The 103,536-nt window shown below is 55.5% G+C and overlaps 1 protein-coding gene across 2 annotated transcripts; it reads right to left on the reverse strand.

Annotated features, from left to right (window-relative positions):
• Positions 1–11,072: 11,072 nt before the first annotated feature.
• On the reverse strand, positions 11,073–103,167 carry SOGA1 (suppressor of glucose, autophagy associated 1). Of its 2 annotated transcripts, none has more exons than XM_054045777.1 (15): positions 102,255–103,167; positions 79,556–79,780; positions 71,327–71,485; positions 58,822–58,884; positions 52,537–53,787; positions 50,952–51,107; positions 47,568–47,693; positions 46,346–46,576; positions 44,567–44,674; positions 41,650–41,817; positions 34,608–34,859; positions 33,684–33,740; positions 32,838–32,908; positions 19,585–21,025; positions 11,073–18,628 (listed from the first exon to the last, which is right to left on the reverse strand). In XM_054045777.1, the coding sequence occupies exons 1-15, from the start codon at positions 102,912–102,914 to the stop codon at positions 18,479–18,481; spliced, it is 5,118 nt and encodes a 1,705-aa protein (XP_053901752.1). In that variant the 5' UTR covers positions 102,915–103,167; the 3' UTR covers positions 11,073–18,478. The 2 variants fall into 2 exon arrangements, with proteins under 2 accessions (XP_053901752.1, XP_053901750.1); XM_054045775.1 differs by having other exon boundaries at positions 50,952–51,110.
• Positions 103,168–103,536: the final 369 nt, after the last annotated feature.

Below are 103,536 nucleotides of genomic sequence, written 5' to 3' on the forward strand. Positions count from 1 at the left end.
GGGCTTTTATGGCAGCCAGTGGGCTGCAGGCCAGGCGGCATTGCCCTTGGGAACAGCGAGTTTGTTAGAGATGCTGCTTTGCTCTGACACAATGTTAAGAAGACGATGAGGAGACAGAGATTTTAAAGAGATTTTTAATGGCTCTTTTAACAGATTTATTTTAGATTTTTCTTTTCTACAATAATTCAGTGTAAAAAGTCCCAGTTCCATATACAACAATTTGAACATTTGGAATAAGAAATCCAGCTCAGGGAGACTGTGGGACGCCTAGAATCAACTCATTTTCTAACAACACAGGTAGAGAAACCCCCATAGAAACTAACCAGAAGGAGAAAATTTCAACTGGAACGTTTTACAAATGGCAAGAAAAGCCCCTGGCCAAAGCCCGGCAGCCCCCAAGTAAATATTTACAGAGGGATCATCTCTTTGGACACATCCCCATGGCAGGGAAAGGGGACCAGACAGCTGCGGCTGCCACAGCCTTGCTGAGCGGGGAGAAGGGGCAGCTCCCTGGGAATTTGGTAATGGTTACAAACGGGTTTTCTCTTTTCCTCAATGGATCCAGCGTTGGAGTCATCCTCATAAATTTGCTGTCAAACAACCCTTCTGTCGCCTAATAGGAAACATCTAGCAACCCCCGGGCATGAGTGATGAAGCAGCCCCAGGGCAAGAGGCAGTTTCCCCCTAGGAAGGAGGTTTTGCCTCCCTCCAGGTGTGCATGTCTGCAGGTGACGAAGATGCGCTTGGCACAGGCCTGGCTTCCTGGGATGGCCTCAGCCAGCATTTGCTCAGTGGTGGGTTTCCTAGGAAGAAAAGGAAGCATATCCTTCCCCTACATAAGGAGCAGCCGGCATGTGGCCTATGGCCTAGTATGAGGCATGGCAAAGCCCATTGTAATGCGATGGGTAGGGACTGTCTCGTCCCCATTGTGCTCCCAGTTCTGACTGGGTGCTGCTGTGATGCAGCCCACAAAGAATACTGAAACTGGTGTGAATGCCCTGTGTTCCAGGGGCTCGAGCTGAATGAAAATGAAGTTCTCAGTAGAAGCTACGTAGTTTGTGGCAGTTTCTCGGCTGGGTGCAGCAGAGCGGGGCAGCCACCAGGAAGCTGGTTACAGCCCCCTGATCCTCTCCTGGCTCTGGATGCAGGTTAGAGCACCCTGTGGGATGCTGGCAGTTGTCCCCAAGGATGTGAGCACCAGCTGAGCACAGCTGGAGTGAAGGGATACCACCCACCCACCCCTTATCCCTCCCTGCACCCACGTAGGAGCTGCTATCTGCTAGATCCTGCCCTCATTTCGTTAACCAGCAAGAAGTGTCCCCACATTTGGAGATATTTCTCCAGGTGAGATTTTCATGCAGACAAATTGCCATGGGTAGAACGCTGCGGGGGCCCCAGCAAGCAGGTTGGAGGGGGCGGATGCTGAGCTCGCGTACTGTTTTGGAAGAGTCCCCTCTGCATTTAAAGTCATGTCCCCTTAGCAGGATGTCTTGCTTGCTGTGCTGTGCTGCTTTGGCTGAGGGTTGTTTTCTTGGAACATAATTTCTCATTGGCTAACCAGGTCCAGAGGCTAAATGAGGGTGAGAAACCCCCACCCCCAAGCCTACTTTCTGTGAGGGGTGCAGCTCACATCCCTCGCTCAGACTGAGCGCCAGGAACTGTGGAAGGGGATGGGGGTTGTGCTTTTGGGTGTCAGAGCATGCGGGGCTCAGAGGCCTAGGAGAAACACTAAGGTATCAATGGAGCACCAGAGTGGGAAGAAGCACAGGAAATCAGAGCATTTACCCAGCCCAATCTGGAGCATCATGAAGAAAAAGGATGTTTGGGAAGCTTGGAGGAAAAGGAATATGGTACCAATCTTCAAGCAAGGGGAAGGAGAGAGATCCTGACAATTACTGTGCTGGCAGGGTAATATATAATGGAATAGCCAAGGCCAGAGTGGAAAGAAGAAGAGGCTGAGGGGGAGAGGGCAGGGAGATGCTGCTGAGATTCCCGCAGGAAGAGGCAGCATGCTCACTCCACAGGCAGGATCAAAGGGCTTCCAGCACGCACTGCAGAGCCCTTCCTCTCACTACTGCAGCACCTCAGCACCAAAAGGGTTATTCAGCCTGCACTGAATGCAAGCTCTGGCCTAGAACTTGGGCTCTGGCCTCTGAGGGGAAATGGAAGAAGAGTTAACAGAAGGGCAGAGGCAGGTAGAGAGATGGTTGGAGAGGAGGAAACAAGGGGATCAGGTGGAGAGAGGAGGATGCACAAGAGCAGGTCACAAGACTGTTGGAGTTAGTTGGGGAAGCACAAAATGGTGGGTGAGGAGGAGGGTCATGAAGTGAGACAGATGCATGAGTGGGGTGGGGGTCCTGGAGGAGTGAGGGAGTGAGACAAGGAAATATGGAGGCGGCATAGGAAGCAGTAATGGAGAGAAATGGGGAAGTACAAAGGTGATTGAGTGAGTTGGGTAAGCATGAGGGAGGGATGGTGGAACCATTAGGGGTGGTGGTGGTGGAAGAAGAGAAAGCACAAGAGGAGAATCAGATGGACAGATGGTCTGGAGGAAACATGGGGGTAGGTGGGAGATGAGGAAGGTCAAGGGGACAAAGATGGAGGGAATCAGAGACACCTGAAGTGGGGAACTGAGTGGGGAATGACAGTGGGTTATAAGGCAACCTGGTGGACAAGCCAAGGGGTAGCAATGGTGGGAGCTGAGGAAGCATGGAGGTGTTGTCTTGTGAGGAGCAGTTTGGGAGATGAGGAAGCACTGGGAAGGTCAGTGGAGAGTGATGCTGGGAGATGAGGGGGAATAAGGCAGGAGAGATGGCAGCAGATGAGGAAGCAATGGGACAGCTGGGAGGTGAGGAAGCACAGGGGAATGAATAAAGGGGAGGGTTGATGGCAGCTGAAGAAGCATGAGGGAATGTTGGGGGAGAGGTGGCAGCATGGGGAGAGGTGGGCAATGAAGAAGCACAAGGGAATGAATAAAGGAGAGAGTTGGTGATGGATGAAGCAGCATGTGGGGGTATCATGGGAAAGATGGCAGATGATAAACATGGGGCATTTGGAGTGGAGGGACAGTGCGAAATGAGGAAGCCAGCTGGGGTCAGGTGGGAGAGATGGCAGGAAATGAAGCATGAGAGACACCATGAGGGAGAGATGGCAGGGAAAGAGGAAAAAAGGACAGTGTGGGCAGAGCTCGTGGCAGATAAGGAAGCATGAGGGAATGCCAAGGATGACAGATGATAACGAAACATGGGGAGGGGCTTAGAGGGGAGGGAAGATGGGAAATGCAGGCACATGGGGATTGTCAGTGGAGAGCAATGGCTGTATATGAGGAGGCATAGGGGTGTGAGTAAAAGCAGAATGATTGGAGGGGTGAAGAAGCACAAAGTAGAATCAAGGGGGAGTGATAGCAGGACATGAGGTAACACGGAGGGGGTGGGATGGAGAGATGGGGTCATGAGGAAGCATGAGGAGGAGTCAAGTGGGAATGATGCCATGAAAGGGGGATGCATGGGGGTGGTAGTTAGGGAGAAGAGAGGATGAGAAATAAGGAAGCATGGGGAGATCAGAATGGGGAGAAAGCAGGAAATGAGGAAACACGGGATTGGAAGCTGAGGAAGCATGAGGGGGTCAGTGGAGTGTGAGGATTGTAGATGACAATGTATGAAGGGGAATCAAGGGGGAGTGATGGTGGGAGTCAGGCAAGAGAGATGGCACTACGTGAGAAGCATGGGGGCAAGTCAGTGAGAGAGATGGTAGAAGATGAGGAAACATGGGGTGGTTGAGTGTGAGTGTGGAGTGAGATGGGGAAGCTGGAGGTGGGGGGGTCAAGGTGAGGCCACATGAGGACATGGATTTGAGGAGGAGCGATGGAGAAAGATGGGGAAGCCGAAGGGGGGATTGGAGGCAATAGTGGGAGATGGGGATGCACGAGGTGGGAATGGGGATGAGAGTGGGAGACGGGGAAGCAGGAGGAGGGAATGGGGTGAAGATGGGAGACAGAGAAACAGGAGAAGGGAATGGTGGGAGACAGGGAAGCACGAGGTGGGAATGAGGTTGATGGTGGGAGATGGGGAAGCCTGAGTTGATAATGGGGGGATGGTGGGAGATGGGGAAGTAAGAGGTGGGAATGGGGGCGAGGGTGGGAGATGGGGAAGCAGGAGGAGGGAATGGAGGTGAGGGTGGAGAAGGGGGTAGCACAAGGTGGGAACGAGGGCAAGGGTGAGAGAGAGAGAAGTATGAGGTGGGAATGGGGGCAATGGTGTAGAAGGGGGTAGCACAAGGTGGGAATGGGGATGAGGATGGGTGATGGAGAAGCCCGAGGTGGGAATGGGGGTGAAGGTGGAGAAGGGGGTAGTACAAGGTGGGAATGGGGGTGAGGGTGTGCGATGGGGAAGCCCAAGTCAGGAATGGGTGGATGGTGGGAGACGGGGAAGCATGAAACAGGAATTGGGGGGGATGATGGAAGATGAAGCATGAGTGGGGATCGAGGGTTAATTAGAGAGGGGGGGAAATGTGAGAGGTGGGGGTTGGAAGAGCAAAGGACAGAAATGGGGAAACCTGATGGAGGATTTAGTAGGTGACTTGTAGGGGGAAGGAGAAGCTCGAGGGCCTTCATGGGAGCATTGCAGGGAAATGGGGAAGCCTGAGTGTTCGGGGGAGTGATGCAGGGAGATGGGGAAGCTGAAGAGGGTTCAGGATATGAACTGAGGGAGCTGAGGGAACAAAAAGGGGATTTAGGGGCATAATGCAGAGAGTGCAGGGGTGGGTTGAGATGTGATTGGAGAGAGATGGGGAACACAGGAAGGGAGGCTGCGGGGAGCAATAGAGGGAAACAGAAATAGAGGGGGTTGGCGGGGGGAGTTACAGAGGGAGATGAGAGGCATGAGGGTCGGGAGTGAGGTAGTGAGAGAGGCAGATGAAACAGCATGAGTCAGGGTCAAGTGCGAGAGGTGGCAGAAAATGAGAACGCACAGGGGACAGTTTGGGGGACAAATACTGGCAGATGAGGGAACGCGAAGGGGAGTGAAAAGGGAGCAATGGTGGAGATGAGGGAACATGGGGGAGTGAAAGGGGAGCGATGGAGGGAGATGAGGGAACACGGGGGAGTGAAAGGGGAGTGATGGTGGAAGATTAGGGAACATGGGGAAATGAAAGGGGAGCGATGGAGGGAGATGATGGAACACTGGGGAGTGAAAGGAGAGAGATGGAGGGAGATGATGGAAAATGGGGGAGTGAAAGGGGAGAGATGGTGGGAGATGAGGGAAGATGGGGGAATGAAAGGGGAGCGATGGTGGAAGATTAGGGAACATGGGGGAGTGAAAGTGGAGTGATGGAGGGAGATGAGGGAACAGGAGGGCGAGTGAAAGGGAAGCGATGGTGGGAGATGAGGGAACGTGGGGGGAGTGAACGGGAAGCAATGTAGGGAGATGATGGAACACAGGGGAGTGAAAGGGGAGAGATGGTGGGAGATGAGGGAAGATGGGGGAGTGAAAGGGGACTGATGGAGGGAAATGAGGGAACACGGGGGAGTGAAAGGGGAGCGATGGTGGAAGATAAGGGAACACGGGGGAGTGAAAGGGGAGAGATGGAGGGAGATGATGGAAAACGGGGGAGTGAAAGGGGAGAGATGGTGGGAGATGAGGGAAGATGGGGGGAATGAAAGGGGAGCGATGGTGGAAGATTAGGGAACATGGGGGAGTGAAAGTGGAGCAGTGGAGGGAGATGAGGGAACAGGAGGGGGAGTGAAAGGGAAGCGATGGTGGAAGATTAGGGAACACGGGGTGAGTGAAAGGGGAGTGATGGAGGGAGATGAGGGAACATGGGGGGGTCATTTCAGAACTCTGGAGAGAGCATGACAAAGCACATGAAAGTGAGAGGAAGAGAGATGGCTGCAAATGAGGATGCATGAACGGGAGTCAGAGAGAGATGATGGGAAATTAGAAAACTGAGGTCTTGAGGGTGAGTGACCAAGACAGGATAGCACAAGGTGGAGGGGTCGAGGTAATGCCATGTGAGGAGGTGTGGAAGCACAGGGCAATTGAGGGGGAGCCATTAAAGATAGGGAAGTCTGAGGGGTGACTGGGGTGATGGTGGGAGATGGGGAAGCACAAAGGAGTTCAGTGGGAGACTTTGGAAGATGAAACATGAGTGGGGATCGAGGGTGAACTAGAGAGAGACAGGGGAACAAGAGGTGGGAGTTGGGGTAGCACAAAGGGGGCTGTAGGGAGCGATGGTGGGGGATGGGGTAGCAGGAGGGGGCTGTAGGGAGCGATGGTGGGAGATGGGGTAACAGAAGGGGGCTGTAGGGAGCGATGGTGGGAGATGGGGTAACAGAAGGGGGCTGTAGGGAGCGATGGTGGGAGATGGGGTAGCAGGAAGGGGCAGTAGGGAGTGATGGTGGGACATGGGGTAGCAGGAGGGGGCTGTAGGGAGCGATGGTGGGAGATGGGGTAGCAGGAGGGGGCTGTAGGGAGCGATGGTGGGAGATGGGGTAGCAGGAGGGAGCTGTAGGGAGCGATGGTGGGAGATGGGGTAGCAGGAGGGGGCTGTAGGGAGCGATGGTGGGAGATGGGGTAGCAGGAGGGGGCTGTAGGGAGCGATGGTGGGGGATGGGGTAGCAGGAGGGGGCTGTAGGGAGCGATGGTGGGGGATGGGGTAGCAGGAGGGGGCTGTAGGGAGCGATGGTGGGGGATGGGGTAGCAGGAGGGGGCTGTAGGAAGCGATGGTGGGGGATGGGATAGCAGGAGGGGGCTGCAGGGAGCGATGGTGGGAGATGGGGTAGCAGGAAGGGGCTGTAGGGAGTGATGGTGGGGGATGGGGTAGCAGGAGGGGGCTGTAGGGAGCGATGGTGGGAGATGGGGTAGCAGGAGGGGGCTGTAGGGAGCGATGGTGGGAGATGGGGTAGCAGAAGGGGGATGTAGGAAGCGATGGTGGGACATGGGGTAGCAGGAGGGAGCTGTAGGGAGCGATGGTGGGAGATGAGATAGCAGGAGGGGGCTGTATGGTGGGATGGTGGGAGATGGGGTAGCAGGAGGGGGCTGTAGGGAACGATGGTGGGGGATGGGATAGTCAGAGGGGACTGTAGGGAGCGATGGTGGGAGATGGGGTAACAGAAGGGGGCTGTAGGGAGCGATGGTGGGGGATGGGATAGTCAGAGGGGACTGTAGGGAGCGATGGTGGGAGATGGGGTAACAGAAGGGGGATGTAGGGAGCGATGGTGGGAGATGAGATAGCAGGAGGGGGCTGTAGGGAGAGATGGTGGGAGATGGGGTAACAGAAGGGGGCTGTAGGGAGCAATGGTGGGAGATGTGGTAGCAGGAGGGGGCTGTAGGGAGCGATGGTGGGAGATGGGGTAGCAGGAGGGGGCTGTACGGTGTGATGGTGGGAGATGGGGTAGTAGGAGGTTGCTGTAGGGAGCAATGGTGGGAGATGTGGTAACAGAAGGGGGCTGTATGGTGTGATGGTGGGAGATGGGGTAGCAGGAGGGGGCTGTAGTGAGCAATGGTGGGAGATGTGGTAGCAGGAGGGGGCTGTACGGTGTGATGGTGGGAGATGGGGTAGGAGGACGGGGCTGTAGGGAGCGATGGTGGAAGATGGGGAAGTAGAAGGGGGGGTAACGGATGACAGAGAAGCACTGGGGGGGGGAGGGGGCTCCAAAGGGAGCGACAGAGGCTCCTGGGAAGCAGTCAGGTGGACAGAGGTGAACAGGTATGATCGGGGTCAGCGGGGGACATCACAAGGAGGAGCATGCGGGACAGGCTGGAGCAGCAATAAAGGTAGCTGGGGGCAGACAACCGGAGCCAGTGCAAGTGTTTGGTGGAAACTGGACTCAGTGGAGGGCAATGGAAAGGAATGAGTGGTCTGGGGAAGGGCACATGATGGCCGTGTGTGTGTGTGTGTATGTGCCGTGGAAAGAGGTGCACCGTTGGAGTGGGAGCACTGGGAAGAAGGAATATGGGGGGTGGAAGGTGAATTGAAGGGCGGGGCAAGCCCAAGGAGAGGGCCAGGGAGCAATGGAGGAGCGTGGAAGGCTGAGGTAGGGATCTGGGGAGCAATGGAGGTGGTGGGGAAGTCACTAGGGAACCAGAGGAAGAGCTGGGGAAGCGGTGTGGAGGGCTGTGTCCCAGACTCACAGTGGGTAAATCCCCGCACTGCCGTGTCTGGTTTCCCTGTGGACTTGGGACTAGGCTGAGCTGGGCGGTTCAGGAGGCACACAGCCCACTGGCTGTGCAGGGTTGGGCTGCGCGGCCCCTTCCCGGCACTCAGCAGGTTCAGATGCATTCTGGGAGCCCTGGGCGAAACTCTGGCAGCTATTTAGGCGCCCAGCGCCTGTGGATTTCAATGGAGTTCAGTGGGAGATAGCCAGTGACAACCCCCGTTTGAGGCCCTGGTGCTGTGGGGTCTCTGGCAAGCATGCGGGGCAGTACACTCATATGAGGAGTGTGCAGGTTGGGTGGGGCCCACATGTGCACTGGGCTCTGTGGTGGGGGTACCTGTACGTACATGGGTTGCTGTTGTGTCCTCAGGGCTAGGCCCCTCTACATCACCCCTGTAACATTCCCCCCACCCCCAGGGGTGAGCTGTTCTGGGGGTGCTGGGGGGGGAAGGGCGCCAAGCACAAACACCTGCCTTGCCACAGCAGTAGCCTTGGTGGGTGCATACTGCTTGCCTCCCACCCTGGGGCCATGGGAATGCTCTACCTGGGGTTTGCTTGGGGGACATGGTCCCTCAGTCCCTGCAGCCCAACCCCTAGATCAGGGGTGGGCAAACTTTTCGACCTGAGGGCCACATCTGGGTATGGAAATTGTATGCTCATGAAATTGGGGTTGGGTGCTGGAGGGGGTGAGGGCTCCAGCTGGGGGTACAGGCTGTAGGGTAGGGCCAGAAATGAGTTCAGGCTGTGGTAGGGGTGTGTGTGTGTGTTTGGGGGGGGGTGAGGGCTCCAGCTGGGGGTGCGGGTTCTGGGTTGGAGCTGGGGATGAGGGGTCTGGGGTGCTCCAGGCTGGGACCAAGGGGTTCAGAGGGCAGGACGGGGATCAGGGCTGGGGCAAGAGGTTGGGGCGCAGGAGGTCAAGGGTGCAGGCTTCGGGTGGCGCTTACCTCAAGTGGCACCCAGAAGCAATGGCATGTCTCCCCTTGGGCTCCTACGTAGAGGTGTGGCCAGGCAGCTCTGTGCGCTGCCCTGCCCCTGTAGCCCCTATTGGCCGCAGTTCCTGGCCAATGGGAGCTGCTGACGCAGTGCCAGTGGACAGCGTGCAAAGCCCCCTGGCTGCCCCTACGCGTAGGAGCCCAAGGGGAACCATGCTGCTGCTTCCGGGAGCCGCACGGAGCCACGGCACGCGTGCAGTGGGGCAAGTCCCCGACCTGCTCCCCGGCGGAAGCTCGAGAGCTGGATTAAAACATCTGATGGGTGGCCCATAGTTTGCCCACCCCTGCCCTAGATGTAGGGATGCCCCATGACATGGGACTGGCCAAGGAGCAGCAGCTGGAGAGGAGGCAGGCCAGGGCTGCTCCAGCCAGGAGCACTCAGCAAAGGTTTGTGTGTAATTGTGTGCCTGTGTGACTACGTGCGTGTGTAGCAGGGTGAATCCTTCGGCTCAGACTGGTTCAGCAGCTGTGACCCAGCTGAGGCTGGCTCAGGCATGTCACTGGAAGTGGCTGCTGGAAGCAGATGGGAGGGGACAGCTGGGCGCCGGGGCCTTCCCCATCCTCTCAAACCTAGCTCCTGCGTGGGGCACGGCCAGGACAGATGTGCTGCAGGCCTGAGGCCAACCACCCCAGCTGGGCAGAGTTACTGGGGGCAGATGGAGGGGCAGGGGTAGGGAGAGCCAGAGCTGTGGAAGCTGTTAGGGTGGGTGTTGGACACAGAGCTGTCAGAGAGCCCTGCACCCCACCCAGCGATGGTGTGCAGCTTCCGGCTGTTCGGCACTCCATGTGGCAGTCGGGCGGTAGCCACGCTGGTGAGGGACCGGCTCCGTGATCTCAGCTGCAAGCAGCTCGATTGCCAGGGCAGTAGCTGGGAAGCCACACAGCAGGGGACACTGATGAGTGGAGGATCAACGTGGCTTCCCTAGCAGAGGGAGGCCTTGCCCCACAGCACAGTGCGGCATGAGCAGCTGCTCCTGTGGCCGGTGGCAGTTTGCAGCCCCCAGTCCTGGGGATTTGCTGTCATGGCTGCTGAAGGTTGCCAACCCTCCAGGATTGTCCTGGAGTCTCAAGGAAATAAACATTAATCTTTAAAAATAGTGGCATGTGATGAAACCTCCAGGACTACGTCCAACCAAAACTAGCAACCCTATGGCTGCTCCAGGTTCAGGCAGCGAGGGACAAGGGGAGGTGAGGCTTTGTCCTTCTGCACCATTAACCAGCACCTGCAGGACCCTGGGCAGGCCATCTGCTCCTGCCTCAGGACCAGCAGGGCAGCTTGGAGCAGGTGCCATGCACAGCGGAGGGGCTGCACCGAGTCCAGCCCCACTCCAGGGCCACGCAGCAGCAGAGTCCAGCCTGGTGCTCGCACCGAAGGAAAGGGCTGACTAGATTTTAGCAGTGGGCTCTGGCTCCCTTGGTCCAGTTCCTTCTGGGATTGCTTGGAGAGGAATGGGAGTCCAGGCGCCCCTCAGCTCCCGTGCTCAGTGTGAAGTGGGGCCTCCTCGTGGGAAGAAGGTGTGTTCCTTCCAAGGTCTGGCCAGGCAGCTGTTGCTGCTCCTAAATCAACCAGCAGGGGGCTGTACCCCAGCCCGCTCTCTTCTGCTGGCCGTTTACACCCAACTTCCAACAGCTGGAGCAGGGCTCCAAGGTCACCTAAAGGGCATGAGAGGTTTCTGAAGCCGGCATGCACCAGCTGGAGGCCAAACACCCTCCCCCAGCTCCTCTCTCTCTATCTCCTGGGAACAGTCTGTCAGCTCAGCAACGGAAATACCCCTGAGCTAGCCCCCCGGAGCTGCTCAGGGCACGATGGAGCCAAGAGCAGGATTTTGCCTTTCCCTTGGACCGAGAAGGGGTCAGGGAGCTACTCCCCCGACCCACGGGTCAGCCAGGCACCCCACACACATGGACACAGAAGGTACCTCTGGGGGTTTCATTTCAGAGCTCACAGGCCCTTTATTTTCTATCACACAACACACATTGTACAGACAGAGGACAGAGTGAGTGGGGAAGCCCCGTCATCAGTGGCAGTGAAACTGCCCTTCATGTGAGCGTGGGACCATGCAAAAGGAAGGGGCGAGCACATGGAACCCAGACACCGGAGGCTGCTAGGGAAACAGCACTGGGGGCTGAGAAAACAGTCGGTAACAGCCTCCCGCCCTGCCCTATGCGTGAGCTTTGCGGCAGGACCAGACTTTGGAAAGAGCTTGGCGGGCTTTTCAAACCCCACCGCTGCAGTGAGGAAGAGCAGGGAAAGGCTGCGATGGTGCGGGTGACACGGACAGAGCTCTGCTTGGGAACAGCTTACCGGTCGTGTGGCAGGGCTGCAGGGGGAACAGTCCTCAAAGGGCAGCTTTCCTCTCCCACCCCCGGCAGTAAGAAACCCTAACCCGGTGAGATGCATAGAAATGACACAAAATCAACCCCTCCCTGTACACAGACCCTTCCCCGCAGGAGACCCTGGGAAACAGGACATGGCTGACTGAACCAGACGGGCGGCTGGGAGTTAAAGCAGCCAAATTGGCTCATCTTTAATTTCAAGTATGCTATTTTCGGAATGGTCGGCACCCAGGGCTGCAGCCAATCGAGGCTCAGCTCATGCTGAGAATCTGCTCTTTCAAATTCCAAGCAGGGAGATGACAGTATCAAGTTTAAAGGCTGCGTATTACACACACCATGGCTCAGGGTTGCTCTCTCTGCTACCTCCCTGCATCCTTCAACTGACTTTGTTGAAGCAAAGCCCAGCTTCTTTGCACGCTCGGTGGGGTGGGCCATCAGGTGGCCAAGACAGGGCCCTGGGCACATGTCCAATGCCGTCCCTCCCAGCCACAGGGCCACACATGGCCCATCACCTCCACCCATGGCAGAAATGCCCAGCGTTGCTATTTACAGGACAGGACAGACAGGACGAGTATCACAAATCATTAAAAAGGCATTTGTAAAAATGAGAAACTACATTCCAAAAAGTAGATTCTTTAAAAAAAACCCTCGTTGGCAATGAAAATGTGAAACCCACCCCAACGGAAATATTTACAGTGGGTGTTATCGACCACACTCCCACACCTGCCAAATGCATGCAAGAACTAGCAAGAGCTGCACTAACCACCAGGCTCCCACAGCTCGTTGTCCGCTACCTGCTCTGCCTCCTGCTCCTCTCAGGTGAGGACATGCCCAGACCCTCTCTGGCTCTGCCAGCAGAAGGACACAACCAGACCCCCCCCATAGTCACCAGGCAGAGTAAGGTGACTTGTGCAGAACCAGCTGGGCCACCGCGCTCCCCTCACGTAACAGAGGTGCACAGAGCGTAGGCCTCAGATGCTGACCAAGAACAAGGCTTGGCTGTGGTATTAGCATACACCCTGCCAGAGCGCAGAGCACAGCCTCGCACAGGAGGGGCAGCAGAGCACAGCCTCGCACAGGAGGGGCAGCAGCTTCATTTGCAAGGCCCCTCTGTTTAAGGGATAAATACACCAGTTTCTCCTCATCCCCAGGGGTGGATTCATCCCTGGCTGCGCGGCTGTTACACATTTGAGTAGCTGCATCTTCTGGCTGGAATCCTCCCCAGGAGTTTGGCTGGCATCTCACACACCTACCCCCTGCTGTTCTGCAAGCCCAGGTGCTCTCCACACTCACTGTCATAATCCTCTACAGGGAAGATGTTTGTACTCTCTCCCAAAGCAGTGCAAAGAGCAGCAGGCTGGTAATTGGACTTCATTAGCACCTAATGCAATGGGCATTTATTTTTAGCTTCAGAAATCTGCTGGCATTGGGCACCAGGGCTTCACAATAAAGTGCTGATGCCTTCCAGGGCTCCAAGCTGATAAACACTGGCTCTTTATTAACAGGGTGGCTTGTTTGTTCTTCCTCCCCTCCCCCATGAGACTCCATTCCCAGCCAAACAGCAGTTCTGTTCGTGGGCAGGATTGCACGACCTGCAAGCCAATAATCCAATTGGTATTTTTAACTCATCTGCTACCCTTCCAATTTAGCTAATTTCATTATTTTAAAAAATTCCTTTAGCTCTAAAGTTCATGCTGATTTAAACTGACCCTGCCTTGTGCTCCGCCCGGGCCCGCAGCGCATCAGATCAGGTCAAACCAAAAGGAAGGGACATTTGTAAGACACTTGTAATGAGCAAATAACTAAAACAGCCCCCCAAGGAGCGTCCCAGCTGAGTCTGTGAAACCGAGTAATGGATTCAGCAGGTGCTGTTAGCGACAGGGTCAGGGCTCCCTGGACATCCCATATCTGCTCAGGGATACAACAGGGCTTAGGGGTAGCTCTGGGGCCTGTAATGTGTTTTTAAATATTGAAGCAAAATGCTGTCACATACGGCTCCCCAATACACGGCAGGGCGGTGGGTTGAAGAAATTATTTCCCAGTTGCAGGCTGAATTAATTAAAACTCCCCACTCTGTGCGTGTGTACGTACATACACACACACACACTCTCTCTCCCCGCCCCCCCTTGCAATGTTCTCAAGAGACCCTGGGGAGGGAAGTCAATCAAAATGCACCAGGAGCCATGATGATAAAATGGGCCAGAAACGGAGTTTACAGCGAGCACAGGGCTGCAGTGGAGGCTGATGCACAGCGAGGGGTGGGGGGACCCCACCAAGGCCCGGGGACCAGCATAGAGGAGCAGCTGGAATCCATCTCTGCTGAAGTCAGCTTTTCTCACACCACTTCCAGCACAGCTGGGCTTGGGGAGGGCTGAAAACACAGGCAGGAAAAGGGTCTCCCCCCTCCAGCGGTTGTCGTTGCCAGTCAGAACCAGCAAGTGCTGAAAGGCAGAAGAAGGGCATGCTCCCACAGCCATTAACTGGACTCCCTCCCCCCGCGGTGCCAGGGTGGTGTTGGGGGACAGGGCCAGCCTGCTCCACGCTGCTGGTTTGTACAGCCCAGTCCAAATATCAGAGGAGTCCCCTGGGGGGGGAATTCTAAATCAGCCTGTCTAACTGCTAGGAGAGCTGAGCGGACCACAGCGTGGGGCTTGCTGAAGTGTAACTAACAGCCCTGGGAAGAAGGGGCCAGGCAGTTTGTGCTGGCTGTAAACACCCTCACCCACCCCCTGAATTGGGGAAGTGGGTTCCAAGCACCTGGATCAAGCTGACCCTGAGCTTTGCTGTGGCAGGTCACCTGTCCCAGAGCACCCGAGGGACAGCCCGCCCTATGTCATTGAGCGTTCCCTGCTCTAACGCACCCCGGACACACACTGCAGCAACAAGAGACACGAGATAGGCCAAGGCTACACTACAAAATTAAGTTGACCGTTGGGTGTCTACACTACAAATTACTTCAGTATAAACGTCACTCAGCAGTGTGAATAATCCACACCCCCCAGTGATGTAAGTTACACTGACCTGAGCGCTGGCGTGGACAGCACTACGTTGGCAGGAGAGCTCCTCCCGCCGACACAGCTACCGCCGCTTGCGGAGGCAGAAGTTAAGCCGCTGGGAGAGCTCGCTCCTGTCACCTTAGAGCATGTTCATCAGAAGCGCTACAGCGGCGCAGCTCCATCAGTGCAGTGTAGACACAGTCGAAGTTGCGATGTCCAGCCACCGCAGTAATTAAACTGCCTTTGCACGTCCACACTGTGCTTCTTGTGGCACCAGTGCGTGTCCTCACCAGGAGTGCTTGCACCAATTTAACTGTCAGCGTAGGGCATTGTGGGAAAGCTTCTGAAAGGCAGCGATGGTGGATCTCAGCAACACAGTGTCTACATCGACCTAAGTGCTCTACCTCTCGCGGAGGTGGAGTTATTGTCAGCATAGCGGGCGAGTTACATTGGTGAGAGCTACATTCGGGTTTAGATGCTTACAGAGTTAGGTCGCTGTGAGCTGTCTCTGTCGTGCAGACCAGGGCTTAGAGGCCTGGGGATGGATTGAATTGCAGTATTAAATGCAGCAGGAGAAGGTGGGTTACAGACCTTCAATCGCTTTGCCTCACTCACTCAATGGCAGTGCTGCAGCCTCCTGCACTGACCAAGCGTTTCTCTGGAGGTGCTGGGATGTTTAAGATTCTAAGGCCTGAGGGGACTGTTGTGACCATCTAGACTGGCCTCCTGCCTACCACAGGCCCGAGCTCTTCCCTGCATTAATTCCTGTTAGAACTAGAGATCTTGAAAAAAAACAATCCCCTCAGTTTACAAATGGCCAGAGAGAGCAAATCCCCCCCCAGCCCTGGTGATTGCTCCAGCAGTTAATCACCCTCCCCGCTGACAGGCGCCTGGCAGCAGAGAGCAGGGGAATGGCCAGGCCACGTAGAGCTGCCCTGCCTGCCGCCCTGCCTCCATGGGCAGGGCAGCCGCTCAGCACAGCCCAAGGAAGACACAGAAGGGTACAATAAATGCTGTGTCTGAAGGGGGCTCAGGGAACATGCTCTGATCCCCGGGCCCTTCACTCAGCCCTGGGCAAAGTGGGAGTCAAATGTTACTGGCTGGGAAGCTTTAGCAGAGGGAGGCAGATAGCTGCCATGCAGGTCTATGCACTGTGACCCCAAACTGCCCTAGCCTTTAGTACAACAGGGGAGCCCAAGACCACCAGAGACCCTGCTCAGCTCCAGCTGGAGCGGGGCATGCTGGGAGCTGCAGTCTGCTCTGGGTTTTGCCAGCGAGGTGTGGCCTGCATTGCTAGCACACGCTGCACTGCCCAGCCTGGCAGATTCTGCTCTGCTGAATCTTCCTTCCTCACCAGAACCTGCTGCAAAGCTGGTGAACGCCACAGCAACCTTGCCTTTGATGCTAAGTGAGCCTGGGCCTGGCCCAGCACCTGCTGCTACGACCCCCAGAGGTTCAGGGAGATTTAATTAGAGCTCATTAACAGGGCTTGGTCTGAGAGCTCTCCACGCCATCACCAGGCCAGCCTGGTGCCACATAAAGCTGCCTGGAATAGGAGTTCAGAGGCTGTTTCTGCACCTTTAATACGAAGTCCAAATGCTCCCCTTCCTCTAGTGCACAGGGCCCAATCGAAGGGCAAATAGCTCAGTGGTATCGGTGATAGGATGGAGTCTGTTCCCTGTCAGAGCTCACTATGTCCTGGAACTTTTAGTGCTGGGCAACCATAGCAAGTTGGGCGCTAAGCCTCGGGTGAGAACCACACTGGGACAAAGGTGGCCCTGACTCTCCACACCAGGGATTACCCTGGCCCATGTACTTGTACCACTCGTTACTGTGGTGGCTAACCCATGCTAAGGCACAAATGCTTGGGCCTGGAGGCAGCAGTGCATGTGTGGAGAAAATCCCATCCCCCTACGGTGGACATGAGCCAGAATGCAGCACCTACACGGAGGAAGGGAGCAGAAAGGGCTGGGAAGAAGTGAGCGCAGGGGTCCTTGAGGGGCCGGTGTGAGCTGCTGGGCAGAAGCAGGGGTCCTAGAGCTGTTTGGCCACTGAGTCAGAGCCAGGCATCTGGTAACAGTCGGGGAACATCAGATTGAATTCCAGCTGTGGCCCCACTGCCCTCTGCCTCCTCCTCTGGGACACACACACACACACACACACCCCACCCCCCCCAGAGGTAGCTCCAACCAACACCGCCCTGTTCGATCTCCCACAACTGGGGCATTCAGACACAACCACAGCAAGCTCCAGGCTATCAGGCCAAACACACAAACAAATGACCCTGTGGGGACCTCTGCGAATTACATCATAAACCAGGCACAAATATCTTAAATAGTGAGAACTAGGAGACCAATACGACCCTCCGCGTCCAACCAGACCTGTCAGACACTGGGTGGGACACAACCTAGGGAAATGGTGCCACCTTGGCTTGAGCCGCTGTCAGACTCACTGTAACTAGAACCTTGCTCAGAGCCAGCTGCGGGGGAACACAGGCCTGGCTCATCTTGTCCCCAGGGTTTCAGTGCTCTTGGCCCAATGCGCCAGAGGGGAGGGGAAGAGAGAACACAAACATTCACCCACTCTCTCTCACTCACACACACACACACACACACACACTCAGACCCCCCTCCCGCACAGCCCCCGGAGAAGGGAAAACACGCACTGTACTTCCCACTGGCCTATGCTCTGCGAGGCTGCTAGGTCCCCTCTCTACTGCAGTCTCCCCACCCCCCATTGCATTTGCTCCTGTTCCCATCTGCCTTTGGCTGTGCTTCCTGAGATCAGGCTTTCAGAGGCCAGGCGGTTGCTCAGCTTCTGAGCCAGGGTCCCGCTAGGCGAGCCAGAGACAAAGGGAGCGGCTGCAGCCACTCGGCCAGCGCACTAGCTCCGTGCTTGGCAAGCATTCCAGGGGGGCAGCTTGCTTCAGCCTCCTGCACTGGCCCGTCTGCTGCTGGGGTGGGGAATTAAACATTGTTTGGGTGAGGAGAAGGGCCTGAACGTGCCCTGTGCCTGCCCGTGATCCTCCCCTCGGCATCCTTCCAGCACAGGAGGCGAGCCGAGCACCACTGCAGCAGCTGATGCAACAGCAGGGCAATCCACCCTGGGCTGGGTTTGCACAAAGCCCCAAGGCGCGGGGGAGGGGAGGCCGTGTCAGTGAAGGGGCGTGCCAGTGCCACTCCAAGACAACATGACAAGGGAGACAACACAGTGAAGAGCCTCACACACATCCATCAGCTTTATACAGCACGCCCCCCCGGGCGCCCCCCCCTCCGGCCCCCAGCCCTGTCTGTGAAGTGCAGTGACAGCATGCCCGGGGCATTTCCTCTGAGCGCTGACCCAGCTGCTCTCTGAGCTCCTGCTGCTGATTCCTCTCCAGGGCGCTTGTCAACAGCATGGCCCCAAGGAGTCCCAGGCTCGGGGCCTTGGCTTTGTCGGTTTTCCAGAGGCTGCTGCAGGGCGGTGATTCCCAGTTCCCACATCCCAGGGCAGGCAGGGCCCATCTCTTCATTCCCCCCCCACCTCCCGCCAGCTGCATGGGAACGGTCCATCTCCCTGAAGTGCAAGTCTATGGAAATTGCACAGAGCTTCCCACCCCAGGCTCTGGGGACGGCCTCCTCTCTCCTGGAATCATCCTTCCCTTGCAGGAGCAGTGAGGCTGGCAGGCTACTTCCTGGGGGTCAGGAGACACCCGCCCAGAGTAACTTCCCCTCCGTCTCTGGAACCGGGTCCAGGCATAACGCCGGAAGCCTCCGTTCCCGACTATCCTGCAGCATCTGCTTCTTAATCGCCCCCATCAGCTGGGGAACAGTTAGGAGACAGATGTGCATGCGCCTGTGTCTCTGCGAGAGCAAGGGGCCACTGGGACCCCAGCACAGCTCTCTCGGGGCGGGCGGGTGGGTCCCGCAGGCTGCGGCGGAGCTGGCGCAGGCGGGAAGCGTGCTCTTTCGTCAGGGCCGCAGAAAGCAGACACGGCTTAGCCCAGTCCCCGCTGCCCTCACTCACTCACTCAGAGGCCCTGCCTTCTCCTCCGCCCGGCTGGGGTCAGAGGGATGCAGCTTGCACTTGGAAGGGGAGTGCCGGACAGCTGAGCGGGAGGGGCGGGCGAAGCAGGAGGTGAGGGACTGGGAGCTGCAGTCGCATGCTGTGTCCTGCAAAGAGAAAGAGGAGGGGGGATTAGAGGTGTGGAGGGCTCAGGGGAGACGCAGCTGGGACCAGTCTGGTACCTACTCGAAGGTAGATCTCCTCAGGCTAGGTGCAGTGCTAGCAGAGGGGACTGCTCTTATCAACCGTACTGTACTGCAGCAACACCCAGCTGGGACCAGGGCCCCCTGGGGCTGGCACTGGGTGAGCCCAGAGGCAGAGTGCCTGCCCCGAGAGCCAGCTCTTTAGAGTGTGAAGCCCTGACGCGGGTGCAGGCTGAGGTCCCCAGGCCGCCAGTGTCTTTACCCAGCTCCGTGAATGAGGGCGTGTACCCAGTCCCCATGTGGGGAGCAGTCTCTGCATGGGAGAAGCCAAGGGCTGAGCCAGCGGGGCCCCTCCAGGCTGCAGCACAAGCCTGGGCTGCTGCTGCCTGAGTGTGTCTGGCTGGCAGATGCAGACAGTGCTACAGCCAACCCACCAACTGCTGCAGGAACAGGTCTGCTCTTCTGACCCCTCCAGCCCCCGGGGGTGGAGAGGGGCTGCACTACACTTCAGGCTGGGGAGGAAGCTACCTCCGCTGGTGGGCGCAGAAGCTAAACTCGTTTGTTTTGTCAGCCAGCTCTGCCCTGAAGTCTGTGTCATTCGCTAGGGTAAAAACAAAGCTGCCAGGGGATGCTGGGAAGGCCAAAAGTATAACTGGGCTCAAAAAAGAATGAGACAAGTTCATGGAAGCTACGTCCATCAATGGCTATTAGCCAGGATGGGCAAGGATGCAACCCCATGCTCTGGGTGTCCCTAAACCTCTGACTGCCAGAAGCTGGGCCTGAATGACAGGGGATGGATCACTTAATAAACTGGTCTGTTCATTCCCTCTGAAGCATCTGGCACTGGCCACCGGCAGAGACAGGATAATGGGCTAGATGGACCATTGGTCTGACCCAGTCTGGCGTTCTTATGTTCTTACCTCATTGGCTATCACAGATGTTATGTCCAGGTCCCTTGGGGTCCCATCTTTGCTCCCCTGGTTTGGGGAAGACGCCTTGGGCTCCTCGCTGCTGCTTTGCTTCGGGAGTTTCTTGTTTAAGCTCCGGGAGACATTTTCAGATGGATGGCAGGTGGCTGGCTGGGAGTGATCCTGCTTTTTGGTGCCATCATCTCCCGGTGATTCTTTCTTCTCCGGGGCAGAAGTGGGGCTCTGAGCCCTCCCGCACACATTCCTGAAGAACTCTTGCACAATGCCATATTTCGGGGCTTCTGGCTTGGCTTTGCTCTCTGGACAGCCTGGTTTCCAGATGGACTCTGTACTCCCAGAATGCTCCACAACATTGAACAAGCTGGACAGGCCATCGTTGATGTTACTGAGGACCGGGCTGTCTCTGGTTGTGGTCGACCTAGCCCAGGCCGACCCATTTTGCTTACTCTGATGAAGGTTCCACAGGCTTCTGTCCTTCGAATTGTCGAGCTTGGAGGATGACCGTCTCTGGAGCTTCGGGGAGCCATACTTGGGAGAACAACAGGGCCGTTCGATCCTGGAGTGGACTTTGTCCAGAGACGAAGAAATCTGTTTGCTACGCACAGACATGAGGGAGGAGCTGCGTGGGGACCAGCTCTTGCTGTGGAGGTTTCCCCGGGGTGTGTCTGTCTGCAGGCCGACACTCACCATCTGAATGGTCTGGGTGCCGATGGTTGTCAGCCCCGTGGTCTGACTGGAGGTGCTCTTCACCTTCCTCTCCAGCGAGCTGGAGCGGATGGCCTGCCGAACGCAGTTGGTGATCTCTTTCATGTCGTCGCTCATGTTGCCGGAAATCTCAAAATCGTGCAGGGAGGCTGGGAACCTGGGGCCGGAGGGCCCAGCCTTGTCAGCACTGCGGCTGTCCAGCAGCTCGCGGTGCTGCTTGGAGAAGTTGCACAGCCACCTGCTGTACGTGTTCTCCGAGTGGTCGGATTCCTCCAACTCTGTCGGCTTGGCCATTGTGAACAGGAAGCCCGGCTCAGTCATGATCTTCCCCTCCTTGTTGTGGATTAGCGGCGCCTCCAGTCTTCGCACCACCGGAGGGCTGTAATAGATGCGGATCCCGGTCTTGTCTGGTGCCGTGTAGCTCCTCTGCATTTGCTTCTGGGCTGGATCCTGCCCAGAGAGCTTGTTTGCCCGGGAATAATCCCATGAGGAAATGCCTGGCTTCTCTTTTGCCAGGCTCTCAGGGGCAGGTTGCTCTGTAGTCACATATGTACAGTTCTTGGGGTGGACTCCTGCAGGGTCTGTTATGCCATTAGGCAGTAGCTGTGTGGCTGGGGACACCTTGCCTCGTGCGTGGTCAGGGATCACAGGGCTGGTCTTGCCTGGAAGGTAGGGAGAACAGTCGAGCAAGCTTTCGAACTCAGACATCGAGGAAACTGACTTCGTCCTAAGTGGAGAGAAGAGGGGAGTGGTCAAAACTCAAACGCGAAAGGCGGGTAAAGAACTCCAGTGATGGCGGCTCTTTGAGATGCTGTGGATCCCACTGTAAGTACACAAGGGCCCCATGCACGAGACTGGAGTGTTTGGAATAACAGTGTCTGTTGGGCCTGCGCTTGTTCCCCCTTCCTGCTTATGCTCCAATACAAGGGCCCAAAGCACATGCCATTTGCGAGCCTCCCGCAGTACCCTCAAGGTTCAAAGCCATACTGAGGCCGGACCAAGTAAAACCAGACCATCCCTGGCAGGTGTTTGTCCAACCAGTTCTTAAAGCTCCCCAAATGTGAGCATTCCACAGCCTCCCGTGGAAGCCTGTTCCAGCGCTTAGCTACCCTTACAGTGCTGATTACTTCTGGTCCTATCTTCTGTGGACATGGAGAACAATTGATCAGACCCCTTTATCCCAGCCCTGAACATATCTGAAGACTGTCTTACTCTTTTCTCAAGAATAAACATGGCCAGTTCTTTTAACCCTTCCACATAGGGAAGGTTTTTCTAAACCTTTTTTGTTTGTTTGTTTTTGCTCTCCTCTAGACTCTCTCCAATTTGTCCACATCATTCTTAGAGTGCGTTTCCCAAAACTGGACACAGTACTGCATCTGAGGCCTCACTAGTGCTGAGTAGACACCTCCCATGTCTTACATACCTCCTGTTAATACACCCCAGAATGATATTAGCCTTTTTTGCAACTGCATCATATTGTCCAATATTCAATTTATGATCCATTATAACCCTAGATCCATTTCTGAAGTATTACTGCTGAGCCAGTTATTCCTCATTTTGTATTTGTGCATATGATTTTTCCTTCCTAGGCGAAGTACTTTGCACTTACCTTTACTGAATTTCATCTTTTTGATTTCAGACCATCTCTATCAATGTTATAGAGGGCGGACAATTAATGACTTTACCCTGTATAAGCTTTATACAGAGTAAAACGGATTCATTTGGGGTTTGGATCCCATTGGGAGCTAGGTGTCTGGATGCTAGAGACAGGAGCACTTGCTAATCCGTTTTCAGTTAAGTCTGCAGGCATGGGTCAGACCCTGGGTCTGTGTTGCAGCAGATTAGCGTATCTGGCTCAACAAGACAGGGTTCTGGAGGCCCAAACTGGCAGAGAAAACAGGCTCAGAGGTAGTCTCAGCATATCAGGTGACAGTCCCAAGGGGGTCTCTGTGAATGAACCCATCATACAAGTCATTAATGAAAAATTTTACTAGTACCAGAACAGGACAGACACCTTCAGGTCCCCACTAGATAAGCTCTCCCAGTGGGACAGTGAACCATTGAAAACATCTGTGAGTACTGTTTTTCAACCAGTTGTGCACCTGCCTTACAGTAATTTCATGTAGGCCACATTTTCCTAGTTTGCTTATGAGATCACCACGTGGGATTGTGTCAGAACGAGTCATACTAAGATCAAGATATATCACATCTACTGCTCTCCCCCTCCCCCACCTACCCCCCATCCACTAGGCCAGTGACCCTGACAAAGAATGGCTCTTCCAAACTTGTGATCTGCCCTGGCTGCCATGTCTAGGACGTAATGTTTAGCAAAAGTCAGTGGGTTGCACCATGTTCCAGCCTTGCCGATCTCAGAGAAGGCACGTTCCTGGAGCAGGCAAAAGACAGTGCCTGTGCCTTGGTGGAGTGTGTGGTGATGTATGGAGGGAGAGGTTCACCAGCCATCCGCCAGTAGATGGAAATGCACAATGGGATCCATTTAGAGATTCTCTATGACAAGGTAGCATGGCCTTTCGATGGGCTGGGGATAAGTACGGAGAGGCCTGGCGGCTGATGGGTGTTAAGTCCTGTTAAGATAGCAGAGAAAAGCTCTGTCCACAGCCAAGGTATATGGCTTCTCTTCCCTCAGGGTCAAGTGGGGTTTGGGAAGGACACTGACAAGGCAATTGACGGGTAGGTGGAATTCCAAAGCTGCCTTGGGGATGACGGGGGGATGCTGAGCATCATCAGGTCCATATGGAAAGATGCGTAAGGCAGCCTGGCCATGAGGGCTTCTGCACAGATTCGCAAAGGGACTTGAGCATTGCAACGCCTCACTTTTCAGCACCCAGAAAATCACTGTAATCAATTCAGAGAGCCTGAGCTAGGGGCCCAGGCTCCCTACGCAAGGCACAGCCAGGGACCGCAGAGTGGGATTCACAGAAACCAGCGCACTGAGCAGCGAGCTGCCTAAGCTAACCCACGGGAGATGCTGACGATGAGAGGGTGTGTCCTAAGCCCGCCTCCCTCACAGAATTTGGCACCTATGGCTGCTTGTGATCCTGGAGCCAGGCGCCATTCGCACTTAACTCCACACAAGTGAGCTGGCTCCTTCCTCATAACCTTAGCCCAGCGGTTGAGGCGCTCACCTGGCATGTGGGAGACCTCAGTTCAATTCCCCCTGTTGCCTGATGGGGGGAAGGGATTGGGATGCGGTTAGTGAGTGCCCTAACCACTGGCTAAACTTTATAAAGGGGTCCTTCTCCTCTGGCCATTGGGTGTGGAGTTAGGTGTGCTCTGGGTCCACCGACTGGATTGGGCCCTGCAGATGAGGTAGGTGTGACCCCGCTCATCTTCCCCAGCCTGAGGATTGTGCTGGGGGTTAGGTGTGAGACAGACATCCAGACGCCTGCCAACGGGGAGGGGTGCATTGCCGAGGAGGAAGGCTGGTACCCTCTGTCGTATAGGCTTGGTACTTGGGTTGCCTTGGATGGCAGGATGGCTCCACTGCCTTGACGGAGGCGGAGGACGGTATGGGGTTGGGGCGTAAACCCCAGGAAGCACAAGATGGCCTTGGAGTCTTAATGGGTGTAGAGCGCCATCTGTCCGCTCCGTGCCATCAAAGGACAAGGCTCAGTCATGGCCTGTTCCTCTCTCGGGGTACCTGATGCCTAGGGCCACAACACTCAGTGCACTGTCACAGTGGTGGCCATAGACTGAGCTGCAGTGTCAGAGATGTCCATCACCGATGTAAGGCCATCTTGGCCACCAACTGGCTATTCTTAATGACGGCCCTGAGCTGCTCCCTGTTGCTGGGCAGGACCTTCGAGGAGGAAGGGGACGACCCAGTACAGTCCGGCAATTAGCTGCATTCAGCTGAGGCAGAGAACGACTTTCTCCAAAAGAGGTTGAGCCTTCAGGGTCATTGTCCTTAGAGATGCTCTTGCTCAATTGAGACTGTTCTTGTACCAATGACATGACTGGGTAAGCCTGGGCTGGGGTGCATAGAGACGCACTTGAACCCTGTCAGAGACTTCACACAGAGTCTTACTGCGGCAGACATCTGCCACAAAGCCCTGGCCAGGCCAACGAGTCTCTCATTCACTGAGAAGACAACCCTGGCTGGACCAGAGGTTGACACAGATGACAGAAGAGAGGACTCTCGGCTGGAAGATGGGGCAACAATGCTCCGATGAAGGAGCAGCAGATCCTCTCTGGAGGCGGCACTGGTGTTTATGGCACTTTTGGTAACGGGGACTGAACTGGTGCAGACAGGTTCTTCAGCAATGATGAAGGTCCTGGCATCGACACTGAGGCACCACCGGAGTCTGCCTCCAACACAGGCTGCTCATTATCAGCAGCCCTCGGGCTGTGCGGAGCGTGGTAGCTTTATCCCCAGGGGCTATATGTGGTCTGTCTTTACGGGAGGACACTGAGCTCAATCTGGAGTCTGCCTCTGTGCTTGGAGCTTCCTCTTGGTGTGACTTGAGAACAGGAAATGGTGCCTGATTTGGCGCTGTGGGGCGTGTCAATGGGGGCGCCGGAGCAGGGACCCTTCTCAGCATTATCTTCTCCATGCTGGGTTTTGGCCCTGTCAGTCTGCTAGACGTGGCACTGGATAACACTTTCTACTAGCAGGGCTCTGGGCATGATCCTCAGGTTTTGACAAAACTCCACAGATTGCTCCAGAAGATGGACCTTCAGCCATGTCTCACAACTTGGGAGTCCTATCCCAGAACAACAGGGACTCCAAACCCCTGCTCGGTATGTGTGACTCTCCTAGATACCTGCTGTGCCCAGCTTTCCGTGGGGAGTCCTTCACAGGCTGGCCAGGGCTTGACACCCTGAGGTTTCAAGTCCACCACATTAAGTAGCTGTGTCCGGGGCGGATGTCAGGCGGGCTCTGACACCATATTAAGTAGCTGCATCCGGAAGGGTGTGTGTGGGGGGGAGGGGGAACGTCCAGTGGGGTCTGACAGCCAATACTCAGTCCAGACAGGTCGATGTAGATCATGGCAGTCGTATGTGGAAGAATCGGAAGAGCTCTTGCCATTTGTAGATTGAGATCAGCCAAAGCTAAGTAGCAGCAGGTCGGCCACCCGCCAGGTTCCATCTTTGTGCTGCAGGTGGTGAGAGGGACCTGAGGGAGGGTCATGGCTGCCCTGCCCTTTATGGGAGCATGTGTAGGCACATGGGCAGCCTTGAGAGACTCTGCTCGTCAAACAAACTTCTCCCTCCAGCTGTCCAATAACACTCGCTAGCCAGCAGAAAAAGAACGAGCCCAGCCCAGCAAGCCTCTCTCGGCTGCTCACAAAGATGAGGGCTTGAGCCTGTTCTGGGCTAGGGTGAACAGCTAGAACCCTCCTGTTCTCCCCACAGCGATGGCTTTGCTTCTGCTAGCCCTGGCTCCAGCTCTCTGACATACACAGCCAGCTACCGCCCTGGGGTTTGTTGGAATAACGGCTTCCATAGGCGCCGATTACGTGGGTGCTCTGGGGCTGAAGCACCCATGGGGGAAAAAAAATGGTGGGTGCTGAGCACCACTGGCAGCCCCCCTACTAGAAACTCTCCCTTCCTCCAGTGCTTCCTGCCCGCTGGTGGGCCCTGCGGATCAGCGCCTCCCCATCCTGCCCAGTGCCTGCCCTGGAACAGCGGTTTTGCGGCATCAGGAAGCACTGGGGGGGGGGGGGGGGAGAGAGGAGCGATGGAGCAGCGCACTTGGGGGAGGGGCGGGAAAAGGCAGGGCAGGGGCGGAGCCTTGGGGGAACGGGTGGAGTGGGAGTGAGGCCTGGGCAAAGCTGGAGGAGCACCACCCCAGGAGATTAGAATCTTGGCACCTATGACGGCTTCTGACATTAGGAGCTGGGTGGCAATGCAAACTCACGCCTGCCTTTCGTCTGAAAGGGAGAGGGAGGCAGGGACCCCCCAGGCTCAGCCCTTGTGCAGAGCTGCTCCCCAGAGGGGGTCTGGGTGCCTGCTTCAGCTCATAGGGCTGGGTGAAGACACTCATTTCCCTGGGGACCTGAACCTGCGCACAGTGAGGGCATCACACACCAAAGGGGTGAGCTCTGTATGCCTCTGGGTCCACCCAGCGCTGAGCAAAAGGGGGCCCTGGTCCAGCCTGGGCCTCTGGGCGGTGCTGCCATACACCTGTGCTAGCGCTGTGCCAGCCCGAGGGAGGGGCACTGCCCCGCAGGGGGCACCAGACTGGGATTCACTCTCAGGACTCTGCTCGGAGCGTCAGCAACGTGTTTGTGCTAGGAAGCGCCAGAGCCGCACGCATGGGCACTCTGCCCTTGTGCAGCACGGAGGGGTTCTCAACCTGAACTGACCTCCTGGGCTGATCCAGAACTTGACAACACTCAGCTACCGGTGGGTTTCTCTGCAGGGTCATTGGGGCCCCTGGGCTTTCTATAGCACCCCAAATGAACTGTCCCACCCACACTTGCCTGTCCAAGCTGGGGAGACCCAAACAGTGATAGGCACTTCCGGCATTCTTCCTGGCCCTCCCTTCCCAACCCCACTCGCTCCCTCTGGGACAGGGGTGGCCAACGTGCGCCTGAGAAGGAACCAGAATTTAGCAATGTGCATTGCCAAAGCGCCACAGTAACATGTCAGCAGCCCCCCGCCCCCCAGTGTCTCCCGCCAGCAGCACCGCCAATCAGCCCCTAACCCTCCATCCCTGCGCCTCCCGCCCGCCGCGATCAGCTGTTTTGTGGTGTGCAGGAGGCTTGAGGGGGGAGGAGGAGCAAGGGCGCAGCAGACTCAGGGGAAGGGGTGGGGACCTTGGGGGAAGGAGTGGAGGGGGGTTGGGGCCTGTGGCAGAGCCAGGGGTTGAGCAGTGAGCATCCTGTAGCACACTGGAAAGTTGGCGCCTGTAGCTCCAGCCCCGGGGTTGGCGCCTATGCAAGGAGCCTCATATTAACCTCTGAAGAGCCGCATGTGGCTCTGGAGGGACAGGTTGGCCATCCCTGGGCTAGGAAGTGACTCTGCTGAGCAGCCTTGTTTCTTGCTACGCTCAGTGCTGCCTCGCTCCGCTCCAGGCAGTTCACACTGGGTCAGTTTGTTGGAATGAGACATAAATCCAGTATCTTGGTTCAGTCCATGATTTTTAGTGTCTAGCAGAGTTATGCATTTAAGCTCCCAGGCTCGTCTTCTGAAGGTGCTGTGCAGGTTTCCTTGGAGGATGAGGACTGAGAGGTCAGACCCAGAGCGGTCGCTTTGGGAGAAGTGTTCACCCACCGGTGACAGGGTGGTTTTGTCTTTTATCATTTTCCACCCACCTTGTCTCTCTAATACCCTGGGACCAACATGGCTACAACTACACTGCATGCAATATCCTGCAACGTCCTCGGCAAACTTTATAGAATTAAGATAAACCTTACTGAATTAAGGTGAGCACCAGGGAAACAGACTAACGAACACTAACCATAAGAAACTAGACAATCTGCGAGGTTATGAGGCTACAACCACACAGAGCTCTGACTCCAGCCACAGGCAGAGAGAAGGAACTGAGGGGGTTTGGGGTGGTGCTGCCTCATAGAGCCAGGGGACGGGCCACAGCCACGAGCACCGCCCCTCTACGGGTACTGCTAGACAAAATTTCGGGCTCCGGCGGGCTGGGTACGCATACACCCAGCTGCAATAGACAGCTGCATCTACTCGAAGAACCACCTTACTGAATCATGTTTAATATCTCCCCATTGTATGAAAATGCAAATGTTTGAGTTCTATTGAGGGGCTGTATAGACCAGGCAGGCAGGGTTAATGCAATCTCGGGGAGATACCAGTAGGGTGACCAGATGTCCCGATTTTATAGGACAGTCCCCATTTTGGAGTCTTTTTCTTATATAGGCTCATAGGAGCCCTACCCCCATCCCGCTTTTTCACATTTGTTGTCTGGTTACCCTAGATACCAGGAACTCCAAAGGCCTTATGGGGACAATACATGTGAAGTGGATTTCCTCGGAAATACTTGGAGGCAAGGGGAAGGCAAAGGCTCCACCTCGAATCCAGGCTTCTGAAGCTGCACTTTGAGCAGACCCACTGTCTGGCTGCTGACCTGCTCTGGGTCTCCTCAGAGAGTGTAACTGGATAAATGAGTGAGCGGCGTGCTCAGGTTCGAGTAAAGAGGGTGAGGACCTTGAAGCCACAGGAAAACTTCTGGGGCGGCAGAAGGACTGCTCCGGCCAGAGCCATTTGGCAGCTGGGTGACCTCTGGTAGGCCTGTCTGCAGTAGGTTCTTTCATTGTTGGTGAGCTGTTTTCTCTGTAATGCTTCTACCCTATGAATGAAATGTGCTGGCTTACCAAGGCCTGGGTGGTAACTAATACCTGGGGCAATCACACGCTGCACTGCCTCAGAGGAGAGAAGTGCCGCAGGCCTGCTTAGGGGATAACATCGGGCTGGCAGGGGGCCATTCAGCCTGAAATACGCTGCTCAGAAGGGAGAGAGAGGTGCGGGTCTCCAGCCAAGAGAGGCCCCGGCTAGGGAGCCTAGAGGGGGTGCCCTTGCTGGACCGTGGAGGAGGATCCAGGTGCAGTTGCCCTAAATTGTGATGCACAATCATCTTCAACAAGCTAGATGAGAAGTGGCTGCTCTCAGGGCTGTTGTAACTCACCAAATGAGAGAGCAAACCCAGAGTGGCGGCTAAGGCAGCCACACGCTAACACTGGCGCAGCCCCAACAGCGAAGACGCTGGAGAGCGGGGAAAACCCAGAAGCAGAAGAGAGAGCCTGACAGATGAGAGCTGAAGAGGTGCCAGGAATTACAAATGCTGTAAGAAGCCTACAGCCCGGATGAGCCGAGGAAGATGAGAACATAAATGACCTGCAGCTGGGGTCATGCCAAGGAATCATTCCAGTGCGTGCTGAGTCCCCTCTGAATGCAGCTGCTCTGGGCATGTTTCCTGCATGGCTAACAGGCTCTAGATGGGCTGGATTACACAGCTGGAGCTGTGATCTCAAGGAGCACACGCGGTATTTATTGCTGCTCACTCTGCTGGGTCTTTGCGCAGTGTGGTGAAATGCTGGGTGGGCTAACAAGCTGCAAGGAAGGGTTCTGCACCACCCAAGCTGCCTGTCCTCAGGCAGGATTTATGGCTACAAGCCAGCTCAGCAGTGCATGCAGTGTGTGTGTGTAGGGGGCTACCCGGTGTTAGGTGCCCCCTGCTGCAGGCCCCACCACCTTGGCACACCCCACCCAAAGCAGGTGTCTTTTGGGGGGGGGGAAGGGGGGAAATGAGTATCAAGTTTAGACCTTCAGGAGCTGCCCAGAGAGGCCACCCATGATCAGCTGCTGGTGGGACCAATAAGATTTGGTATTCCAGTGGCTAGAAGAGCCAGGAGCAGGCAGAAGCCAATCAGGGCCCAACAGTCAAGATGAAAAGGGCTGGCTGCCTCCTCCAAGTGTTCAGTTCTGGGTGAAGTTGGGCTCTGTCTTAACCTGGAAGCCTGGTCTGGCCCCTCACTCTGCCAGCACTGTTCAGCCTGAGTCAGCGAAGAGACTGTTCTGGGTCAGGTTATGCCAGGTACAGCCTGCCTGGCCAACCTGCCTTGAGTATCGTTTTGTTGTACAGGAGTTTGCTTTGGGAGAGGTTCCCCTGGTTCAGGTGAACCTGCCACAGGCAGGTCCCTGGGAGAACATGCTCAGGACTGGGAGCACGGAGCAATGGCATGTTTGGGGGAATGCTGGCTGAATGCGGGCTGGAAACAGGGCAGAGCAGGGTTCAGGGGGTCATAAGCCAAATCCTACAAGTCTGTTTGCAAGGGCTGGCCGCAAACCCACCCTATGCATTCACCTTTGGGTTCAAACCTGAGCATCTGTCCCAGATGCACTCGAACCCCCCCCCCAGCCCCCGCCCTCCTGGTGGTCCTGCCCCACTCACATACCTCTGCAGGCTCTGGGAGCACCCAGGGAGCAGAATGTGCCCCCCTCCCCTGCACAGCAAAAACAGCAATGATTCCCCGCACTCTGCAGCCAGGTCCCTGTGTGAACCAGGCACCCCCCGCCCAAATCCCTCGCACAGTAACTAGGTAACACCCTGGAGTTCCCTAGCAGCAAAGGATTCTGGGGTATCTCCCAGCCCCTGCCCAATAATGGTGCTTTATGCTCATGTTTCTTGTGGAAGAGAGGTCAAGTCCACCTCTCTACCCCAGGGCACCAATGTTTCCTCTAAGCTGCGCTGCTGCCTAAGAGTCAATCAACTGTAGGGTTACCATATTTCAGCGAGCAAAAAAGAGGACGGGAGAAGCCCCGCCCTAGCCCCACCCCTGCCCCTCCCACTTCCCGCCCCCCCCTGACCTCCCAACCCTCCCCCCGTTCCTTGTCCCCTGACTACCCCCTCCTGGGACCCCTGCCCCTAACTGCCCCCCAGGACTATCTAAGCCTCCCTGCCTCTTGTCCCCTGACTGCCCCAACCTTTATCCACACCCCCACCCCCAGACAGACCCCTGGGACTCCCACGCCCCATCCAACCACTCCCCACCCCCTGACAGCCCCCCCCAGAACTCCCAACCCATCTAAACCCCTCTGCTCCCTGTCCCGACTGCTCCGATCCCTCTCCCCACTCCTGCCCTCTGACAGCTCCCCCCCAGAACTCCCAACCCATCTAAACCCCTCTGCTCCCTGTCCCCTGACTGCTCCGATCCCTCTCCGCACTCCTGCCCCCTGACAGCCCCCCCCAGAACTCCCAACCCATCTAAACCCCTCTGCTCCCTGTCCCCTGACTGCTCCGATCCCTCTCCCCACTCCTGCCCCCTGACAGCTCTCCCCCAGAACTCCCAGCCCCCTACCCCCCCGCTCCTTGTCCCCTGACTGCCCCCTCCTGGGACCCCTGCTCCTAACTTCCCTCCAGAACCCCACCCCCTACCTAAGACTCCCTGTTCCTTGTCCCCTAACTGCCCCCTCCTAAGACCCCCCCCCCCAACTGCCCACCAGGACCCTACCCCCTACCTGTACCCTGACTGCCCAAAACTTTCTCCACTCCCCCCAAAAAGCCCCCCCCCCCGTTTCTTGACTGCCCCCTCCAGAACCTCCCTGCCCCTTCTCCTGCCCCCCTTACCCTGCTGCTCAGAACAGGGTGTTGGGCTCTGTGCGAGCCGGACACGTGGCTAAGCTCCCCAGCACAACAAAACCAGGTCCCTGGCCCTGCACAACAAAACCCGGTCCCTGGCCCGGACCGGGTTGCAGGGGAGAGCTGCCCTTGTATCAGCACAAAGTGCTCTCGCTCCCGTTTTGCTACGCTGCATGGCAGTAACCGCTCCCAGTTGCAAAAGGGGAGGGCTGCACTTTGTGCTGAGACACTTGCTCAGAATGCAGGGCGGAGCTCCTCTCCAGCTGCTCCGGAGTCCAGCCCGGGACTTTCCTGCAGCCCTCCCAGCCGCTCCAGGGGAGGGGGGAAATCCCGGACATTGTGAGTGCTTTACAAATTCCCCCCGGACGCTATTTTTAGCACAAAAAGGAGGACATGTCCGGGTAAATCCGGACGAATGGTAACCCTAATCAACTGCCATGCGTGTGTTCAGGTGCCCCTCCCCCCGCTGCTCTGCAGTGGCATTGCTCCTGTCCTCTGCCTTCGAGCCCCTGGCCAGCTGCTCCCAGGACCCTCCTGCTTGCTGTGCAGAGCAGAGGGTGCAGGGGTGGGGTGCTGATTTCACAGTGTCCCCCTCCCCCATGCCCATGTACCCCATCTCCGCAGAGTGGGGATAGGGTTCAGGAGCAGGACGGAGCTGCTGTGATCTGAGTTCTGGTGAGTGCCTCTCTGCTTAAAGAGACAACGCACAGGCTCTTATACACTTCCCCAGCAGCGCTCTCTCTCTGCCTGGGACCCCACGGACGATGCTGGGAGATGGCACCTCTGGTACTCAAAGCCACGAGCCAGATCCCAACTGGGCAGTGACTGCACAGGGACAAACACACACACCTCCCAACACATACTTGTGTTATTGTTGTTACTTCTTGGTACTTCCTGCAATGCACATATATTCTCTGTTATTTTAGTTTTTTGACTGGTTGTGCATTTCATAATTTTATTTCCTTCTTATGCTTAAATTTAATTCTTTGAGTAGTGAGTTCTAAAATTCCTAACCTGTCCTGGCTGGAGTAATTATCCCTATGATAATATATATTTATTAAAAGTTACATCTAGATTTTTGGTTTCTACTGGTGGCTCACACCCACATTTTACCTCAATATTGGTGCCCATAACAAAATTCATTCCGCACAGGGATGGAGAAAATTGGAGGGAACATTGCAGGGCACCATTCTAGGGGTTGGAGCAGCAGCCTCCCTGCAAAGTGTGTGTAGGGGGAAGCAGGTCCCCAGCACAAGCCCACTGAGATAGATGTGAAGGCCATCAGATACTGAGGTGGTGAGCTGGGGGTCCTGGCAGTGGGACACCTGTAAGGAGGGCTGTGAGCCATCAGCCCACGTTCACCAACCAGTTGCAGCCCTGGGCTGAGGCTCCAGCCCTCACCCCCCATCCCCCAGGAGGAGTGAGCAGTGCCAGGCTGCCCTGTACCAAGTGGGTGGGTGTGTCTCACCTTTTTAAACTGGCTCCCTTGGGGTCTGTTTCAGAAACGGTCTCTTTGTCGGTGATCTTTTCGTTGAGCGTCTAGAACGACATAGGAGGAAGCACTGACATTAGCTAGCCCACAATCTGGACTTGGGAATGGTACGTCAGGCCAGGGGACTCCAAACCAAGGAGCTGCACTGGCAACTTCCCACCTCACCTGTATCCAGTGACAGTACAGCTCATCTGGCAGCCAGGATTCCTGGGTTCCATTCCCGGCTCTACAATGGTCTCACTGAGCCAGAACTTTTCACCTTGAGTGCCTAAAGTTAGGAACCTAAATCCATCTTTAGGCCCCCAGGAAAGAGACCAACAGCCCCCATGGCACCAGGCAGAGCTGTCAGTGCTCGGCAAGCCTGGATCTAAAGCCATGTATTTAGGGCTCTAACTGTAGGGTCCTATGTTTGAACCTGCCCATAATCTTGATGCCACATTAACCCACCTGGTAACAATGGCCCCCCTCTGAGATCTCAGGGTGCAAAGGGTTACATAAATGCCACGCCCAGTGAAGTTCCATTCACGATCCAAGGGAGCGGATTGGTCAGACTGAGTGCTCTGGGGCAGGGACTGGCGTGTTGGTGTCTGGCACAGAGAGGCCCCACCACGGCTGTGTGCAGGACATGACTGTAACACAGGTGATGAGTCCCGGCATGCACTGCTGCACCCCAATCCAAGGGAAGGGGGCTGGGCTTATCCTCTCAGAAGGCAGCTGCTCCGCCTTCCCAAGGATCCAGTCCCATGCCCAGCTCACTCCCTGGGAAGCAGCTGGTGACACCCCCTTCCTCAACAGTCAGGGCACAGCTGCCCTCCTGCTCACCTCTTTCCAGTTGCTGCCCTGCTTCTCCACGGCCCACCGGTCGGCTCCCTTCTGCAGCTGGGAATCACACAGAAAAGGAGCCAGTCACTCAACACAGGAGTGGGGAAAGAGGCCTCGTTAGAGCAGCTGCTGCCTGCAGACAGCGACGGCTGAACTGGGGCTCAGCAACGCAATGGCTTTCCCATGGCCCAGAGCGCTCTCGGCCGGCGGCCAGGGGATGTACTGGACTCCTCAGGCTCAGGGCTGGACTGGGCTGCAGGAACACGGCTCAGCTGGGGAGCTTACAGGACTGCTCCATGGGGAGTGGGAGATCTCAGGACTGGGGCAGGCGAGCCAAAGGCAGAGGGGATGAGTTCCACCCTGGGGATCAGACAAACCAGCTAGCAGAGAGCAGGGCCTGCATTCACCCAGTCACCACGTGAGCCATTGCCCGCAGGGGAAGGGGCTTCTGGGAGCAGTTTGGGGGGGGATGTGTGAATGTGTATTCCTGTGAGCGTGTTCGCAGGAGTGTGCGCTACACAAGTGTCATGTGAGCATGTGCAAAAGCGTGTCGGGACCACTTGCGTGGGAGCATGCATGGCAGTGGGTGTACACGCGTACGCTCATGCAAGCATGTGCTTGTGTGTTAATGGGAGCAGAGAGCACTGGCATGAGAGCTTGGGTGTATCCGTGCACTCGCACGTTCACACAAACCCGTGAGCAGCAAGCACTTTTGCGAGTGTGAGCCCAGCTCCTTGTACATGAATGCACATGAGGGGATGCTCCCAGGAGCATCTCTAAGCACCAGTTCACATGCATGTGCGTGCACAAGCAGGAGCAATGCTCCCATAAGCGTCTCTGTGAGTGTGAGCTCAGGCGCGTGTGCATGTACACACGTGGGAATGCACACTCTAGTGAGCAGCACGCACGTGGGTACGCCCCTACCTGGTTGATTTTGTTCTGCAGCTCTTTCACTTGCTGCTCTGCCTGCTGCTGCTCGTCCTTGAACCTGTCCAGCAGCTCCAGCTTCTCCTGGTTCCAGTTCTTCTCACTGATCTGCAGCTGCTTGGTGAGGTCCATGACCGCGCTGTAGGACTCGGCCAGGAGGTGCTGGTGTTCCTCTCGCTCCCTCTTCAGAGCCACTTTCCAGTCCGATGGAGCTCGCTCCGGGACCCCTTTCCCAACCTTGGACTCCAGCTGTGGGGAATCGAGGGGAGAGATCAGACCGCAGGCACACCCGCCTCCAGGTGATTATTACAGCTTGCCAACCACCAGCCCTTGCTAACACTGGGCTGGGCCGGGGGCTATTGCTGAGTCAGCTTTCCAGAGCCTCTCCCGGCATGTCCTCCCGGAGCTGCTGTGCCCGCAAGGGGACAGTCTCTTTATTAAAGGAACAGCAGGACAGCTGCAGCCATGGTCATGCAGAAGGGAAGCACGAAGCTGAACATGCAAGCTCAGATGCTAGCAGCCTGTGGCCGGGTGGCTCTTGGAGGGCTGGCTGGGAGGGAGAACACATCTCAGAGGTGTGGGCGCGAGCAGGGGGCATTACAGATCTTTACAGCAGATCACTGCCTGGGACCCCACAGACGGTGCTGGAAGATGGCGCCTCTAGTACTCAAAGCCAGGAGCCAGATCCCAGATGGGCAGTGACTGCACAGGGACAAACACTCCCCGGGTAGGACCCTCAGCCTCCAGCATCCCACGGTTAGTTACCCCCAATTGTAGAACTGATGAATGAAATTGTTTTTAATTGTTCACTTTATTAATGTAACTTCATAAGTAAAGTTTTATGAATGAAACAATATTCATTCATAAAACCGGTTACCCCAATAACTGGCTAGTTAACAATTAAGATGCTTGTTAAGAGCCATAGCTGTTCAGTCAGTTGCCTTTGTAAGTTTCACTATCAATCCAATTCCTGCTTAAATCACTGAGAGTTGCACTGTTTCAGTATTGTAACTTCTGTTCACCATTTATTACACTTGCCTACAGTGTAACTTCTGTTCACTGTTTGCCATCCATTATACTTGTCTATATTGTAACTTCTGTTCACTGTTTGCCATATTGTAATTCAAACCCCATTTTAAAAATGCTTACTCCATTTTGTAAGGGCTTGCTGCAACCTTCATTTTTGCAAACCCTGCTGTAATCTTATTAGTTTAGTTTAGATGTGTGAATGAGGCATGTATGGATGATGGAATCAACCTCCAGCCCCAGCCTGTCCTGATTAAATAAAGTTCAAACACCAACAGCTGAAAATGCAGACAAGAGCCCTAACAAAGTAAAAAGAATCCACCCTAAAAAGAAAAGGTACAATAGAAGGAAGATCAAAGCCCGGTCCAAGGCTGAAAGTCATGTCTGCAATTGACGGGTGATCAATCACCAAACCTACAGCAAGACCTATAGACTCTGGATTCAAACTAAAGCCTACAAAAAGGATAACAAAGAGTCTGGTGGCACCTTAAAGACTAACAGATTTATTTGGGCATAAGCTTTCGTGAGTAAAAACCTCACTTCTTCGGATGCATAGAGTGATGCATCCGAAGAAGTGAGGTTTTTACTCACGAAAGCTTATGCCCAAATAAATCTGTTAGTCTTTAAGGTGCCACCAGACTCTTTGTTGTTTTTGTAGATACAGACTAACACGGCTACCCCCTGATACTTGACTACAAAAAGGATGGGTGAGATGGAAAACTTTGGAGGAGGATAATATTCTGCTGCCAACATGGAAGGGCATCGGCCCAGCTCATCCTTGTGCCCGGCGTTCGTGGCCAGGTAGCCGCCACAAGCTACGAACCCAAGCTGCAAACTGAAGCAGGAGTGAGTGTGAGTGTGTGTGTGTGTGTGTGTGTGTGTGTGTGTGTGTGTGTGTGTGTGTGTATTAGGTATAATGTGTGTGTATAAGGATTAAGATATTAGTTATTGGTCATAAATCAAATTGTTATCATAATAAATGTGGCATCTTTATCTTGTCCCCTTTAATAAGATCCTGCTAGTTTTTATTGGTATAACACAATTCTTCGGGAAAGTTACCATTCTTCAGCTTGCCTCTGTCCCATTATCTAGTCATACCACGCTCCCTGTGGCAGTGTCTGAGCCCCTCTCTGCACACACACACCAGGAATGGGACGAAGAAACCAGAGTTTAGCCCTTTCCAGTGCTGCACGAGGAATGGGCCCAGAACCCAGCACAGGGGTTTCAAGGCACAACCTGAGTGGGATTGGGATCAGGTGGTGCCTGCACAATACAGTACAGAGGCCAGGCAGTGAGAGCAGTGCTCTGAAGACAGGCTGGCTAACACCCCACACCTGGGAGGGGGCCAGCACTCAGGCTGAGAGCAGGAGGCTGCCCCCTTCCAGTGCAGCAGGGAGACTCCTGGCTGGCCTCAGCCTGGACACAGATGAGCTGCACTCAAAGGAAGAGGCCGCACTGGGAGAAGGCAGGGCTAGGGTGGGCTATGGGAAATCCTAGAGCCCAAAGCTAGCCCATGCCTGTGCCTGGAGGGAGCAGGCATGGGATGGGATGTGATACCCAGAGACCTGGTGAACACCCCCTCTGCAGGAGCGGCCCCAAACCCTGAGGCCAGCTTGCGAGCAGGCGTGAATCCATGTGTGTCTCATCCTGGGCTCAAGCAGCTCAGACAGCTCACAAGAGGCTTAAGCATGTGATGGCTTGTGAGGCAGACTGAAGCCACTGACAGCTGCTCAGAGAGAGCGTCAGCAAGAGATGGTGCTTCTGCCAGAAACATTGGCTCAGCAATACGGGCAGGGACGCCGCTGGGGCTAACCCCTTGAGCAGCGTCCAGCACCTTGGGAGGCAGCACCGAACAACAGCTGGCCATTTTGGGGTGTAAACCAAACTGGGTTCTCAGTAACTTCCTCATGGATCTGCCTTGCAAAAGGGAGATGAAGACCCAGGAAAAGCAATCAGAGAAGAGAACAGAGCTCAGGGCGTCTGAGGGAAGGTTTGACACAGACCCCAGTGAGACGGACAAGGCAATACCACTACAGCACATGGCAGGGTACAGCTAGCAGGGAGCCAGGGCAGGGCTCAAGTCCTCTGGCAGACAACAGCTCAGACAGCAGAGTGGGAAATGATTGATCTAAGCTTGATGATAAATGAGTCTGGATGCCGCACGGCTGCATAAAGCCAGGCCGGTGCAATGACACGAGGGGATACTAGAGTCTGGAGGAAAGCCTAAGAATGACACCGCTGGAGCATGGGGCTGACAAATGGTTTATTATTCATGACCTCATTAGGGCCCAGTGCGTCTCTGAGCAGGCCCTGACCATCACACTAAGCTAGCAACACACGGACACGGCCCCAGCCCCAGCCAGCTCAGCGTTTCGGTGTGATGAGGATGAAACCAAGGGGACATTTCCAAAGCAGTAAGAGTTAAGACGACAGGACAGAAAAGGTGCCCCGGTGTCAGAGTGGCCAAAGGAGCACAGCTAGCTTATCAGACACCAGCTTGCAGTGGGTGGGAGCCACTGAGCAGTGGAATAGCTTGGGACTGCGGTGAGGCAGACGTCTATGGCCAGGGAGTGCCAGAAAACTCAGGGCCCACAGGCTGAGAAGCAAGAACGCAAAACTGCCTTTGTATTTGAGCATGTGATGCTGCACAATTACCCCAGTGTGCAAATAGCTGTGGTAACCGTGCACCCAAATGCACACGTAGCGCTCAACACCTAAACCTGGATTTTAATACATTACCACAGGCACCTTTGTTACAACCGTAGCGGCTTAAAAACAGAGAAAGAGAGCGTGCCTAATGGCTAGCGCCGAGAGCTGGGCTCGAGAACTGACTGTGACATTGGAGGCATGTCACACTCTCTCTGGGCCTCAATTTCCCCTCCACAGAACGGGGTAACATGGAGCTTCCCCCAGAGCAAGGCAGGCTGGTGGTGGATTGCAGGGTGCATCGAAGAGGCAAGGTGCCATGGGCCATGCTGGGTGCTACGTTCGTATCGAAGCTGCTCCCAGGGCTGAGCTTGGCCTCTCTCCATTTACGGAACTGAGTGTTTTACTAGTAACCGTGCTGCGGGCAGCCATTCCATTTTCTGGCACAGGTGCCAGACTTTCTGCTCGCCCAAAACCGAACACCCTTGCACTGACCCTCCTCCAAGGCCCCGCCCCCGCTCACTCCATCCCCCCTCCTTCTGTCACTCCTCTTCCCACCCTCACTCACTCGCTCATTTTCACTGGGCTGGGGCAGGGGTCAGGGTGAGGGCTCCAGCTGGGGGTGCAGGCTCTGGTGTGGAACTGGGGATGAGGGATTTGGGGTGCAGGAGAGGGCTCCAGGCTGGGGGGGTTCAGAGTGCAGGAGGGGGCTCTGGGAGGGGGCAAGGGGTTGGGGGTGCAGACTTTGGGATGGGGCTGAGGATGAAGGGTTTGGGGTGCAGGAGGGTGCTCTGGGCTGGGACTGAGGGGTTCGGAGGGCGGGAGGGAGATGTGGGCTGGGGCAGGGGGTTTGGGCGTGGGAGGGGGCAGGGGTACAGGTTCCAGGTGGCGCTTACTTCAAGCAGCTCCTGGAAGCAGGGGCATGTCCCCTCTCCGGCTCCTATGTGGAGGTGCAGCCAGGAGGCTCTGCGCACTACTCCATCAACAGGCACCGCTCCCGCAGCTCCCATTGGCCGGAAACCGCAGCCAATGGGAGCTGCAGAGTGGTAGCTTGGGGCGGAGGCAGCGTGCAGAGTCCCCTGGCTGCCCTATACATAGGAGCCGGAGGGGGCACATGTCACTGCTTTTGGGAGCCGCAGGGAGCCTGCCTTAGCCCCACTGCGCCACTGACCGGACTTTTAACATCCCGGTCAGCTCCACCACCAGGATCCCTTTTCAACCAGGCGTTCTGGTTGAGAACCAGACACCTGGCAACTCTATGTGACCCATGGGACCCACACAGTGCCCCCCGGGGAAGGTCTTGTCAACACGCTGGCTCCAGCTCCCAAGCTCAGGTGCAGTTGCAGCACTGCCGCCCCTCCTGCAGATCCTGGCCATGAAAAGGTTCCCCAAATTAATCTGTCGAGTAACATGTTCTCCTGAAGCCTTGGCATTGCGGTCATCCAGCCTTTATTGCCTCCTGTCATCGGAGCCAATGAGGCCATAAATCCAGGCTTCATTTCCACTAGTTTGGGTTCTGCTGATGTCAGCACTAAGCTTTGAGCTACACGCAAGCCTGGTATGGCTCTGAGCACGCGACAGCTTGGAGATGAATATCTGTAGGCCAGAGACATTGACCCTGCACGGCCAAGGGACTGCACATGCACTGATCCTAGGAAAGCCCACAGAGTGGACATGTACTGGGCAAGTATTTCCAGGCTTCAGGAAAACGTGCTGATTGCCAGATGAATCAGCTCCGCAAGGCTAGAAGAATGGACCCTCACTGTTAGATGGGCCAGGAATGTCACTGGAATCTGCTTGCCTTAAAGTGCAGATCTGCTCAGAAACAGCCCTTCCCGCTGCAGTGTGTGGATCAGAGTCTGAGCCGCTGTCCTTATCAGTCTGTGCTCCTGGCAGCCCTGCCCAGCCAGCACAGCTGACAGAGAAGGGGCTGGAGTCTGCTCACTCGCTCCCACTCAGCGACCCCTGTGCTAATGCCTGCTGACTAGTGGGGCCACACAGGGCAAAGTTAGCTACAAAGCCTTTATTAGTGGTTTCCTATGCGTAGGAAAAAGCCCAGCTTGACTCTCTGATCCCAGGTTGATTCTCCAGGTCGGGCCGTTTCCTTCTATTTGTGAACTGACATATGTGAGATGGAGTCACTAAGATAAATACTGAGCCTCCTGGTTGAAAAGGTGACCCTAGTGTCACAGATATGGTGGTGTCTGCCTGAGTCTGCAGAGAGCCTGACAAAAGAGCTCGGAGAGATGGGAGCTGGTCAATGCATGTTAACCTACAGTCTAATGATGGCAACGCTGTTAACTATTTCACTGCCAACCAGCACCCAAGGAATTTCTGAAAACTGCTGACCAATCCGCTGCAAGCGGCACCTCATTTTGGCATCACACATGGGTGGAGCGTGGATTATGGGCGGAGTTTGGAGGGTACCACCTCTTACTGTCTCCCAAAATGAGTGATTGTTAGAAGTGAGGACTTGCAGCTGCATCTGCTCAGTCTCAGGACAGCCTATGAGCACAGCAGGGCCGCCTGATGGACCATTCCACCACCTGACTGGCTGAGGAGGTCACCAGGCCTGCTCTTACACCCAACAGCAACGACTGAATGATCTCTGGGTGCTCATCACACACGCCCACAGCTGCACTCTCTCCGGTGCCTGCCCTGCTCCAGCCCTGATCCTGGCTTGTTCCCAGCATTGCTCCTGGCTTGCCCAGTCTGTTCCCTACTTGCCTACTGGCTTCCTGACTCTGGTGCCTGAGTCCTGCTCCAACCACTAGGCTTGGCTGCCCACATCCCAGTTCATGACAGTGGTGCTGGAAAGCTATCCTGTTCAGCCAGGGTCCCTGCTGAGCACCCTCAAAGCTCACTGCACGTGCAGCCAGCCTCTCCACTGTCTGGGATCTCTCCAGCCAGGATACTCCTCCCACCTGCTCTGGGTCCCAGCCCAGCAATCCCTGCAAGGGAAATAATGGGCATCATTTACTCCAACAATTGGATTCTCAGTGTCAGCTCTGTTGCTATAGAAACTCCCTCAGCAAGAGCAGAGATTGCTAATTAAGATTCCCACAATGCACTGCTTTCATCCTCTGCCCCAGCCCAGTTTATCAGGCTGCAGACATCTCCTGCAGCTCCCAGCCCCTCTGATATTAGACAGGCACTGGGAAGTGCGCTCTGCCCTGCTGGGCTCTGAGCACATGCTGCCGTCGCATTCAAAGCCCTGCTGAGGGGGTCTGCTGGGGCCATCCCGCTGGCCTGGAAGGAGGGTCATCCCGAAGCAGGGATTTTAGGGTGATGGGGGAAGGGAAGCCAAAGGAGGAAGATGCCTCCCCCACCCTCCCAAGAGTCCAGTGTGTGCGTGTGCTGTTCTTACCTGGGCGATGTGGCACTTGAGCTCAGTCCGCTCTACCTCCCAGGCAGCCTTGGCCTTGGCAAATTGCTGCTGCAGCTCATTCATGCCCCGCCTCTCCTCGCGCAGCTCCGTGCACAGCTCCTTCAGGATCACCTTCATGTCTGCCAGGGTCTTGACATACTCATTGGGCTGCCGGGCAGGGGAAGGGAGAAAGGTGTGAGCGTGGGCAGCTGTTCACAGACATCTGCAAGGGGGGAGGAGCAGCGGGCGCAGGGCTCCGCGGGCCCCGTGTCTGTCTATGCCAGGCAATGAGGACAGGGAGAGGCAGCATTGCAGGCACCAGGACTCTGGTCTAGGCTGTGCTGCATCCTCCCATGGATTGAGTTTCAAGAACGTGCCTTGCCCTACAGCCAGGTCAGCAGCAATGAAGCCAGCTGGGATGTCCAGCCCCCGCCCCGGGGCGAGGAAGGTTCACTCCAGTCCAGCACTCTAGCGAGGGGGGGTTAAAATACACCCTGCAATACACGTCGGATTCATGTCATGGTCATCAAACCTCCTGTAAAACCCCCCTGCTGAGGGTGATGATCCCATATGGGGAGGGGACACAGAAGTAACCCTGAGGCCCTCCAGGCCAGTAGGCTGCAGAGTTGGGAGGGCAGAGCACAGGACTGCGAGACAACTCCACAAATCCCCTCCACCCCAGTCCCCCTCATACAAAGGGGAGAAGGACCTTGGCCAGCTGCTAGAGGGCTGGGAGACTCCTTGCTGTGTGCAGCGGGCCAGTGTTCCTCCATCCATGATGGGCCCAGGCAGTCAGGTTGGAGAACCAGCAAATGCCAGGGCAGAAACAGGCTGCAGCCCCTGCCCCATTCCCTGGGCTCTAACCCTCCATTCCACTGGCCTGTGAAGCTGTCAGGCTGCAGAGGAGTCCTGGGGAATGCCTAGGGGCTCCCTCGGCGGCACTGCCAGCCTCCAGGGAGCTATCCCCTCCCCTCCGCCTGGCACCAGTTTGGAGAACTGGATTCAGCTCAGCAGCAGCTCAGTGTCCCACCGCCACCCGCTCTCTGTGCCCATTGGCTTCCGCCTGCCACCCTGCGAGCCACCCTGGGGTCAGACAGCTTGTGCACATGCCCTGCACTCAGCATGTAGAGGCTCCCCTCCCCCCCCGGCCTTTGAGGAAAGTGAGAGGCCATTCCCCCAACCCCACAGGCTGAAGCAGGGCCGGCTCTAGGCACCAGCATTCCAAGCATGTGCTTGGGGTGGCGCTTTTCAAGGGGCAGCATTTTGGCCCTTTGGGGGTGGCGCTCCCAGGTTTTGTTTTTTTTATTTTTTTATTTTTTTTTTTTTTTGCTTGGGGCGGCAAAAAACCTGGAGCCAGCCCTGGGCTGAAGGACCCCAGGAAGCTGCAGCAGGCGCCTGTTCCTGCCCACTGAGCTCATCCAGCCGCCGCGGTCTCAGGAAGGCCAGGCCTGCTGGGTGGCTGGGAGGCCAGTCTCCATTTGGGAGCTGCTGAGAAGGTGCAGCCTCAGGGCCTCTCCCAGCACCCCTGGTCATCCCTGATCCCAGGCCCTCCTGGGTCCCTGGGGGATCAGAGAAGAGGAGGAATGTCTGCAGAACAGGGGCAGAGGGGCATACAGGCTGGCACGCTCCACGGAGGCTCCCAGCAGAACCTCACACACTGAAGTGGGGGGAGGAAGGTGTCTCTTCATTGGCACTTCCGCTGTGAGATCTTGGGCTAGTGCTGTGGGCAGGGCAGCCAGGTGTGCAGCCCCAGGGATGGGAAGTTCAGGATCCTTTGTACTGCCAGCTACACCCAGACGCTGTGTTCTTCATAGTAAGGAGCCAGGCTTCAAAGGCACCTTGTTCTCAGCAGACAGAGCAGCAGGAAGCTGGAGCCCACAGGACACAGCGGCTCTGCCACAAACCAGGCCTGGAGTTTGCTGGTCAGGCCCAGCCGCCCCTTGCTCTACATGACACAGAAAGCGTCATGGCCCAGCGCAGAGACTCCGGACGGCCAGAGCTTACCTCACTGCCAGCTGACACGTTTGCCCACTATGGGATATCCTGCTGGCGGGGGGAGCTGGTGACAGGTGCCCAGCACTGCAGTGTCCCCCAGAGCCCAGCCTGGAAGCTGCATGCAGGCTCCCTCCCCATCCAGCTTCTGCCTTACAAGGGCTAAGAACAGACATCTGGATGGCTGCTGCTCTTCAATGTAAACATGGACCCGTGCCCATAGGCCTCAGCTGGGGCAGGCTCAGAGACAGCCCCCACTCAGCCTCACCCCCCCCCCAAACACCTCCCCACAGCCCCCGGCAGTGGGTGATGTTTCCAGTACAGACCTGCCCACCCCTGAACAGGATCTTCAGCCCCAATCTCTGAGGAACACCCACATTCCTGCTGGCACCGGGAGCCACGTTACCTCGGCTCGCCTGCACGGCATTAACACTTTCCGATCAATCCTCAATGCCTACAAATAGCATGAGCGGCCTGCACTGCAGCTCTGGCCCTGGCTCCCAGCACACACCAGGGCCTCTGGCCTCACTGCCCGGATGGCAGGGCCTGACCGGGCCACCGGTGCTGGGCTTGGGGTGCAGCACACCGACCCGCAGTCCCTCCTGCCAGCCCAGGAGAGGGGCTCGGATGGCAGGTCCAAGGGGCTGCCGCAGCAGACACACACAGGGCCCCGGGCTGCCTGAGCTCCCATGGGCACAGCACCCTCCTGCCCTAGCCTGGCTCCGCTTAGCCTCCTGGTCCCGGATGCTCTCAGCTCCCGGGAAATGAGAACTGAGTGGGAAAGGGATGGGGGAGGTCAGGCACTAGCCTGTGCCTGGGGAGCTGGGCTGAACCCAGAGACTACAGAGCACTTGCCCCAGCACCACCACTCCGAGCTCATCGCATGGGCGCCTGCCACAGCAGGTGTGCCAGGATCCCAGCTCACCGTGTTCTGGGTCCAGGTGTCTCCGGCACATGTCTTGTTATCGGCCTGCTGCTGTGGGGTGAGCTCCTCCTCCTCAATCAGCAGGTACAGCTCTTTCATGCTGTTCACCTGGAAACATGACAAGATACAATGCGGGGAGGTAGCTCGGTCCCCCTCAGTCTCCACCCACGGGCAGACAAGGGGCTCCCAGCCCAGGGGAGTAGGAGGAAGGGGCCCTGGGGCAGTGAGAAGCTGGGACCCAAGGTTGCCTGTATCCAGCAGAGCCTAGGGATAGGAGGTGACTGCGAGCTGGGATGGAGGGCCACCAGGAAAGCTGTGTGTGGGGCTCAGGACTGGAGTAACGGAGGAGCTGCACACGTGGACTGAGGGCCTTCAGCAGAGCTGTGGGGTGGGGGTGACCTGGTCTCAGCACCTCCCCAGCTCGTGTTTCCTGCTCTTCCGTACCAGGCACCAGAAACTGCAGCCTCGTGCCAGGGCACAGTCATCTTCTGGCCTCAGCACAAGGCTTGGCCATAATGGGGCTGTTGTTACCAAGCCTCAGACACAGTCGCTCCCATCCAAAGGCTGCACACTCTGTGCATGTCATTTGTTCTCACTTGTGAATGAGTTTAGTTTTCAGAGAAGCGAGGGACTAGAGCCCGGGCTCGGCACAGACAGGTGCTGGGCAAGCTTCCCCGAGGGGCAGTATGCACTTAACTGGCATTAGAGCAGGGAGCAGCTGCCCTGGCGTGGCATGTAGATGGGCGTCTCATGGACGTGCACATGAACAGTAATGATGCAGAGGACTAACAGGCCCCAGCCTGTCTGCTTGGATGCAGGGCTGGTGTCAGGGCTGACCTGCGCTGACTCCGGACTCTCCTGCTTCCTGCCCTGTGACCTCCTCCCTAGCCATGTGACCACTGCTGGGGAGCTGAGTGCAAGCTGACTTTGGGTAACAGCCAGCAGGTTTCCCGCAGCCAGCACATTGAGAGGCAGACATGGCCCCTTTGCCCTGGGCAGCAGCATGCCCCCGTCAGAAAAACCCTGTGCTAGGCAACACCTCTGCCCACGGAACAATCGACACCGAAGGTGATGGGCCATTAGCTCTGCTGTGGCCCCCACATCTCCATGCTGCTCCCACTCCTCCCCCTGCACCGACCTGCCCACCCTGGCTGGCAGTGCCCAGGCTGTCCCCACACAGAGCCTCAGCCTGGGGCCTTTCTGAACCCGCTGAGTTCGGGGGGGTTGAGTGTGAGATCTCAGCCCAGATGCAGGAAACCACCCAGGACAGAGCACAGGGCAGGGAGCAGCTGGCTCAGCAATGGGCCACGGGGCCCTTCACCTCAGGACACTGCAGGATGTTACTGCCCGGCAGCTGGTTCCTGCAGTGACCTGGGTTAAATGAGCAGGGCTTTTAGGGGGCTGCAGAGCGTGAGGGTGGCACCAGGCGGCACCTTATACGCAGTCCCATATGAGAGAGGAAGGAACGGCTAAGCCAGACTGACCCCCATTGTATCTACAGAGGCACTCCCCAGGCCAGAAGTGATGGGAGTTGGCAATGCTGACCCTACCCAGCCAGTAGCCCAGAGACTGCAGGTCCCAGCATGCCGAGCTCCCTCTCAGGCTGTGGCCCACAGGTTCTGCAGGCTGCATATCTACGTGAAGGGTCACAAAGGCTGGGATTGGCTCCACTCCATGCCACCTGCCTGCACAGACTCTGCTGTAGGTCTCTCCAGTTGGGACAGTGCAGCCCTGTGCCCGGCAGACTATGGGATGGGAGCTCCTGGCTGCATATCCTACCTCCAAGAAGCCATCGCCCTCACTGTGAAGGATCTTCCCCTGTCTCCAGCGTTTGAGGAACCACTTGAGCTTCATGAAGAGAAGCAGGAAATTCTGCTTGAACTGCTGGGATTCCTGCACCAGGAGGTTCTTCTCCTGGCTCCAGAACTTCTGCTCCAGCCGCCTCTGGAGGCTCAGGCTCTGCAGCTCAAACTCCCGCCTCAGGAGAGCCTTCTGCTGGTCTTCCCGCAGCTGGGGGAGAGCCACCATGAGAAGGACCCTCCTCTCAGCCGTGCGAGGGCTCCCAGTGGGTGCTGCTGCAGGATCTGTGCAGGTGGTGGGACTGGGGGGTTAGGCCCCTGGTGGGGAGAGGCTGAGGCTGGAGCAGAGCTCCTAGGGCTGTCACTCATTTCCTGGCCCCATGGGCACCGGGACAGCAGCGGTGGAAGAGGGAGGGCCCAGAGCAGGGTCACCTGGCTCTGGAGATAGTGGTGCTGTGCCAGGGAGCTGTGGGGCGCAGCAGTGAGGAGGGGGGAGAAATATGGACGTGTTGGATGATTGCCCTGACAACAGGCTATGGGGATTGTGTGCGCCCCTCACGAGCCCCAGGAACGTTAGTGGGCGAGGGGAGGGAGGGGATGATCTCGCAAGTGTGCTGGGGGAGGGGAGGAGGGAGTGATCCCACAGGCCCTGGGCACGCTGGGGGGGATCCTGCAGGCCCCAGCTGCACTGGGAGGGGGTGATCCCGTGGGTATACTTGTGGGCCGGGGAAGGGGGCAATCCCACAGGCCCCAGGTGCGCTGGTGGGGGAGTGATCTCATGGGCCCCAGGCATGCTGGTGGGCAGGGGGAAGGGGCAATCCCATGGGCCCTGGGCACGCTGAAGGTCTCAAGGAGGGGCTATGGCACGGCTCTGCCAGTGCTGGGGGAGAAGGGTTCGAGTTAGCGGGGGCCCAGGGTGCTGCACACTCTTCTGAAGGAGCTGACAGCCAGAAGCTCTCACGGAGACTTCCCCTCTCCCCCCAGCAGATTGGGCAGGCAGTGGCTGCTTTGTGCTGGCCCAGGAGGTGCTGGGAGTGGGGTGGGGTTCTGTGCTTGTCTCCTCCAAGCTCTGGGACTATCCCCAAGGCCCAGCCTGGCTCTTGGCTGCCCCCGGTCACTCCCACCCCCAGGCAAGGGCAGGCGGTTGTGGCACAGATCACACTGGGTCACTGCAGCAGCTCCCTGCGGCGCCTCTCACTGACCTGGCAGATCTTCTGGGAGAAGTTCTCCAGCTCCTCCTTCCTCAGCTGCCTCTCCTGGGTGAGCTGCTCCTGCAGGCCCCGCAGGCTCTCGTTGGCTTCAGCCAGCACCAGCTGCAGCTCCTTGATCTGCATGGGGAGTGGACAGAGTCAGTCCCCTGGTGCCCCGTCACGCCCAGGCCTCGTTCCTCTCCCATGGAGAGCAAGGACCACAGCAGCCTGGAGGGGGCACCAGTGCATTGGAGCGGATGGTGGATTCAGTTCTCCTGGGCTCCACCCCAGCCAAGGGACAGAGGAGGGGGCTCAGAGACTGCACTCTTGGTCTCTGCTCCTGACACAGGTGGTGACCTTGAGCTCATTACTTCCCCTCTCTGCGCCGCAGCCGAGCCAGCTGTAAAATGGGGAAGCCACCAGCTGGGAGGGGCTGCAGACAGGCACACAGGGACTCGGAGCCTGGGGCAGGTGGCTATTTGCTCTACTGGGGCCTCGGGGCAGCCACTGCTCAAGGGCATATGAGAGCAGAAAGGCCCCAGCCCTGATTGTGCCGCTGCTGTGAGGGGGTGTGGTCAGGTCATTGCAGCCAAGCAGTGGTTTGGAAAGGCTGGGCCTTCCCCCGGCCCCTAACCAAAGCCCTCTCGGTTTAGCCGCAGAGCCACAACGCACTCAGGGAGCAGCTCGGAGACATCGGGCCGGGCGCAGGAGCTGAAGGGTGGTGCAGGGACAGCGCCCCAGTGAGCAGCGCTTGCTGGAGACACGCTGGAGGCTGGGATGTGAACCGGCCTCTTGGAAAGTTCCCCTTCCAGGAGCTCTGTTCTCCCAGTGCACCTGCCCCTCCAAGGGTCCCCTCCCTGGACGTGCCTGGCAGTAGGTGGCTGCTCACAGGATCCCTAGGAAGGGACAGGGCCTCTAGTGAGCCATCAGGCCCATCCCCTGCCATTGGGGTCCCAGCCCCAGATTTTAAAGACCCTTTTTCCATGTTTGGACCTTGGTTAGTTCAGAGCAACTGAGCCAACAGTCCTACTGCTGGCTGGGTGCCCCACACCCACTAATCTGAGAGCAGGGGCCCCCTGGGATCTACAGCCCCAGGCCGATGGCGCCAACTTTTCCTGAAGCTCTGCCCTCCCCGGGTCTGACAGGAGCTGCACGCCAGGTGACACAGCTCAAGGTTTCCAGCCACCAGCCAGGCGCGGAGCAGGGCCGCGCACCCAGAGGCCAGGACACAGACACTGCACCAGTTTGTACAGAGATTCCCGTCAGCAGAGCCAGCCTGCCAGGAACACGCCGCTTCGTGGAAAGGCAGCAATGAGGCTCATGCCAGGGCAGCTCAGAACCCAGACCCTGCTCTGGAGAGACTGGCCAGTACAGGGCTGGGGGGGAGGGGGGGGCAGTTTGTTCCCCCCTATTGAGGGGTACCCAGGAGCTGGGGAGGCCTCCGGCGCAGACCCTGCCTTGCATCACTGCTGCAGCCATACCTGGAGCCATTCCTCTCCCGCTTCAGAACGCCCCCTACCAGGGGAGGGCAGGGCCATAGAGCTAGCACTAAGCCGGCAATAACACCACACAGAGCCAGATCCATGCCTGCCCTAGGGTGCCCATCACTGGGGCTGCAGGGGAGCTGAGGCAGCAGCAGGCAGGGTGCTGCGAACAGCAGCCCCTCCTGAACAGTCAGGCCAAGCAGGCAATGAAGAGCAGGTGCGTTCAGGAGGGCAGCAGCCCCCAGCCTCAGCAGGAGGGGTAGGGGGTGGGGGCAGGAGGGTGCTAAGGGGGTGGGGAAACCCCCTTAGGCCAGGCTGGGGAAAACCGTACTACCCAGCAGCCCAGGACAAATGTCAGGGCTCATGCCTGCTGCACAAGGACAATGAGGGCGGCTGAGGGCACTGAGCCCAGCAGCACAGAACTACCGGTCAGAGGGGAGAGGGACGGACCAAGCTGCCAATCACACCAGCGACGCCTTGGGCAGTGGAGGCCGTGCTGTGAGTGCCCTGACCCGAGCTCTGGGGCAGTGACTGGGGAGAGGAGAAGCAGGGCTTCTCAGTTAGTCATGGCTCCATCTCCTGCCAAAAAGGCAAAACTGTCTGGCTTTCTAGCCAAACCACAGTTAGCTTCAGGGCAAATTAAACCTCCAACTGGTTACATGCCCCCGCTGCAAACCACACATGGAGCTGAAATGAGGAGGGAACTGGCCTTTCGAATTTGTTACAGCTTTGCCTTGCAACCTGAGCAGCTGCTGCGGAAATGTACCACGTGCTATACAAGGCCGTCCTTGAGACACGCACAGACTATTCCACACGCTCTGCAGAAGAGCTAGGTCCATGGATACTTCGTGAGTTGGGAACAAAAGCATGAAACCACCCTGGGTCGGGGCTAAACCTGGCAACAAACCCACAGCCTGGCTCAGCGGAGGGTAGCACTGAAGGTGCTGCGCCAGAGAAGCGCAAAGCCCGTGGCACAGAGGAGGCGGCTCAGAGACAGGATGCGAACACGTTTCCCAGAGCTCGTGGAAAGCCAGCTACCCCAGGCTTCATGTCAGGAAGACGGAGCACTGGGTGGGGCAGCTTGCAGAAAGCACAGGGAGCCTCGTTTGGGGCCAGCGGCACTTTCCTGCCTGTGGAGAAGCAATCAGAACCCCTCCCCGCGTCAGACAGACACAGGGAGATCTAGGCAGGGAGGTGGGAGATGGCGAGAGGGGGAAGCCCCCTCCCCTACAGCAGCTAACAGACACAGACGCCAGTCATGTATGGGTCAGGTGCATCTTGGGGACACTCAGGTTGATGCTGCTTGTCCCTCTCGTGAGCACTGGGCTCTGACCGCACTGGGCCTGTTTGCTTAGGGGAGTGGTCCTGCTGGGAGCAGCGTGCCTGCAGTGCCCATATCACCAGCTGCCTGAGCTCCAAGACACGAGAGAAGCTGCAGGGCTTTATGGCAGCCCGGGATCCTCACAGCCTCCTCTTTTCCCAGGACAACCGGCTCCCCTCCAGGCGATGCTGGCACATGGGGAAGGGCACAGCCTGCTAGCTGGAGTCCCTGCTCTCTGGAAGGGGTCTGCACCATTGCCCCACTAGCTCAGTGGTGCTCTCCCCCATCACCCCATTTACCAAAGAGAGAGGGGAGCTCTCTCCATCCAAAAAGCAGTTTTCAGAGCAATCCAGCAGCTCTTTGGGCCCATGCTCCCTCTCACCCGGCTGGGCCGTGGGCCTGCTGAACATAGGTGCCGAGAGTTCTCCCATGGTGGATCCCCAAGGGCCCCAGCATAGCCACCCCTGCCCCACATCAGCGCCCCCCCTTTCACATTTTCTGGCCTTCCCTCTCCCCACACTGACTCAGCATCTCCTAGGCCAGCCCCATCTCCTGCAGGGCGGGGAGCTCCCGCCCTCTCTGCTCACCTACCTCGGTGACATAGGAGTCGTTCTCGTCAGATCGGTAGGGCTTGTAGTTCCTGGGGAGTTTCACATTGGAGTCCACGTCCATGGTGTTGTTGCTGCGGTACAGGTCAGGGGGCCGGCTCCCCACAGCGTCCCAGTCCGGGCCGTCCCTAAAGTCTGGCTGCTGCATGCATGGGCAAGTTAATGAGAACAAACCAAAAGGGCGGGAAGAAAAGAAAAACAAACAAAACAATGGGTCTCAGAAACAGCAAAGAACTACAAGACAACAAAAAGGATGAAGAGGAAGAGGAGCTTCAGCACCGTGGCATAAGACAAGGTGGAAAACAAAAGGAAACACAGGATGAGGAGACACGTGGGCTGGATTGTTTGGGGGTGGGGGAGAGAGAGAGAGGGAAAAAATGTGCAAACCCCAGTTATGGTGCCATGCAGTGACTGGTGGGGTGGGGAGCTTGGGCTGGGTTGGACTAAAACCCAGCAGCATGCAGGAAAATAGAACTCTGAACAAATGAGAGTGTGCTCTGGAAATCTGCTCCCTCTTCAGAGCCCGGAGCCCTCTACCCTCCCCTGGCAGTCTGCAAGTTCTCAGCTATGGTCCCCTCCTCCTGCTGCACATGGGCTGGGTGATGCAGAGCTTGGGGGGGGGGGGGGAGGTGGGGCATGCTGGCTGGTCTGGGGAACAGCCTGAACCCAGGGTTTTTGGCACACTCCCAGCGGGTCCGATTTTGGATGGTGGTGGTCAAGGGTCCATGCCATGAGGAGATGGTGCTGCTGGAGACGCTCCTCAAGGGGAGCGCCACCATGCATCTCGAGGGGATTGTGTGCTCTGGGCCAAGCCGCACTCTGCTGCTCCAGTGGCATGGAGGGACTGCTCCCCGGCTACAAGAGGACATGCTCGGAGTCTTACTGAAATTTGTCTTTCAGCTGTTCACTCTGGAGTCTCTTGCTCCTGGGCTCTCTCTGCAGCACTTAACAAAGGGGCTGGGAAGTTCTCTCCCCAAGAGTGCCGCATCTGGCTGTAAGGTGGGGTGCCACCTGGATCCTGGAGACCCAGGACAGCACCCCTTGCCCTCTCTCCCATGCACTGTACCAATTTCACATGAGCCTCCCGCCTCGCTGAGATAGGGACTGAGCTCACTTGGGGATGTTTCACCATAACAGGAATCTGGCATCAGGCTGTGGAGCTATTGCTGGGTCTGCAGAACAGTGCATTCACCTGGGACGGACCCTGGGCATGCTGAGGTAGGACTGTACTTGAGAGCCCTCTCCCTGTGGCTGGGGACAGGCTCAGTGTCAGCCACCCCATGCCCCAAGTGTTCTGAAGTGACGATGACCCAGAACAGTGTTCCTCTGCCTGCCCAATCTCCAGGGCTCCACCTTCCCCCCTACGCACACTCTGTTAGAGCAGAGTCCTATCTTGTCTGTGGATTCATTACCATGCAGTGAGTTGTTGTTAGTTTGTAGTTCACTCTAGAGGCACAAGGAAGGTTACATTATAGGTGGGGTTTGTTTTGTTAAAGCAGGAGAAACAGCACAGCAAATAAAGCAACCACCACTGCACGGGAACGGCAATGCCATGGAAAACACCCTACCTGGAAGTCGGAGCTGTGCTCTTTGCGCAGTGCTCCTTTGGGAGAGTCCTGGGGGCCGCAGCTGGGCAGGAAGGAGAAAGGGTCCATCTGCTCTTTCCAGCAGTCCCCAATGTGATCCACCTTCCTCATGAAGGAGCTCAGCTCCTGCTGCAGGACACGGAGCCTCACAAAGATCATGTTGATTAGCTTGGAGTCACTGGTGTTTTCACTGTTATCCACCGGCTCGCTCAGCACCAGGTCCATGCAGTCGTTGTCCAGACACACCTTCAGGCTGGAAGTGAAGCCATTGGAGTCCGAAATCAAGACGTCGATGGCTTTGCTAACAAGTGCGGCCTGGTCCCGGATGCCAAGCAGAGTCTCCAAGTCCTTGGATTTGAACAGCCGGGTGGGGCTGTTGTCCTGAGACTTCCCGTTGCCGTTGCCGGGCCCTCTCTCAGGGCGGTCCTTGGCATCATTCTCTCCTCCAACGGGCACCTCTCTCCAGAGAGGGGTCGGAATGCAGTCCGCAGAATCGCCAGCCTCAGCGTCGGTCTCCATCATCGGCCTCGTGGTCTGGCAGGAGGCCAAGTCGCAGCGCTGAAGGTTAGAGAGCAGCACGCGGTTCTCGTACTGCAGCTTCTTCACCTTGCCGCTGAGCTCGCTGATCTGCACCTTGGCCGTGGCCAGCTCCTCTTGGGACGGCTCGCTGATCACCGAGCAGCTATCCTCCGACAGGGTAATGTCCAGGTCGTGGTCCGACTTGTACTTGTTCAGCTCATTCATGAGAAGCTTGTTTTGGTCTTCCAGCTCCATCAGCGACCTCCTCAGTAGCTCTGCCTCCTCTTCCACAAACTGCAGATGTCGCCTTAGCTCCACCTGGCTCTCCCCAGAGTCCCCACAGCAGGTGGAGGAGAAAGCAAACCGAATGTCCTGCCCCATCAGCTCTCTGTCACCTTGTCCCTTCATGTCATCCATCTCTGCCCTCAGCCCACGGTTTTCAACCTCGAGCTCCACGATCCTCCGACTCAGGATGTTGGCTTCTTCCTCAACGAGCTTCAGATGGGCCTTCAGTTCTGCCTCTCGCGAATGAGGGGAGTCCGCCAGCTCCTCTATGGACAAAGAGCTCTCCAAGTCCCCGTACAAGGAGCGGTATTTCACCAGCTCCTCCTTCATGCTGTCGTTCTCCTTGGCTAACTTCGTTAGTTTCTTGCACATCAGAGCGGACTCCTCTTTCGCAAAATGCAGCTGACACTTTAGGTCTGCGCTGTCCTCCTATGGGGCAAAATGGCACAGACATTAGAAAACAGGCTGCTTCTGGTTAAAAATTAGAGTCGTAGACCACGTAGGACCATTGTGATCATCTAGTCTGACCCCCTGTACCATACAGGCCGGAGAACTTCTCTCAAATAATTCCCAGAACAGTGCGTTTTAATACCTATTGTTTGCAACTCTACAAAGTTCAAGTAGTCAACCTGCCTATTTGTAATTTATTAACATACATCTGAGCCAAAGCACGAGGCCAGGAGCGCAAGTTGTGGCTTCATACGGACTGCAGTTTATTGAGAATTAATGGCCCTACCTCAACAGTCTCATTGCCTCAGATACACTGGGCACGTGAGAAGTCCGGGAACTCATGTCACGAAGTGGAGCTGTGCCCTCAAATCTAAGTGCAGAATTTGGCCCTTGAAGTTGTGAATTAATTTGGGACACTGACATGGAGAAAAAACACAAGTGAACTGGCCCATAGCAGACATTCTGCCTCCGTCAGAAAACTGTCCCTCAGGTCTGCAGAGTGCCAGTTCCTATGGGCCCTACCAAACCTCAGATATCTGGAAATACAGCTCAGTGGAATTGTGGCAAACACAGGAAAAGGGTACCCTGGGAGCTGGAAAGCAGCTAATCATACAGGAGATGGGCCCCAACTGGTCTGAACTGACAGGGAGGAAATCACACCCCTGAAGCCCCAGGGCACTGAAATGGTGTTCACACTGCACTCTAACCAGGCCAATAAAATAGAGCTAAATGTTGTTTCAGCAGCGTGGGGAAAAGCTGTCGGACTCCACGTGGAAGAATAAAAACCACAAGCAGGTTTTCTCCTGAAAGCCTGGCACTGCTGTGCAAATGCGGCAGTGTTTTGAATTAGTTCAGATTGCTACAAATCCCTCCTCTGGGCTCCCTTCTGCTGCCCAGCCAACAGGAGTCAATTGTTTCAAAACAGAGCAGCACAGCCTCCCATTCGCTCCCGCCCCTGCGCTCGTCACTCCATCCAGCCTGCTGTGTGCTCGTTGTGCTTGGACTGAGCGCAGCGGGGCACAGAGACGCTGTGTGTGCTCTCGGACAGTGCTGCATACATCCCCGCAGACGTTAGCAGCAGCAAACACAGATCTCATTTGTCTAAGGGCTGAAACGTCAAAGGTTCATTTTCAAAATGAGCTGAGCCTTTTGCTGTACAGCTCCCAACAGCCCCTGGAACGGTCCCACCCACATCCTGACACAACGGCTGAAGTATCTGTCCCTGTATGCCACAACTTCTTCGCATGTGCATAGATGGGGAAACCCTACTAGGTCCCATCCGCCCCCTTCCACCAAGGGCCTCCTCTCAGCACCACTCTCTAGTGCTTTGTCCATGGGGCAGTGGGGAGGCCTCCAGTTCCCTGGGAGACTATCACCCACCCTCAGGAAGGTTTCCTGTAGTTCCCTTTGCGGGAATTCACTCCACTGCTCCGAGAGTTGCCCCACTGCTGACAATGGCGTAGAGGGCCAGCACTGATCCGACACAGATCCCTGGTGTCTGTCAAGTCAGCCTTCCAAAGTGGCTTGGGGGAGCCCCTTCCCCTGCTCATGCCAAGAACCAGAGACACACAGAGGAGAGCAGGGTGCTCCCTGTGAAATGCCAAGCACATGTCTTGTGGGGAGGGGAGGTCAGATGCCTGAGGGGCTAGAGAGCACTTTCACTCTGTGACTTCCATCTCAAAACCCAGCAGTAAATACTAAGCCAGAAAGATGGGATGAAGCCATTGCATGTGGAATAAAGGGAAAGCTGGACCTGTTCCACGTCCAGAGGGAAAAATCTCAGCTCTGCTGTTCGTTATCATCCGTCTTTCAAAAGCCAAGCCGTTAGGAATTTGGAGATTTCTTTCCTGGACTCCCCAAGTGCGTTAGGGATTTTTTGCTCCATGAATATGACCTCATGCAAAGGGTCCGTTGGTTGTAAATCTCATTGAACGCATTTCATTTCCTGTTTTCGGGGCTGGGAGAAAGCGTGTTCCTGGGAAAACTCTGCACACTGGTGACGAATCCCTCCCACTGAGTGCCCTGTGAAGCAGTTAGGATCTTTTTTCCAGATGGCCAATACAGTTTGAAAATTCAAATTCAACAGCTACGCCTGAGCCTGCATCATCCTCAGATGAGCAGCAGCTATTAATTCTGCAAACTTCCCAGGCTGCTTTATGAAACCCCCCAGAGCTTTTTACAGCAGCCTCGTTCAGAGTGTAAAGGTGGGTGCCCACTCCCAAGTTAGGGTGCAAAGCCCTGCTTGACAGAGCAGTGGGCATGATGGCCACATGTTATCCTTCCGGCTCACTCGAACATTCAGCCGGAGCTCACCAGCTGATTTCAGATCAGTGGAAGCACTGTGTACTGTGGAGGGCAGGATATAGCCCTTACTATGTCCTATGAGGGCTAAATTTTCAAGTGTTGAGCACCCTCAGTTGGAGGCAGATTTCCAGGAGCAGGGCCACCGGGGGGGGGGGGGGGGGGGCGCAAGTGGGGCAATTTTCCCCAGGCCCTGCGAGCCCTGGCCGAGAATCCCTTCCCTGGGTAGAGGCGCCTTTTTAATCTTTACTCACCCAGCGGCGCTCTGGGTCTTTGGCGGCACTTCTCACTCCCTCCAGGTCTTCGGCGGCGGGTCCTTCAGTGCCGCCGAAGACCCGGAGTGAGTGAAGGGACCCACTGCCGAAGTGCCGCCGAAGACTCAGAGCGCCGCCCAGTGAGTACAAGCGCAGCAGCGGGTGGCGCCTTTTTTTATGCCCCAGGCCCCCTGAATCCTCTGGGTGGCCCTGTCCAGGAGAGGTTTCCATTTGGGCACCTAAAGATTTTCAAATCACACAACTCCCCGCAGCTCACATGTGGACACTCCTGGCCAGATTTTCAAAAGATCTCAGCTCCCAAGATGTGGTACCCTTTAAAATCTGCCCCTTGCTTAGGTGCCTGAATGGGAGTTCAGATCTTGAGAAAATTCAGGTCTTAGTCTTGAAGATCAACACACTTAGAACTGCCAAACCACTGGCCTGGAACCATCAGACCCCTAGAAGTGATGGTGAATAGTGCTCTCTGAACACTCAGACGACAGACGGAAGGAAGCCCACCTATAGCAGTCTGTCTGATTTCCACCTAACACCCATTTCATTTGAACAGAGTCACATTTCGTACTACACCAGTCAGATGTGAGCAGGATGTGGCCCCAGGAACTCTCTAAATCAGCGATCAATCATGAATCAAAGCCCGAAAGCCGTCACAGACGATAGCCCATAGCACACAAGTAACAGTGCCGAGACTTATCCACGAACAGCACTCCCTCCCCGAGACATACAAGTGAGGAAACGAACATGGATAAGGGTGGGCAGAAGGGTGCCATCTCTCTAGGTGTTCATGCTGCACTTGTCACGACTTACATCAGTCACATCACGGGAAGGGGCTAGTCTTGCTGATCTTTCCAGTTTTACCCACAGTGCTGAGACAGCGACGGTCACAACTCACATGAGGCAGACCCTCAAGTCCCCCAGACCCTTTCGCTGAATAGCATGGACTGTCTAATCCCTTTACCCACCCGCATACTGCTCACACCCTAGGGATTTCTGGACAGTCTGGGGGGTCCATCTCCAGAGCTCAGCCAGTTCTGCAGCAGCCACAGGGTCTGTCTTAGCTCCATGAAGCTGACAGCCTGAGAAACACGAGATTTATGTCCTGTGGCTTGGAGCTGGGTTGGATTTGTTCCCTCTGCACCTTGTGGTATCTCATTAGGAGGAAGTGGGGATGGTTTTGTATTTCAGTCTCAACAATGTCTTGTAAGAATGTTTTTGGTCAGGTTATCAGCAAGTCAAAGCCACTGAACACACCAATCACTGAGAGACAAAATCCTTCCACCAGTGGAGAGAGCCCATAACTGCTGCGTTGTCCAGTGTCCTGTGCAAGGCAGGGATACAGAGTGCATGATGTTTGGGAAGTTTATAAGGCCAGACTTCTGGACAGAGGCCCCTCAGCTGCACCCACTAAACCGTCTGAGCAACACAGATACCTGAGCGTGCCCGTGGGCAAAGGCCCGTGCTGCAGAGGCAGGTGTGAATGGGACACACACAATCACCCAACAGCCAAGGCACAGCACCCTCTCTGCAGGCTGAGCTTTGGCTCAGATTTTTAATTATCTCACAGCATCAAAACTGCCCAAGTGGTGCTGGGGTCACTGTTCCAGCCACGCACAGAGCTCTCTCCACCAGGCACCCGAGAACAGGACGTGGGACTGGGAGGGACCTCCTGGGTCATCAGGTCCAGTTCCCTGTTATTGTGGGCAACCCCACCATGTAGTCCCCATCCATCCCATGCAGCTAGGCCCAGAGCCAAGGTCTAAAGCAAGGGCACTTAGCTACATACTGGGCCTGAGTACTTTTCTGGTTAATGGACCCTCGTTACCCCAAAGGAGTCTGGACTGTTCTGAGCCCCACCCCATTTCTTCAGGCTTGACTCTCTAGCTGTGTCATAAGTATCCTCCCTCCGGCCAAGTAGGCCTGGCTGAGATTCCTTACAGAGCACATGACTCAGTATGCCGTATGCTCATCCACCTCTCCACCCAGCCACGTGGGGGTGAGAGCATGAACTCTGTAGCACTCCCTAGAAAAGCGACTGTTAGCATCCCAGGTGGGAGCACTGATGGGGCAGATGCTCCATTTGCTCCTCAGCCATTGGATGTTCTCCAGAGAAGAGCCCCAACTCGTCCGCAGAGAAAGTCAGCGACATGGCTCTCTGCAGCACCAGCATCGTTCCATGGCTGAGCAGGCTGGCCAGCCCACTTAGCACCTCTGGTGCCTTGGTGGGGCCAAGTTCCAGGCCTCTGGAGCTACGTTCCAAATCCTTTATTAGAAACCCTTCACCAGAACCATTCCCCAGGGGCCACTCGACTCACCAGGGCCACACAAATTAAGGCACGACACTTCCATGTGCACAGTTGCACTGCTATGCTCTTCGAGTTCTACAACACCACGGACAGTCAACACGGCCCTAGGAGGGCCTGACTGGCTACAGTCTGGGTACCTGGACTGAAGGCTTCTTTTCAGTCTTCCCCACAGAACGAGATCCCCTTTTCTTCAACGAATTCTGGAAAGAGAAGAGAGAAGGGTTATGCAGAGTCGTTTGCACACTGGACTTCCCACGCAGCCAGGACAAGCATTTGTGAATTTGGTTATTTAATATCACGCAGACACTTGCACCAGGTGACTGCGCTATCGGTTGTGTGCCCCACCCTGAGCTAGAACTCTGCTGTTTGCTGCCAGCTTTGGTTATGAGCTGCTGAACACAGAAAACAAACCTCCAAATGTGAACTTTGACCTTTCCATCACCAAGGTCAATCTAACCAGCTGCAAAAACGATACCAATGCCTGCCACGCTGCATTATGGATAAACATAGCCTTATGTCACGGAGGTCATCGTCATCGTGACAGTCTCTGCTTCAGCCCCAGGGGCTGAGGGATCAGAGCTGGCAGCCAGCGGGGTCCCGGGAGGGTTCCAGCGACAGCCTCACACAGCGGAGGGCGACGCCTTTGGTGAGCGGCTGGGTGTGTCCTGTTTTCTCTTTGGGAAATATGGTCACCCTACAATTCTCAGCCGCCGTGGATGGAGGGAGGCCCCCCTGCAGCTTCCAGCTGCCGCGGGCAGAGGCGGAACCCCACAGCTCCCGGCCACCACAACAGCAGGGGAAACCATGTAGCCGCAGCAGCAGAAGCCACAGACAAGTCACGGCTTCTGTGATTTTTTTCTTTATTGCCCATGACCTGTCCATGACTTTTACTAAAAATAACCATGACAAAATCTTAGCCTTAATTATGGAGGCACGCTGCCGCCGACTAGGAGAAATCCCATCACGACATGGTCCCCAGCTTGATTGAATGGACTTTGGCCAAGGATGTAGTTAAAGGAAGGGAAGATGCAGCAGGCAGCAATGCTGATAGCCACATTCCCCTGAAGGGGGCTGCTGGCAGCTCATTTAATGCCTTGCATTCCCAGCCTCCTGCTTCTGCGGATGGAAGAGCACCAAGCACTGAGCCAATCCCCAGTGAAGCACGGAAGTGCTGTCACGGTCAGGGTCTGCCATGGACTAGAGCGGCACAGCTGGGGCTGGAGGCCAGCAGACCTGATTCCCAGCTCCCAGATCTACCCACTAGGCCATGCTGCCACCCCAGAGTTTCTAGGGGCACCGTGTGAACAGGGCGGTGTACCCCCCGGGGAGCAGAAGTACACGAGGAAGCTTCTGCTCCTACTACTCCTGTTTTGGTGATAAAGGACAGCTCAGCCGGCATCTCTCAGCAGCACAGTGCAGTGTATGTAAAGCAGACACCACCACAAACCTTGCTGGCTTCTGATTATCTCACTTGGAAAAATTCCACGTGTACAGGAATCCTGTTGCAGGCCTTCTGGAGCCGCCTGCTTTGGCCTGTCTCCCTGCAGTGCTAACGCGAATGGAGGTCAGCCACATGCAGTGAACCTGCACACCAGCTCCTAAGATGCCTATTGTGGGCATCTCAGGGCTTTCCCTGACTGAAACCCACGCAGCAAGGGCCTAGCGCTCTTCTCCCCTCCCCGGTTAAAAGAGGCATTATCCAATCCTAGTGGAAAAGCTTCCTTCTGCAGAGCAGCCCTTCCCCCTGTCCTCAAGGTGGGGAAGGGAGTTGGACTGTGGAGAAGTCTAATTTCCTCTGGAAACTGAACACCTGGAGGGAAGTCACTTTTTCGTAAGCTGCCCTGGGCTTTGTAAACCACACTGACGCAGACAGCTGCCCTGACAAACACTGGGTGCAGACAGAGTGAGCGATACAGCTGGATCAGACCTATTGATGACTTTGGAGATCAGGCCCGAGGCCTTGTACTGGTGATGGGGGAAGCCAGTGGAGGAATCGGCACAGAGGGGAAAACGTGTTCACAACAGGCTCCCCTGTGAGGGGGCTGGCTCCCTGAGGAATGAGACGCTAACAGCTTCAGGGCGGGGCCAGAGAGTGAACAAACCCTGTGAGGTGGTTTGCAGGGCTATTTGACCCAATACTCTGACTAACCATGTTGGGAGGGGCTGTGAGTATCCGAGCGGCTCATGGTGGTCTATGCAAAGCCATGTCCTGCACCACCCATCAGGAAAGTCGCAACGTGCCCGTGCGCTTCCAGCATCAGCCCAGAGCAGCAATAATGACCTTGGCGCAGGGCATTTCCTGCGGCTTCACACCCAGTGGCAGCTCCTCTGTTGCACCTTAGATCAGCAGCTCCTGCCAGCCAGTCATGCACCCACACTCCCAGCTTCAGTCACTCCAGTTCCAGGCCGGACTTCCTGAATTGGCTGCCCAGCTTTAGTCTTGATCAGGTAGATTTGCATGGAAACAGCATCTTTATTTCTTACCTGCTCCCCCAGCTCCAACCTGACAGGCAGAGTCTGTCCAGGTCCTTACAGGGCTCCCATTGCTGGCATGCCAGCACCAGAGCGCGATTCTTTAGACAGAGTCCAGGAACGCACAGCTGTAGCCCAACAGTCTGAGGTCAGAGGTCAGAAAGGAAGCAAGTTCACAAAGCACTTCTCTCTTCCTACCAGCATCCCTTCAGGCTTGCCTGGGTTCAGCAGCTTAGCTGACCTCAGCCAGGCACTGAGCGAGGGGGAGATGATGCTGAGCCCAGGCTGCGAGAGCGAAGACCTGAGCCAGTTCAGGGTGTTTCTGGTGATCTGTGCAGGGAGTTAGAGGTGGGATCGGACTGTCTACTGATCAGAGCCATCCACTGCAGCATAGGCCCGATGTCACGAGGATGGAGGTACCTGTACCTGCCCACCAGACTGACAGGTGCTGTCTCAGTCTCATTCCCTGAGCTGGAGCCTGATGCAATAGGGTCCAGCTACTTGGCGAACAGGAGGAACTGGACCCTGCTCGTTTATTAGCTTCTCTATCAGCTTGTTCAGGAGTGTGGGGCCTGACAAGGCAGCACTGCCCGGTCATTCCCTGGAGCAAGGGTTTTGTTAGTTCTGGGCTGACTCCTGCCTGCCTGGGACAGCATGGCAGACTCCTCTGCTCAGGCGAGGTGCCTAGGTTGGATGACCATCTCTCAGGCGGGGTCCCAGAGTTCTTTATGCTTTCCCCATCTAAAGGGGCAGACGCAGGTGGTACCCAGGTGCCACTACTGGCCCAGGCAGGAGAGGAGCAACTTTGCTGCTAGAATTCTTTTACCGGGCTGCAGGAACAGACTTTGTTTCACCTGCTAATTCCGGGGGGGGAGTGGGTGTTTTTGGCTTGAGGAGAGAGCCATTCATTGCTCTGCAGCCATTAGAAAACAGATTAGATCTCAGTCCCCAGGGCTGCAGCTCTATTTTACTTGCCCAGGCAAAAGATGAAGCACTCCTGCAGGGCTCAGAGGTTGAGTTCTCCCAGGCAGCCTCTGAAACCCCTGGCCTCCCAGCTGCCTGGCTCCAGCAAACCCAGTCTCTTCACCTCAGCCTCCTGGAAATCCCAGTGCAAGACTGCAGGCCACTGCAGGAAGTGACAGCTTGAGGGAATGTAGACGCTCCTGGGCCTCTCACCAGCGAGGAGCCCACAAATCACGTCAGCACCAACGTGCCAGCTCCCCTTTGCACTGCACATATTGGCCCATGAATCCCAGATTTCTCAGTACTGGGGACAGAGGGACTCCAGGGAAAGGCCAGAGCCCACAGCTTCCGCCTCTGGTCCCTTACACAGCATGGAAAGGAAAGAGGCGTAGAGCAGCCGAATGCTGCAGAGATGAAGATGGGGAACTGCTGATTGAGAGCTTTATTCGATTTTAACACCCGCTTTCAGTCCCACAGCCTGCTACAGCTGCAGGCCTCGCAGGAAACCAAACGGCTTGCAGGCCCACGTGGTTTCCTCCCTCCCCGGGGCAGCATGGAGCTGACAGGCCCAAGCACTTGCCGATACAAGATGTAAGGGGTTTGTTACAGACGTCCCTCCTACACATCTACTAAAAATGCAACTGCCCCGAGCCACCACCACATTGTCCACAGCACAATGCCACTGAACCCCGAGCCATCACGCTCCCCGAGGTAGCTGAGACAGGGTAGGGCTCGAGCCTAGGACTTCGGCCATCCAGGCTCAATTTCCTGCTCTGCCTCAGACTTCCTGTGTGCCCCTGGGCATGCCCCTTAGCCTCCTGTGGCCTCAGGTACCATCTGTGCAGGGGCAGGTCATCACAAGCCTGCCCTGCCTCCTGGAGGGGTGAGGATAAATGCATGGGAGATGGTGAGGGGCTCAGATACTGTGGGGAGGGGGAATAAGTATCTCAAACAGGAGAGACTCGGACTGGGCAGCCAGTTCCAGGCAGGACCACCCCAGCCAAGCTGCCTGGCCTGACTTTTTACACCATCCAGCAGGGAGTGTTTGGGCAACAGACAGTGAATTCAGGGAGGGTCATCTTGGTCATTCGTCCCCTCCAACACCACAGCAAGCGTTCTGAACCCGACGGCCTCTTCCTCGCTACCCCCCGTAGGGCAGCAGAACTGAAACCTGGGTAGGTGTTCCACCAGCTGGCGACCTTTACAGGTCACCACAACCATTCGTACAGCGGGTTTCATTCCGGCCACATGCGCAGCAGCCTGGCCAGCTGTTCAGGCCAATCCAGCAGGGCAGCAAAGCTGCTGGTTAGCCCCGGTTCTCCACTCAGTAGCAAAGAGGCCTCAGGTACAGAGGGCCTGCTGTGCAGCAAGGGTGAGGCGTGGCACCCAATGACGAACCTGCCCAAAGATGCTCCCAACTCGTTCCCTACGCCCAGCAGCTTGGACAACCCAGCTTCCAAGCAAGCTGCACCTGGGACTCTGACCTCCCCGCCTGGGGTTGCAGCTTTGGGCCGTGCTGCCCAAGAGGAGTTAAGAACTTCACCCACACACACTAGTGCTCACTGCCTGGGCCTTGCCGTGTCTGCTCTCTGCACACAGAGCAGGAACCAGGAACAGCATGGCAGGGTCAGAGCTGGGATGAAGAGAAACGAGGGCAGCTGGGTGGGGGTGGCTCAAGGGAGGGAGAAAGGGTACGTCAGCCGAAGAAGGTGGCTGTGGGGAGAGTCAGATAAGCAGGGAGGAAGCAGGGGATGCCTAGGGAAAAGGGCTGCCCCCCCACACACTCAGAGCAAGGGGGCCTGCTGCCTGCCCAGAGACACTGCGTGTGGGGAAAGTGGGCCTGCGCCTGACAGGTGAGCAGGCTGCTGGGGTCCTGCCTGAGGAAAGTGCAGCGGGCAAGGCAGGCGCTGCTGGAGAAGGGGGCAACTGGAGCAGAGAGCAGTGGGATATGGCGGGGCCCCAGAGGTTGGGATACATTTCAGGTAAGTGGCAAAACACGCATGTGCTTATCTGAGTGAGCCCCAAGATTCTCCATCTGTGCACCCACAAACCTGGGGCCTGGGCCGGCACAGGCTCCGTGCACACCACTGCTTGCTGCTGGTAGGGTTAGCTCCAAAAATACCCTGGCCCTGGAAGCACCAATGCTTCCCACTGCCTAAAACCCACCTGTGACTCACCAGCTCAGAGTAGGGGAGTGAGGGTGGTGGGGCTAATGTCCCTTTCTCATGGCTATGCCCCTCCCACTTCCCTCACCGGCTGGGGGTGGGTCTGGCTGGCAGGTGAGCAAGGTAAGTTTAGCAGGTGTCGTTTGGCAAGCTGGGCAGGAGGCAAGCCAGACCGGAGGAGGTTGCAGCCATGGGGGGCGATGACCAGAACGCACGGAGCCATGGGCACTGAAAGGCATACGCGGATTTTCAACGTGTTGTGGCTTAAGCATGAGCAGGAAGAGGAGCGAATGCCCAGGTGGGCAGGGGGAGCCTGTGGGACAAGGACCCTCACTGCCATTGTTTAATGTGCAGGGCAGCACACGGGATGCAGAACCATGGCAAACCCTGCCCCTGCGAGCCCCGCATGTAGTGTGGTGGTGAAGAGAAGGGCGTGCAGCGGCCTCTGAGGCTCATGATCGTCAGCCCTTTGCCAAGCAGATTGCTCAGGGAGCCACACACGCAGCGGCATTCCCCATCATGGATGGTGCAAAGCCAGGTTCCAGGCAGGCACCGTGCTCCTGAGCTGCTCCTACATTTTCTGCATGTTACCTTCTTCCTTCCCACCAATGTTCACAGCTCTTTTCAAAGCTGAATTTGATTCTTGTTTTCCAGCCACTGCTGCCTGCTCCTGGTGCGGAGAGCCCAGGGGATTGGGGGGGGGGGGGGGGGGAAGAGAGAGGGAAAGAGAGAGAGAAGCCACACTGACTTGAAGGGGACAAATTTCATGCCACTTTAGTGGGTCTTGAGAAACTCTCCACTGTGAGGCACCAGGTCTCCTGCTCCTCCCAGATGCAGGCATTTACCCTCACCCAGGGGAGCAGCCCAGCTGCCTACTCCACCCCACAGTCCCAGCAAGTGTTTGGTAAGCAGCCCTGCCAGCCACACTACTAATCAGGGACACTTCAGTAGAGCAGTGCCCCGTGGATGCTGTCCTAAACACATGTGCAGCACCAGAAATATTCACAAGCTGGTGCTGGGACCTGGCAGCCGAAGAATGCAGCTGAGCAATGCAAGCCGCTGCCTGTGCCAAGGTGCTGTGATCTAGGCCACTCCTATTCAAGATAAGCCCATTGTCAAGGCTGCTGCTGCTGGGAAGCCCCCATGCAGTGAGCAAACCCTCCCAAGGGAGCAGGACCGCACCACCCGTTTCTCCGTTAGAAGCAAAATGCTCGTGTGACACCAGCATGACCCTGGAACAGGGCTGGACCTGACTGTCCCACCCAAGGCCAGAAAAATGGCTGGACAACGTCCGGAGGGGGTGTCCCTGAGCCTGCGATATCAGCACCACAGTCACGTCAGTCTCTGCCACTGGGGTAATGGTGTCAGCGCGGCCATGCCGCCGGGCACCACGCCAGCACTACTGGGTGGCAGCAGGACTGTGACTGCTGGGCAATGCTGGGTTCAGATTAACATGTTAGTCCTGTTGCACTGAGCTGCGCCATGTGGCTCCGCTGGGCATCAGGACCAGGTCCTGTGTCATACTCCTCTCGCCACCAAAGGGCTCAGGCTCTCCAGGAGATGCAGCCCTGGAAGGAGGAGAAGATGCATGGAGCCACAGGTGTCGCGGTGCATGCGTTCAGTGATTAATTGGCCTTCCCAGCATTTATCCAATTATGGGAGATGCCTCTTCCGGCTGGAGAAATAATCAGCCTCTAATCCCCTTAGGGGCAAGCCTGTCCCTGCGCTGAGCCTTGGAGAGGGGCTTGTTTGTTTTGCTATTAACCAGCTCGGCTGCTGCGCTGCCAAGATGCGCCTCAGCACAGGAGGAAGAGGCGGCTGAGGGCTGTTAACTCACTTATTCAGAAATCCTAATGAGACAACCAAATGAATCACTGAAGCTGCTAATGAGGAGCTGGGACCTTGCTGGCCTCGGGGTATTCACTGCATGGACGTGCCAGTCCAGCCCAGCCTCCAGGCTCTCACTAGCCCAGCTCCTTTGCTGAGCCACCTCAGACAGCGCCTCAGCCCAGAGGAGCATCACGGTTTGGACATATTCAAAGAACAGCAGGCTAAATAAGTTAGCAGCCAAGTGAGAGTTCCCCAGAGGATGCCTGCTGGAGTCAAGACCTGACCCGCACCTGCACTTCAGATATAAGCCATTGAAAATACACAGCTCCCAGCTGAGAAGAGATTTCAGCCCCTGCTCATCAGTGCAGAGTCCTAAGAGCTGGCATAAGGGATGGTTCTCCCCAGCCCACAGGGGACCCTCACAGCCCTCTGTAAAGGAGTCAGGAGAGTTTGGCTTTAGCTAAGACAGCTGCAGTGGGCAGTGTCTCTCTCACACACACTCCCTATAGATTTGTCTCTGGCACATCTGCAAGCTTTCAGGTGCGTGGGGAACAGTTTCTAGTCATGCTGGCACCTCCAGGGAACTGCACATTTCCCTCAGAGATGACAATATTCTGCACTTATCTAGCGCTTCCTCCTCAAGCGCCTTCCCCAGGAGGGGGTCATCATTATCAGCTCCATCTCACAGATGGAAAACTGAGGCACTTTGCCCAAGGCCACAAAGCAAGTCAGCTGCAGAGAAGAGAGCACAAGCCATGTCTGACTTCAAGCCCACTACTCCATCAGATCATAACTGCCCCTGGGACAGCCCTGAGGACCCTAGATCTGGGCAGATCCACCTTCCTAGTCAAGCTAAGGAGCTTCATCTTCCTGTCAGCAGCCTGCCAGGAAGCCTGTTTAACAAGAGGGACTTCAAACACCAGTGCACAGCTCTGGCCTTTCCTCCCACCTGCCCCATTCACGCACGGCTGCTCAGAATAAGAAATGAAACGCTGAGGCAGGAGGACAAACCCAGCGGGGCTGCATCTAGACTGGCAAAGAAACACAAAAAGAACAGGAGTACTTGTGGCACCTTAGAGACTAACATTTATTTGAGCATAAGTTTTCGTGGGCGATAGCCCACTTCTTCAGATGCATAGAATGGAACATATAGTAAGGAGATAAATCTACATACAGAACATGAAAAGGTAGAAGTAGCCATACCAACTCTAAGAGGCTAATTAATTAAGATTAGCTATTATCAGCTGGAGAAAAAAAAAGGCCCCCAACCTGAGGCAAATACTCACCAGCAACTACACACCACACAACAAAAACACTAACCCAGGAACCTATCCTTGCAACAAAGCCCGATGCCAACTCTATCCAAATATCTATTCAAGTGACACCACCATAGGACCTAATCACATCAGCCACACCATCGGGGGCTCGTTCACCTGCACATCTACCAATGTGAGATATGCCATCATGTGCCAGCAATGCCCCTCTGCCTTGCACGTTGGCCAAACCAGACAGTCTCTATGCAAAAGAATAAATGGACACAAATCTGACATCAGGAATCATAACATTCAAAAACCAGTAGGAGAACACTTCAATCTCTCTGGTCACTCAGTAACAGACTTAAAGGTGGCAATTTTGCAACAGAAAAGCTTCAAAAACAGACTCCAACGAGAAACTGCTGAACTTGAATTAATATGCAAACTAGATACCATTAACTTAGGCTTGAATAGAGACTGGGAATGGCTGAGTCATTACACAGATTGAATCTATTTCCCCATGTTAAGTATCTTTACACTTCTTGTCAACTGTCTGAAATGGGCCATCTTGATTATCACTACAAAAGTTTTTTTTTCTCCTGCTGATAATAGCTCTTCTTAATTAGTTAGCCTCTTAGAGTTGGTATGGCTACTTCCACCTTTTCATGTTCTGTATGTAGATTTATCTCCTTACTATATGTTCCATTCTATGCATCTGAAGAAGTGGGCTATCGCCCACGAAAACTTATGCTCAAATAAATGTTAGTCTCTAAGGTGCCACAAGTACACCTCTACCCCAATATAACGCGATCCGATATAACATGAATTCGGATGTAACGCGGTAAAGCAGTGCTCCGGGGGAGAGGGGGGGGGCTGCACACTCTGCCGGATCAAAGCAAGTTAGATATAACATGGTTTCACCTATAACGCAGTAAGATTTTTTGGCTCCCGAGGACAGTGTTATATCTAGGTACAGGTATACTCCTGTTCTTTTTGTGGATACAGACTAACACGGCTGCTACTCTAAAAGAAACGCAGCGACACGAAGCCAAGCTGCCTAGCAGAGGAGGCAGGAAGGCGTTTCCAGCAAGGAGGAGGAACTGACCAGGCACAGGGCATGGGGCTGCGATACAAAACCGAGAGAGCTCATGCGAATGAGTGAGAGCTCTCCAGATGCAGCTCTCCTCGGTGCAGGGCGAAAAGCCTGGACAGGGCACTGCCATTCCCATGGGGGCGATTCTGCATTTGCGCTAACTGGCTGGGATTGGAGGGGTCGCCCTCGCCCCTGAACATGGAGCACTAGACACAATGACACTGTAGTGCAGCGTGTTCTGGCACCTCTCAGCGAGATCCTGAGTGCAGGCAACACACAAACCTTAATCCTTGGTGTAGAGGGGTAGCTGCCCCACTTCTGGAAAACGGGGGTTAAAACAGCCAAGCTAGGCTGATTGGAAAAGCAGCCACAGCTGTGACCAGCTCAATTAGGGCCCAGCTGGCCCTGATAAGAGGGCTGTGGGCCAGAAGCTGGAGGAGTCTCTCTCTGGCTCTGGAGAGAGAAGGGTCTGGCTACCAGGGAGCAAGGTACCTGAGGTGGAGAAGTGATGGGGAAGGGCAAAGGGAGCTGGGGAGCTCCAGCCTGGTAAAACCCCAGGCTGCAGGCCATGGTGAAGGCCTGCAAAGGTTCTGGGGCTACAGAGGTGTAGCCTGGGAATAGGCAGAGGCAGCTGGTCCTAACCCCTTGCCAATGATGAGTGGCCATTACAGACTGCAGTCTGCCCCAGTGAGTGGGGGCTAGATGATGGCTGGCAGTAGCCACTGAGGCAAGGTGGGTTTAGAGGGCTGGGGGGTTCCCCTGGGAGGGGAGACCCAGAGTGTGGGTGTACTTCTGGGGGCAGAACCCCAAGGTCAAGAGGTACCGGGGTCCGGGAGGGACACAGGGCCAGTGGCAGGTGAGACACCGGCCTGCGGAGGACACTCCATACGCTGGAGAGCTAATTCCCAAGACGACCAGCAGGAGGCGCCGTGCTGGTGAGTCGTCACGACACCTGGCCACTGCTAGACATCAATAACTCTCGGTCTCCTCACAGCACACCACGTGGCAGCTTTCTCTGCCTCTGGGGATCAGGCCACAGAATTCCCTGCAGTTCTGCTCCAGCCACTTTCCTTTGCTAGTTCTTGCTCTCCAGCTGCACACAAGCTAAGCTCGTGCCCATTAGTAGCGTCTGCTCACGGCTGGGCAGCACGCTGGCTAGGGAGCCATGCTCAAGGGAACATTGAGCCAAACATGCATTGGAGGGCAAGGACAGCTCAAGAAGAGACGCTGCTCTGAAATCATCCCCAGTCCTGTACATAGAACAGCTGGATAGGGTTTGCAGGTGTGAGATTAGTTCCGAGCTGCTCACATGACACGTAAGCAAAGTCCTCTCTCAGCCTGAAAGGACAAGGGCCATGGAAAGGGATCTGCACAGGAGGGAGCCAGGCAGGGTAGGAAGGTTATGGCACAACACAAGGGTGGCTGGCCTGGTCGGGCGGTGCAGGGAACGGCACTGGGAGTGAGCATGGAACCAAGGCCCCAGCAGGGTGCTGTGCTGCGAGAGGCGCAGTCTCGAGCTCTCATGGTCAGAAGAGGTGCCCAGCGCTGAGTCAGGCCGACGACCCTGCTGTCCGAGCTGAACGCCAGCCAGAGTAATTCCATCCGGCTGACCTGGACCTTCCCCCCGGCATGCACATATACACATATATTCAGCGACCCCCCCCCCCCACTTGCTTCCTGCCCTGAACTATGTGTACTGGCATTACTGTCAGAGCCTAGAGCGTGGCGGGGAGGGCGGGCCCTGCAGGACGGAGGAGCAGGTCGGCTCTCAATGCTCCTCTCTAGCCTGCCCCGCAACCGCCTCCCCTAGACAGCCCCCAGGGTCCTGCAGCCAGCCCCAGCTCCCTGGCTGAAGGCAGGGTTTCAGGGCACAACCCAAACAACGCGTGCTGGAGAGAGGCTATTCCGGGAGGCTGCAAGGCCAGCAGTGGCCTCCCAGCCCCACTGCCAGCCCCACGAGCCAGGGCACGGTGCTGCTGCTGACTGGGGCATGCATGCTGCTGTGAGGCAGACACACTGGGGGGCAAGGGCAGCACGGGACATTCTGGAAATGGGGAAGGAGGGGGCTCCATGCCCAGAGTGACCCCAGACCTGGGCTGCTGCCAGGAGTCAGCTCCCCACCATGGCACATGCACGCTATCCGTCACCCCCGGTATGCACTGGTTGCCCAGTGCATGCATGGAGCCTCCCTCTGCAGCTCAGTCACGCACATCTCGGGCTGAGGTTTCTAGGCTCAGGAGGGGCTGGTTTCCTCCCTCTCGGGCACCCCATTCATATGTTGGGAAAGTGTCACAGTCCCTTCCACCAGCAAACAAACGCACCCCCTGAGGGACATCTGCTGCAGCTCCTGGGCCTCCCATCCTGGCCCCACTCACCAACTGTCACAGGAGGGCGGAACAGCATTTATTAGTCTATGTCTATGGAGAGTGTCCACATGGGCAGCCAAAGCCGCTGCTGTCGAATCAGAGAGCTGGAGGCACGTGGGTCAGCCCCTGCCGCTAGGGCCTCCCTGAACCTTAGCCAAGTAAATCCCAGCAGGGTAGTGTCTGGTGGGGATGGAACAGAGATCTCACAAGCGACTTGGCTGAGGCCCTAAGCCATTGAGGCTCACAGAGAGGAGATAGGCACTGCCCAGGGCTTACAAACTGGGGGGGAAGGTTACAAATATTTTGATGGCAAAGCAGCTTCCAGAGAGGCCCGTGGATTCCCAAGGTGCAAGGAGACAGGAAGCCTTCTACAGGCAGAGAGCCTGTAGCCACTAACAGCTGGGCTGGCTCCCTGGTACCCCAGGGACACAAAATACCCCCCACCCTCACACAGCAGGGTGCACACACACTCGCTCCCCCGTGCAGCCCGACCCTCTCACCTCACGCAGTTTGTCCATCTCGTTCTGCAGCACCTGCTTGGCCAGCTCTGTCTCGATCAGCCTCTGGCGCAGGTCTTCATTCTCCTCCTCCAGCTTGATCCTCTTCTTCTCCACCACCTCCAGCTCGTTGTGGAGCCGCACAGAGACATCCTTGGCCACCTGCAAACAGAGCAGAGCCACGCTCAGGCTGAGGCTCATCAGAAAGGGCGGGTGCAGCGCCTCTAAGGCCCATATGAAAGCAGTGCTCAGTGGGGCAGGCAGGACTGGGGCCCATCACGCGGGGGTGCTCTACATGCACACAAGGACCCGGACACTGCCACAAAGGGCAGACCAGGCTAGAGGGCTCTAACATTTCCTCATGGCTGGGAACAGCTTTTCCATCCATGTAGACTGGGGATTTAAAAAACAACATGCAAACAGTAGCAACAGTTTATCTAGGGCCTACAATTTGTGATGAGCAGTAGTAATTAGCCAGGGAACAGTAGTTCTCAGAGCTGGGCCGATATGCCCACCCCTAAGCGTGTGGGAAGTCTGCCCTCTGAGCCCTCTCTGAGCTAGGGGTTTGCTGCTCTCACTGAAGCCCTTCGTTCTCTCCTGTATGGGGACAGCCGCTGGCCCAGCCTCCCGAAAGGACGAACCGTCTTTGCAGGGTGCTGTCTCCAGCAGCACGTTAGCCGCCCTGCTGTACTGTGCCAGGGGCCTGGCAGTGCTGGTGGCAGCCCCAGGGAACGGGAGCTAGTACAGGATTGCTATTTGAACCACTACGTTGCTTCAAACCCCAGCTCCACTGAGAACGGAGGAGGGAACAACTGACACAGGCAAGAGACATTTATTGTCAGTTGTGCACAGCAGGGAGTGCAAATTACAGGGGCCCGAAGTGTAGCAGCCGATGGCCCCAGTCCCCAGGCTGGATCCCCTGGGCGGCACGGAGCAGGAGCCAGCACTGATCATTCAGTGGAAACACTGGTCCAAGCAAGTGGAAAACTCAGGCTCAGGGACAGAGCGCGTCATGGCCAGAGTGAAAATGGCCATGGGGGAGCCTGCAACTGCTGACATAGCCAGGGGACAACTGGCACAGCTCCACTGTACCGGCCACAGCTCCTGGAGGGAGAAGAGTCACTAAAGTGACAGTGGGTGACTCAGCAAGACACTCTGACAACTACATCTGAAGAAGTGGGTTTTTACCCACAAAAGCTTATGCCCAAACAAATCTGTTAGTCTTTAAGGTGCCACCGGACTCCTTGTTGTTTTTGTGGATATAGATTAACACAGCTACCCCCTGATATCTGACAACTACAGAGAGCTCTGCAAACAGGTCACATTCCTGCAACGGGTCTGCCTAGCCAGACAGAGTGCTTGGGCTGCCAGAAGGGCCCGAGGCAAAGGCAGACCCGAGCCCCAGGCAAGGAGGAAGGCCAGTTGAATGGATTTAAATCAACTGACCATGGGTTTTAAACACAAATGTATCTGTCACACCAGATGGGCTCAGAGTCTCCTTTGCCGGGTTCCTGCTAGTCACCCAGGGCTGGGTGTCTGCATCTGTGACCCTAATCACCCACTGCTCACAAACCCACGCCTGCCAATCCCAGTGATGGGTTCCGTCTCCTGGCATACCACCCGGGCCCTGGGAAGGGATGCTGCAACCGGGTAGCACCAGGCTGTGTGCTCCTCAGCAGTTAGGAGGAGGTTCTCTCTGGGCCAGGATAACACCACCGCCCCTGTGCAATCTGCCAGAGATCAGCACACTTAATCCCAGGTGGGGACAGCTGGCACAGACACACACTGGCATAGCCACACGCTGGCATCACACTAAGCCAATGAGGGGGAAGCCATGTCCACCACGTGGCGAGCACCTCCCAGATTCCAGCAGATCGGAGAGAGACAGACAAGGCTCAGATGGCAACACGCACACTAATAACCCAGATGAGCACCGCATGCTTGTCTCTCTGCTGGAGGGTGCAGGGTGGCTGAGAGCACCAGAGAAGGAAATTTATACTGGGGGTCCTTCCTGTGCTGGGCAGCCAAGCCCTTTTCTCCAGGTCACCCATGGACACAGGCAGCGGGGGACGCCAGAGAACCACCACGCATTCCTATACCACCATTTTGATTTGCTTCTGGCTCTTCCTTGGGCCAGCTCATTCCCCAGCCAGGAGCTCTCGTCTCACCTCCACTCTGAGTCAGGCCTGCACAGCCCCAAAGGCTGGAAAAGCCTTTTCCCTCGATCTGCCAGCGGCTGTGTCTGAAATGGGGGTGGCTTCCAGCTGCAGTGCAGAGAGGGAACCAATGGGCGGCATCTCCAGGCCAGGCCAGCATGGGAACCTGCAACACAGCAGCTGCAAAAGCTGGGGGAAGGGGAGGTCCCAAGGCAGCCCTGACTGACAGGCTGGGCAGGAGAGTGGGTGTGGGTGTGTGAAAAGACACACAACTGTCCAGTGCACAGCTGAGAGGCCAGGGGAAGGAGATGTCCCTTGTTTAACCTTCTGCAGATATCTGTGCAACGCCCCAGCGTACACTGGTCTCTGGGAACCGGTAAGCGAGTTGAGGGCGCACTGCTGCATGGCAAACAGCGCCCTAGGAATGCGGACATGGCTGTGGGTCTCCATGGGGAAGGCGGCTTTGATGAGCAAAGTGCTTAATTCCTGTGCAAGGGAACATGGCCAAGAGGCAGCTGCTGGGAGTCAGGGGCGGGTGGTGTAGGGACAATACAGACTGACACACATATTGGAGCAATCGCTCCCAGCTCCTGCTCCCAGGACAGAGCCAGCCCGTGAAGCCAGGCACCCTGCCTCGCCATTCACCTCCCTGCTGCGAGGCTCACGGCAAGGGAACGGGAAGATGCAGCCAATGCCTGACACACTGATCCCCACTCTTGGACCCCGACCTCCAAAGCTAAGCCAAGCCTTCCACCCTCAGAACACAAGTATCAGCATCCGGACTCATTTCCAAGGCAGAGCAAGCAAACTGTGCCGGTTGGGGTGTGCAGAACCCGGGGGAGACAGGGCCCCCGCTCACGGCCCTGAGGTACAACAAGCTGATTTGGCAGGCCCGAACACCCAGGGCTTCCTTGGACAGCTGCAGAACCGGGCCTCAGACCTGTTGCTCTGGGGGCTGCAGTCTGACCAACACCCACAGTAACACTAGACAGCACCACTAGTCACATTGCCTGTGGGTGCCTGTCCCCCAGTCCCCTGGGGCAGCTTCCAGAAGCCATGGCTTCTGGGAGATTTTGAAAGGGCTTCCAGGAGTCCAGGGAATTGTGGGACAAGAGATCAAATTCCCCTAATACCTTGGCATTGGTCCCATTTCCTAACCCTGGTCTCAAGACAGAGGCCAGGGCATGTCATGCAGATCCACAGGGGCTCAGGCTCTCTCCAGGGCACTCAACCCAGCACTCAGTCCACTGCACAGGGGATGTGGGAAGGCGACTGCCACTGGCTGCTGCTACACTATCTGGCAGCACTGCACAAGGGAGCTGGGAGCATGAAGCCAGGGTTGCTGTGCGTCGGTGGAGCAGTGCAGGGGGCCCAGGAGAGGAACAGCACGAGAGCAGCAGGGAAATAAACCCATATGTTTGGGTACACTGGTTGCAGAGAGCAGAGTTCTGCTCTATTGGCTCTAACAGGGTTTGTCCCCAGCAGGTGTGGGCAGCAAGAGACTCGCTTTTAAATACACACTCAGACTTCGCCTCATAATTACAGGCCAGTTAGCGCCGGATGCTGGGGAGGAGCCGCCATCACTCACTTGTGGTATGTTTCTTTTCCAGGATCAGCCGCTTTCTGGTGCCTGGGGCACTTGGCAACCCAACCCCTCCTTTGTGTAAGGGCCCTTGTTTGGCTCAAATTCAGACTTTGCTCAGCTTCCTAACGCGAGGATGGAAAGGCACTTCATGACCACAGACAGCCAAGTGCTAATCTAAGCAACGCTGCCTGCTCTTGGGAGAGCCAGCGGGGGGAGGGGAAGGTGCCGCCTGGGCTCTGGCTGTGCAAGAGAGATTACAGAGCCGGGACATGGAGACTTCCTCCTCCCTATGCACAGCAAGGCAGGGAGGGGAAGCCAGGCCCTGCCCAGCTGCTGCAGCTACCTTCTACTTCTGCCCCTCAGTGACTCCGCAGTGTGAACTCTAGGAGCCATTTGGGAGAGACACAACTGGCTCCCCCCAGCCCCCTGCCTTAGTCCTATGTCTGCTGATTGGCCCCGGGAGGGAGCCCTGGGCCAGGCCAGGCATTCTGCCTGGGGAGCGGACAGCACTGCAATGGGCCCAGAGAAGAGAAAGGGAGGGGCAACGGTGCCCTGCAAGCTTCCAGAAGCAGGATCCCCGCTGTCACTGTCAGCAATGAAGACCGCATACTGGCAAAGGCAGGCTAGGGCCTTGCCCACTAACCTTGCCACGCTGCACTGAGCTGCACAAAGACAACAGGGAGACCACCGCATCTAGGGTGACCAGACAACAAGTGTGAAAAATCGGGACACAGGGTGGGGGGTAATAGGCGCCTATATAAGACCATGTCCCAAATATCGGGACTGTCCCTATAAAATCGGGACATCTGGTCACCCTAACCGCATCTCTGACTCCAGAGAGGGGAGTGATACGGCCCTATGGGAATCAGCAGACACTGCAGAAAGGAAGGGGTCAGGGCCAAGCTGGGGGGAGGGGCCTGGTTCAGCTCCAGCTCTTCGCAGGGTTGCTGATTTGGAGGCCTGGGTTCTCTGGGCGACGGTTTGCAGGGGATCTGAAGCTGGGAGCAGGGGCGCGGACTGTCAGGTGAGAGTCAGTAAAGACTGTTAACAATCCGGCGCTTCCTGCACCCCGGCAGCTGCCTGCTCCCCTTGTTATCTGCAACCCAGTGGCTTTAGAGACCCCCATGCTCCTGCTGCAGAACCTAAGGCAGGTATGGGCAAACTTTTTGGCCCAAGGGCCACACTGGGAATAGGAATTGTACTGTGGACCATGAATGCTCACAGAATTGGGGTTGGGGTGCGGGCTCTGGGGTGGGGCTGAGGAGTTTGGAGTGTAGGAGGGTGCTCTGGGCTAGGACCGAGGGGTTCAGAAGGCAGGGAAGGGGTGCAGATTCCAGCTGGGGGTGCGGGCTCTGGGGTGGGGATGAGAGGTTTGGGGTGCAGGAGGGTGTTCCAGGCTGGGATCGAGGGGTTTGGAAGGCGGGAGGGGGATCAGGGCTGGGGCACGGGGTTGGGGCATGGTGGGGCTCAGGGGGTGCAGGCTCCAAGCAGCACTTACCTCAAGTGGCTCCTGGAAGCAGCGGCATGTCTCTTCTCCAGCTCCTACATGGAGGCGCAGCCAGGCGGCTGTGCAAGCTGTCCCTACCGCAGGCACTGCCCCTGCAGCTCCCATTGGAGCATGTAGGAGCCAGAGCAGGGCCATGCCGCGGCTTCCTGACCCAGCACCGGCCGGAGCACCAGAGCAGGGGTCAGCTTAAAACGGCTGTAGTTTGCCCACCCCTGACCTAAGGGTATAGCTACACTCCAGCGCCTCCAGCTGCATTGCTACGGCACTGCTGCTTCCTATATCAAAAGGGTTTTTCCATCCCTGTAGTTAATCCACCCCCATCCCCAGAGAGGAGGTAGCTAGGTCGGCAAGAATCCATCTGTTGACATAGCTCAGGGGTTCTCAGGGGGTCGCGAGCTTATACGTGGGGGGTCGCAAGCTGCCAACCTCCACCCCAAACCCCGCTTTGCCTCCAGCATTTATAATGGTGTTAAATATATTAAAACATGTTTTTAATTTATAAGGGGGGGCCACACTCAGAGGCTTGCTATGTGAAAGTGGTCACTAGTACAAACATTTGAGAACCACTGACGTAGCTGCATCTGCACCGGGGGTTAGGATGACCTAGCTACGTAGCACAGGGTGCAGAATTTTCCCCAATCCCTGAGCGATATAGCCAGGCCAATGTAATATTTACCTACAGACCAGGCCTTAGGCTTTTAAAGTTTCTACGTGTAATGGTTGTAAATGTCACCTTCCAATGGGGAACAGCATTTGGCTGATCCATCGTCACCTCCCCAGTGTCTTGAAACTCGTAAAAAGCTGTGAACTCAATAGATGTTAACAGTGAACCCTAAGGATGGCAGTTCAAGTGCCAACACTTCTCTGTTTTACTGCTGATCACTTCAGCTGCATCTCGGAGCGACACTCCCCTTGGAGACCTGCAGGCTACAACTCTGCAGCTGGAACAATTCCCACACACTCAGGGAGGGTCAGAAAAAGTTGCAGCTTCATGGCCTGCCCAGCTGTACCAAACCAGCCCTCTCTCCTCCCTCTCCATCCCATCCTCTCTCCACCCCCTCCTTCCTGTTTTCCTTTCTCCCTCCCCCCCAGCTCCTTTCCCTGACCTCTTCCCCACATCTGTCCCTTGCCCCCTTGCTGCTTGTGCTATTCCCAGTGCTCTAGCAGAGGTCCTGAGGCTGGGATCATGCCGCAGAGGGCACAAGATGACACAGCCGTCCATCCGGCAGCATGGGTGCTGCAGTGCCGAGCCCGCACCATCCCTGGGGCAGCAGCGGAGCCACGCAGCCCCCTTTCCCAGCTGCCTGGGACAGTTAGCTAGCCCAGACCCTCAGCCAGCTCCCAGGTACAGCTCGCCCTCGCTGGTCCCTTCAGCTGCTCACCTCCGGGAGTCGAAGCAGCACTGGTGGGAAAGCAAATCGCTGCCCGAGAGGCCAAGAGCCCTGGACTCGCCGTGTGGGCAGCCACACATCAGACTGGGGCAGCATAAGTGAAGGGGCATTCAAGGGGAACGACAGAGGAAAGCGTGGCTCCTGCTGCAGCTGTGCTCCTCTGTACCCCCCCATCCCAAGGAGAAAGATGCTGCCATGGGAGAGGGGAGCCCAGAAATCTCAACCCAAGGCTCCACTGTGCAGAGGAGGGAAGGGGGCTGCAGGGCTATGGGGTCACAGTGCCAGACCCCCTCTGGCAAGGGGGAGGGGCAGGACCTTACAGGCTACCTGCAACGTGAGATGAGCCCAGCGGTCCCTGGGACTGGCCAGTTCAACCCCTCACAGCCAGCCAGCATGGAGGGGGCACAGCCGACCCCCACCCTGCCCATCCACTGCCCCTCCCCTCACATTGCTTGGGCCAGAGAGAAGCCCACCCCTCCAAAGGACCCACTCCTCTGCTCCACCCCAGGGAAAGTAGGACAGCAGCCCCCAGCCTCCACAGGCCAGTAACTGCCACAGGGCCTCCCTGTCACCCCGACAGCATGGGGGGGGGCACCTCCACACCCAGCTGCCTTCAGAGCCACAGCAGCAGGGTCCCCCCCCCCAGCCACCAAAAGAGCAGCAGCGGGCCCTCGGGCCCTCGCCTGGGGCAGCCTGCCCTAGCGTACACCTCTGGCTGCAAGTGGTACCACCCGCCCCAGAGCCAGACTCCACGCACGGGCCTATGGTGCCTGATGGCGAACGCAGCCCAGGGCATTCAGCTGCACTGGCACTGCTATGGTCACTATGGTTACGCCTACACTGAGGTCATATGGTGCGACGCAGCACGCGCAGGCACCCGAGCTAGTGCTGATCCAGCTCACTCCAAGCACGCCAGGGCACCGCTCCATGTGCTGGGATCACGCCTCCTGGCGCAGGGTCCGCACACCCGAGTCAAGAGGGGCTGGGGAGGAGCCAGAACCCTTCCCTGACTCCCGGGAATGCTCCTGGCTGCAGAAACAGAGCACTGGCCCCACGGCCGGGTGACGACTGGGGAGCCGAGATTACAGTGCTTGAGCCACTCCTCCAGTCCTGGGTCATCCATGGCTGGCCTGGGCTCCTAGTACTGTCACCCACCCTCCCCACACTGGTTTGTCTCACCCACTGGTTGGGTCTTGCCCCTATTAACTAGGATTGGAAATGCCTGGGGCAGGGGCTGTCTCTCCCTATGTGTCTGGACAGCACCTAGCACAGCAGGGCCTGGGCCTGGCTGGAGCCCGTGGGTGCATCTGCAATACAAAGTCCCTGGCACGACGGGGCCCCAGTCTTGGCCGATCCTTAGGCACTGCCACAATAAACATGGTTAATAAGAAATAATCACCATTCAGACAGGACCACATGTCAGTCCTGTCCAACTCTGGGGCCCTGCACACACTATCAGCTCACCTGGCAGCGTGACCCCAGAGATCTCTCTGGCAAGGTTCCCATCCCTGCAGCATCTGAGCTCCCACAACTAACAGCTTTCTGTCCTCTGAGAGCAGAAGCCAGAGCAGATGTGGCTTGGGCCCGTCTTACCTTGACGTCTTGCTCCAGGCTGTGGATGAGCTCGCCGTCCACCTGCCCAGTCTGTGCCACGCGCAGGCTGCGGCGCTCCGCCTTGCGCAGCCGATACTGCAGGATGCGACAGGTCTTGCTGGCCTGGTCCAGTTGCTGCCGGAGCTCTTGCAGCTGGTAGACATCCTCCTCCATGTAGACGTCTCTCATCTCCAGCATCTCTGCACGCAGCTCTTCGATCTCATCCTGAGAGAGAGGGACACGTGCATAAGAGAGACGCACTCTTGACAGGAAAAGCCCCCACCACAGATCACCCACCCAGTCCTTCTCATCTGCTGCCCTGAGCTGCCCCACGGGAACACCAGGCCTCAGCCTGCAGGGCAGACGTCCCACAGAAAGAAGCTCCTTTCCCCCCAGTACTGTCCATGCCATGCACCAGGTTCATCAGCCTGAAGCAGTTTTGGGGGTTCTCATGCTCCCCCGGCAGGCTGCATTAACTAGTGGTGAGGGGGGAAGGGATAGCTCAGTGGTTTGAGCATTGGCCAGCTAAACCCAGGGTTGTGAGTTCAATCCTTGAGGAGGCCACTTAGGGATTTGTGGCAAAAATCAGTACTTGGTCCTGCTAGTGAAGGCAGGGGGCTGGACTCGATGACCTTTCAAGGTCCCTTCCAGTTCTAGGAGATAAAAAAAAAAAAAAAAAAAAAAAGAGGCACAGACAGTGCTCCGGGTGCTGTTGGCAGGACTGTGTATTCTGCAAATCCGGAGCTCCAGAGCACACTCCTTGTCGCTCAATCTCAGCGTTCCCTTCCAAGCCATAACGCTGTCTAGCAGGCGTGGTCGTGAGGAGTAGCTTGGAAAAAGGAATGGAGTACGGCGGGATGTAGCCGGCACTGCTTGTGAGCTCCAGTCCCACCTCACTCAGAGCCCCTCGCGTGCACCCAGCTGCCCTCACGCAGACACTTGCTGCGTCACTGCATCCTGACTACAGGAGCAGAGCGGTCGGGGGTCCTGCGCTGGGGGCGCAAAATGAGTGCACACTGCCTGCCAGCCCCGCTGGATTCCATAACCAGGGACGGGGCAAGCCGACAGCATAAGGGGGAAGGAGACAAGGGGCCGAGGGAGGGGGGCATGCAGCAGTGGCAGAGCCTGGTGGCGACAGGGCCATTGTGCCTGAGAGAGACGCCTCCCCACAGATGAAAGGCAAGTCACTGGGCTCCACCCCCCTGGGAGGGTGATGCCAATTCAGTTTGCCACAGGTCCAGCTAGCATCAGACCACAAACACTGGTGCCACTGTGATCCCATAGGCGGGACAGTGTCCTCACAGTCCCCAGGGGTAGCCTGCAGCTCCAGGAAGAAGGAGCTACGGCCCCACCTGCCTCTCAGGGCCCATGAATACATTTATTCATGGATCTATTAACATGCATTAACAGGTGTGTTGTGAGCAAGACACGAGAAGTCATTCTTCCGCTCTACTCTGCGCTGGTTAGGCCTTAACTGGAGTATTGTGTCCAATTCTGGGCACCGCACTTCAAGAAAGACGTGGAGAAATTGGAGAGGGTCCAGAGAAGAGCAACAAGAATGATTAAAGGTCTAGAGAACATGACCCATGAAGGAAGGCTGAAAGAATTGGGTTGTTTAGTTTGGAAAAGAGGAGACTGAGAGGGGACATGATAGCAGTCTTCAGGTATCTAAAAGGGTGTCATAAGGAGGTGGGAGAAGACTTGTTCATCTTAGCCTCTAAGGCTAGAACAAGAAGTAATGGGCTTAAACTGCAGCAAGGGAGGTTTAGGTTGGACATTAGGAAAAAGTTCCTAACTGTCAGGGTGGTTAAACACTGGAATAAATTGCCCAGGGAGGTTGTGGAATCTCCATCTCTGGAGATATTTAAGAGTAGGTTAGATAAATGTCTATCAGGGATGGTCTAGACAGTATTTGGTCCTGCCATGCGGGCAGGGGACTGGACTCGATGACCTCTCGAGGTCCCTTCCAGTCCTAGAGTCTATGAATCCACAGCTTCCCAGGCCAGAAGGGCCCACTGTGATACCCTAGCCTGACCTCCGGTACAACACAGGCCAGAGACCAGCCCCACAACCATTCCTAGGGTAGATCTGCTAGAGAAACAGCCCATCTTGATGGAAAAATGGCCAGATGAGGAAGATGAGGACCCATTTACCCTCAGTAATTGTTCCAATGATGAATTACCCTCACTGTTCAAAATGTACACCCTATTCCCAGTCTGAATACGTCTGTAGATTCATAAGCAAACAAGGGGGGAGGGATAGCTCAGTGGTTTGAGCATTGGCCTGCTAAACCCAGGGTTGTGAGTTCAATCCTTGAGGGGGCCACTTAGGGATCTGGGGCAAAATCAGTACTTGGTCCTGCTATTAAAGGCAGGGGGCTGGACTCGATGACCTTTCAAGGTCCCTTCCAGTTCTAGGAGATAGGATATCTCCATTATTTAAAGTCATTGCTGACAGCAAGCCACCCCCCAGCACAGCAGCCTCGGCCTGGGTCAGGGCTTACCTACTCCATTGTCTGGGGTGCACCAGATAATTATGTGATTTACCAGAGGCAGAGGAAAAGCCAGGATTAGAACTCATAACCACCTCGCTTCTAACCGCAAAGGCAATCCACTAGCCCACACTGCCTCTTGGGCCCACACTAGGATCAAACCCATACCCTTGGTATTATCAGCACCAGGCTTTAACCAGCTAAGCTAACTGGCTTGGGGCACCCAACTGTGTGGCAGTGGAAGAGGCAAAGGCTTTGCTGTTGGGATCAGAGAAAGCATAATACTGCTGCAGAGAGAGCTCTGCGCCAGCCAAACCCAGGAGGGGGACAATTCCCCTCCCCTGCAGCCACTAGGGTGGTGGCTGCTGACACCCAGGGGACTTGGGCCGAACTGTACAGGACCTCAGGATGGCTTAGAGACAAGTTAGGGAGAACTGCTGAAAGGGTGACACGTGCAGCCCAGATAGATCTACGAGGCTGCCTAGGAGCCTGGAGGGGTTTGCAGAGGCCACTGAGCCTATTACAAGCCACACCCGCAGTCTTCACTGGCCACCACCAGTGAGAATAGGACTTGCCCTCTGCTAGCACTGCCCACCCACACTCTTTCTTCCAAATCCCTTGGCAAGCAATCAATGGTGAGGAACGCAGGCAGGCCCCTCCCCCATTTGCTTTCCCTAGACTGGATACAGGGCTGGAGGATTCAAGGTTTTAACAAGGCTTTGTGTTTCCTCCTTGTTTTTTACATCTGAAATCCTGAGGCTGCATCTCCTCTGCGCCAGCAGAGCCTAGAGAACTGGTAGGGCCATACCGAGGGAGATCTTCGACCCACCAGTGACAGGGGAGTGGGTTTGATCACGTGGCTGGGAATGCTCTTTCCATTTTTGTTTGTGTTTAACTCGAACTCTTGGGAAACAGGAGAGGGAGAATCTCTCCTTGTTAAAGATTCATTTCCCCGGTGGCCCCTTTCGAATAGGGCTGAGATAGCTCCCAACTCGCAGGATTTCTCCAAAGAGTCCCGCAGCTCCACGACCCTCAGCTTTCTGAGGTGAAGAAACCAAACCCAAAACAAACCTCCCAGCCCTTCTAGACCCCCCCAAAGGCACAAACCCTCCTCCCAGGTCACCCCTGAGCCTCACGACCCCCTAGGGTGACCAGATGTCCCGATTTTATAGGGACAGTCCTGATTTTTGGGTCTTTTTTTTTAATATAGGCTCCTATTACCCCCCAACCCCGTCCCGATTTTTCACACTTGCTGTCTGGTCACCCTACGACCCCCCCTTTGAGGTACGGCAATATTATCCCCTTTTACAGACAGGGAAACCAGGGCACAGAGTCATTCCATGACTTGTCTAAGGCCAGGGGCAGAGCTAGAATAAAACCCAGGTCTCCTCCCACCCACTGCTGTGCTTTTACCACTAGCCCATCCACATGAAAGATGAGGAGCCCATTTGCTTCGTTTCATGCTCATCCCTTGCAGCAGCCATATGGACCCCTGTGACACGCAGCCCCAGCCCTGCCCCAGCACGCTGGCTCCATTCTCTCCCAGCACTGGCAACTCCACACAGGCCAAGGGATGGGAGAGAATCACAGCTACGCGAGTCCAGTTGGCCACTCGACCACCCCACGCTGTGATTCCCATCACCGACCTGCCTCCCTACACTGACACGGCTAATTAGACCTGGGTGATTATGACCCACACACCGTGTCCAATGCGGAGATAAAAGTGGGCAGGGGTTCCTATGCAGCAGGGAAAGATCCACACAGCAGCATTACCAAGGCCCTGTGCTCAGCCTCCCCTACGGTTTTGCCGTTATACCTGCTGGAATAATCAATGTCCCACTTACACAGATCCCTCCCCAAAGGAACGTGAAATTGCCCAGCCCTGCAAGAGTGAGCCAGCCTGACCCCAGCCCCATGCCAGCAGGTGCTTCCCAGAGGGGTGGGCGAGGGATTGCAGCCTGAGCCCCCAAGAGGCTGCTGTCGCCACAGGGAGTAATAGAGACCATCTCACATATCGGGAGCGAGCGCACCGCCCAGGGATAGCTCCAGCCGCCCCCTCTGGGGCCCAGCCTGGGTGCCCTGCCCTGCAATGCTCTCACCAGCCTGGGACACACGCCCTGGACTCAGACTCTCACCATCGTTTTGCACAGCACATTAGGTGCCAAGGGCGAAAGGACAATGGCAGTTCTCTGCCACGGTCCACGATGCACTAGACAATGGCTGGCCATGTGCAAACTCCTGCTCCTCTCCCTACCATCCCCAGCTGACCTGCAGCAGGCACTAGGCTGACCCAGCCCAAGCCAAAGGGCCAGGAGGCTCAACTTTGTGCGATTCATTCCCTAAGCACATCCCCACCTGGGCCCCAGCAGCACTGGATGGGCCAATCCTTCGGCTGTGCTCCCGCAGAGGACAGAACCTTTCTATGCCATTTCCACGAGAAGGGCCCAGGAGGGAACACCTCCTATGTGGGGGTGGGGCTTGGTCCCCACACTGTCTATCAAGGGGGCTGTCAGCCCCAAAGCAGCGGCAAGAACTACTTAGGGTTCTGCAAGCTGTGGGGCATCTCCTGCCAGTTCCAGCGCTGAGCATACGTGTCGCTGTGCCCAGGCTCTGGAAGGGGCGGGCAGGCAGCCTGGGCTAGGGACATGGGCAGCACAGCCCTGTGCCATCAGTCTGGGAGATCTCAGATGTCCTCCCGGTGCACGTGCTCCCAGTCCATGGGCTCTGGAGTCTGTCCCGAACAGACACACCGAGAACACAGGACTTGCTAAAGCAGTCTGCAGCTTGCTAACCACAGGCTTTAGTTCAGTGCTCAGGCCCCCGCCAGCTGTTAGCAGAGGGCACAGTCAGCTGCTGTGAGCTAGGACACCTGGGTTCTATTCTGGGCTCTCCTGCTGCCTCGCTGTGTAGCCCTGGGCAATTCACATAACTGCTCAGTGCCTCAGTTTCCCTTTCTTTATAATGGAGCTAATAAAACCTTCCCTGCCTCAAGCACATGCTGAATTAGCTAAGGTCTCTTTAGGGCTACACAAGAGCAACGTGTGAATAATAAAGGGCTCCTGCTTTTTCTTTAGCATTCCCAACTCACCCCACTGTACCAGCGGTGCACTGCTGCCCATGTTGACAGCCTGTGAAAGAACACGGCACTGACTCTCTGGGTACCTACGCTACGCTGCACACACACACACACACACCACGCTCACAGAGAGCTGGCGGTAATTCCAGAACACCCAACTCCCCCTGCAATGACAGCATGCTGAGTAACCCTGACATCCCGCAGAAACAAATCAAACCTGAGAGACTCCAGCAAGGGCAACAAGAGGGGGAGGTGCAGCACGGGGCCGTAAATATTTACAGTGAAATAAAAAGGAAGGAGGGGGTGTGGACAGGCGAAGCACAGACAGAAGCAGCAGCTAAAACAAGAGCAATGCAGGTTGACAAGGAAGAGATCTTCTGGCAATGCAGCAGACGGCCCTGGGGACCATTCGCGCTGGAGCGATTCACAGAGAGACTGCACTGCGCTCCAACCTCTGACCCAGCCCAGCGAAGGGTCCTCAGCCCAGCCCTGCTGCCTATGAGTGTTCTTGGAACACACCCCAGCACAAAGGGGACGCTCTGCTCTCCCTGCCCCAGTCAGAGGGGGGTCACAGCGGCAGCAGGACCTGTCACGGTCTGCAGTCCCATTCAGTTTCTGGGGTTTCATTGTCATGCAGAGAGGCACACCCACATCTGGGGAGGATAGTGGGACATTTACCAGCCCCCCCCCCCTTTATTTCCCCCAAGTTGGAAAACAAATCAGGCCACGGCGCTGGGCTGTCCCTTTGGACAGAGTCAGCCAATCTCAGGTGAACTCGCGGCCCTGAAGCTCTCCAGGAGGCGATAGCTTTGCAGGAGGCCTGGCACCCTATGGCAAAGGAGCCAACACCAAGCAACATTAACGCCAAAGTGAAAAGTTAAAGAGCAGATTGTGTGCGCGTCCCAGGGAGGGATCTCTGCTAAGCAGAGACCTCGGTTAATCCTTTAGCGGCCAGTACAGCGTGTCTGACTCCCCTATGTCTCAGGAGTGCTCCTGCAGCTCCACTCTGCCCCTGGCAAGGCAGCACCAGGCATCTCCTTCGAAGCCCTCAAGCAATGGGGCCTCCTTTGCTAAGGAAAAGCTCAGGGGCAGTACTGCCTAGCAGGCTGAGCTCAGGACAGGGAGCCAGGAGCTCCCAAGAGGCGGTCTGGTTCACTGGCTCAGAGATCCACGGAACTCCTGACGCACACAGAGTCCAGAGCTGCACACCAGGCGAGTGACTGCATCTGCAAATGGCTGGCTTGACACAAGCATAGGGCACTGCAGGGGTGCGCAATCACACATTTAGATTCCTTAGGAACCTGGCAGGCTGCATGGCCTGGGGCAAGTCCTGCCACTGCTCTGCCTGAGCCCCTTTCTCCCCAGGAGTGGGCTAGTCCTTAGTCAGCTCCCTCCCTTCCACATACGTAAGAAATGCTTTTAACATGTACAGTGCTAGGGATTCCCACGCGGCCAGGCGAGAAAAAGGCCTTATTGTGCACAGAACACAGACACCAGCCATCCCCAGCACGGCAGGATTCCCACGTGAGAGGAAAGGGAGGGAGAGAGACGGCTAATACAGCAGCTCTTCCCATCCCTATTCTTCCACAGTGCCCTGGGTCCCGAGCCCAGTTTCTTCTGCCTCCCACTGGAAGCTCAGAACCCTGCACTGGGAACAACACTGTCTGGTGCCACAGGAACAACCAAGCAGGCAAGGGCTCCAGTGCGGGATGTGGCAGGAAAGCCTGGGCTAGCTGAGAGGGGTGAAGTCCCTACCCAGACTGACAGGTTCGAGGGCGGAGAGATGGTAATACAGCGTCCCTCCCCCCACGGGTTCCACAATTCCCATCCAGATGGCAGCGCACAACCCTAGGTGAGAGGGGGAACTCCTCCCTTTGGGCTTCCTCCAGTTGTTACCCATCGCCCGCTCTAGAGAGCGCTTGCACCAGCTGGCACTCCTGGCTGCCCCAGTTGCAGGACTCCACCGCAGACAGCAGGTCTCTGCCATTCCTCTGCAGGTCCCACTCTTTGCTGCCTTCCCTGAAACCCTCAGGCTTTTACTGAGTGGATTCTGGGGGTGGGAGCAGGGATACAAAGTCCCTTGTTTTTTCAGGCCAATGAGTCACTTGCTGTGATCAGCCCCAGAAAGCCAGTCATGGGACAGCACCCATTAGAAAGCCTTTTGATTGAGCCAGCATGAAAAGGGGACACGAACAATGGCTTAGCAGGCCTGCCTCAGCCAGCATGTCAACTCAGATGATAAAACGAGGCATCATCTCCCAGGGCACCAGCTCGATCTGCTATCGGGAAGCACTCGCACAGCACTCTCCCCCTCACTTCAGTTGCTGAATTTGCTAAGTTATGCGATGCAAACTCCTCAGCCGCCACCCCAGAGACCCATAGCACGTACACAGCCCTTCCACCAGGCATCCCGGAGCTGGGCTCGGAACCCCATGCACAGATGGGGAAACAGAGGCCCAGGAAGCAGGTCCCAAGTCTTCCCTGCCTCCCACCTTCTGAAGCCATTTTCGGCTAGGCAAAGGGGGTGAGTGGAGACTCCTGCTCTGGTGGCATTTTACAAAGGTGTAAAGGACAACACAAGGGGCAAGGCAGGGTCACCAAAGCACACGATTTACCCAGGGTGACTAACAGAGTGAGCCCACCTCCTGCCTCCCAGACCAGAGCCCTGGCCACACCACCTCCTTCATGCGGGGAACTTCACCACAGTAACAACAGAACAAGGTACTGGGTGAACGAACGTGGCCCACAGAGCACCAGGCCAGCCCATCAGGGCAAGACGCATACCACTGCAGGTACACACGGGCACTAAAAACTGAAAAGAAAATCTTTGTGCCAACACGCCCCGTACAACTCGCTGGGTTTTGACTGTTCCCAGGGGCTATTCTGGATCAGAGCACCAGGGCAGAAATACCATCGCTGTTTGGAAAGGAAGAACACACAGTGAGCTCTTTGGAACAGCGAGTTCCAGGGGGCAGAGAGGCCTCATGGGAGACGTGTTTGGAGAAAGGATCCTTAGCAATGAAGCTGCCTTTTAGCAAGAGACCTGCATTGTTAAGAGTCGCTGGGGCTGCGATTGCATCCAATTAAACTCAGCAAACAGCCCTGGGGAGCAGTGCGGATTGAGCAGCCCAATCATGTAATGAAAGGCTGTATCACAGGGATGCTTACCCACCTTTGGAAAGCCCTATATAGCTATTATTATTATTAGGAGTATAATAAAGGGCAGGGGCTGGAACCGTGCAGTACAGAGTACAGCAGTCCAACCCACCACCCCCCAACCTCCCCAGCATCCAAGTACAGCACGCAGGTATTTCTCTAGATCAGGGGTCGGCAACCTTTCAGAAGTGGTGTGCCAAGTCTTCATTTATTCACTCTAATTTAAGGTTTCGCGTGCCAGTAATACATTTTAGCGTTTTTAGACTGTCTCTTTCTATAAGTCTATAATATATAACTAAACTATTGTTGTATGTAAAGTAAATAAGGTTTTTAAAATGTTTAAGAAGCTTCATTTAAAATTAAATTAAAATGCAGAGCCCCCCGGACCGGTGGCCAGTACCTGGGCAGTGTGAATGCCACTGAAAATCAGCTTGCATGCCACCATCGGCATGCGTGCCATAGGTTGCCTACCCCTGCTCTAGATGAAAATGCCTCCAATATAAAACCAAGGGAAGGAAATTGTTACTCCCAAGAACTCCATATACACATGTGATCAGCTTCAGAAACCAAACAAGTCTCAAACATGTCAAATTAGAGAACACCAGCCCAAAATGTAACCACTAGCTCTTCAGACGGCCTGATGCAAAACAGTCTCTTTCTCGCACACCTGCAGCATCACAGCTAGGCAGCAACAAACCCAGGACACTAGGGGTCTGCACAGTGAGTGGTGCGGGCATCACTCTGTCCTGCTGCTCCACTCTTGAGGGCAGGCAGCAGAAGGGAGTCCTCATGTCTCAAGAACTAACATGATGGGCTGGAGGAGGGACAACTCAGCAGACCAACCAGGGAAGCAGCCAGTTCTTAGCTGGAGCCTTGCCTAAGTCTGCATTGCCCCTTTAAGACAGAGGTGCCCCAAATTCGCCCAACTAAGGGCCACACTGAGAGTTTGCAAGGACTCTTAAGAGCTGCACCGGGTGGCATAAAATGGAGCAGATGCTCTTTAATACAGGGCAGCGTGGCCCCAGAGGGACAACAAGCCCCAGCTTGCAACGCAGCCAGGCACCTCAGCTCAGGACCAGCATTGCATTCTGGGCCTCACATCCCCATTGGTTAATTCTTGTGAAGTGGCTAGAAAGTCTAAACTTATCTATAAATGCACATGATTGTTGCTCTGACTGAAGGGAAGAGAGCAGCAGCTCAGAGCAGGAAATTGCATGGCCCACCTCTGGGCCAACTTGGCTTGCAGCGTCCCCAAATCCTCATTGGAATGGTTTTAGTAAGAAAGATACCAAATGGTAAATAAAGCCATCTGCTTCCTCAGAAGCTCAGCTTTTGGAAGTGAGTGAACAAACGTACACCTGACACGTGTGCCCACAGCGCTCACGCCGGGAATTCATGACTGCACAGCTGAGCTTTGCACGTGCATGAGAAGGGTGCAAACACACATTTGAAAATGTAACAGTCCTTCCCTCTGAGCAGACAGCTGCATCACCAGTGCCAGCAGTCTGGAGAATGACTTCTGTACGGAGCAGCCTCCCTCCTCCTGCTCACAAAGTCAGAGATTCCAAGGCCAGAAGGGACCATTGGGATTGACCTCCCGTATAACCTCGCCCAGCAATTCCTGCATCCAGCCCACAACTTCTGTTTGAGCTACCATGATCAAAACCTTCCAGCGGAAACCATCTCACCAGGTTTTGGTGGAACTATTGGTATTGTCTTTTTTTTTTTTTTTTTTTTTAAACGCGTGAAGACAAAATACTAGAAAACATTAACTATCTAGAATGAAATCCAGACTCTACCACACTCAGTGGGAGTTTGGCCACTGGCCTCGATGGTTATGTCTATACTGCAATTAAAACGCCATGCCAGCTGACTCGGACTAAGGGGCTGTTTAACTGCAGTGTAGAAGTACAAACTCAGGCTGGAGCCTGAGCCCTGCGACCCTCCCACCCTGCAGGGTCCTACAGCCCTGGCTTCTGCCTGACCCCAAACATCTCCACTGCAATTAAACAGCCCCTTAGCCAGAGCCCCACGAACCCAAGTCAGCTGGCACAGGCGGGTTTTTAATTGCAGTATAAACAGACCCAATGGAGCCAAGGTTTCACCTCTAGGGCATAACACACCCATGTGCAGCCAACCCTGAGCTTATAAAGGACAGATCTTGCCCAGGAAATTTGATTGGTTTAAAAATAAAAATGACAAACTGCTTGGAAGCAGCGAGGAAAGCAGGCATATTCAATCTGGATTTCAGTGGAGCATTCAATCTAGCATCTCCGGAAACCTTTTATCAACAAATTAATTCAGACTGATTTCGCTATGAACGAGCACAGCCACGCAGACTGGCTCAGGGACTCCGAGCAAATGGAGATATATCGAATTCGAGAGAGGCGTCCAGCGGGAGAAAATTACACTGGTCCAAGAGCCTGGACTTTCTATATTAAGTCCTGGACCAGTGCCAAAATAGAACTGCTAGCCTGAGGGACCATTTAAGGACCAGAGTCTTGTGCAGTCCAGGGCTAGAAAGGAAAGCTCTCCGATTCCCAGTGGTACCTAGTGTTCATTTATAACCCCAGAAAGTCATGGTGTATTACAGCCCCAGCCACAACCATTCAGATCACCAGCCTGACTTTCCCACACGCCACCTACTTCAATTCTGACCTGATTTTAGTGGCCGCTGAGCACTGTTAGTTAGCATATCGGGTTGGCTCTCACTCTGTGCGCTACAAACTCATCCAGTTTCCAACCAGGGGTAAGCACCATGCCGGGGCTACTGAGACTATCAGCATATAAAATCCGGATGGAAGGGGAGTGAATTGGGGGCTGAAGCAGGGTAATGCTGGTTTACTGAATGTTAACTATGTAAAACAACTTCAATCGCATCACAGCGGCTAGTCTTCATTGTATGCCTCACTAGGACAAGCCAGAGAGGCTGTTTGCATCCCATGCAGCTGCTGACATGGGGAGCTCCTCCTCCCCATGCACACAATGGCCCCTGGAGGTGAAGTGCAGAAAAATCAGCAGATTTAGGAAACAGGCTGATTTTATTCCACCTAACTTCCCTTCAACACCCCCTCTCCCCCTCCCCACACACACACACCCTGCAGCTCTGCCCCAGTAGAGATGAACAGGTGAATGCTGTACAGTTCCCACCTCTCAGCATTAGTGTGTCAGGCTTTCTGCAGACTCAGGTAGGCAGCATTGACTTTACCTCTGGAAGGTTCACACCAAATCAAGGGCTCAAATTTTTGTGGGTTTTTTAATTCAGCAGAAACTGTCAGAAACTCTGTGCTTTAAAAAATACTCATGTTTACATATTTACCTCCAGGATGGCATCAACTGTACCAAGAAAACGTGGCCATCTCCTCATCAGAGCTCTAAAGAGCTGCCTGGATGAAACACAGCCACCAAGTCCAAGCCCTTCTTATTCAGGCTACCCTACCAGACAGCACAGCTGACCCAGCAGATATGTTTGCACAAGGCAACCAAGGACCCTGCCTGGTCTTGGTCTTGAGCTCCAGGGTTGGTTGGGGGCAAGGAGGGAACGGGAGGGGAAACAGACAGGCTGCACTTGGAATCAGCCTGTGTTCCTGATGCTAACAAATCCATCGGCCGTTCTGCAACCACAGCAGCAAGGCCACGTAATTCCAAGTTGTGGCTCTGCATGTTACATGGATGGCTCATTCCCTTCGCAAACTGTTCCTCTAAACCAGTGGTTCTCCACTCGCAGCTCAATCAGCACACAGCGACAACCCATGTGACATCTTCAGGGCCATACAGGTAGTATGTATGTGTGTAGATTATATATATATATATATATATATATATATATATATATATATGAGAGAGAGAGAGAGAGAGAGAGAGAGAGTGTGTGTGTGTGTGTGTGTGTGTGTGTGTGGATGCGGCCCACATAAACACTTATGCAGCCCACAATGGTAAACAGGTTGAGAACCACTGCTCTAAACCATAATAAATGGATTAGAATTAGAGGCCAGAAAAATGCTGACAAATTGGAGAGAGTTCAGAGAAAAGCCACACAAGTCTCCCCGGGGGCTGGAGGAATTGATTCCCATGAATGGAGGGGTTCACTGGGTGCAGCACAGCTTGGCTAAGTGCCAATGATGGGGGAGGGGAACATGCTGACCACCTCCAGTTAGTGAAGGCTGCCCACGCCCTGGAGGGAGAGCAGTTATTTGCAGTGACACAACAGGCTTCTAATAAGGAGCTATGGGGAGACATTACAAACGGGAGGTTTTAGCCTGAATGTAAGGAACGACTTCCCAATGAGGAGATGGTCAAAGGGAGGGCCGGGCAAACCACGGCGACTGTGCACAGGGCCAAGCCAGACATTCCTGCAGAGCTGAAGTGTTCACTTGAACAGCAGTCTGCAAAGGCAAATGGTGCTTGCCGCTTTTTTTCATTTGTGTGTTTTAGGAGGGGCCAGGGCTAAGCACAGCACAGTCCTAAAGTAAGAAGGGAGACAAAACTAAAAAAAACAAATCAACCAAAACCAGAGGCTGGGTGAATAGCAGGGAACAACAGCTGGAAGAGATCCTTCAAAAATTGAGACTTCAGGTCAAGTATCACCAACACAAAGTGCCATAAACTAGGACAAGTGAGATGCAGCTGGAAAATAGGAGGGCAAAGAGGGAATCAATCGGAAGAGCAGATAAGCAGAGACATGAATACAAATGACAAGCATATCAGAAGCAGGAAGCCTGAGTCAGCGGGACCTCAGGCACCCATCCAGGAGGGTGAGGATAATAAAAAGAAGCTAAATGACTCCTTTGCCTCAGTATTCACCTCAACACATATTGGGTAGATACCTCCCCCAAAACTACTCTTCAGGTAACTAATGTGAAGTACCATCAGCTGTCAAGAGATGCTGGAACAAGATAACTAGAGAGCAAGAAGTCTCCCAGCCCAACACACCTAAGAGTTCTAGAGAAACTTACGACTGAAATAGCTGAGCTACCCAAGGAAGTATGAATTCTATCAGTAAAGTCACTTGTCTTTGGAAAAAGTGCTGAGGTGAACCTGGGAAGTCCCAGGAGCCTTATTTAAAACACCTAAGGGACCAAGATCCAAAGGGAAAATGAGCTGTTTCTGTAGAGGAAAATCCAATCTGCTAGAATTCTTGTGGGAGTCAGCCAAAAAGGTGGCTAAAGGAGAACTAGACGACATACTACTTAGACCTCCAATAAGCTTTACAGAGAATCCCAGAGAATTCAGGAAATTAAGGCCTGAAAAGTTAGGTCGACCCAGATACATTGCTCAGAGGTGTGAAAAATCCACCCCCATGCCGACTTAACCCCGGGTGTAGAAAGTGCTAGGTTGACCTAGCTACCCCCTCTTGGGAAGGGGGATTACCTACCCCGATGGGAGAACCCCTCCTGTCAGCACAGGGCGTGTCCACAATGAAACACTACAGAGGCACAGCTGGGCTGTGATAGCATAGACAAGCCCAGAGTAGCCATGGGATGAAGCTAAAGTTCTGTCATGAATTAGAAATTGGTTAAGAGAAAAAAACAGAAACCAACTGTTCATTTTTAGACTGGAAGGAGGTTAACAGTGGTCCCCACAATCTGTTCTCTAATTGATGTATTGATTATATGCAAAAAGAATTGAATGGCGAGGTAAAATTTGTAGATGACATAAATAATTTTGTGTCAAGAGTAGAGAAGAGATTGAGAGGAAATTCAGAAAGCCCTAAAAACTGAAAAATACAACAGCAGATGAAACTCAAGGTGCAAGGTGATAGCAGGGAGAGCTGCATGATCATCTCCAGGGATGGGCTGCACATGAAGTACCACCACTCAGGAAAAGTCCCTTGGCATCCCTTTGGGCAGCTCAATGAACAAACGAAGTATCTGAGAAAGGGTTAGGGATCACATTGGACATACTACATCCCTCTATAAAAGCAATGCTGCAGCCTTGCTGTATCTACTGCATTCCAGTTCTGGTCACCCTGTCTCAGGAAGGCGCACAAGTGGCAAAGGTCCAGAGAACAGCAACAAAACTGATGACAGGCATAGAAAGACTTAGGTTCCAACCCTGCAAACACTTACGCATGTGCATGACTTTACTCTTGTGAATAGACCCACCGCATGAAATCCCGGCTCTGCAGAAGTCAACAGGATTTTGACCATTGAATTTAATGGAACTACTCATAACCAGTGGTTATACATATGCTTAGGTATTTGCAAGTACAGAGCAAACTTAAAACTGGTAAAAGGAATTTTTTAATACAATGCATAATTAATGTGTGAGACTTACTGGCACAAAATATTGAGACAGAGAGCTTAGTAGGAGTCAAAAGACATCAGACGGTTGTATGGATAATGAGAATATCACCTGCTGTTATGCTAGTTAGGATGAAAATACATAAAGGATATCAAACCTCCTGCTTCAAGGCATAAGCTAACTATTACCTGCCTGGAATTAGGGGAAAAACTCTCTCATGAGCCTGTTACAATATAATTTATTACTACTGATGACAGTAGGATGCAGACCCTCCAGGCAGGACTGAGGCCCAGTCTCACTGGATGCTGGACAACATACAATAGAAGACAGTCTTTGCACTAAGGAGCTTGCAGTCTAAATAAGGACAAGACACAATGGGGAGGGGGGAAGGGAGAGAAAACAAGAGATGGCAACAATAATAGGAGCAGAAGCTTGTGTATATGTTTAGCTAAGTGTGCACTGGGTCCATTCACACTTTCCCCCAAAGCGTCTGGTACCAGCCCCAGTCAGAGCTGGGTCCTAGGCTAGAAGCCCCATGGATCTGAAGCAGGATGGCAGTGCTGTGTCACTGTGATCTCTCCTTGTAAAATGGGGATTACTAGCCAGGAATGACAAGGCGACATTTCCTCTGAGATTAAAGAACAAAAGCAGCAGCTTTCAATTAGTGCCAGAGGAGGGGATCACGCTATAACTTACCAGAGAAAATGAGATGGGGATTTCCACTGGGAATTAGTAAGAAGGAAGCTGCCGAGGCTTCCAGACCCCATGCCATGCTGTATCCCAAACTCCTGGGGCCCCTGACCCCAGCAGACACAGCTGACCTCCAGCCCCAGCACAGCATCCTATCTGCTGGAACAGGCCTGAGCTCTGGGTCCCCGCACAGCACAAGGACACCTCCACCAGCCGGAGGCTGGGATAAGATCGGCTACAAAGCACAGGCTCAGACTAAAACTCAGAATCCTCAGCCCCACCCAAAGGGTGCAACGATTGATGTATTTCAACAAGTCAGTCTGAGCTGTGGCAGCCAACCAGCGGCAGCAGTGAGTGAAGCCGGCTGTCACCGGGGGCTGCACAGACAGGGGAGCCAAGAGCAACCACCCAGGGATTGTGCCCCAGAATCCCCGAGGCTGCCTGAGTGGGGGAATTAGGGTGACCAGATGTCCCGATTTTATAAAGACAGTCCCGATATTTGGGGCTTCTTTTTTTTTTTTTTTTTAATATGGGCTCCTATTACCCCCCTCCACCCCCATCCCGATTTTTCACACTTGCTATCTGGTCACCCTAGGCAGAATGAAGCCTGGCTTATCACAGAGGGCACAAGCTTTCAATGCCAACACAAGCCAGGCTGCTAGCCAACTGCCATTGCTCCAGGAAGGACCTGTAGTCTTCTGCCCACAGAGCAAACGGTGGGGCACAGCAGTGTGCTGCAGGAGAACGGCTGTTATTTATGCTGGTGGTTCTGAGACATACCTGGAAGAGTGATGATAAGGAAGATCAGCCCCTATCCCCGCCCTCTCCTCTGCCTGCTCTCATGCTCTCCCCAGCTCCTCCCCAGACTGATCAGTTCTGGGCTCCTCACAAGTCTGGGGCCAAATCCTGGCTCCAGGCAAGTCAAGGCACAATTTGCCATGGACTTCAATGGGGCAGGATTCCCCCCCCCGGGATCTAAGGCCAAGGTTTTCAGAAGAGATAAGGGCCTCAAAAGGTCCTGAGTTTCTAAGTGCTGACACCCAACCTCTGAAAATCAGGCCCCTTTAAACCCGCTCAAGTTGGGACCTCAAAATCACTAATTGCTCTTGAAAATCTTGGCCAGATCCTCCAGAGTGTTCCCCTTTTCTGCCCCTTAATAACGATGGCAACGTATTGGTTTTTGCAATACAAACGCAATAGATTGGTGCCAGGTTGGCATCATTCATTTCAGCCCTGTAATACAAGATGGGGCAGGTTGGGGGGGGGGGGGGGGGGGGGAAGAGAATGGTATGATGTAACCTAGCCACATCTCTGCTGGGATTGTTGTTCAGGTGCGGTATGTATTCCTGTGCTGTGAAAACACAATAAGTATTTTTGAAAAGCAGTAGCTATTCTGATCTAGCTCTGGAAACCAGAGAGTCTGTAAACCCAGGCTCCTCCTCCACTGCGCTGGGCAAATAACCAGATACAGCACATCTGTTTTACACTGATGTGCAATAATGAAAGGCTGGACTGTGCCTTCTGCACACGGCAACCTGGAAGAAGAGATTCTCAAGTGCTGCAACACCCCACTCCCCACTGCATCTTGCCAGCAGACAGCAGACAGCTCAGCAGAGATTAAAATGTGTTAAGGGGAAAAAAAACAAACAATTCACAGCTTTACGCTTGCCCCCATAAATTAACAGCCAAACAGCTGAGAGCTTCGATCAATGCTAACTCAAACATGCAACATTTCAAAAATAAAAAGGGGCCGCAAAGTCTCTTTCCTCACACTCCGCATTCAGATCACACACAACTAGCAGGATATTCCACAAAGCACTCGCTACAGAGAGCACTGACGACTCGGGTGGCCACATGCACCCGGTGTTCTACAGCAGAGCAGCAGGCACTCTCCTCTGCAGGATGGCAAGTGAGTAGCCTGCAGAGGTGACAGGTCCCAGAATGCAACCCTCCACCTTGATGCGAGCAGAGACATGCTGGGACCTATAGTCTCCTGGGGCCACAAGGACATGTTTTAAGATGGGAGCGGTAGCAATCTGATCCCATTAACAAAAACTAGCAGCAGCCTTGGGGGTCCTGTCATGTTGCCAACAAAGCCTGGGCACCTCTGCAGGAGAGGGGCATATTGGCAGAAGCTCATCAACACATTTTGTTGGCATCTCCTGTTCCCTCCTGGCCCGTTCCATTAGGTGAGAACACAAAACATCATCAACCAGAGCCCAGCACGAACTGTTCACGTACAAAAAAAAAGGGGGGGGGCGGCGCATGACAATACAAACCAACTGGGGAAGGTTATTGGAGGGGGGAGGGGTGCTAACAAGCCTAATTCTGGGATGAGCAATCTCAGGTTTAGAGCCCTGGGCTGTAGCAGGTCTCAGTCCATCTGTTAATGTTTGTAGCATGACCCTTTTCTGTCTGAACAGGGATTGGTCTGAAGGCTTTGCCCTTCCCTCATTCCAAACTAGATCTCCAGTCCCCATTCTTTGTCTTCACATCCCTCCGCAGCTGCTGCCGTATCACATCTCACATTTTCCATTTTGCTGAGCAGGGATTCGGGGGTCCTGCTCACCACACTGCTGGGTGACAACAAGGCAGCTGGTGGGGCTCTTAAAGGCACAGCTCCTCCAGTTGAAGAGCTCACAATCTGAACATGAATTCTGTTGTCTCTTAGGGGAAATGCTTTTAATAGAATCCCGATGGCTGAGGAGGGTCAGGGCAAGTGCACACAACAGAGCTCCCACACATATCTACAGTAGAAGCCAGAGGGGAGCAGACCTCTCCCTCCAATATTCCTGATCTGAGAGAGGAAGAGGTATCAGCAGTCAGGTTTAGAGGTTTCAGTGACTAGCTTCTGTCCAATTGTACAAATCGCACTGCACTTCTGGGATAATACAGCACAGACCGGGACGCACACAACTTCAAATAGGGTCATTTTAAAGACCTTGTGCATGTTCCTGGTCCTCCCCCATACAAGATACGAATTATTATCTATCCAGTCACAAGCACAGAGCTGAGCAGAACTGATGTGTTTGTGCAAAACCAAACCTTAGGCCTTGGCTACACTGGCAATTCACAGCGCTGCACTTGCTGCGCTCAGGGATGTGAAAAAACACCCCCCCAAGCGCAGCGAGTTCAGCGCTGTAAAGCACCAGTGTAATCAGCACCTGCAGCATTGCACGCTCACTCGCAGCACTGCAAGCTACTCCCCTCGGAGAGGTGGAGTACATACAGCACTGTGAGAGAGCTCTCGCAGCACTGGCGGCGCGACTACACTCGCACTTCACAGCGCTGCCGCAGCAGCGTTGTGAATCCGCGAGTGTAGCCAAGGCCTTAGTGGCACTTTGCTTCTGGATCTCACTTTAGCCAAACCCTGAACATTTGGAGGTGGTTGGGAATCTAAGCGATTCTGGTTTTAACCTATCTTACTAAAGATTAGACAACATCCCAGACCCCAAGAGCCAGCAGCTTCAGCGCAGCACAGAGATCCCTTCCAGCGCTGCCAATATTTTAGCAAGGAACTCCCACAAAAATTTGCCCTCTTAGTCTTTGAAAAACCCTGTGTCCCAAGGATGCATGTGCAACAGAGAGGAAAGGGTGAGGGTTGGAATTGGTTTATTTGTTTTCCATTTAAACAGGCACTTTTTATAATCATAGCCAAGGTGGGAGGCAACACCAACTGGCTAACTTATATGAAGCTGCACTTTGCTGGAAGTGTTTATACTTTGATGCTCATAAATATACTGTGCATAATGCTCGCATAGACATGCTCTACTTGGGCAGTCAGAAATGGGACAAGGGAGGGCCTCCTCCTCAGGAATCTCTTTCTTTAATACCTGCTTTTGGTGGAAACACACAGCATGCGGAAGACAAAGCATTTTCATGAGGCCTAGAAAATAAGTGATTTATCAATAACCAAGAAGGATGAACTTGAGTCAGGAGAAGCTCTAGCTCAATCAGACATTGTAGGCTAGCTGCAAAAACCACTGGGAGAGATTCTTTGGACTGTCTTATACAGAAGTTCAGACTCACTCGATGATCATAATGATCCTTTCTGGCCTTAAAACCTAGCAGTCTATGAACGCTTCTTTCAATTTGGAGCCAATTTTATCAAGTGGTTCCCAGGGTCGCACTCCACCACATCGTTATTCACGTACCCCCATGTGAAAAGCTGTGCAGAATTCACGCAGCAACTTGTTTTCTTTTGCAGTGCACAGGAGGGCATGTCTGTCTGTGATTTCTAACCAGCTGGAGCACAGTGTACTACTCCGCAGCCCCAGGTTGAGGGTTCAGGAAAGGAACCTGAAATAAGCTGCTTATAACTGGTGTGATCAGAACTACTGACACTTTGCCACACTCCACGTGTAGTGCTGTAGCAGAGCATCACTCATCCACTTGGGAGCTCTTCCCTAACGTCAGGAAATATTGCTGTACTATTATACTGCCTACTATGTATTCAGCTACAGAAATGCAGGAATCGTACTATACACGAGGGCTTGAAAAAATCCATCCACCAGTCCCAAGATGAAAGTTCTGCTTGGTGAGTGCCTAACTTAACAACTTCTTCAGAATTTCAGCTTTCCCATTTTAAACAAAAAAGTGTCTCGTCCCCATGGTTGCAAAGCAAACCTTCCAAAGGTGACCCACCTGAAATCAACACGGTGCTGACTTCCTGAGTCTGCAGACAGCAATGTCTCTGCAGAATTAGATCAGTCTCACTCTACTGCACTTTGGAAAGGTATGAGCAGCAGCATAGCTGGGCTCTAGAGTATGAATATAAAAGAGGAAGTCTCCAGAAATTCACCCCAGTAGAAACCCAGCCCCTCTTCCTTCCCAGCAGCAGGGGTGGCAAAGGGGATAGGGTGCTGTAATTGTCACCCTGGCATTGCCATGGGCCTCAAGTTGAATCCCCGTCTCTCATTTTATAACCAGTAGGATTGAATCCTGCCAGCGTCTAGTAAGATGTGTAACCATGCTACATATGCACATTGTCACCAGAAAGGGATCACAGGGATGTGTAATTATTTAAGCTGGATAGACAGAATAGTTTTCAAATACATTCCTGGGAAGCTGGAGGATTCTCATCTGTATTTTCTAACAGACAGTAAATCAAAGCCCTAAAGCTCCTCCTACTAATCCTGGTAGGAGTTTGGGCTCCAGCTGTGAACAAGAGCTTTGCTAATGGACAAAAGGCCTCGGGAAGCATCCCCAAGTGTGTTACTTCTGCACAGTGCTCATCTCAGAGCTGAAATCCCAACACACTTGCAATCTTTTGGCCTCCGCATCTGAGAACTGCCCTGTCTTCCAACCTGAGTCCTCAGCACCAGCAGGTGTCAAAGAATAAAAATCACCTTTCTGAACCCACTCCTGCTGTGACGTGGCTCTCCAGATTACAGAGATGACTACGTATATCTCATCCAACACCACATCGCCTAGGCACATTTGGGGGGTGGAAGGTACCTGCAGCCCACTTAGTCCCATTTTCCTGTACTTTTCTTTAAAGTACAGTCACAGCTACAGATTTTCCTGTACTCTCCAGCAATACTCAACCTGTGCATCACAGAGAACTTTGCTCATTGTCCCAGCCTGGATTCAGACCAGTTCCCTACAGGTAAAAGCCCCTTTTTCCCATTCCCAAACACCAAGCCCTCCATCCTGTTTCACGTGTTAATGAATTAGATAGCAAAGCCACAGGCCTGGAAAATGGCCCCGAGGCACACGCGGGCGCCATGCTGACAGCACACATGAGAAAGAACTAATGGAAAAGTAAATGATTTGGAAAATCTGTTCCCCAAAATGAGGCCAACAGCGTCAACATGTGCTAGGTGAACCAGTCATTGTGTTTCACGGTGGCAATGGGTGTACTGCAAGAGCATCACACTTGCTTTGCTCTGTTCCTGCGAGCAGACAGGCATGGCAGAGTGGCAGCATGAGCCAGAACATCTGGCAGACCTTATTTCATACTGACCAGCCCCAACCCCATTTCTACATCAGCTGTTAAGCATTACACCTCCACCACACAGGCAAGGGGGCAGAGCCACATTTGGTTAAGGATGGTGATCCTTTTCCAGAGCTGAGAAATCTCCCAAGTCACAGGTCTAATGAGCGTTGAACAGAGTTTTTAACATGTCATTGTTTGTTTCTAAGGTCTAGGAAATGTTGTTACATTGCCATGACAACTTTGAATATCTGCAGCAGTTCTGTATCAGAATACTGAAAGGGCCTGTCTGCCTGAAGCCCTGACTTCCTGCCAATGTACTTTCAAAAAAAAAAAAAAAAAAAAGCCCCCCTACTACTTTATTTGGCTTTGCATGAACTGAGTCTAAACCAGTAATCCACAGCTTTTAAACCAGGCTGGGGCAAACTGCACCTCTGTAAATGGGGCAAGGCCAGAGGCAATGCATACAGTGAGCAATAAGGCAGGGGGACAGTATGGGGCTAGTGAACCAGACCCGGAGCCTGTCCCCCAGGCCAGCACCCCACAGTGATCTGTACAGACCCTGCTGCTCCCTCTAGCAGCTGTACCTGGCAGCCTCTTTATGGACTTTCCTACAACACCGAGCTCCAGGCAGCCCCTGGGCCGGGCTTCCACAGCCACCGAGCCGTGCCCGCTGCTCTCAGACCAGCCTCCACCTGGAGCACTAGCCCGCTGCTCGGCAGAGGGCCTGGACACAGCCCGGCCCGGCCGCCCTCCGAGCCAGGGCCGCGGCTGACAAGCGATGAACCTGACATCACCCAAACACAAACCTAACGGCTCCGCGGCCGCTCCCCGCCCAGGGCCGTGCCCCGCCCCGGCACAGCTGGCCTTTGGGGGCGGGAGAAGCGAGAGGCCGGGGCACAACACAGCTGGAGCCCGAGTGACACCCACCCTCCCCAGCACCTAACAACCCCCGACGTGCCGGGTCCTCCTGCCCCGGACAGTGACCCAAACCCCCCGCCCGCCTGCCGCCCGGCCCCGATACCACTCCAGCAACTCCCTGCGCCAGGTCCGCTCCGAGCCCTGCCACGCCCCGTGGCCCCTGCCCCGCGCCCGGCCAGCCCCGCACCTTAAGATAGTCGTTCTCGGAGCGCAACTCCTCCAGCTCCCGCGCCAGGCCCTCCTGCCCCGCGTCCAGCAGCTCCTCGGTGAGGTCGGAGAAGGCCAGCGAGGTGCTGAGCTGCAGGCGGCTGCTGGCCATGGAGGCGGCGGAGGGCTCGTCGGGCGGCGGCGAGATGCCCTGGCCGGAGAGCAGGGCCGGGGACTCGGGGTCGCTGCCGCTGAGCCCCAGCTCCAGCGAGAGCAGCTTGGCCTCCTCCGAGGCGCTGCAGTCCGAGCCCTCCGAGCTGCTGTCCGTCAGGCTCAGGGGGGGCGGCGGCTCCTCCCCGACTGGCCCCCGGCACCGCCCCTTCGCCTTGGCCCCGGCCCGGCCCGGAGCCCCCTTCCCGGAGCCCCGGCCCCCGGCGGGCTGCGGCTGCTTCCCCTTCTTCTCGGGCCGCCCGTCTTTGCCCCCGCCCGGCCGCCGCGAGTTCCCGGGTCCCGCGCCCTGCTTCCCGCAGAGCGAGGCCGGCGAGCCGGGGTGGCTGCCGCGCCGGCTCTTGGCCAGGGACCAGCCGGGCACATCCTTGGGTCTGGCCGGGGATGGCGCCCGCTGCAGCTTCTTCTTCTCAGGCGGCGGCGCTGGGGCCGGGCTGACGGGCTGACTCGGCTCCGCCTCGGCCGCTTCCATGCCGGCTGCGCGCTGCTCACCGGCCCCGGAGCCTCGGGCTGAAGGCGCGCATCCCTCTGGGCGCGCCAGGGATCGCAGCGCCGACCCGGGAGCTCCGCGGCTCGCTCCGGGAGCTGCGGCGCGCCCCGCTAGCCGGGAGCTCGGGATCGGCGCGCTGGTCCCTGCTGCGCCCGGAACTGGCTGCGTGCTGGGCTGTAATCAGCGCCCGGTGGCCCTAAGCGCGTCCCTTTGCCACGCCACGGGGATGCCTCCTGCGCCGGCGGCAGCGCTGCTCCGTCTGGGTGTCTCCGCCCAGCAGCCGCCGAGACGGTGACGCGCACGGTCTGGGAACAAAAGGCGGAGACGGGCGCCAGAGGGGCAGTGGGATCCTCAAGGCAACAGCGACCCCTTCTCTGGCTGGGCTGCGAGGGGGAATTTCCTCCCGGCACAGTCAGAGCCGCGCGCCGCGCTGTGCGGGCACTGAGCGGGCAGGACGGTAGCTCGGGGGCTGGGGAGCAGCCTCCCTCTACTGGCCTCAGCAGCAGCCAGGAAGAAAATTAGGGCTCCCTGCAAGGTACCATAGGGGTTGGGACCTTCCAGACACCCCAAGGAAAAGCATCTTAGAGCCCAGTCTGTCTTGTGG

Source organism: Malaclemys terrapin, chromosome 12 (assembly GCF_027887155.1).
Source record: "Malaclemys terrapin pileata isolate rMalTer1 chromosome 12, rMalTer1.hap1, whole genome shotgun sequence".
NCBI classification, from domain to species: Eukaryota; Metazoa; Chordata; order Testudines; family Emydidae; genus Malaclemys; species Malaclemys terrapin.

Excerpts from the sequence above, each read along its gene's own strand:
- SOGA1 (XM_054045775.1), bottom strand. The coding sequence starts at position 102,914 with ATGGAAGCGGCCGAGGCGGAGCCGAGTCAGCCCGTCAGCCCGGCCCCA. Across the intron at positions 51,111-52,536 it reads AGCACAGCTCCGACTTCCAG|CAGCCAGACTTTAGGGACGG; the intron begins GTAGGGTGTTTT and ends CCATGCATGCAG. Across the intron at positions 46,577-47,567 it reads TCTCCCAGAAGATCTGCCAG|CTGCGGGAAGACCAGCAGAA; the intron begins GTCAGTGAGAGG and ends GCTCTCCCCCAG.